Source organism: Crotalus tigris, unplaced genomic scaffold (genome assembly GCF_016545835.1).
Source record: "Crotalus tigris isolate CLP2741 ecotype Arizona unplaced genomic scaffold, ASM1654583v1 scf7180000018837.239925, whole genome shotgun sequence".
NCBI classification, from domain to species: Eukaryota; Metazoa; Chordata; class Lepidosauria; order Squamata; family Viperidae; genus Crotalus; species Crotalus tigris.
Window position 1 is genome coordinate 7,868 of NW_024097226.1, and position 144,179 is coordinate 152,046.

General features: G+C 42.3%; 3 protein-coding genes across 4 annotated transcripts in view; 1 reads left to right on the forward strand and 2 right to left on the reverse strand.

Annotated features, from left to right (window-relative positions):
- LOC120314126 (zinc finger C4H2 domain-containing protein-like) overlaps positions 1-4,511 on the forward strand; it is a 6,407-nt gene extending 1,896 nt beyond the window's left edge. The window contains exons 2-4 of one of the 2 annotated variants that reach the window (XM_039356900.1): positions 322-494; positions 1,388-1,559; positions 3,347-4,511. In XM_039356900.1, coding sequence (XP_039212834.1) covers positions 322-494; positions 1,388-1,559; positions 3,347-3,460 — 459 coding nt within the window. In that variant the 3' untranslated portion in view covers positions 3,461-4,511. The remainder of the gene's footprint in view (positions 1-321; positions 495-1,387; positions 1,560-3,346) is intronic. The other variant, XM_039356901.1, reaches the window with a different exon arrangement.
- A 46,882-nt stretch (positions 4,512-51,393) lies between these two features.
- Positions 51,394-118,071, reverse strand: CUNH8orf48 (chromosome unknown C8orf48 homolog). Its single transcript, XM_039356902.1, has 5 exons — positions 117,944-118,071; positions 100,779-101,020; positions 98,826-98,978; positions 97,841-97,931; positions 51,394-51,613 (listed from the first exon to the last, which is right to left on the reverse strand). Exons 2-5 carry the CDS (start codon positions 100,926-100,928, stop codon positions 51,525-51,527), a joined length of 483 nt encoding a protein of 160 aa, XP_039212836.1. The 5' UTR covers positions 100,929-101,020; positions 117,944-118,071; the 3' UTR covers positions 51,394-51,524.
- Positions 118,072-136,541: 18,470 nt separating this feature from the next.
- LOC120314129 (protein shisa-2 homolog) lies at positions 136,542-141,359 on the reverse strand. The gene is made up of 3 exons (XM_039356905.1): positions 141,027-141,359; positions 139,736-139,972; positions 136,542-137,105 (listed from the first exon to the last, which is right to left on the reverse strand). Exons 1-3 carry the CDS (start codon positions 141,325-141,327, stop codon positions 136,720-136,722), a joined length of 924 nt encoding a protein of 307 aa, XP_039212839.1. The 5' UTR covers positions 141,328-141,359; the 3' UTR covers positions 136,542-136,719.
- Positions 141,360-144,179: the final 2,820 nt, after the last annotated feature.

The window sequence follows — 144,179 nt, forward strand, 5'->3', positions numbered from 1 at the left end:
GCACACATGCACGGCGGTGCCCCATACGCGGCGCGCATGCGTGGGGGCCGCCCCATGCACGGGGTGGATGCGTGTGCTGCCCCATGCACAGTGCGCATGCGTGTGCCGCCCCCCATGCGCCGCCCCATACATGCCGCACATGCGCGCCGCACATGTGCGGTGCCGCCAGCTGAGGGAAAAAAATGGCGGATCGCGTTGTTTGGCGACCCCCGTGAAATGGTCGTTCGACCCCAAATGGGGTCGCGACCCACAGGTTGAGAACCGCTGCATTAAGATGTGAGGAGGAGAGATCTGGATCTGGGTCTCCTGCTTCTCTTCCAGATGGAGAACACAATCAAACAGTCCGAGAATGACCTGAACAAGCTCCTGGAGTCGACACGCCGCCTCCATGAGGAATACAAGCCTCTCAAGGAACATGTGGATGCTCTCAGGATGACCCTGGGCTTGCAGAGGTTGCCCGATTTGTGTGAAGAGGAAGAAAAACTTTCTCTTGAGTAAGTTGAGAAGCTGCAAAGCCCACCACTTCTGGGTCTGGTTGAAGAAAGGAGGGGAAAGGGAAGAGGTCCGTGGATGCATGAAAGCGTATATTGGGAGTACTGATAAAGGAGAATATTTGTAGCTCGGGGTGGAAATAAGGGGTCTTTGGTGCTGTCTGAGCTGGGTGGTTTTCTTGCAGAAGTTTCATTATCAAAGTAGGTAAAATCAATGATGGATTGTCTGGCACACTGATGATATTACCTAGTTTGGTGATGAGACATCTGCAAGAAAACTATCAAGCTCAGACAGCACCAAGAACCCCAGTTTCCTCCTCCTCCTCCTCCTCTTCCTCTTCCTCTTCCTCCTCCTCCTCCTCCTCCTCTTCCTCCTCCTCCTCCTCCTCCCTCCCCAAACCTTATTCCCTTCTTGCACTGAAGGGAATTTTGTAATGAAACGTCTGCAAGAAAACTATCAAGCTCAGACAGCACCAAGAACCCCAGTTTCCTCCTCCTCCTCCTCCTCCTCCTCCTCCTCCTCTTCCTCTTCCTCCTCCTCCTCCTCGTCAACAGTTGGATAATGAAATATCTGCAAGAAAACAACCAGGCTCAGAGAGCACCAAGGACCCCTCATTTCAACCCTGACCTACGAATATTCTCCTTTGTTGAGACCAAAAAACGGATCTAGCTGTTCTGGGTGATCCACTTCTGTAACTATATCCCACCCACTCTCCCAACCCCCCCCCCCCAATCATTGCTCTATATTTCACAAACCAGGATGCTCCAGGGAGAAAACTAGAATATCCTGGAGACAGCATATGTCATTTGCTCTACAGAAATAAAAGGGAAATGAAAGAACTGGTCAGTTTCTGAATCTTTCAGCCCTGATAGTTGTTTTTTTTTTGGCTTTGTGGTTTGCCTAGTTACTTCGAAAAGCAGAAAGCCGAATGGCAGACGGAGCCACAGGAACCTCCAATCCCAGAATCCTTGGCTGCAGCGGCAGCAGCTGCACAACAGCTGCAGGTGGCCCGGAAACAGGACACAAGGCAGACAGCCACTTTCAGACAACAGCCACCTCCTATGAAGGTAAGTAGGCACAATTTCAGTAGTTAAATTTTTTTTGTCTGTAGATCGCTGTTTTTCAACCTTGGCCACTTGAGGATGTATGGACTTCAATTCCCAGAATTCTCTAGCCAGCGTGGCTGGCTGGGGAATTCTGGGGGTTGAAGTCCACACTTCTTCGAGTAGCCCAGGTTGAAGAACACTAGTATAGTTGGTTCCGTTATAAAACTAGACACCGTGGGATGTTTCCTGTTTCCCACGTGGCCCCAAATCTGAGAATGCAACCAGCAATTTCAACCACAGCAACCTTTTATTCACCTTGAACTTCAGGTTCTTAGACTTGGTCCCAAATTGTGGAGCAAAAATGAGTTTCTCCCGCTTGGATCATGAACGTTTTGTGGGGTGTTTTTTTTTCCTGTTCTGTTCTGTGACGTTGGATTTTTCATATTTTTACTAACATATCTCTGAATTCTGGAACCGTGATGTAGGAAAATTCTTCATAGACAGATTGTGGGGAGAAGAAGTCCAAGGGAAGGGAGGGGAGGGAGCCATATATGATCAAAAGACTGTAGGCATTGCCAGTTGCCAGCTTATCTTAGAAACAGCAACTCAGCCCAGGTGGTGAACAACGTGGGAAGAAATAGTCCAGATCGTTCAAAGAAATTCCACTGAAGCGCACTATAAACAGGGCTAGGGAATTTCCATGATTCTGTCTTTACTCAGAGACTATCAATAAAGAATATCTGTCTGAACCCAAACAGTTATGCTCCTATGCCTGGAGGAAACCTCAGCCACGCTAGCACTGATGATGTTACCTAGCTGGGTAATAAAATGTCTGCCACCAATCAATCAGACTCAGAGCACCAAAGACTACACAGCTAAAGTTCCCTAATCAACTAGTTCCCTAACTAGGTAATTCTTTAATTAAGTACTACCCTAATCAAGGAACTATCAAGGAGAAAATCACACCCGCACCAATATGGGCAGGGCAAGCTATTGTATATAAAAGCAAACCCCACCCTCGCCAGTGCTGATGATGTTACCTGCTTGGGTAATGAAATGTCTACAACCAAACAAGCTTAGAGAGCATCAAGGTCTCTACAATAATGGTTTAGTCCAGGGGTAGGCAACCTTGGCTCTTTTAGGACTCGTGGACTCCAACTCCCAGAATTCCTGAGCCAGCATGGCTCAGCTTGGAAACCTCTCCCTTTCCCCTCAGCATGGCTGGCTCAGGAATACTGGGATTTGAAGTCCACGAGTCATCAAAGAGCCAAGATTGCCTACCCCTGTCCTAAGTCCTCCTGTTCTAAGCGGTGAGCCTCCTAGACAGGGGTAGGCAACCTTGACTGTTTTAGGACTCGTGGACTTCAACTCCCAGAATTCCTCAGCCAACATGGCTCAGCTTGGAAACCTCTCCCTTTCCCCTCAGCATGGCTGGCTCAGGAATACTGGGAGTTGAAGTCCACGAGTCATAAAAGAGCCAAGGTTGCCTACCCCTGGTTTAGTCTGTAAGTTCTGGTTAACCAAACCATGACCCGGTGCTTTGTATGAGCCCAATCTGGGTCAGTCTTCCCAAGCTGAGCATCTTTGCCATCCCACTGACTGGGGGTCTCTAAACTCAGCAACTTTTAAGGCTTGTGAACTTCAAGTCCTAGAATTCTGGTCCACAAGTCTTCAAGTTGCCAAGTTTGGAGATACCTGTTCTAGGAATTCTGGTTCCTACAGCCCTGCTGGGGAAGGCCAATCCAAGCAAAGAGGGCCACGGTCTCTCCTTCCCACTCCTAACAGATCAACTTTGTTCTTCTTCCCAGGCGTGCCTCTCCTGCCACCAACAGATCCACCGGAACGCCCCCATCTGTCCTCTCTGCAAAGCCAAAAGCCGGTCTCGTAATCCGAAGAAGCCCAAGAGGAAGCAAGACGAATGAAAACACCGCAGAACCGTCTTGCCCAGCCGCCCCACCTCCCCCATCCCAAAACCAGAAGACCTTTTCCTCCTTTTGTGGTAGACCCATCCAGATGACCCACATTTGTTGGCGTGTGAAACCTGAGTGTGACTTAAACTTTTGTTCTATTTAACGTGTTAGTGCCGTCGGTTGAGTGACGCTGGTTTTCAGCCAATCTGGGAAGAGGCTGCTTTTGGCGGAGACGTGAAGACGGTGCTACCTTTGGGCACTGCACACCCGCAGAGGCTACGCCACGCTGACGGCAAAGGGCATTTTGTGCAGAGAACACAACGGGTGGCTTGTCTCCTCTTTAATAGCTCGTGCTTCCTTAGCAGATGGACCTCAAGCTCCCTTTTTATTCAACTGATCAAAGGCTCATTGTTCTCATGACCTGTTTATTTTTTTAAATCAGGACAGTATTTTTGTACCAAGATTCTACTTTTCCATTCAGTCCCCAGTACTCCAGAGTCTTTTCATACAGATGTCAGGATGTGTAATGTTTATTTGCTTTTGTGCTTAGGCATAACTAGAGGGGCGCGATAGCTCAACGGTTAAAGAAGCTGAGCTTTTCAGCTGCAAAAGTGATAGCCCGGGTTGGAGACCCCAGCTCCTCACGATGGGGTGAGCTCCCGTTCCTTGCTCCAGCTCCTGCCCATCTAGAAGTTTGAAAGCATGAAAATGCAAGTAGATAAATAGGTACCACTTCCCTGGGAAGGTAACAGCATTCTGTGCACCTCAGCATATAATCATGCCGGCCCCATGACCACAAACGTGTCCTCGGACAACATTGGCTTCCTCGGGTAAGAAACGGAGACAAGCACCGCCCCTTAGAGTCGGACAGGGGGAAACAGAAGAACAGAATTACTGCAGAACTATGGACCACCAACTAAGTGTTGGCTTGCCTCCTCTTTAAGTTCCATGCTTTAACGTTTACATCAGTGACTTGCCTGAAGCTGTTTCTCGGAAATTTATTTACGTCGATGATGTCAATCACACAGCCCAAAGAACCAACTTCAGGGATGCAGATCCTTTCACAAGATCTCCAGAAGATGGATCCCTGCTTAAAAAAATGGTACCGCAAAAAGGGTCTAGGATGGGTGGGCAACGTTGGCTCTTTTATGATTCGTGGACTTCAGCTCCCACAATTCCTGAGTCAGCATGGCTGGTTCAGGAATTCTGGGAGTTGAAGTCCATGAGTCATAAAAGAGGCAAGGTTGACTACCCCTGGTCTAAGACAACTCACCACGGCCAACTCACTGCGGGACGAAAGTTACACTAATATCAAAGAAATGTTGAAATAGAATCGTTAAAGAAAGGATGCCAAAGGAATAACAGAATCACAGAATTGGGAGGAACCCTGGAGGCCTTCTAGTCCAACCCCCACTCAGGCAGGAAACCGTACACCATTTCAGACAAATGGTTGTCTAATCTCTTCTTAAAAGGGGAGGTCTTTCACAACCCACTGAGGGACAAAATGAAATGGGAACGACAAGAAATAAAATATTTCATAAATTATTCTAAATAATGACATTGAGTTGTCCCGCAACGGATTTCCCACAGTGGCGAGTTGTGCTAGTGACCTGGTTGGGGCGCCATTTTTTGAAGCAGTCATCCCACTCCAACAAGCCTTACAAAAAACAGAAGCAGCCACATTCCACCTCAGCAACAGCTACACAAACTCCCAGCCTTCAGTGAAGTTATGGAACCGTATTTTACAATGTAATAACTCTCTGAAGTCCCTGGCCAAATCACTAACTTCCGGCAACACCTGGAAAAAAACAGCTGCAAAATTGGGAAAGCCACAAAAATTACCCAGCAGACTGGCTGGAACATCCCAGGATGCTGATGTTAACCCCCTACGAATAACAGCCTTGGCTTTGGTTTACTCCACAGCTGAGTATTGTGCCGGTGTGTAGCTTAACAGCGTCCACACCCAAATGGTTGACATTTCAACTTTGCCAGACAAGGGGTATCGTCCCTGCCACGTCGCATCCTACTCCTACGCGCTAGTTACCAGTACTTAACAATATCACAGTACTCCATATTAGAAAACAGCAAGCTCTTATTCAGCTACAGTCCAAGATGCGGAACAGTGAGGCCCTTCCTACTCAGAAGGACAGTGCGCGGCTCGCCACAAGATTGGAATCCCAGAGGCCAGCATGGAAAACAGTTAAAGGCAGTCCTCGACTTAACGACAGTTCATTTAGCGACCGTCCGAAGTTACAACAGCGGTGAAAAAATTGATTCGTGCCCAGTTTTCACCTTTATGGCCATTGGACCATATCCCCATGGTCACGTGATTTACATTTGGATGCTTGACAATTGACTCACATTTATGACGGTCGCAGTGTCCCGGGGTTACGTCATGCCCTTTTGCAACCCAACAAGCAAAGTCAATGAAACCAGGTTACTAATTTAACTGCATTGATTCGCTTAACAAATGTGGCAAGACAAATTGTAAAAGGGGGCAAAACTCACTTAACAAATTTCTCACTTAACCACATAAATTTGGGACTCAATTGTGGTCGTAATTCGGGGACTACCTGTATTTATCCAGTTTAACCCCAAGAATGCCCGGAGTCCTTCCTGGATCCCTGCCATTAGTGATCACTCTCCCAAATCACCTGGTTTTGACCTACTTCGCTCTGTGTGGAGGAAATTGAACAGAATTAGGTGTGATACTGGAAGAAGTGTCCCTGCCCTCCTATCGATGGGGATGGAAAGATTCCGCTTGTTGCGATTGTGGTGCTCATATGCAAATTATTAAACATATTGCACAAGATTGCCCACAATAATGTGCGTTCTCTGGTTCCCTAGAAGACCTGCAAGAAGCAACACCAGAGGTGGATAGCTGAATTGGACATCCAGTTAGTAGGTCCCTGCCGTACCCCATAGAAGTTTTGTACATAACTATGTGAATTGTGCGTATATGTTTACTTCTGTCATGTTCTCATCATACACTAAATAAATAATAGTCTGAAAAAGTGTATTCTCTTTCATACTGAAGGAACTCCATGTGCATAAAATGTAAGCCATGTTCCTCTAGAGCAGGGGGTCTTCAGACTCGGCTCTTTTATGACTTGTGGACTTCAACTCCCAGAATTCCTTAGCCAGGCACGCTGGCTGAGGAATTCTGGGAGTTGAAGTCCATGAATCATAAAAGGGCCAAGTTTGAAGACCCCCTGCTCTAGAGCGGGGGGGGGGAATGTCTCCAACCTTGGCAACTTTAAGACCTGTGGATTTCCACTTCCAGAATTCCTCAGTCTTCAGGTTGCCAAGATTGGAGGCCCATGGTCTAGACTTGGAAGGTTTGATTCCAACGCATCCTTAAACGTCATCAAAATAATTGAATTAAATCTGTTGCTTTTAATATCGTGTTACTGTAACAGTAAGGGATGGTGGGAAAGGAATGGATGAGAACAATGATGAGAGTGACTCAGTTGTCTGCTTATTTTACAAATGGCAACTGCCCAAGTGAAGTGAAACCAGGCAGAAGAATTTCAGGTGAGTTAAAGAGATCCCATCTTAATTATCTCACTCAAGGCTGGATAAAAGGTTCCAAGACTGAGTATGTATCCCAAGACTAGCATTAAATATCTTACTGTAATCTGTACTTCTTACTTAACAGAATAACAGAGTTGGAAGGGACCTTAGTCCAAACCCCTGCTCAAGCAGGAGATCCTATATCATTTCAGAGAAATAGTTGTCCAATCTCTTTCTAAAAAAAACCTCCTTCTTGAGGCAGGCTGTTCCACTGGTTAATAATTTTCACTGTCAGGAAATTTCTTCATTGTTAAATCTCTCTCTGATTAGTTTCAATCCATTGCTTTTTGTCCTGCCTTCAGGTGCTTTGGAGAATAGTTTGATCCCCCACCCTTTTTGTGGAAGCCCCCCCAGCTATTGAAATGCTATCGTGTCACCCCTAGTCCTTCTCTTCATTAAACTAGACATGTCCAATCCCTACAACCATTCTTCATATGTGTCAGCCTCCAGTCCCGTAATCAAAAATAAAATAGAGCTGGAAGCGACCTTGGAGGTCTTCTAGTCCAGCCCCCTGCCCAAGCACTTATACCATCTCAGATAGGTGATTGTCTAGTTTCTCAGGTGATTGTCTAGTGCAGGGGTAGGCAACCTTGGCTCTTTCCTGCTGGCTCAGGAATTCTGGGAATTGAAGTCCACGAGTCATAAAAGAGCCAAGGTTGCCTACCCCTGGTCTAGTGTCTCTGCACTCTTTCTAGAACAGTGGTTCTCAACCTGTGGGTCGGGACCCCATTTGGGGTCGAACGACCATTTCACGGGGGTCGCCAAACAAGGCTGTCCGCCATTTTTTTCCCCTTTTCTTTGGCCACGCCCCTAGCACCCGGTGATGTATAAGTGGTTGGGGGTCACCACAACATGGGGAACTGTATTATGGGGTCGCGGCATTAGAAAGGTTGAGAACCACTGTTCTAGAATATCAACATCTGCTGTGTGGACCAAAACTGGATGCAGTATTGTGCAGGGTGGTCTCACCAAGGCATCACAAACTTCAAGTGAACTTGATTTTTCCCCTCTGTCAATGCAGCCTAGGACTATGTTGTCTTTGTAGGGCTTGGCATCAATAATGGGCATAACAAACAGGAGAACAGAATTAATACCAGCTGCCAAACCAAGATTTCCTGTTTTAAGCTACAGATCAGCAGAAAATTGATCTTAAATGAATGCCTCCCCTCTTGAACTCGATTGCACTTAACGCAGCGAATGCAGAAAGCCCAACGGCAATTTCAGACGGCTTTAATTCAGTAAAGCACAATTGCCTTCAGTCTACCGCAAATTTATATTTATAAACACAGTAGTTAGGAAAATAAAAGACTGTTGGGCATAATGACCTCTCCACTGCAAGCCTACTACTCGAGGAATAATTCATTTCAGCTTTCTAATCATCCAGATCAAAGGAAGCACTTTAAAACACAAATGGAAATTAGTTATGGTCTAATTCTGGTTGTGTTTTGCAGAGGTTGTAGAATCATAGGGACCTCAGAGGTCTTTTAATCCAACCCTTTGCTCAAGGCAAGAGCCTTATACCAGTGACGGCGAACCTTTTAGAGACCGAGTGCCCAAAAAACAGCCCCGCCCCTGGCCCCCATCTGCCCCACCCCCTGCGTGCCCACAGGGCCACTCACTGCCTCCATGGCCGCCGATCGCCCAGGCGGGCCAGCAGTGCCAGGGCAGCCATGCCATCCACCCATGCACCACAGCATCAATTGCGTGCAATGGGGCACAAGGGTGGAGTCTTGTTCCCACTGCCTGGCTGCCATGTCCTTGGGTGCGCTGCTCCACACGCGCCACGCTCAGGGGCCACTCTCCTCTGGGGGAGCTGCTGGTGAGGGGGCCACAGCAGGAGGTGGGGCTGGGGCGATGGCGTATGTGCCCATAGAGAGGGCTCTGAGTGCTGCCTCTGGCACGCATGCCATAGGTTCGCCACCACTGCCTTATACCATCGGACAAACTGAGCCATCACACCAACGATGTTTTCATAACACCTTCGTTGTGCTTCTATCACCACCTGATCCAGTAAAGCAGGGGTCCCCAACCCCCAGTCTGTGGACCGGTTCTGGGTCGCGGCACACCAGCAACTGGTCCGCACAAACAAGCTCCATCCATGGGATGCAGGCAGCACACAAAACCACGCACTCTCCAGTCCATGGAAAAACCTGCAACTGGTCCCTGGTGCCCAAAAGGCTAGGGACCTCTGCAGTAAAGTATCAAATGTGCTATACCCACAACATGCTCACATTTCCCCTTCCGCCACCACCACCCCAACGTCCCCCAGACACTCAGCTAACAGGAGTTGTCGTCCTTTAAAAAGCTTTTCTGATCAGTTCAGTTCTCTGAGAAATTGGTCCTTTTTTACCTTTCCTCTGGCACAAATAAATTCTCTGTGCAGTCAGAAATTGTACAGTATCCACTTTGTTTATATTCTATAATAAAGCAGCCTTGTCTGCCGTGAATCACACATTTTTTCTAATCAAAGAGGTCTTGGCAGAGGAAAACAAGCAAATGGCCATTTATCTTTCATTTTATTTTATTGCAGAGAGGTGCTGTGTTACCTTATTAAATTATTAAAGCAGAGCAGAGAGGAAACAAGAGAAAAAAGTAACCCAGAAAAAGATTTTGCTACACTACACATCCAGTAAAACTTCACCGTATTTCAGTACCGGAAGTTCTCCGCTTACAGCCATTGGGTTACTGACTGCTTGAAGTTACAACGGCACCGAAAAAGGGGACTTATGGCTGTTTTTCACACTTACGACCATTGCAGCGTCCCCAGGGTCACGTGATCAAAACTCAAACATTTGATAACTGACTCACATTTATGACGGTCGCAGTGTCCCTGGCTCCTGTGATGCCCTTTTGTGAACTTCTGACAAGCAAAGTCAATGGGGAAGCCAGAATTACTTAACAACCGTGTTCCTAACTTAACAGCTGTAGTGATTCCCTTAACAACGGTGGCAAGATAGGTCGTAAAAATGAGGCAAAGCTCACTTAAGAACTGCTTTGCTTAACAATAGAAAGTTTGGGCTCCGCTGTGGTTGTGAGTCGAGGACTATTTGTGTGCTATTTCTTTAGGCACAATCCATGTCTATAGGTAACTAGTTGGTAAGATACAAGTAACACCGGTTCTTAAAAACTCTCCTTTGATGGCACTTTAAGGCCTAGCGTCAACCGTCCGGCTAGAAAATTCGAGACTGAAGAAACTCTATGGCCTTGAGGTGCCATAAGAGATATTCTTTATTGAATACACATCCCGGCACTGAAGAAGCAAAATCAACTCGTTTTCCCACATGAAAATCTGGTTAGTGAACAATGGCTTTTCCTAACCCCTACCCACCGTGTATTCACATTGCCCAATCACATCCTTTCTGTTTGTTATGGGAACGGTCCACTTCTCCATCAGACACCTGCTATAATAATAATAATAATAACAACAGGTATCGTCGCAGGATGGAAGCAGTTCCTAGTAAGGCCGCCTTTTGCAACTGACTAATAGCGAATTTGTCAATGCCAATGGTGTTCAAGTGGTGCTCCAGTTGTTTTGGGATTGCACCCAAGGCGCCTATTACTACTGGTACTACCCTTGCTTGCTTTTGCCACAGTCTTTCTATTTCTATTTGTAGGTCTTTGTATTTTGTTATCTTCTCCAGTTCTTTCTCTTCTATTCTGCTATCTCCAGGCACTGCCACATCCACTATCCAGACTTTTTTGTCTTTCTTATCGACAAGTGTTAAGTCTGGGGTGTTCTGTTGCAGGTGCTTGTCTGTTTGAATTCTGAAGTCCCAGAGCAGTTTAATTTTATCATTTTCTATGACTTTCTCTATTTTATGATTCCACCAGTTTTTTCTTACAGGCAAATGATATTTTTTGCAGATCTTCCAATGCACCATTGTTGCTACTTTGTCATGCCGCTGCTTGTAATCAGTTTGTGCAATCTTCTTGCAACAGCTTACCAAGTGGTCCACTGTTTCTTCAGCTTCTTTGCATAGGCGGCACTTACTGTCTGTTGCTGTCTTCTCAATTTTGAATTTGTATGCATTTGTCCTTAAGGCTTGGTCTTGTGCAGCCAGAATTAGTCCATCGGTCTCTTTCTTCAATTTTCCTGCTCTTAGCCATTGCCAGGTTTTATTGTTATCTGCTTTCCCAGCTATTTTTTTCATGTATTGGCCATGTAGTGCTTTGTCTTCCCATGCCTCTATTCTGTTCTTCATTTGGTCTTTCTTGTAGGCCAGTTTGGTCTCTCCAGTAGTTAGTAAGCCTTCCTGATATACTAATTTCAGTGCATCTTCATCATTGTTCTTCAGATATTCTTCCAAGCCATTTTTTCTTCTTCAACCATCTGATGTACTTGTAGCATTCCACGCCCACCTATTTGCCTTGGTAGATAAAGTCTATCAATGTCACTGCGTGGATGAGGGCATGATTCATTGTCATTATTTTTCTGGTCTGCCTATCCATTGCTTTTAGTTCTGCTTGAGTCCAGTCCACTATTCCAGCTGTGTACCTAATAACTGGGATTGCCCAGGTGTTGATTGCCTTTATGGTATTTCCTCCACTGAGTTTGGATTTTAAGATCTTCTTCACTCTCTTGATGTATTCACCTCTAATCTTTTTCTTGACTTCAGTGTGCTTGATGTTGTCAGCTTGAAGGATACCCAAGTATTTGTAGTACTCTTCCTCATCCAGACTCTTAATGTTATTTTCGTGGGGCATGTCCTGGGTAAGGACTCGATAGGTAGACAAAATGCCAAATCCAGTCTGAACATCTGGCTGACTGTGCGATGATCCATAATAATAATAATAAAATTGGAAGGGATCCTGGATGTCATCTAGTCCAACCCCCTGCTCAGGCAGGAAACCCTACACCACTTCAGACAAATGGCTGTCCAGTCTCTTCTTAAAAACTTCCAGTGTCGGAGAATTCACTGCTTCTGGAGGCAAGTTGTTCCACTGATTTTCTAACTGTCATGAAATTTCTCCTTAGTTCTAGGTTGCTTCTCTCCTTGATTAGTTTCCATCCATTGCTTCTTGTCCTGCCTTGAGGGGCTTTGGAGAATAGCTTGACTCCCTCTACCATCTCTATCTGCCCAGTTTCTTCTTAAAAACTTCCAGTGTTGGCACATTCACCGCTTCTGGAGGCAGATTGTTACACTGGTTAATTGTTCTCATTGTCAGGAAGTTTCTCCTTAGTTCTAGGTTGCTTCTCTCCTTGGTTAGTTTCCATCCTTTGCTTCTTGTCCTGCCTTCAGGTGCTTTGGAGAATAGCTTGACTGCCTCTTTGTTGTGGCAGCCCCTGAGATATTGGATTTTGACGACCTTGAGTCTCACGCCCGTGGACGGCTTCTTGAAACCCCTGTTTCTTTTCCCAGGCTCCCCCTCCCCCGTTTCTATGGCAAGTTTAACCACCAGCAAGCATCTTAGCAATCCAATCTTTGGAGGTAGCAGAATTCAAGCGATACCCCAAAGAAATCTTGGCTCCTTCATGGCAGAGAGCCATTCACGGAGTAGCTTTGCAGTTGGCTTTATGAGACAGTCTGTATGCTTTTCAAAGACGCTTATTTCATGGACCGCGTGCCCACCTCTGGGTAATTTATAGTTGCACAACGGAAATCTGGACTCTCTCTGCTGTTCTTATTGCTAGGAGGTAAATCCTTCAAGATTGTTCTTCTAAGACAGTGGTTCTCAACCTTTCTAATGCTGCGACCCCATAATACAGTTCCCCATGTTGTGGTGACCCCAACCACTTATACATCACCGGGTACCTGGGGCGTGGTCAAAGAAAAGGGGGAAAAAATGGCGGACTGCGTTGTTTGGCGACCCCCGTGAAATGGTCGTTCGACCCCAAATGGGGTCCCGACCCACAGGTTGAGAACCACTGTTCTAAGAAATGGATTATACACATGATTACAAGAAAATATGATCATTCTTTACTGAAACCGTTGTTTAAAATTTAATCGACACACACAAACACACACACACAGAGAGAGATAATGAAACAGAAGAACAAGAAAACGATAGAAAAGGAAATGTGTCTATATGTGTGTGTGTGTATACATACACAAACACACACACACAGACACACATATATGCACACAGAGAATAGAATAGAAAAGAAAATGTGTGTGTGTATATGTGTGTGTGTGTATGTGTCTATGGGGTGTGTGTCCATGTATATATGCACACATACACACATTTTCTTTTCTATTGTTTTCTTGTTGTTCTGTATATTTATATGGTCAGACTTTTATGTATGTGTGTGTCTATTTGTTGTTATATTCTTCTTTTTTCTTTTCCATTTTTGTTGTTGTTGTTCCTCTGTTTTATTAAAGAAAGGATGATGATAAAGGTTACGCAGATCTTATGCCAAGGCACGTCCTGTTTCTGCTTACCGGTTTCCCTTTTGCCTCTTTCATTTCCTCAAGTCAGCGTACATTTTTTTTTTAGTAGGGTGGCAAGGTTGGAAAGAAAAATCCGTAAAAAGAAGAAAAAATATAGCCGTCAAAGGTCACCTGAAAGAGAGGGAACATTCTTTGTCAGTGATTGAGTTTGGAAGGCTCAGATACTTCAAGAGAGAAGAAAGACTTTCTTTGAATTTCCTTTGGCTCAGATTTATATTCCCTCTGATCCTTCACCTTGAAGATAAAGGAAGCAGAGAAATTTGCTTCTGAGCGCCTCGTTCTTTGAACGGATGGCACTTGATCAGAACCACCTTCTTCATTCAAAGTAAGAAAGCCACTCGTTCTGCGTTCAATGGCTCAGTTTTGAAAGTGGTTGAGGCTTCAGCCCGCAGTGGCCATCACTTGGTCTTGGCTGATGATCCAGCAGAAGACCAAAGGAACAAATCGGAATCGCTTTGCTTTTCCTAACGATGACGGTTCAGAGAACCAGGATATTTTTAAGGATATTCTGAATATTCTACAGTTGGGTCTTTTGTTCTTCTCGTCGTCCCTTTGTAGTCATTTCCCTAAGACGTTTAAAAAAAAAAAAAAGCAAGAAGAGTGTAATGGTGCCAATTCGGTCGGCACGATCGGAGGCCCTTTGAAATCCCCTCCTCTCCAAATGGAAAGCCCTTCGTGAGAAAATTAAAATAAGTATTTTATGCGATCCAGCGCTTTAAACCTTGAGTTAAGTCTTGGGGGGGGGGTCCGTGGCCGTAGTCCGTGGCCACAAAAGGTATTTAAAGGGGGCCCATGGTGAAGAAAAGGTTGAGAACCATTGGTATAGATGTTTTGCTAATAGTGTGATGAAGAGATGGAATCAGCCGAGATCAGCCTGGTGTTCACGTTAATCACATCATGCGCCTCGCGCTGGCTGAGCTTGGTTCGCTTTTAACTTCGATGCGTTTTTCCCGTTTGCTTTTGGTGGGTTAACATGTTCTCTGAACCCAGCCCAGTGGGCTAATTTATTTGTCGGTGAACCACCATGAAACCCCCACACACAAACAACCGCCCCCCCAGATAAGCGTGTTGCACAAACCTAACCAGATATCTCCTGGGAGAGAAGAACCATTCATTTCCATCCAGTAGGTGGGGCAACATTTCCACTTCTAACATACATATATGAATAAAGACTTCATTTATCATAGGTTTTGTCAGGGAATTCACAGAAATCATTCTATCCTTTCCCTGCCTCTTGAGTCAGGTCTCACCCAAGCAAACCCAGTTCTCCTTCCTCTTTCCATTTCTTGCCAATCTTCCTCCGTGGCCACATTTGGTTTCAACTGGAAACTCCTTCCTTCCTCCTTTCATTTCCTTTTATTTCCTTTTTTCTCTCTCTCCTTCCTTCCTTCCTTCCTTCCTTCCTTCCTTCCCTCCCTCTTCCTTTCTCTCCTTCCTTCCTTCCTTCCTCCCTCCCTTCCTTTTATTTCCTTCTTTCACTCTCTCCTTCCTTCCTTCCTTCCTTTTATTTCCTTCTTTCTCTCCTTCCTTCCTTCCTCCTTTCCTTTTATTTCCTTTCTCTCTTTCCTTCCTCCCTCCCTCCCTTCTTTTTATTTCCTTCTTTCACTCTCTCCTTCTTTCCTTCCTTCCTTCCTCCCTTCCTTTTATTTCCTTCTTTCTCTTTCTCCTTCCTTCCTTCCTCCCTTCCTTCCTCTTTCCTTATATTTCTTTGTTTCTCTCTCTTTCTTCCTTCTTTCCTCCTTTCCTTTTATTTCCTTTCTCTCTCTTTCTCCTTCCTCCCTCCCTCCCTTCCTCCTTTCCTTTTATTTCCTTTCTCTCTCTCTCTCCTTCCTCCCTCCCTCCCTTCCTCCTTTCCTTTTATTTCCTTCTTTCTCTCCTTCCTTCCTTCCTTCCTTCCTTCCTTCATTCCTTCCTTCCTTCCTTCCTTCTTTCCTTCCTCTGACAGAATAACAGTGCTGGAAGGGACTTTGAAAGTCTTCTACTCCACCCCTCTGCCCAAGGCAGGGGTCCTTAAACCATCCCAGTCAAATGATTATCCAATTTATTTTTGAAAACCTCCAGTGATGGATCACCCACAACTTCTGGAGGCAAAACCGTTCCACTGATTAATTGTTCTCACTGCCAGGAATTTTTACTTAGTTCCGGGTGGGATCTTTCTTTAGTGATCTTCCACCTGTTGCTTTTTGTCCTGCCCTCAGGTGCTCTGGAGAGTAGGTCGACCCCCTCTTCTCTGAGAGAGCCCCTCAAAGTACTGGAAGATCGCTATCTTGTCACCCCTAATCCTCTACATTAGGCTACATACGTGGTGCCCTCAGCCGTTCATTGTGTGAGTTCTCTGAAGCACACCAGCTAGGTCACCTTCTTCCAGGATTTACTTTGTACTGTTTGAGGATTTAATTCCCCCTGTTATCTGGGACAAACAGCTTGCTCTGCAATACAGATTGAAATTCAGAAGAGCAAAACTGTCACTGTCTTTTGAGCCTTGTAAAATGTTCAGTTTAACTCTGGGTTTTTTTTGTTGTTGTTTTTTCCCTACTCCCTACACAATTGTTGACAGTTTCTTGTTAATCTTGCAAAGTGTTTTTCCAGGACTGGAATTGGAGCCATTTGAAACAGATTTCTACTGGAGTGGGCAGCCATATCAAACTCAATGAAATAAATACATGAGTAAAATATTCCCCTAAAATAATTAGCAACATTATCAGTGCTTTCCAGTGTTTTGATTTATTTTCTTCAAACATTTATGATTAGAAGTCAGAAATAGCCATGGGCAAAAAGCTACCCATCTAATTGCATCTTTCTGCAATAAATTAAAATACTCACCTTTCCTGCACATAAAAGTCTGTTCCTAGTTAATATTAAGCAAATGAGAGAATAGAAGAATATTTTTTTCAGGTATGTTCAACAGTGCCTGATTCATTCCTTGCACGATCCCAATGTCCCTTACTCTGTCTTCAAACCCCAATGGTAAATATATAGTAAGATGTATATTACACCTTTTTAAAAGATTAAAAATTGCTGTTAAGCTGTACAATTGCTTTTAAGTTCAACATGAATATCAAGAGCCATAAGCAACATAGTAGAAATCGCCAAGTAAGATTCTGTGGTACAAGAAATGAAATCCAACTGCCCACTTGGCTGAGTTGAGCAGCTAAAGAAATTGAATAGATGGACAGATGGACGGATGGATGGATGGATGGATGGATGGATGGATAGATAGATAGATAGATAGATAGATAGATAGATAGATAGATAGATAGATAGATAGATAGATAGATAGATAGATAGATAGATCTGTAATCTTGCTGATTTGAGAAACTGCTACATAGGGTGTAGTCTATACTTTTTAACACTAGGTAGCGGTCGAGGACTATTTATCTTATATATCTATAGCTGCCTACTTGGTTGAGTTGAGCAGCTACAGAAATTGAATAGATAGATAAATAGATAGATAGATAGATAGATAGATAGATAGATAGATAGATAGATAGATAGATAGATAGATCTGTAACCTTGCTGATTTGAGAAACTGCTACATAGGGTGTAGTCCATGCCCCAAAGAAGAGGGAGTCAAGCTATTCTCCAAAGCCCCTGAAGGCAGGACAAGAAGCAACGGATGGAAACTAATCAAGGAGAGAAGCAACCTAGAATTAAGGAGAAACTTCCTGACAGTTAGAACAATTACCTAGTGGAACAACCTGCCTCCAGAAGCAGTGAATGCCCCAACACTGGAAGTTTTAAAGAAGAGACTGGACAACCATTTATCCGAAATGGTATAGGGTTTCCTGCTTGAGCAGGGAGTTGGACTAGATGGCCTCCAAGGTCCCTTCCAACATCATCCTCATCATCATTATTGTTGTTGTTGTTTACATCTGGATATTTGTGAATGTAAGCTGTGAGATTTCCAGAGCAGACGTTGCTCTAGAGACAGTCCTTTGCCACAGCTTTGGCTCCATCTTAGTATCTTTGTTCTTTGCACATTAAAAAAAAGTCCTCCACCGTGAGCAGAATATTGCTATAATTCTGCTGCAAATGCAAAACACCGTAATTAGGGCAAGGGATTGTGGACTCAATGAACAGTTTATTGTTAGCATTATTTTCACGGGAGAGCACTTGTGCACGAGGAGATGGCTCTTTCCAGCTTTCAAATATTATTTTCAATATTACTGTATTCTCCCCCAGAGAAGACAATATTGTACAACAAAGCCGTAACCTGAATTGGTTGACAACCCCAGATGGAGGTTTCTGGCATGATCTTAAACCCTTAGGTTTACTGGCAAAGAATGACCTTTAAAAAAAAAATAATTGTTCACGCCATCAAGATTGGAATCCATCTTTTTTAAAAAAAGGTTTTGGGTGAACTGGAGGCTAATGAAGAAAAAAAATGACATCAACTGAAATCCCAGCAGGCAGAATAAAATCATAAACATCTTGTGTAGATTTTAGAATAGAATAGAGCTGGAAGGGACCTTGGAGGTCTTCTAGTCCAGCCCCCTGCTCAAGCAGGAGAACCTATACCATTTCAGACGAGTGACTGTCTAGCCTCTTCTTAAAAACCTCCAGTGATGGAGAACCCACGATTTCTGGTGGCAAGCTGTTCCACTGGTTAATTTTCCTCACTGTCAGAAAGTTTCTCCTTATTTCCAGGTTGCTTCTCTCTTTGATCAGAAGATGCAAAGGAATACAAAACATCAACACCACAAGGTCTCCTCCATGGTCCCTGAGTAGGCAGGATCAAAACCTCTGATCCTTTCTCGCAAGGGGTACGAGAAGGAGCCAAAATTAATGCCTTTAAGCTTTGTTTAAACTCTTGAAAAGCTCTGGAAGCGGTACGGCCCTACCCACTTTTCGATTTCCATGTTTAACCTGCAGTGCAAAGTCTGGCATGGTCCTCAAGCTGGTGAAAATTGCCTGACTTTGATTTGGGGAAAGCATCCAGCCTCTGAACAAAAGACAGATGTGGAAAACAAAAACAAAACAGATTGAGAAATGAAACCGGCTGGTGAAAAGGCAAAAGGGAGTGTCCTGCACTTTACCCCATTTCAGCAAGAAAAAGGGAATACACAGCTATGAATGTGAAAACTTAGAAAGATGGGACCTCAGAAGTCACTTTCCCTGGAATCTTGCAGGAAAATGGAGCGAGGAGAGAATAGAAGTAGGAAATGGAGGTGTGGACCGTACCTGAATGTGATCTATATTTTTTGCTATTGTAGAGAATGCAAAAGAACAGGGATTTCTACCTTGTAAAACAATGAGAAATTTGGCTGCTTCTCTAAAAGTCCTGACCAGGCTTGTGAAGAAAACTAAGAATCTGATTTCTTGCCAGATCTTAGTTTAGTGAACCTTGGTTATCTCAAGTTTGGACTACTGCAGTGCACTCTACATGGGGCTACCCTTGAAGAATATTCAGAAGCTACAACTGGCACAGAATGCAGCAGCATGGACAGTACTAATTAGGAGAATATTTATAGCTCAGGGTTGACATAGGAGTGTTCTCTGAGCTGGCTTGTTTTCTTGCAGACGTTTCATGATCCAAGCTAGGTAACATCATCAGTGCTAGAAAGGAGTGAGGTTTGTGGAGATGGAGAAGGAGAAGGAGAAGAACTGTGGAGTCCTTGGTGCTCTCTGAGCTTACTTCTTTTCTTGCAGATGTTTCGTTACCCAAACTAGGTAACATCATCAGTGCTAAAAAGGAATGAGGTTTGTGAAGGAGAAGAAGGAGGAAAAGGAGGAGGAGGAGGAGGAGGAGGACTGTGGGGTCCTTGGTGCTCTCTGAGCTTACTTGTTTTCTTGCAGACGTTTCATTACTCAAACTAGGTAACATCATCAGTGCTAGGCATGAACAGCATGGACAGTTTTAAGGCCCCCTTGGGTGGCCCATGTAACACTATTACTGTACTGTACTGGTTGCAGGTTGCTTCTGGATCTAACTCAAGGTGTTGGTTATCACTTTTAAAGCCCTTTAGACCATATGATATAGACTCATAGGGCTGGAAAGGACCTGGGAGGTCTTCTAGTCCAACCCCCTGCTCAAGATAGGAGCCTTATACCATCCCAGTCAAATGGTTGTCCGTGGTCCATTTACAGCATGGCTCCCAGCTATCTGAGGAACCATCTCTCTCCAGTGGGATTGCAGAGGGGGCATGCTGTGGACCCCACCAAACAAGGAATTTCAACTGATGGGGTCCAGGCGGAGAGCCTTTACTGCCACGGGTCCCACTCTCTGGAAATATGAAGAAATTTCCTCTCAGTGAGAACAATTCATCTGTGGAACAGCTTGCCTCCAGAAGTGGATGCTCCATCGTTGGAGGGCTTCAAGAGGATATTGGACATCCATTTGTCCAGGATGACATAAGGTCTCCTGCTTTGGGTTGCAAGTTGGACTAGAAGACACCCAAGGCTCTTCCAGGATTCTGTGATTCTATATAGTTCTATGTTTCAGATGTTTTTTTCCATCTACCCAGGTCTACTCCAGCATACTGAAAAGCAGAGACATCACCCTGCCAACAAAAGTGCGTATAGTCAAGGCCCTGGTTTTCCCAGTTGCAATGTATGGCTGTGAAAGTTGGACCATAAGAAAGGCTGAGTGCCAAAGAATGGAGGCCTTTGAACTACGGTTGCTGGAGAAGACTCCTGCGAGTCCCCTGGACTGCAAGGCAATCAAACCGGTCAATCCTGGATGAGATCAACCCCGACTGCTCTTTAGAAGGCCAGATCCTGAAGTTGAAACTCAAGTACTTTGGCCACCTAATGAGAAGGAAGGACTCACTGGAGAAGAGCCTGATGCTGGGAAAGATTGAGGGCAAGAGAAGACGGGGATGACAGAGAATGAGGTGGCTGGATGGAGTCCCTGAAGCAGTAGGCGTGAGCTTCAATGGACTCCAGAAGATGGTAGAGGACAGGAAAGCCTGGAGGAACGTTGTTCATGGGGTCGCGATGGGTCAGTCACGACTTCGCAACTAACAACAACAACAAGGTCTACTCCGGCACTCTCTTCCAGGTCTTCCAGCCAGAGAAGATTCTTCTTCATTGCCTTCTTAATTTGAGATGCCAGCCTGAAAATTTGCACACACAGAGTATATGCCACACCATTGAACAGTGGCAGGCTTTTTAAGAACGCAGACTCCTGGCCAACAGTAAGAAGAATTATTATTAGTAACTGCTTCAGACAGCCTTCCTGCAGCTGAGTGCCTTTTTTTTTTCCTTTTCCTAACTCTTCAAAAGTTGTTTTCCTACCTTCAGAATAAAATACTGCCAATTCCATTTCCTGAGCCTTTTGTGCGGCACTTATGCTATAACAAACAAAATTGGCAACTCATTTTTTTATTTTATTTTTTAAAAAAGTTGTGTCGGGAAGCTGTGCAGCGAAGACTCATAAAGGAGTGACATTGATGGAAGTTATGTATTTTTCGCTTCAATGTCAGTGGCAGTAAAATTACAATTTTGCTGACAAATAATGATTTAAGACTTCTTCATACTGCTGGCAGGGTTTTGAAGACTAAAATAAATAAATAAATAAAACCCCAAGAGTTGGAGAAATGTTTCCTTGACATTTTCTGCCACGGAGGGAGTAAGTCTTCACTTCTGGAGTGGGCTCAGTAAATTTTCTATTTGTTTTTTTTTTTTTTTTTCTCCAGAATCCAAATAGGAAATTTATTTCCTCTGGGATACTCTGCTATTTTTAGAGGACAAAGGGATGATCTATCTATATCTGTCTGTCTATCATCTGTCAATCTATCTATCATCAGTCTATCATCTTCCTATCTATCACTTATCTATCTATCTATCTATCTATCTATCTATCTATCTATCTATCTATCTATCTATCTATCTATCTATCTATCTATCATCCACCCACCCACCCACTTATCTATCTATCATCCACCTATCCACCTATCCACCTATTATCTATCTATCTATCTATCTATCTATCTATCTATCTATCTATCTATCATCCACCCACCCACCTATCTATCATCCACCCACCTATCTATCTATCTATCTATCTATCTATCTATCTATCTATCTATCTATCTATCTATCTATCTATCTATCTTCCCCCATGCTATCACTCTGCTAAGCAACTAATTCCCACAACCCTGTCTTATGCCCTGGGATGTCAAACCACCTAGTAGGGCTGTATTACCTTTTATCCTCGTTCTCATCTTTCCTATTACCTATTTCGTTAGCTTCTTATGACTATAGCCTTGTGGTTTGTATCTCATGATTTATGTTGATTGCTTTTATTAGTACCCTATTATGATTTATACTGATTGATTATTTAGTATCCTTTGACTATCACTGAGTGTTGTATCTTATGATTTATGATGATGGTATTTTCTGATTATGATAGTGATTTATCACTTGTTGCTTGTATGTACACTGAGAGCTTATGCACTGGAGACAAATCCCTTGTGTGTCTAATCAAACATGGCCAATAAAGCTATTCTATTCTATTCTATTCTATTCTATTCTATTCTATTCTATTCTATTCTATTCTATTCTATTCTATTCTATTCCATTCCATTCCATTCCATTCCATTCCATTCCAGTATCTATTCTATTGTTCTGTTCTGTTCTATTCTATTCCATTCCAGTATCTATTCTATTCTATTCTATTCTATTCTATTCTATTCTATTCTATTCTATTCTATTCTATTCTATTCTATTCTATTCTATTCTATTCTATTCATTATTCTATTCTATTCTATTCTATTCTATTCTATTCTATTCTATTCTATTCTATTCTATTCTATTCTATTCTATTCTATTCTATTCTATTCCCTATTCCATTGTATATATCAGTGATGGGTTCTCTTTTTGGGACAGACCTGCCAAATAGTAGATGATTACTACTGGTTTTTTTTTACACTTTTTTGACAATGCAAGCCACATCACGATTCTTTCTTTTTATACTCCCCCCCCCCCAGCATGCATCGTAACGCGAAACTCTGTGTTTCCTTGAAGCAGCCAAAGGAAACGGCTCGTAATGCAGAGCTTGCCAGGAGCAGGGGAAGCTTCTTGAAAAGCCCGTGTCAAAGAGCAAAAGAAACCGGAATATTATCTAGACGTGATCAAGAGTGAGCCAGACCTATCCAGAGCCTTTCGTGGAGATGAAAGGAGGGAAGGAAGAAGCAGAAGAAGAAAGAATTGTTAGGGAGCTCAAGACCGCTGGCAAAGAGAGACGTGTCATTCTTCCTTCCTCCCTCTCTCCCTTCCTTCCTTCCTTCCTTCCTTCCTTCCTTCCTTCCTTCCTTCCTTCCTTCCTTCCTTCCTTCCTCAGTTCTCCTTTCATCAAGGGTGTTTTCTGATCTCCCATCTTCACCGTCCGAGCTTTGGAAGAGAAATCATTCATTCACCTTTCTTCAAACACTTTCAAACCACCCATTCTCAGCAATTCTAAAATGTAGTTTAATATTAATGTCCCGTAATGGGCAACTCATCCAATTGTGCATGAAAAATTGTCTGTGGTCTGTAAGATAAAATAATGGCTGATGAACATCAGAGAAGTACAGGACCTCTCATTTAGTGACTACAATTGGAACTGGTAATGCAGTCATTAAGTGAAGCAGTTCCTAAGTGACACCACGACTGTGCTTACAATCTTACCTCAACTTTGCTTTACTTATAGGTTATAAGCGTGAGAATTGGTTGTAAAGTTATTTTTCAGCATTGTCATAACTGCAAATCGTCACTAAACAAAGCAGTTGCCAAACAAGGACTACTTGTATGTTAAAGAATGTAGGGATTCTTTTCACTTTTTTTTTTTTAAGGTTGCTTTGTGAGAAAATTGCTCCTAGCAGAATCTACTTTATGTTAAACAATGGAGGGTCACAGAGAAGCTCATTAGATGCGACACAAAAGCTGCTTTGCCGTAACATCTCACCCCTATGCTGGAAATGTAAAACAGCAATAGGATCATATTACCATATGTGATGGGAATGCCCAAAGACTCATGAGTATTGGAACAGGACACGAAACTGGTTGAGGGATATATTAACACTGGACTTAGAGTTAAAACCTGAACTCTTCTTGTTGGGAATAACGACAGAAAAATACGACAAGGGAACAATCTACCTGCTGCTACACATCCTGACTGCAGCTAGGCTTGCTTTAGCGCCAAAATGGAAGAGCAAGGAAATTCCCATAGAGGAAGAGTTAATACATAAAATATTAGCATGTGCGGAAATGGACAGACTCACAATGATATCAAAAGACAAATGTGGATCAGTTTATTATGAAACCTGGGATAAATTTTACCGCTGGAGGAATTCGAAGAGGACGGTTGGGATTAAAGATGAATGTTAAGATAGAAAAATATGTTATTTTAGAACAAGTGTTGTATATAAAACTTAGATGTATATGTAGAGATGAAGAATTGATTGTTAAAAAGTAGAATAATCTGATAAGAATGTATATACTGGAATGTCACGTTAAATCCAATGTTTGCTTGTTTTTAACTGTATTATAAATAAAATTTGTAAAAAAAAAAGCTGGTTTGTCGTTGGAACTAAAGTTCTGCCAATCAAGCCGCCTCAAAGGTTGAATCTCGGCAGAGACAGAACGATGCCTGGGGAAAAAGACAAAACAACACAGGCAGTCCTTGACTTACAACAGTTCATTCAGTGACCGTCCCGAGTTACAATGACGCTGAAAAAAGGGACCATTTTTCACACTTATGACCATTGCAGCACCCCCCCCCCAAGGTCACGTGATCAAAATTTGGATGGTTGGCAGGAAGGGCTTAAATGTTTGATTTGCTGTCATGGAAAAGACAAATGTGTCCAATCAGAAGCAGCTGGGGAGAGAGAGAGAGACAGAGAGAGAGAGAGGGAGAGAGGGAGAGAGAGAGAGAGAGAGGGAGAGAGAGGGGGGGAGAGAGAGAGGGAGAGAGAGAGAGAGAGAGAGAGAGGAGAGAGAAGAGAGTGAGAAGGAGGCAGAGAGAGGAGAGAGAGAGAGAGAGAGAGAGAGAGAGAGAGAGAGGAGAGAGAGAGAGAGAGAGAGAGAGAGAGAGAGAGAGAGAGAGAGAGAGAGAGATGGCCCGGTGGTTAAAGATGCTGAGCTTGTCAGCTGGAAAGCCAACAGCCCATATTTAAGACCCGAGCACTGCACGATGGGGTGAGCTCCCATTCCTTGCTCCAGCTCCCGCCCACCTAGCAGCTCGAAAGCATGCAAATGCGAGTAGATAAATAGGTACCACTTCAGTTGGAAAGTAAACAGTGTTCCATGAGACTTGGCTTATAGTCATGCTGGCCACATGACCACAGAAGCATCCTTGGACAATGTTGGCTTCCTCGGCTAGGAAACGGAAATGAACGCCACTCCTTAGAGTCAGACACAATTGGATAGGGGAAACTTTTACTTTTATAGAGGTACAAAATAACAGAGTTGGAAGAGAGGTCTTCTAGACCAACCCCTGCTCAAGCAAGAGAGCCTAGGCCATTTCAGACAAATGGCTGTCCAATCTCTTCTTAAAAGGGGGCTTGTTTGAGCCCCTTGAGGTCTCAAACAATTTGAGGGATTGCCACAAAGAAAAGAGAGTCAACCTGTTCTCCAAAGCACCTGAGGACAGAATAAGAAGCAATGGATGGAAACTTGTCAAGGAGAAATCCAACCTAGAAATGAGAAGAGACAATCAGAACAATCAACCAGTGGAACGGCTTGTCTTCGGAAGTTGTGGGTGCTCCATCACTGGAAGATTTTAAGAAGAGATTGGAGAGCCATTTGTATGGAATGGTATAAGGTCTCCTGATTGAGCAGGGGTTGGACTAGAAGACCTCCAAGGTCACTTCCAACTCTGTTATTGTGTTATTCTGAAGGGGAGACATCTCTCAGATCTACTCTTGCCTCTACAGGAGTCAAGATCGCTCCCTCCCTTCCTTGTTCCATTTTCAAAGAGAAACAAAACAGCTTGACTGCTCTATGGTTATTAAAGGCCATAAGGGTAGATAATGCTTTGCCTGGAATCAGTTGGAAGCAATGCAGATCAGAAATGAAAATAATGTTCCTCTTTGCAGCCCTTTCAGAGATTCATCTAGCAACAATGATGCCTCCCCCCCCCCAGCTCAGTACAAAAACTCATTAAGCTAAGATGTTAATGCTACCAGATAAGTATTTTGTTTAGGATTGATTGCCTTGCCCACTTTGGATGATGTTTTCTGCTTTAAGCCTTGATGTGCTTTGTTAAGCATCGATTTCTAGTACATAAAACATGCAGATTTGGAGGTTAGATATGGCCTGCACAGATGAGTATCAGAGGTTCCTGTTGCATTTTCCTCCCCTGTGATACTAAGTGGTTATGCAACATATCAGTTGCTCAACTGTTGGTGTTCTACCAGACTGTCTTGGTGCTTGGTGTTCAGGTTGAGTCAAGGATGTTCAAACTTGGCCCTTTTATGACTTGTGGACTTCAACTCACAGAATTCCTCAGCCAGCATATGATGGCTGAGGAATTCTGGGAGTTGAAGTCCACAAGTCATAAAAGGGCCAAGTTTGAAGACCCCTGGGTTAAGTTGCTTTGGTAGAATTCTCAGATCCTTTCCAGCCCTATCTATGTTCTATGTGCAAATTTTGGAACTGTACCTCAGGATATCAGAACTATATCCAAAGCAACTGAAGTCAGAACAAGAAACAATCAAGGAGAACAATCTACGAAGAATACGAAGAACGGCTGCGGGATGTTGGGGATGGCTAATCTAAAGAACAGAAGAAATAGGGGAGACATGATAGGAACAAGGAAGAATGGTTGGGAACTGACCAAAGAGAGAAGCAACCTGGAATTAAGGAGAAACTTCCTGACAGGGAAGACAATTAACCAGTGGAACAGAAGTTGCCTCCAGAAATCGTGGGCGCTCCATCATTGGAGATTTTTAAGAAGAGACTAGACAGTCACTTGTCTGAGATGGTGTAGGTTCTCCTGCTTGAGCAGGGGGCTGGGCTAGAAGACCTCCAAGGTCCCTTCCAGCTCTATTCTATTCTATCTAGTCAAGGAGAGAACCAATCCAATTTATTGCTGGGGTAATTTATACCCCAGCAACTACAATAATATATTTCCATTCTAAGTAATGGAATACTGCAACCAATGTTGGTCACCATATCACAAAAAAGATGTTGAGACCTTGGGAAAAGTTCAAAGAAGAGCAACTAAGATGATCAAAGGCCTGGAGACTAAAACATATGAAGAACGGCTGTGGGACTTGGGTCTGGCTAGTCTAAAGAAAAGAAGAAATAGGGGTGACATGATAGCAGCTTTCCAGTATCTGAGGGGCTGCCACAAGGCAGAGGGGGCCAGGTTGTTCACCAAAGCACCAGAGGGCAGGACAAGAAACAATGTTTGGAAACTGACCAAAGAGAGAAGCAACCTGGAATTAAGGAGAAACTTCCTGACAGTGAGGACAATTAACTAGTGGAACAGCTTGCCTTCAGAAATCGTGGATGCTCCATCACTGGAGGTGTTTAAGAAGAGACTGGACAGCCTCTTGTCTGAGATGGTATAGGTTCTCCTGTTTGAGCAGGGGGCTGGACTAGAAGACCTCCAAGGTCCCTTCCAGCTCTATTCTATTCGAAGGTCAAAGCTTCAGGAGATCTTGGCTTCTTTTTGTAGTTTACCAAGTGCAGCTCTCAGATTAGCTGTACATTTGTTGCTCATTATTACAGAAGAAAAAAACAATAGTATTCAGTCCATGCTAGGTCTGGCTCAGTGAAGGAGGTAAATCTGATCTTTCTACTTGAAAGCCAAAGTTAATGGAGGAGAAGCAGTACCGCTTGGTGAGATGTAAAGACCAAAAGACAAAACTGAACGTTCTTGGCCTGTCGCAATAACTTTGAAAAGATCCAATTCGTTTCTTCCACCTCTCAGGAGAGGCTCAGAACCCACAGCCCTTTTTAAAATTCCCAGGAAGATATTCCCAAATCCCAATGGGTGGGTGTCAGCTAATGGCATCAACGTTTATGAAAAGCATGACCTATCAAGATCCAACTTGGCCAGAAATTACAACCAAGACCTCTAACTATTTTAGACACAGAATCTGAGGAAGGTCACAGTGCTAAAGAATTTTCTTGACCATTGTCCAAATCCCTTGATTCAAGGTGGGGTCAGGGAGACTGAGTGTAACTGAGGATTTACTGGCCGGATGCCCTTCCTGATGTGTAGGAAGAGTTCACAGCAGGTATTTCCTATTTGTACCCTGATACAAAAACATCCTCCACAGCCTAGGACTGAACGCTCAACCTTCCAAGCGAGAGTCTTCGCCTCTAGGCCACCTTACCGATTATCCGAACCCTCTTTATAATGGTTAAAAAAAGAGATCATGATAACGCTGGAGAAAGTAGTATAGTAACAAATCCAAGTGTAAAGGTATGTCTCAATCTATATGGAAGGGTAGCAGGATTTATTTATTTATTTATGTGTTTGCTCAAATTATTTGGCCGCCCATTTTTTTTTTTTTTAATTGCAAGGCGGCTTACAATAAAACACACTTGGTGGCTTACAATAAATCAGAGCTGCTGTCCTGGGTACTGAAACTAAAGTCCTGACTTCATTGACTCCATAGCAGCTCTCCAGAGTCCTGTACTAAGGACTTCGTGGTTTATTTTCATTTTCTATTATCTCATCTCATAGGGTCGCTTGGATGTTAGAAGGCCCTACTCAAGCTGAACAATTTCAAAAGCCTCCTCCACCTTCAATTTCTTTGAGTCTTTGGTTTAATTGGTTCCATTTTCCTACTATACTCATCCATTCTTGCCTTAAGCACCTATCAATACTTAAAATGTTTATAAGAAAGTATTATAGTTTCATCCTTTGCATTAGAGGATAGAGAAGACACATGAGGCAATCAATAGCACTTTTAAAGAAATAAATACACAAAGAAGAAAACAATAATCTACCCTTCCTGGATATCCTGATCTGGAGAGGAAACAATGGCAGACTACAAACCTGGGTTTATTGAAAAACAACCCATACTAAGTGAGATCTCTAGCAAATCAACAATCCAAATTTCCCACAAAGGGATGTTTGTAAGAACATTGTTCAGATAAACACATTATAGTAATCCAGAATTCCAAAAAGAGGAAACAGACTACGTATACAACTTTGTCCAACGCAACAAGTCTTACACAGCTTCACTTTGCAAACGGCCTAGGTATGTAACTTATCCACAACACAAACATCACAGCCCATGAAAAGAATCACTCTTTCAATCATGAAAAAGATATCTGAGACAACTCACACACTACTACAACCTTTTGGTATCACCATAGAACACAAAGGAACAACATTGCTCCAGAACATCCTAAGCCAACCCAAAGATCAAATAATTAAAGGAGTCAAAATATGAGTCATTTTACAGCATACAAAGTAAGGATTGTAACAGGCACTAGGTATGGCAGGCAGGTCAAAGATTGGCAGAACACATCCACAACTATCAACTGACAGTCAAAAATGTGATGCCAATTCCTTAATCTCTCAGTACATAGACAAATCCAACCACTATTTCTACTGGTAAATTATTGACATTTTAGATCAAGCCAAATCTAAAAATACTAGGAAATTCCTGGAAGCTTGGCATTTTGACTAATCAGACATCAGTAGGCACCTAGAGAGACTGGCCATCCACATATATACAGTAGACATAAAAGTCTACATTATTGTATATTTTTATTGTTATTCTCCCCCCAAGAGATTACAGTTTGTTTTTTCAATTGAATTGCACAGCTTATATGATATATTAAAGGCGAGAAAAAGTTTGAAGTGGTTTATCTTGGTCTGAATTTTTTACATCTAAAAAACCCTGGCTTTTTCATAGGAGTGCACAGACTTTTTATATCCACTGTATACTACTAAAACTCTCTTTTCTGTCTATCTGTTTATAACCTTCAACTAGCCCAAATCATAGTGCAACAATTTCTGAATCAAGGTACCTTTAATCTGCTAACTTAAAGCATTAGCATTAGATCTTCCCCTGCTATGTAGCATACAGGGCAACTAACTTAAAAAATCAGTACAAAATCTAGGACCTATTTTACTCCTTTGGAAGTGAAATTTCAAGGATCTTCAGACCAGCTGCACTTGCAAGGTTAGGATCATTGCAGCATCACCAGGGTCAGCTGCGATCATGTGAGAGTGATTTACAGGGCCTCCTTGCCAGCTTCCCACAAGGAAAGTCATTGGGGAAGCCAGCAAGAAGTTGAAAGTCATCCCCACTCCCAGTGTGGAATGGAATGGAATGGAATGGAATGGAATGGAATGGAATGGAATGGAATAGAATAGAATAGAATAGAATAGAATAGAATAGAATAGAATAGAATAGAATAGAATAGAATAGAATAGAATAGAATCTTTATATGGAACGGAACGGAACAGAATCTTTATATGGAATAGAATAGAATAGAATAGAATAGAATAGAATAGAATAGAATAGAATAGAATAGAATAGAATAGAATAGAATAGAATAGGAACAGGAACAAGAATAGAATAGAATAGAATAGAATAGAATAGAATAGAATAGAATAGAATAGAATAGAATAGAATAGAATAGAATAGAATAGAATAGAATAGGAACAGGAACAAGAATAGAATAGAATAGAATAGAATAGAATAGAATAGAATAGAATAGAACAGAACAGAACAGAACAGAATAGAACAAAATAGAATAGAATAGGAATAAGAACAGGAATAGAATAGAATAGAATAGAATAGAACAGAATAGAATAGAATAGGAGAAATATGGAATGGAGCAGAATGGAGAATAGAATAGAATAGAATCTTATATGGAACGGAATGGAACAGAATCTTTATATAGAATAGAATAGAATAGAATAGAATAGAATAGAATAGAATAGAATCTTTATATGGAACGGAATGGAACAGAATCTTTATATGGAATAGAATAGAATAGAATAGAATAGAATAGAATAGAATAGAATAGAATAGAATAGAATAGAATAGAATAGAATAGAATAGAACAACAGAATTGGAAGAGACCTTGGAGGTCTTCTAGTCCAAATGTCTACTGAAAGCAACCTAGCTCAGAGAACACCAAGAACCCATCCATTCGACCCTGAGCTACAAATATTCCATACTGCTGGAATAGGTGAAGACTCAGGGGTCATACCTGGGACCTTTTGCACACGCTTGTGTATTTTTCATTCTTATTATTCGTTTATCTTTCTTCTGGGGTTGAAGACAGGAGCAAAAAGATACAAGACCAATTGAAGCAGGTGCCACCATCGATTCTAGACACTCTCCACTCACTCTCTGCTGGACCAGGGTGGAACTCCACCATGGAAGGACACCTTAGATGAGATTCCTCCAAGCTTCTAAGATGCTTTCATTTGTAACCCTTGTTTTTTTTATAGCCAAGACTTAACTGTGTGTGATTAAAATTCTCATCCCATCCTACCTCTACGTCTCCCTCCTTTACTTCCTTCTCAGGGTTGATTTAGACTGTATTCTGGTTAGGCACAGGGATTCTGATTATATTAATGGCAAGAGTTCAAAGTTTCACTGGATTGTGATCATTAGCTTGCCAGTGAATATATTAAATGCAAAATAGCCACTTTTTTTTCAAGGGGGAAGAAAGCAATTTCATTTATTTCCTTCTTCATCATAAGTCTAACAGGGCATTCAGTAATGAACAGCCTTCCCCATCTCCCCGCCCTTATTTTCTCTCTATCCTTTTTCTCTCTATCTATTTTGTCAGCCATCTCTTTCTTATTCCTGAACCCATTTTACATTGTAAGCATATACATATTTTCTAGGAAGTAAATCTTGCTGAATTCAGTAACAGTCACGAGGAAATTACATGGGTTGTTGGGCTGAATTGCTTCTAACAAAAAAAAAAATTCTGGGTCAAGGGGTCACAATATTACGAGGTGACATTTTGAGATGACATTTTAACAGACTAGCAGAGTTCGAAGGGACTTTGGAGGTCTTCTAGTCCAACCCCTTGCTCAAACAGGAGACCCTATACCATGTTAGACAAATGGTTGTCCAATCTCTTCTTAAAAACCTCCAATGATGGAGCACCCACAACTTCTGGAGGCAAGCAGCTCCACTGGTTAATTGTTCTCATTTTCAGGAAATTTCTTCTCATTTCTAGGCTGGGGTTCTCTCCTTGATAAGTTTCCATCCGTTGCTTCTTGTTTTTCCTTCAGATGCTTTGGAGAATAGATTGAACCTCTTTTCTTTGTGGCAGGGCTATCTAAGCACTGCAACTTTAAGACTTGGGGACTTCTCAACTCCCAGAATTTCCTAGCCAATCATGCTGGCTGGGGAATCCTGGGAACTGAAGTTCACAGGTCTTAAAGTTGCCAAGCCTGGACACCCCTGATATAAGGGATCTGATCAGATCCTTTTGGACGTCTGAAAGGCTTTGATGGATACTGTGTCTAATCAATAAAGTCTTTGAAAGTCAATGCAGGCCTACTAACTTATTGCTAACTATATTAACTTATGGGCAGCTGGGGGGGACACCACATTTCTTGTGAATGAGTTCAGGAACTTCCAAAGGGACCTATGCCGAGATATGTAAGTTCTCCATCACCTGCCATTTCTCCATTCTGAATACCCCCAAAGGCAATTCTTCACCTGTCCTGATCAATGAGCACAGAACCTTGTTTGAAAAATCCATGAATCCTTTCCCAGGGATTCTTTCATGCTGGATCCATCCTATAGAAAAGTTTCCTAAAAAAAGTAGATCCAGGATCATAGCAGCAATGCTCAGGTGGATCAAATATGATTGATTTAATTGATCAAATTGATATTTTCAGGGAGCTTATTTTTCCCCCCTAAATTGTATTTTCTCTTCCAATTTCCGGGTTGTGGCTGCTTCAGCCATTTCAGAATAACCTTCCTTGTTAGGGTAGAGAATGTTATGGAGGCTATCTTACAGCTGACCAAAATCTTAATGTTACCTATTTGATGGCAAAATTTTGCTGCTTAGCAACACGGGTATATTCTGAGAAAATCACAGTCAAGGGACAGAATGGTTATCTTCAGAGCTGGCCTTGCTTACACACAGAAAATATGATATGATACACCCTAACCCCGGTCCATGGACCAGTACTGGGCCACAGCATGCCAGCAACTGGTCCACACAAACAAGCAAAGCCCCATCCGTGGGATGCAGGCAACACACAAAATCACGCCCCCTCCGGTCCGTGGAAAAACCTCTCTCCACGAAACCAGTCCCTGGTGCCCAAAAGGTTGGGGACCTCTGACCCAGGCAGTCCAAAGGACCAAATACATGGTGGAACAAGAATGGTTTGGGATTGTCTTGAAGGATAAAAATTTGAATTTTTCTATTTTTTTCCTATTTTTTTATTTTTTTCTATTAAAAAGATGTTCTCAAGGACAAGGACAGCCTTCGTTTGGCCCTTCTCATTGCTATCTGACAATACACCCCTTACCAATTCAGAAAAATCCAAGCGTCAATCTATGTCATTGTCAACCCTGCTAACTTCGGATGTTCTTGACCGTCATTCTAATACAGATAGTCCTCAGCCTTACAACCACAGCTGGGACCAGAACTTCCATTGCTAAGCCAGACAGTTGTTAAGTGAACCACACTCACTGTTATGACCTTTTGCTCTGGTGGTAAAGTGAATCAACATGGATGTTAAGTCAAGCATATGGCCGCTAAGCAAATGACTGACTTCTACTTGTTGGAAGTTGGCTGGGAAGGTTGCAAACAATGATCAAGTGACCGTAGGATGCTGCAACTATTGTAAATCCATGCTGGTTGGCAAGGGCCCAAATTCTGATCACGTGATCACAAGAACTCTGTAACAGCCAGGAGTCCTGGTGGCGTAGTGGTTAAAATGTAGTATTGCAGGCTGATTCTGCATTCCCACTGCCAGAAGTTCAATCCTGACTGGCTCAGGATCCTTGACTCAGCCTTCCACCCTTCCGAGGTCAGTAAAATGAGGACCCAGATTGCTGGGGGCAAGATGCTGACTCTGTAAACTGCTTAGAGACAGCTGTAAAGCCCTGTGAAGCAGTATATAAGCTTAAATACTAGTGTTATTGCCCTTCATTCATTCCTTCCTTCCTTCCTTCCTTCCTTCCTTCCTTCCTTCCTTCCTTCCTTCCTTCCTTCCTTCCTTCCAAGGAGGATAAAATGAGGACCCAGATTGTTGGGGGCAAGATGCTTAGAGAGGGCTATAAAGCCCGTGAAGTGGTATATAAGCCTAAGAGCTAGTCAGTGGTGGGATTCAAATACCTTAACATCCGGTTCTCTACGTGGATGCAGGCCTGGGTGTCCAAGGCCTAGAATGGACTTCCAGAAGTGGCATCCACGCACTTCCGTCGGGCCGTTCTAGGGCTGGGAGGCCTCCACCAGGCCTCCCAGGCCTAGAACGGACTTCCAGAAGCAGCATGGGTTCAGCCAGTTCTCCAAACTCAACAAAATTTAGTTACTGGTTCTATCAAACTGGTGCGAACCGGCTAAATCCCACCACTGACGCTAGTGCTATTTCTAGCAGTCATAAGTGAGAGGACCAATTGTAAGTAACTTTTTTCAGCACTGTGGTAACTTTGAACAGTTACTAAATGAATGGCTATAAACTGAGGGCTACCAATAATTACTGACTCCATCTCCTACAGTACTTTCTGCTCCACTCTCCACTCTCGTTCCATTTTCCTTGCCTGACTCACCCCGTGCATTATGGAAGCCACCGCTGAGATGAAAGGTATTCTTACCTAGCACTTGATTCCTTCATTTCATTCTTTTGAAAAGTCGAAGCCTTCAGAAATTGGCCTGAACTAAGCAGTTAGCTAATTAACCTATTTGGAGAGAGACCTGGGGGAGGAGGGGGAGGGGGGCTGATTCCTCCGTATCCCATTTGCTTCTCCAAATTAGCTCCTTGAAAGCATCTGCTCTCTCTTCATCCACACTCCTATCTGGAGCGCACAGGTGGATTTTGCTGGATGGAACGAACGCTGGCAGGTTTTGCTGAACCGAAATCAACTCTGATGGGAATTCATCTCCGTGACTCCACAGTGAGTCATGAGCAAAGAACACAGAACTGTTTCTCCTCGCCCGAGTCCAGTTTAAGAAAAGGGGAATAATTTGTGCTAGACTCCAGCCCCAGCCAGCTGAAGACCATCTGGATATTTTGGGTTTTTTCCCCCTCTGAGGATGACTTTTAGCATTTTGAAGACCACATATCCTACAGTATATATGAGAGTTTGGAGTGGTATGTGAGAATGACCTTGGGGGATGGAGGAATAAGGGAAGTGAGGCTGCCTAGGGAACAATCAGATAAGGGAGGGCATAGCCTGCAATTGCATAACAGGCAGGGAAAGAAATTCAGGAAAACTTCTCAGTTGATGCTTTCAAGCTGTGGTTTTGGAGAAGACTCTTGAGAATCCCTTAGACTGCAAGGAGATCCAATCAATCAACCCTAAAGGAACTCAACTGTTCTTTGAAAGGACAAATACTGAAGCTCAAATATTTTGGCCACCAAATGAGAAGAGAAGATTGGTTAGAAGAGACCCTGATGTTGGGAAAGATGGAAGGCAAAAGGAGAAGGGGACGGCAGAGGACGAGATGATTAGGTAGTGGCACTGACACAACGAAAATGAATTTAGGGCAAACTCTGAGGGACAGTGGAGGACAGGGGGCCTAGCATGCTATGATCATGGGGTTGTGAAGACCTGGACACAACGTAGCGACCAAACAACAGCAGCTTTTCAGGCTGTAAAATAGACAGTGGAAGATTTGTACTATCAGGCTTGCAAGATTGATGTCAGCCTTCCCAGGAAGACCAGCTAGGAAACATGACCAGATGATATTCCAGTTAATTGTAAGGCTCTCGCCAATCTGATGCGGGACATAATGCATCTCAAAAAGAGGTAGGGCTTCAGTCCCACCACTGGGGCTCCTGTCTTGACTGTTTTTGATATCCTCCGTAGATGCCTGTATAGACTGAGCTTTATTTAGCACGCTGGAGTGAAGTGGCATTGGTTATTTTGCAGTTCAGCTAGAAACACTGAATCCGCTACAATTGCCTGCATCTCATGGTATAAACCAGATCTATAAATGAAAATGGCTGGATTAGCCCTGCAAACTAAATGAAGATGAAAGAGAGCTATGTTGTGTCTTAGTGTAATGTGAGAACTCAGCCTTTGACCATCGGAGCTCTGTGGCCACTTGAAAGTCATGTCATCAAAGAAGGGAGTTTTGTTATGTCAAACAAATGCAGGCAATAAAATAGGACCTGGCCTGTTCTGAAACTCACAGGGAATTGTTGATTGGTGTAGCAGAAGTCAATATTTCGGGGAAATGCCACTGCTTCCAACAAATTCACTTAACACAGAGAGGTGGTGGTGATAAGCCAGGATGATGTCATGGCAATGATACACACTTCAGGCTGTCTTTGCCCAATTATCAAATCGGCATCAGTTGTGTCAACTGCTCTTTGTCTTCTGTGTTCCTCTCTCCTTTGGTTGCCACAAGGCTGCAACTGACATGCAGCAATCACACTTGCAACCGAGGGTCTTCTCTCTCTGGCCTCTTGCGTGCACCAAGGCTGTGTAGCTTGCAAGCTTAGGTGTCCTCAAGGGCAAAGGAATACAAATCATAAAACATGCATCATGATGCAATTTCCCCTTTTTATATACTTGTGCATGCAGCATCACAAATAAGCTTTAAAAAATGGCTTGCATTATAACACATGTTTTGTTATGTAGGCATCATTGTGGTTAGGAATGAATAAATGTATGTAGAGAATAAGGAACATTATCTTGATGGAGATTTGCTAGTGCTGTTGATTAAGGAAAGGGGATAGAGCATTTTTAAATCTAAATCATCTGGATTTCAGAAGTAGCTCACACTCCTTCAGTAGATTCACTAGAGTTTCTCAACCTTGGGCATTTGAAGATATGTGGGCCAACTGCCAGAATTCCCCAGCCAGCATAACACCTGAAGGCAGAGGAAGAAGCAAGAGATGGAAACTAATCAAGGAGAGAACCAACCTAGAACTCAGGAGAAACATCTTAACAGTAATAGCAATTAATGTATGGAACCGCTTTGCCTCCAGAAGTTGTGGGTGCTCCATCACTGAAGGTTTTTAAGAAGAGAGTGGACAGCCATTGGTCTGAAATAGTATAGGGTTTCCTGCTTGATTTGGACTAGAAGACCTCCAAGGTCCATTTCAATTCTGTTATTCTGAGGGAAGCATTCTGGATTGCAGGCTTGGTTAAAAAGGGGATGGGAAATCATTTGGAAATCTCATAAACTAGGCTGAAAAAAAATTCTAAAAGAAGGAAATGCAAGCTATTTCCATATAGTTGCCAACAAAACAATGGAATGGAGTGGAATAGGAATGGAATGGAATGGGCTGCACTGGACTAGACTAGACTAGACTAGGAATGGAATGGAATGGAACGGAACAGAACAAAACAGGAATGAAATGAAATGGACTGGACTGGACTAGACTAGACTAGACTAGACTAGACTGGACTAGACTAGACTAGACTAGACTAGACTAGGAATGGAATGGAACGGAATGGAACGGAACAGAACAGAACAAAATAGGAATGAAATGAAATGGACTGGACTGGACTGGACTAGACTAGAAATGGAACGGAATGAAATGGAACAGGAACGGAGTGGAGTGGAGTAGAACGGAACAGAACAGAATAGAATAGAATGTGGAATGGAATGGAATGGAATGGAATGGAATAGAATAGAATAGAATAGAATAGAATAGAATAGAATAGAATAGAATAGAATAGAATAGAATAGAATAGAATAGAATAGAATAGAATAGAATTATTGGCCAAGTATGATTGGACACACGAGGAATTTGTCTGCAGTGCATAAGCTCTCAGTGTACATACAAACAACAAGGTACAGAAATATAAATATTCTTTGAGTCAGTTGTGACTCCTGACAACTGCCAGGACAAGTTCAGTTTTCTTGGCAATATTTTCAGGAGCGGCTGGCCGCTACCTTCGGCCTCGGGGTGTAAGAGATTTACGTATCACTCAGCTGGCTTTGTGTCTAAGACAAAACTAGCATCAGCCTTCCAGTTTCTAAACTGAAGCCTTCAACCCCAGCATCAAAGCTGCTCTCATATAGTTTTATAATAATTATTGCTCTTTAATATATAGGGGTATTGCAAGCTGCCTAAGGGTGTGCAACAGAATTAAGTTGGGGATAGACTGTTATGGAGAAAATATATCTGTGTGGTCACCACGTTGACACCAATTTGATGGCACACAATCAAAACCCACCTAGAATCTATTTAGACTGAAGGGGCCTACTCAGTTCATAAATAAATGAAACTGGCTGAATCCGTGAAGTCACCCCAAAATGAAGAATTGTCTTGAATTTATCTTTATGTAGCCATCAATACAAGGAAACCGTAGGCCCCAAATATTCTCAGAAAGCTTCTAAACCAGTTTGAAAGAAGGGGTTGACTGGGGGGGGCATTTTATGATAAAAAAGCCAATAATGATGACCATCATCTCTTCTCTCGTTCTTATTTTAATGGTGAGCAGCAGAGAGACACCCAGAGAACAGAAGGAGCAGAAACAGACAGCCCCTGCGGATAATGAGGCAGCTTGGAGGAACTAGCATCCTGCGTCAGAGAGAGAGACACACACACAAACAGGTGGCCTGCTCTGAGTGCCAGGGAGGCGACTGAAATGACAAGAGGGGGAAAAGCGATCAGAGAATCTGTGCCGAAATCCGTCATTGCAGTCAGGGAAGGATACACAATAGCTACCCATCTTGACTGAGAAAAAAGAGGGTCTGCTCAAAAGTTGTTGTTTATTTCCTGGCCTTTCTTATAAACCTGTCTACTGTATCCAAGAGGTCCTATCTCCATTTTCTCTTTCTTTCCCAAACTCTCTTGCAAGAGAGAAAAACAGAATTGGAAGCAGCTGGCCCAAAGAAAAGGGATTGGGATTTTTAAATTAAAAAATGTAAAAAAAAAAAAAAAGGGTGGAGATGACTTGTGAGAATAATAGAGGTTTGATAAGGTTCTACTAGCCTTGGCCTCACCTTGATGAACTTGGTTAACCTAGTTAGTTGAACTAGCTGGCCTATTTAATTCTTACTGTAATTGGGAAACCAGGCCTATCATCTGTCTGTCTGTCTGTCTGTCTGTCTGTCTATCTATCTAATCTATGTATTCTTTTAAAATATTTTAGAATAACTATATTTTTCCTTTTATCTTAATTAACTGTGACTTTTGTGTTTTTGCTGGTCTATGACCAAATAAAGATTTGAACAATTGACTGACTGACTGATTGATTGAGGAGGAAATCGTAGGGCTATAGTCTAGATCAGAAAGTGGAAAAAAACATCCCGAAAGGAGGCAGAGAGGAATCACATCTATCCTGTTTTCAAGAAAGCAACATGAACGTTTCCAGGAAGTCCCCAGGAGCTGAACTAAGGAAGACCTTACTTTTTAAAAAAGTGGTGTTAAAGCTCTTCTGGAAGATACCTTCAGGATGATGATTAGCTGGTGCTGTTAGTTGCATTATGGTACATGGGATATTTCTTGAGTATATTTTGATCTCATTAAAGGGGGTTGATTAAATTTTTAATGGATCTCCTATATCTGGAGTTTTGTAAACAAACCAGAATTTTTGTTTTACAGTGTAAAGTGGTATAGAATGTCAATGAAAACATGGTATATATTTTAAATTGCTTTACAGACAGTGAATTTAAGGAGAGGCTTAGCAGTGAGCCAATGCTATTTTGAAGATGTAAGTGGGGAATCTTTGCCTCTCAACTCTGTTGAGTTGCATCCTTCAGTATCCTTCACCCTAGGTTACGTTGGCTGGTATTGCTCCTGTTAAGGAGAAGCTGTATTTTGCCACCCTTGACCAATTTCAGCAAACTAAACAGAGAGGCACCTGGCTCAGAGAGGAACCTGGCTCAGGAATTCTGGGAGTTGAAGTCCACAAGTCATAAAAGAGCCAAAGTTCCCCACCTCTGATCTAGCCTATGGACTACACTGGAAACTGGTTGAAAAAATATTCTGGGGGGGAAAAGCAATGGAAACCTAATTTCCACACGGTTGTCAAGGAAAGGATCTGAACATGTCGAGAATGGAATAACCTGGAATTGCCCTTGGCAGTTGTTGTGTGATCCTGAGAAAAGAAGCAGCTGCTTTAAAGAGTTGCAGACATGCTACATTTGCGCTCCTACATGTTCTTGTAGCTGTGTGCATATGTGTGTGTGCGCACCTGTGCACACTTTTGTTCTTACAAGATTTAAGGAGATGCACAGTTTAAACATCCATATTTAACATCCTTATCCAACATTTGTGCAAATGAAATTTATTAGAAATAATGTTTTTAATAGGTGATCAAATCAGACAGAATTTCTCCTTCATTACCGAGTACTTTGAAGTCCCTCTTGTGTTAATTTTATCTCTAAAGCAATTTTACATCTAAAGGAACCCTACTGATCAAATGAAAGATACATATTTTTACATAGGAAATGAAAAGGCTAATGATCAAAACTGAGTCATTTCATTAGGAAATAAGGCCTTAGAAAAAATGGAAAATGTGAGACACATCATGAAGACGTGTTGGGTGAGTTTTCCCCAACTTCTTCAAAATCATTTGACAGAAAGCATGAGCCAATTATACATTGCCACCAAAGACTGCTGATATGTACCAGTAGGAACCTCTTGTGGTTAACAGGAGTTTTATAAAACATTGATTATATTAACATACTATTAAATAAAATTGAAATAGATTAGGTTTCTCCACAGGGGCTTGGACTGAGAGCTATTAGCAGACACACAAGAATCTAATACACCTCTGAGTATTAATGATTGCACTTGTAGAAGTTTCTAGGTGTGCAGTTAATAAGTAGGCTGGCTTGGTCGCTCAACAGCGAGACACTGGTGAAGCGGGCACAGCAGCGCCTGCATTTTCTGCATCACATGAGAAAAGCACATCTTCCTTCCCCTGTCCTGACCACTTTCTACAGGGGGACAATCGAGAGCATCCTGTCATATAGCATCACAGTCTGGTTTGGAAGCATCCCTGCTTCGGACAGGAAGGCAGTCCAGAGAGTGGTGAGGACAGCAGAAAAGATTATTGGCAGTTCACTCCCTTCTGTCCAGGACATAGCACAGAAGCGTTGCTTGAGCAAGGTCCATAAAATTATCTGGGACACTACACATCCTCTTCACAACCTGTTTTCCTTGTTACCTTCTGGGAGGAGAGAGCTTCATGGTATCCATAGCAGAACATCCAGATTGAGCCATAGTTTCGTTCCATACAGTATCAATCTTGTGAACTCTCAAGTTTCCTCTTTCTGCTATGTACTCAAGATGGACAGTGATTAATGTGTGTGTGTGTGTGTGTGTGTGTGTGTGTGTGTAGATGATAGATAGATAGATAGAGTGAGAGACAGACAGACAGACAGAGAGACAGACAGACGTTACCTAGCCTAGTAATGAAACATTTGGAAACCAACCCACAAACTTGGAAAACAAAGTTTAGAGATGTCAGTGTATATGTATGTGTATGTGTATGTATGTATGTATATAGCATGTCTATGTGTGTGTTATGTATGTGTATGGGTAGATATATACTTTTTTTTTGAGAGCAGGCAACAGAATTTCATTTTTAATGTGGGCCAGTGTGCTCACAGTGAAAAAATAACAACAAAGGTTATCTTATATTATCTCTTCTCATCTCATCTTAAGAACCTCTGAGAAGTAGAAAAACTAATATGAAAGATATTGCTATAATAGCTGTATATCAAGTACAAGTCTCATTGATTGGGAGCACTGTAGCTCAGTGATAATTGGATGGTTTATATTGGCTTTATTACTTTATAAGTAAGTCAAGGAGATGAATGGACATAACACTTCTTCCTCCTCCTATTTCCCCCACAACAGAAATCCTGCGAGGTGGGTTGGTTTATGTTTCATATTTAATTCAAAATTAAATTAAAGTTTATTAATCAGTATGTGTTATTTCTTTTAGGGTTATATACCCTAAAAGGGGTTCCTATCCTAATGTAGGAACCGTGGCCAATAAAAAGCATTTTACATTTAGTTGATCAAGAGGGCCTGACTTTGTTCCGCAATATTAGTAACACATTTCTGATTAAAAATCATGCTAAATTAAATTTGATTAAAAAAACTTTTAATGAGGAAGTCCCATAATTGTATACACCCATTCCCACAAATTCCTTCTAATATTTTCATTTTGAAAAGGGCTCATACATTCTCATGATTTAGACTGAATGTTGAAAAAATGATAACATTCCCAATGTTTATTTTCCTCATCTTTGAAGATATATTTCTTTATTTTTAAGTATTTTTTTTTAAATGTCATACTTATAAATGCCCTCTGAGTAGTTTCCATGGCACCCTATATAAATATCCTGGCTGAGGAATTCTCGGAGTTGAAGTCCACAAGTCATAAAGGGGCCAAGTTTGAAGACCCCTGCATTAGATGATCAGATATGGCCTAGGGTGTTTTACTGATCTATGAATCCAACTAAGTGAGAATGCTTTTTTTTTCTGTGTCAGATTAACTGAGTAACAGGCATAATCTTCAAGTTATGGGATAATTAGCCCCCAAGTATCAATTATCTAAAAAAAAATCTTTAAGCAATTCCATAATTTCTGAATATTTTTGGTCTTCCCTCCACATGTTCGTTAAGAATTCATTAGCAACCCCCTCTCAAGTCTTCAAGTCTTCAGGATTCTTGGTTCATGTTTAAAGTAGCAAATATGAAATGCTTTTCTCACTTTACAATTATAATTTATATCCTAGTATGATACAGCTATCTTTTCAAGTGCTTTGGATACAGTACATCACACTTTGGGACTGCTTGAGATTTCTTTGACATAAAGCTGATGACTTTTTGATATTCCATATTCATTGTCCTAGGGCCTATTGAAAAACTTGTTCATTGCTTGACATCTAAGATTTTAAATCTCAAAGCAAGTTAAAACTTTCTCTGATCTGCATTTATTTTATTGTACCAAAGATCTATATCAACACATAATTCTATGTTATCTCTAGTTTTGCTACAGATCTGCCAGAGACTTCAGTTTTAATTGCTTGAGTTGCTTGGCATTCTCTGTTCACAATACATTGAGATCCATGGGAATTTAGTAGATGCTTAAACGGAAACCCTCTTCAATTAAAAAAAGACTCCTGTCTCATAAGGTTACCATCTACAGTTGGAAGACTTTCTTGATCTGAAGTAACAGAAATCTTGAAAAATTGGTAATCTTAAATGTGTATAAGGGGATTCTAAGGTTTTAAGTTTCAAGTATTGCTTAAATTTGTGTTTTGAAGGGATTATAATTTGTTTATCCTAGTGAGGGGATTCTAATGTTTTAAATTTTAAGTAATGTTTAAATTTGTGTTTTGAAGGGAGTATAACTGGTTTAAGTTTTAAGTAATGTTTAAATTTGTGTTTTTAAATATTATTATTAATATTCTTAAGAGAAAATAATTTGTTTAATTAAATGTCTAGATTTGTTTAGGATTTATATGTTTTCTAAGTTCTTTTTTATTTATTTTTTTATTTTTTTGATAGGGGAAATATGTATTTACTTTAAGTTTTTAAAGAGTATTTAGTTTTAATGGTATAACAAAGGTTTATATGTTTATTTTTTTTGTTTTAGGATAAAGAAAGAGGGAGAGATTAGATTCTATATTATAGGTATAGATATTCAAAGAAAGTAATGTTTAAATTTGTGTTTTTTGGAGGGAGTTTATATAGAATGATGATTGTATTTAGATTTGTTTAGGATTTAAAAGTGTTTTAAGTTTTTTTTTCTAATTAAGCCTGTACTCAGCTCTGGGAAGTCCAGGGGAGGGTCTGGGAGGGTCGGGGAGGGGGGGAGGGTGAGGAAGGGTTGGGGGGGGTATGGGGAGGGGATTTGTTTTTTGTAAAATTTAAAAAATTTTAATAAAAAAAAAAAGAAAAATTGGTAATCAAGATCCATGAGATTTTCAGCTGTTTTTAATAGTATTATGATACTATTTACAAATCAATTTGGATGCTAAGGGATGCATACTTTAAAAAGCAATACATCTGCATAAAAAGCAAATGTATTGCTTTTTGAAACATTAGTTGTTTAGGACTAAAATAGCTGCAACAACTCAAAATCCATTGCTAGCATGTATTTAAATTAATTCTGGACATCAAATTCTCCACATTTTTTGACAAAAGTCAGGTGGATGAGTTCTTTGATAATTGTTCCTAAGCAGACTTCCCTTGACAATAGCACTACGGGAATGGAAGGAAAAGAATGGGAAGGGAAGGGAATGAGTGGGATGGGATGGGAAGGGAGGGGAGGGGACGGGAAGGGATGAGAAGGGAAGGGGAGGAAGGGGAGGAGATGGAAGGGGAGGGGAGGGGGGAGGAGAAGGGAAGGAGGAAGGAAGGAAGGAAGGAAGGAAGGAAGGAAGGAAGGAAGGAAGGAAGGAAGGAAGGAAAAAGAAGAGAAGGGAAAAGAAGGGAAGGGAAGGGAGAGGAGAGGAAAGAAGGAGAGGAGAGGAATATTGACTTTCTTGTTGGAGTTGAGTAGACTTGAGGGACAACAATAAAGCTGCTGACACTGGGAGAAGGGATTGTGCAGAGAAACAAGGCCACCTCGCCCTAAAGCGTGCCTGAGCATCGCTTTCCACTCACCTGCCTGGTTCAGATTCTGCAGTCCTCTGAAAGAAATTTTGAGAGCAACGTCTCACTCACTATCTGGAAATGTCTTGGCTCAGCAACCCATGATTCACAGCCCTCCTTATCCATTGCAGAGTCGCTGAAAGGAAGCTGCAGAATAATAGGTGAAGCTGCAGTGAGATAGTTAAATTCCTCTTGCGAGACTGGTCAGTCTGGCCAACTTAAATCTCCCACCCGCTCATGCTTGTCTTGTAATTTAATGAAGACAAAGACAGAGCTGACAATCCAATTACTTGGGAAATGCAAAGTAGGGCTGCAACAGAAAGCCTTACATCCCTGTGACATTCAGGGATGAGAGCACAGGAGGGCAAATGAGGAGGTATTTGGGGAGGGTCCGCTCTTAGAAAGTCTTTCTCAACTGAAAATGCCGCTACTGGAGGGTCCGCCAGCTGCGAAGCCCCATTAAAGTAGCCCCAAGCAAAGGTTGCAGCTATTTTATACTGGCAATTACAATCCGGAGATTGGTGTGGTGGTGTGTCTCCTCTGCTTCCGTTGGGCAGCACCACTAACTCACAGTGACAGGGTTAATGCAGTGCACTAAATTATGACTTGCTAGTGGTGGATTCCCTCCCTGAGCAGAAGTTTGGATTATGTGAACTCCAAGGTTCCTTCCATTTGATGACTGCATGATTTTAAGTCTGATTTTTGGAATCAAGTCACATACACACCTGGCAGGGCTAAGACATTTGCACCTAGCCATAAACTTGGAGGACAATGTTTCAGGAGTTATGGCCAGCCAGGAGAAGGGCAGAGTTGGTGCAGTGTTAAAGCACATGTGACTGTATCAGAGATGCAATAGGCAGTGTGTTCTGAGCCTTCCTTCCTTCCTTCCTTTTCTTCCTCCCATCCATCCATCCATCTTTCCTTCCATTTCCCCGTCTCCTCCTCCTCCTCCTCCTCTTTCTGCTTCTGCTTCTCCTTTTCCCTCTTCTCTTTTTCTCTTTCTCCTTCTCTCTTTTTTTCCTATTTCTCTTTCTTCTATAATGAATTCTGCTGAAATGTGATTGTGTTCAAAGTCTGCCAAAGCTAGACTAGGAGAACATTTCCACATATTACCTTTTTAGATTGTCCCCATCTTGCAGATAACAAAGTGAGGGCAGGGATAAACCTATGCAGGAAATCCAGTCACAGTATAATGCTGCTTATTTGATAATATGGGGGGAGGGTAAGGAATAGACTACAAGGTCCTTCTGATATTTGCTACAGTACACAGGTCAGCAACCTGTGGCTCCGGAGCCGCATGTGGCTCTTTGAGCCTTCCCCTGCGGCTCCCAGCCTCTTCTGCCATTTTCAGAGAGAGACAGAGACCGAGAGAGGCACTTGTGCTCTCCCCCCTCTCTCTCCCTCTGTGTAAAAAAGAGAGTGAATTCATGGTGTTCTCCGAGAGGCTGAAAAGTTTACTGGGCGGGGCTCCTCCCTTTGCTGGGTCTCTGCAGGAAGCAGGAAGGGGAGGAGAGAGAGCTAGCTAGCCCAGCTATGCTGACTCAAGAATTCTGGGAGTTGAAGTCCATGAGCCGAGGTTGCCTACCCTTGAGCTAGCCCAATAAGAATGTGTGTCAGCTTGTTGGAGAACAGCTTCAAGCCAGCTTGCCAGGTGAGCAGAAGATCGGAGAGAAGGAGAGGGGGGGAGAGAGAGGGAGAAAAAGAGAGGGAGAGGAGAGGGAGAGAGAGACACACAGAGAGAGAGACTCTTTTGATATCTAAAATGAAGATAACACTGCATATATCCTTTTTTACCTTTATGATATATCAGGACGAAGCACGAAGCTGAAAACACCAGCCTGAAGATGACGAATGGGACTTTGTCAAAACGTCGCCAAGACACTTCCAATTTTACGCGGGAGAAAACCCGAATAACCAAAGACCTACATACAAATACCCGCGAAAACCTCAGAAAACATATATATATATATGGATATACGCAATGTTATCTTCATTTTAGATATCAAAAGGGTTTTGCGGTTCCCAGTGTTTTGTTTTTGGTGGGAAACGGGTCCAAGTGGCTCTTTGAGTGTTTTGGGTTGCCTACCCCTGGTATAAACCGACACCCCTACATATACATAACAAATAAATATTAAATACTGTCCATCTTGAATATATGATGGAAGGAGGAAGCTTGAGAGTTCACAAGGTTAATGTTGTATGGAATAAAACTATGGCTGAATCTGGATGTTCTGCTGTGGATATCACGAAGCCCCCTCCTCCCAGAAGGGAACAAGGAAAACAGGTTGTGAAGAGGATGTGTCATGTCCCCTGTAGAAAGTGGTCAGGACAGGGGAAGGAAAATGTGCTTTTCTCATGTGATGCAGAAAATGCAGGCGCTACTGTGCCCACTTCACCAGTGTTTCACTACTGAGCGACCAAGCCAGCCTACTCATTAGCTGCACACCAGGAATTTGATGCTGGTAACCATCTCCACAGGTGAATCATTAATGCACAGAGAGGTGGCTGTGCCAAATTCTCCTTTGGCTTTGCTGCTTTTCAGTTCTCCTTGGGTGAAATGGGGAAGGATTTAATTGAAGAATTTAACTGAATCAAATTCTAGGAAAAAGGACCCACTGATCTGTTGCTAAGTGAGATCTTTGCAAAGTGAGTTTTGCCCCATTTTACGACCTCTCTTGCCACAGTTGTTAAGGGAATCCCTGCAGTTGTTAAGGTAGTCACACGGTTGTTAAGTGAACCAGGCTTCCCCCATTGACTTTGTTTGTCAGAAGGTCACAAAAGGGGATCACGTTGACCCCGGGATTCTGCAGTCATCATAAATACGAGTCAGTTGCCAATTTTGATCATGTGACCATGGGGAGCTGCAACCATCGTAAGTATGAAAAGCAATCGCAAGTCAGTTTTTTCCAGTGCCGTTGTAACTTTGAACGGTCATTAAATGAACTGTTGTAAGTCAAGGACTGCCTGAAGGCCATCCTGGAAAAAGAGTGGCACTATTCTGCATATTTCCAAGAATTTTTTTTTTGCCCTAGCCAAAACTCCCTTAGCCCTATGGCATTTTCACAGTGAAAAATGTAACAAGGTGACAGAGATTTTGCATGGAAATAACGTTCTCTCCTACACCCACTAAATTCAGTTACGGCTGTCCCTACAAGCTAGAGACAGCAAAAGGAGATACATCTCCCATCCTCCCTAATTGCTGATTCAATCGGTTAGTATAAAATAGTTGCATATGAGCAGGGATGGAATCTGTCAGTTGACCTGGATGGCTACAAATATTGCAAATTAGCAAATGTGTAAACCCCCCCCCCCCCAAAAAAAGCAGGAGGAGGATTAGAAACCAATTTTTTTTATGGTGGGCCGCGTTGGTGATCGATTGTAGGTGTCTCCTGAGACAACATTATTAGAGACATTCTTGTCTGTGTTGTTATAGACAACATTATTGTGCTTGAACTACGATCCAGAAGGACCGGTGGCCCTGGGAGAAGCTGTGGAATGGACTTCTGAGAATAACATGGAAGCTGAGATTGATAATTCTTCAGTACTAAGGATCAAAAGAGTTTGCATTTGCTTCTTTTGTTTTGCTTTTTGCCCTTGGACCCCACTCCAGTATGACCATTCAAAGTTACATTCAATGACACTGAAAAAAATAACATAACCGTTTTTCACACTCAAAACCGTTGCAGAACCCCCATGATCATGTGATCAAAATTCAGACGCTTGGCAACCGACTCATACTTATGACGGTTGCAGCGTCCCGGGGTCACGTGATCCCCTTTTGCAACTTTCTGGAAACCAAAGTCAATGGGGAAGCCAGATTAACTTAACAAGTGTGTTGCTAACTGAACTGCAGGGATTCACTTAACAGCTGTGGCAAGACAGGTCGTAAAATGAAACAAAACTCACTTAACAAATGTCTCACTTTGCAACAGAAATGTTGGGCTCAATTGTGGTCGCAAGTCGAGAACTATCTACAGTTGTTGCTTTTCTTGGCTCTGTTAATCTCCCCTCCCGATCTCTATCGTATTTTCAGGCGTATTTTCAGCTGGCAAGTTGGCCTTTTTGGTGCTAGCCTGACAAGAACTTGGACCATAAGCTTCAATCTCAAGCATATATCAAGGCTCCTGCTGAGAGAAAGTAGAAGCACCACTTCAGGAAAATTGGAAACCATCTACCCTTAAGCCAATGGTTCTCAGTCTGTACTCTACAGACCCCCCCGGGGGGGGCATGATGTCCTCACCAGGGGTCCATGAATATTTAGTGCAGTCTAGTCATTTAAATCTTAAGTCTTGGTCCGCGGCCATGGTCCATGGCCACAAAAAGTATTTAAAGGGGGTCCATGGTGCAGAAAAGTTGAGAACCACTGCCTTAAGCTATAGGCTGGAGATGGTAAGAAGTCTGGATCATGCAATGGTGTCTTTCAGGAACAACTAGTCAATCATTATCAAGCTGAATTTAGAGGGGCATTATATAATGCATGGGTTGTTGGGTTGTTGTTTCAAAGACATTTCCTTACTGAAGGAGCACAGGCAGGCAAAATTAGTGGGAGCAGGAGACTTCCGATTTCCTGCCGGCTTTCCCATTGATTTTCCTTGTGGGAATTGGGCAAGGAGCATCAGAAATCTTCCTTCCTTCCTTCCTTCCTTCCTTCCTTCCTTCCTTCCTTCCTTCCTTCCTTCCTTCCTTCCTTCCTTCCTTCCTTTCTTCATTGTTCCCCCTGTCTCTCCCTCCTTTCCTTCCCTTTCTTTCCCAGCAGGCAGATAAGTGGCTGTTGCTGGGTGGGGGAGAGAATGAGGGATTGTGAGACTGGCTGGGAAACTGCCATGGAACATAGACATTGAACACATGACCTTAGCAGCAACAGCCTGAAGTAGTCACAACTTCCCCAAATTTCATTCCCTCAGAAATCGTATGTCCTAGATTCTGGATGCATTCTGTAAATCAGCCCATTTGAGGTATACTGATTCAAAAATTGTTGCCCTATGATGCTCTTTCACCCAATTAAAGGCGACGATAATTAGTGTTTTAATAGTATATAGATGTAGATAGACCCACAGAATAGTAGGCTAGATGGGCAATTCTTAACCTGAATATATATTTAGACTACATTCTTAAACTGATTTAGAACGAGTTGGAGAAAATACATGATATTTTTTTCTGTGTAACATTGGCAAATAGAATGAATTGTTACTGTTCTCCACCTTAACTAGCTAGTGTTAGGAATTTATCTTCCCCCACTCCTGTCTTCTCTTTATTTTACTGCATATTTCCTAATTTTGCCATGTGAAACCCCCCCCCCAGATATATTTCTTTACCACTTTACACTGGTCTCCATGGTAATTCAGTCTGAATATTATGGGCTGAAAGAAGAGGTTGTAAGGTCTGCAGAAGCCACTGGATGCAGGTGATACGGAGTGGAGCGCTCACTGCTCAAAGCCACACAGGACGCACCATTTCACAAATTAACAATAAGGTGATGGGTCCAAATGCCAGAGAGCAGGAGACACAACATGAGTGAACTCTGAGCTGTGCCAGTTCTGGAATAAATCTCCATACAGATCATCTGTGAAATCACCGTGGAGCTGAAGCTTGATGAAATTGTCTGCTCACAGGCTCCTCACGAATGATGCTGCTAAATCACAGCTTTATAATAGCCCCCCTTGGGGACTCATTTCCTATCTTTAAATATGAACAAATTTGCATAACGGTGATGTGCTCCATGGGTGTGTGGCAGGTACCCCTCACACACACACACACACACACACAAACACACACACACACACACACAGAGAGAGAGAGAGAGAGAGAGAGAGAGAGAGAGAGAGAGAATGAGAGAAGGGGCTATTCACACAGAGAATTGGGAATATTGGGGTTCTGATTTAAGGAAGATTGTAAGAAGTCTTCCACCCACTAAGTTTTGCTTTGCAAAACCCTGTTAGAGTGATGGGTATGAGATTTGTACTAGATCCCTACTTTTCTTTGAAGATTTCCGATCTTTCCATCGCTGCATCTAATGCTGATGGTTGCTGGTTGAGAACACATATAGTGGCAAGGTAACCTTACTGTCAGAATCCAATTATATTTCACTTCTAGTTATCTACTCTGGGAAAAACCCATTTCTGCTCTCTCTGGATTCTGTCATACTATGAAGGGGAAGGGGGATGAGCAGGGAGGTTTAATGGCTCTCACTTCCTTCATTAAAACTTCAAAAGGACTGGATGTGGATTCTCACCAAGAGGACTGACCATAACAATATGGCCATCGCCTTTCATCTACTCTCTCTGAAGTCTCCCTTTTGCCGGCAGTAAGGAAAAAAGGGGGGGGGGAACAAGGATTGTCGCCCAGAAGAACTGTGGGGTGGGAGGCTACTTGGGAACGCTTAAAACATTGAAGGATGGGAGAGAATTTCTCAGATCCTGTCTAGCACGCCTGCCATCATTTTCTCTTAATAAAGATTCCTGTTGGAAGAGATATTCCGAGAGTTCTGTCTTCTTAAGATGTAAAGTGAGGTGGGTCCTTACACTTATTTTTGAAGAACTGAAGCCCAGGCTCTCTCGTGGTTTCAGGACCCTGGAGAGTTCTCTGGAGCCGTCCATGGAGATGCTCAGTCATCCAAGTCATAGTTATCTCAAAGGTGCTTTTTCAAAAGGCAGCGGGATTGCTATTTTTCTTTTTTCTTCCTCAAGGCAAAAAACAAAAACAAAAAACAACAGTCTAGTTGCCTTTTGAAAAAGCACCTTTGACTTCTCTGGAGCTGTTCTCACAAGCCAAGTTGGCTTTGAACGAGTCCTGGGGTTCCAGCATTCTCAGTGCTCAGCTGAGTCTCTCAAAAGCTGGCAGGGTCAGCTGATCCTTTAGCTCCACCTAGGGACTGCTGCAAAGTATAACCTTGAAGAGGTGTCCACAGGTGTGTTTGTGCAAGTGTGTGTGTGTTCAAGCCTTGGATGTCTGCAGGTTTCTGAGAAATCCCAGAAGCGATGGAAGAGTTACCATTTAAATCGGAAGTACTAGCTGACACCCTAGGATTAAACCACAGCCACAAAAAATGGAGGTGAGAGGATGAACGTTGAGTTGGAGAGACCCTGAGCTCAGTAAACTTTGAGGTATCTTCAGGTCCTTGTTTTAATTTGAAGATGTAGTGGAAGATTTCTGTCGGAGTAAGACATAAAACAGACCTACTATCTCCTATTGACCATTATCTTCCTCAAGGACTCTATCAATGGCCATAGAGAGAAGGTCTCTTTTTGTCCAAGGTAAGAATCCATCCTTTATTTTCAGAGAAGGTGTTAAACCCTGGAGAGCAATGAATTTTGAACTTATCTGAACACTTCCCCTTTTTTCCGCAATGTCCCACACCCATCCTCAAAAAAATCTGGGTTTCCAGAATACAGAGCAGAGGTGACAAACCTGGATTCTGAGGATGCCCAGCTAATTTTTGGCCTAAAACAGTGCTTACCATGTCACATTTTCAAAATCCCCAAGAACCTTTAGAGGGCAGCGAAGAGGCTCTTCACAGTCCTGAACCAAGAGCCATATCTGGACCACGGAAGAATCCAGAAGGCACCCTTGCAAAGTCCTAGAATAAAGGAAGTAGAGAAGAGCGAAAACAAATGAGTCTTTTGTTCAACGTAAATATTCATTTCCACTCAATTAATTTTACAATTAACCAGGCCATTTTATATGTATAAACATTCACTTGCAGTAAAATTGACACTACTGGAACCACTTTTGGGGTCCTTCTGGGGATTGCGTCCGAGGTTTTGCAGGCCACTCTCTGCAATAGAATTTACAGTTGACCTCAAGGCTCAAAGCATTGCAAATGATAGCACTAGAGTACAATTCAGGAGAAATATTCATGCATCTGTGAGGCATCAACACAATCTGTGCACTCAGTACAAACTGGAGAATTGTCCAGTAAGTAAGGTTGGCATGCTGTTATACCAGATTGATTTCAGTGTGGCACATAGGTTTATGAGCAATTTATAAGCTGAGCTTGAATGAGCATTGTCTGCCTCCTTCTTGGCCAATGAAGTGGCAGTTCTTATTTATATAATATTGGTAGGCTCAGCTTTTTCTCAAGGTTTAATATCCAGTTCTTATGAAAATAAATGTTGAAGAAAGCAAGTAACAATGGAAGGAAGGAAAGGGAGGGAGGGAGAGAGGGAGAGAGGAAAGAAGGGAGGAAGGGAGGGAAGAAGGGAGGAAGAAAGGAAGGAAGGGAGGGAGGAAGGAAGGAAGGGAGAGAGAAACTGTAACAAAAATGTAATTTTACGTAATGGGACCCAAATTAACTTATTTTTCAGAAAGTCTGCACCTGTGTTGCATCAGTGTATAGCAGAGGCATGTAATTCAGAAATAAAATGTTAACAATAATTTACACATGCAAAACTATGAAGAGAAAATTAATGCAGCAGAGGTTATAAATGTATAGCTTGATCTTCCCTTTGTCTAATAGAATATCTTACTCTTTATGATTACTCACCTTGTTTGCATTTGAATGTAGATTTATTCAATTTTGGATTGTTGATGCAACACACAGTTAAAAATCAATTATTGTTCAGCACATTCCTTCCTCCATAATTTTGAAATACAATTCAGTGATGTAAAAATTAAAACATGAAATATATGAGGAAAATGTCTACGTAAATATATACGTATAAACTCCCATTTTACAATCCTATAATCCCTTAATTCGGGGTAGAGTCAGAGTGACTGGATGGAGCTGAGCATTTACTGACCGGATGCCCTTCCTGACAACTATGTGGAGTTTGCAGCAGATATTTTTTTCTTTGCTCGTAGGAAAGAAACCTCTGCCGCTACCTGGAATCGAACTCTCAACCTTTCGAGGGGGAGGCAAGCACTTCACCTCTGGGCCACCATACCACTCATGTAAATATACACACATACATACATGCATGCATACATACATACATACATGCATACATACATATATATATTCATGAAATTAATGTACACTATAATTAATATATAAAAGTATAATATAAAATATATAATTAATATATAATTAGTATAAAAGTATATGTGTAACATATTATTGTTAACATTTTATTTCTGAATTATATGCCTCCGCTGTACACTGATGCAATACTGGTGCAGATTTTCTGAAAAAGAAGTTAATTTGGATCCCATTAAGTAAAATTACATTTTTTGTGGAAGAGAAGCATAGAAAAAGGTACAGAGGTTTTACTTCAAACTTTTTTTTTAAAAAAAGGAATTAACTGTTTTCAATTGCAACGTCAGATTTTCATCCCTTTTTCCAAACAATTTGGTCTTCCTCCTATTTTTAGGAAGCTCAATTATTCAGTTTTGTTCAATTTAATTCCTAATGGAGCAAAGTGGGTGTATTTCTTGCTCATTATTAATGCAGATTGATAAAATAGTGCTAAAAAAAGCCCCTCTCCAACTTGCAAAACACTTTTGATGTTACCAAATGCCTGACTACAATCAGAAATGACTGAAAGCCTCTTTTTCCCATGAGAAGAGACACAGATCACAGGAAATGTTCCAATATTTGAGGGGCTGCCCCAAAGAAGAGGGGGGTCAAGCTGTCCTCCAAAGCCCCCAAAGGCAGGACAAGAAGCAACGGATGGAAACTAATCAAAGAGAGAAGCAACCTGGAACTAAGGAGGAATTTCCTGACAGTGAGAACAATTAATCAGTGGAACGGCTTGTCTCCAGAAATTGTGGGTGCTCCAGCACTGGAGATTTTTAAGAAGAGACTGGACAGCCACCTGTCTGAAACAGTAGAGTCTCCTGCTGGAGCAGGGTGGGTTGGACTAGAAGACCTCCAACGTCCTTTCCAAGTCTACTATTCTATTATTTGGATGCCCCAGCAGAAAACTCTTGGTTCAGTTCTACCTCAAGGGTGTTTTGACAGTGTGTAATTGGCATGCATGTATAGGTTGTCCTTGACTTATGACCACGGTTGAGAGCAGAATTTCCAGGACTAAGCAAGGTGGTCGTTAAATGAGTCACACCTGATTTTATGACCTTTTTGGCCACAGTGATTAAGTCAACCGCTAGGCTGTTCAACCAAGTCACAAGGTTGCTAAGCGAATCCAGCTTCCTCCTGGCTTGTCAGAAGCTGGTAGGAAGGTTGCGATCACATGACCCCAGGATGCTGCAAGAGTTGTAAATACACACCGGTTACCGAGCGCCTAATTTTGATTGTGTGACCTCAGGAATGCTGTGACGGTCATAAGGGTGAGGACCGGTCACTTTTTTCAGTGCCATTGTAACTTTGAACGGTCACTAAACAAATGATTGTAAGTCAAGGTCTACCGGTATATTCAAATCAAATCAACCATTGCAGCATCCCCACGGTCACGTGATCAAAATTCAGACGCTTGGCAACTGACTCATACTGGTGACGGTTGCAGTGTCCCGGGGTCACATGATCCCTTTGTGCGATCCTCTGACAAACAAAGCCCAGGCGGAAGACAGATTCAGTTAACAATATTGCTTACCAACTGCAGTGATTCACTTAACAACTGTGTCAAGAAAGGTTGCAAGATGGGGCAAAGCTCACGTAACAATTGTCTCGCTTAGCAAAAGACATTTTTGGGTTCAATTGTGGTCGTATGTTGAGGACTACCTATATGATCCTTGAACCGAAAGTAGTGTAATCGCTAGAACAAGGATGACAAGATAATAATAATAATAAAGTTGGAAGGGACCTTGGAGGTCATCTAGTCCAACCCCCTCTTCAGGCAAGAAACCCTACACCATTTCGGACAAATGGCTGTCCAGTCTCTTCTTAAAAACTTCCAGCGTTGGAGCATTCACCGCTTCTGGAGGCAGGTTGTTCCACTGGTTAATTGTTCTGACTTTCAGGACGTTTCTCCTTAGTTCTAGGTTGCTTCTCTCCTTGATCAGTTTCCATCCGTTGCTTCTTGTCCTGCCTTCAGGCGCTTTGGGAAATAGCTTGACTCCCTCTTCTTTGGGGCAGAATCTTCCTCTCCCTTTACAGGCTGTGTGGCCTCAACAATCATCTGCAGATGGTTTTTAATCAGAAGTAGATGGCTATGAATGATGTTTATGTAATCACAGTTTCAATTATATCGAGATGGGACGAAGGAAAGAGAACGTGGGCCTTCATCTTTGCTTTGCTATTTGCCTACGATTAGATTTTACATCAGTTTCCCAACTACAGGTTGCCGAGGAATGAAGAAAAATGAATCAATTTCTGATTCAGCATTTATTAGCATTTAGATAATGCGGCCCATTCATCATAAGCACATAGGGTGCGTTACAAAAGTCCCTTTGTCTGGTTGTTCTCAGTTCTGGAACGTTGGTTTTCCTCTCTCTCTCTCTCTCTCTCTCTCTTTCCCTGATCTCAGGGGAAATAATTTTTAAACAAAAAACAGAAACCATTTACACAGAAGGAGCTGGTACAGAAAAGAGCTATTTTATTTCCTGATGGAAACAGAGATGAGAGGTAGGAAGGACCCATAAAAGAGAAACGTGGGGTGGTTAAGCAATGTTAACATGCAGAAATGTGTTCCAAATACATTAAATAGATGTATCAGTGGGAGACAGGAAAGTAGATGGAGGAATCTATGAAGCTCGGGGATAGAGTTTATGTTGCTTTAAAGCTGGGCTTTTCAACCAGTGGTACGGGTACCACCTGTGGTACGTTGGCACCTGGCAGGTGGTACGCGACCATCCTAGAAAAGTGGTAGCAGGGGAGGGGAATGAGCTGAACCGGTGGCAGCACCGCACAGGCCTGAGCGAGAGATGGCTGGAGCTGCAGTTAGTAACTTCGAACAGTCACTAAATGAACTGCTGTAAGTCGAGGACTACCTGTGTTAAATTTGTTTGCTGCCCATCTCACCACAGGGCACAAAAACCCATTGTGTTATCAGCTGTGCTGGCCTCCTCGGTCTCTCCTTCTGCAGTTGAATCTAGGAAGTTGATTGTGCTCCATCCTTGTCCATCCTTGGTCCTGAAAACCTGGAATTGGGTCACAGGGACTTTTTATTCTTCTCATTCCAGGTCAGCCTTCGGAAGGAGAATGGCTACTTGTGAGGCTGAGGCATCATTTCCAGCTAATGAGATTAGCATTGAGCATTAATAGCTGCAAGGAGCTGAAGATGACAAGTACTGTAGGTTAAGTAACATGATTGGTTTCAGCTCTTTCCAGTCACTCGTATTTGCCTCAACGAAGAAGTAACATATTGTCAAGAAAAGGCAGTTGATTTTTCTCTGTCAGGTAATCACTGTCTGAGGGCCAGTTTGGTGTAGTGGTTAAGGCATCAGGCTAGTGACCTTGGGCCAGTCACTCTCTCTCAGCTCTGAAAAGCAAGCAATAGCAAACTACCTATGAAAAAGCTTGTCAAGGAAACTGAGAGAGAGAGAGAGAGAGAGAGAGAGAGAGAGAGAGAGAGAGAGAGAGAGAGAGAGAGAGAGAGAGTGTTCTGCATTTTTAAAGCACTTCCAATTATTTTTGAGAATTATGGATTCTCTGCCTAGCCATAACTAAGTCAGTCTTCTTGCAATCAGACAGTCCCCCTTTCTAGCAGCCATTTTGTGAAACCATCTATATCAGTGATGGCGAACCTTTTAGAGACCAAGTGCCCAAACTGCAACCCAAAACCCACTTATGCATCCTCAAGTGCCGGGTGGGTGTGGCCCATTGGGTGGGTGTGGCCCATTGGGTGGGCGTGGCTGCGGTGGTAACGGCAGACTGGGTGGGACTAAAAAGTTCAATCAATCAATTCCAACTTTGCAAGATCTTTTTTTTTCCCCGCAAGAAGCTGAAATTGATTGATTGAACCTTTTTTTTTTTTATTTTGCACACGGCGGCGGAGGCCTAAAGCGAAAAGGTTTTATAAAACCCAGCTGAAGGCCTAGGACTGGGGCGATGGCGCACATGCCCACAGAAAGGGCTCTGAGTGCCGCCTCTGGCACCCATGCCATAGGTTCGCCACCACTGACCTATATGGCATTTCTTCAAAATGACTGTTCCAGAAAGCTTGGTGGAGAGTAGGATGGAGTGAGTCTTCTCTCTGCTGGAAGCATTTCTTTCCACTAGGATCAGAGTCTTACTCAGGGGAATTGAAAAATAAATTAAAAACGGCAGCCACAACCGTATGATCAATGCCCTGCTCCTTTTTACATAATTCATATATGGGACATGGGGGGAGAAAAAGCTGGGCTAGGATCGATCACTTGGTCTCGCAATTTTGAATTTCCTGACCAGCCTCCTCCCCCATGGGGGTCCCCGATCCTCATGATGGAAGGGACACCTCAGTCAGGACCTGAACAAAGAAGAGGTGGGGTGAAGATGGAGAAATGGCAATCCAGGTGTAAGCCAAACTTAAGCATTGCTGCACATTTCTGGAAATAGGTTTGAAATGAGAGGTCCTTGGTGTTCTCTGAACTTGGTGTTTTCTCACAGACGTTTCTTTACCCAACTAGGTAACATCTTCAGTGCTAGCAGGGAGTAGGGCTTGCACGGAGGAGGAGGAGGAGGAGGAGGAGGAGGAGGAGGAGGAGGAGGAGGAGGAGGAGGTGGTGGTGGTGGTGGTGGAGGAGGAGGAGGTGGAGGAGGAGGTGGTGGTGGAGGAGGAGGAGGTGGAGCAGGAAGAGGAGGAGGTGGTGGTGGTGGTGGAGGAGGAGGTGGTGGTGGTGGTGGAGGAGGAGGAGGAGGAGGAGGAGGAGGAGGAGGAGGAAAAAAAAAGAACTGTGTGGTTCTCAATGTTTTCTGAGCTTAGTTGTTTCTTTGCAGATGCTTCATTACTCAAATTAGGCAACATCATCACCACTAGAAGGGAGTGGGGTTTGCTCTCATTTCCTATTATAGTGGCTTACTCTGTCTATTTTGGTGGGGGTGGTCTTAGTGATTCTTTGGCCTGGCTGTTTACTGTTAGCTTGTTTGGCAGTTCTTTGATTGGGGGAATTGTTTACTTCTTGATTGTTGGTCTGATGTTAATCTTGCAGTTGATCTCTGCTCATCTGGATGTTGATTGCTGGTGGGGAGATATTTTGGTTTCTAGGTTCCCTTTTTGGCTTGTTGATTGTCTCTTTTGAAGGGTATGTAGATGTTGTTTTGTCTATGGGCCTGTGGATGGTCAAATGCTCAGAGTGCCAGGCTTTTCAACAGTATTCCAGCCCCAAAGTGCTAATCCAAAGATATAAGTAGAGCTTCCAAAACCGGGTCCAGCTCACCCGTTTTAGCATTTTCTATCATTCAGGGGCCAGCAGATGCTTTCAGAAGCTCACGAGAGAGTGATCAGCTGCTTATGAAGCAGTTGTATAATCAGGTCTTAAGATTTAATTGCTTTCTGAGTCACCCCGATTGCAAACATGCACAGTGATGTTTATGGTAGCAAAGTCCCATGTGTGGAACTCATTGTTGTAAGACTTTATATTTTAAATTAAATTTCCTTCCTACCTTTGACCCACCAACATGTTTTACTCATATACATGTAATATATAGAGAGGTGTGTGAGAGAGAAAGAAAGGGAGGGAGGGAGGGAGGGAGGGGGAGAGAGAGAGAGAGAGAGAGAGAGAGAGAGAGAGAGAGAGAGAGAGAGAGAGAGAGAGAGAGAGAGAGAGATTTTTTCAGCAAGCATTTCGTTCTGTTTTGTGACTCAATCTATTAAGGCTTAATTTTAGTCTTTTAAGATTTCCCCATGCAATCAGCTTGTCGCTCTTTTTTAAACTTGCCAGCCAGCTGTTGGAAAGAGAATGAAGCCTTTAAAAAAAAAAAAAAAAAATCCCCGATGCAATTTGATATTTCTTGCAAGATTTCATTCTGTCCTTGTTAACTTTAGAACAACTGGTTGTACTGTTATTTAACACAGAGGCAAATTACGAAGACAGGCAAAGCGTGACTGTTCAGTAAAGGAATCAGCTTCTCGTAGCCTTGCAAAAATCGGAAGAAACTTGCTTAGCGAGAAAGCAATATGTGTTTTTCCGATGCCAGCAGAATCATGTGGAATGTTTTATTAGCTTCTACTGTGACAGGTATAATTTCTCTTAAAAAGAAGTGAGGACTTGGTCTCTTGCATTGGCTCTCATGCTGCATTTTTCCCACCCTCTACGCTGGTGGCAAACATAGAAAACAGATGATAGACAAAGACCCTAGTGGTCCATCAAATCTATCCTTTGAGGGTTTTTCTTTTTCTTTTTAATTTTTTTGTTGGATGATGGACATATATTTAACCCAAGCATTTAGAAAGCCCTAGTGAGACCACACCCGGAACACTGCAGCCAGTTTTGGTCACCATACTACAAAAAAGATGTTGAGACCTTGGAAAAAGTTCAGAGAAGAGCAACTAAGATGATCCAAGACCTGAAGACTAAAACATACAAAGAATGGCTGCAGGATTTGGGTTTGGCTACTCTAAAGAAAAGAAGAAACAGGGGAGGATAACAGTATTCCAGTATTTGAAGGGCTGCCAAAAGAAGAGGGGGTCACGTTATTCACCAAAGCATCAGAGGGCAGGACAAGAAACAATGGTTGTAAACTGACCAAAGAGAGAAGCAACCTGGAATTAAGGAGAAGCTTCCTGACAGTGAGGACAATTAACCAATGAACAGCTTGCCTCCAGAAATCATGGATGCTCCATCACTGGAGATTTTTAGGAAGAAGCTAGACAGTCACTTGTCTGAGATGATATAGGTTCTCTTGCTCAAGCATGGGGCTGGACTAGAAGACCTCCAAGGTCCCTTCCAGATTCTATTCTATTCTATTCTATTCTATTCTATTCTATTCTATTCTATTCTATTCCATATTCTATTCCATATTCTATTCTATTCTCAGTTAAGGCTGATTGATCCACTTCTCCACTGGAAGCTGGTCCCAAGCTCCCATTATTCTTTCTTGTGAAGTAATCCTTTCTAACGTTACTTTTGAACTTCACTCCGGTCAGTTCCTTCCATCCTTCCGAGGTCAGTAAAATGAGGACCCAGATTGTTGGGGGCAAGATGCTGACTCTGTAAACAGCTCAGAGAGTGTGGTAAAGCACTGTGGACTGGTATATAACTCTAAGTGCTACTGCTATTCTCCCATATATATCCCAAGGGTTGACAGGGACTAAAAAGTCTAGAGTCATCGAGAGAGCTTCCAGGACTGTCAGCTTTCAGAAGCATTCCCAACAGGAAGCACCAACCATATAAGTATTAATACTACCTTCATTCAGAATCTTGCAAGTCTCAAACTATATCTCTCCCCCCTCCCCTTTACAGTTGAAGGCACTAGGGAGAGTCTATTCAGAGACATTTCCCACACTCCCATTCCTCCTATGGGCTCAGATGCCCATAGGGTTATTTCAGCAACCCAGATAGCTGATAATTGGAGCAACAGATAAACCCAACCCAACTGTTCAAGTTGACTTTCCGAATCAAGACATTCCTCCTGATGGACTTATGGGAGACAATTTGGATTAGAAATGTTAGATTTACACAAGCTCAAAATTTGAGGGAAAATTTTTATAAAATGTTTTACAGATGGCATTTAGATCCTAAAAAATTATCTTGTATGTATCCAAATTTACAACCCAAATGTTGGAGATGTGGTAATATGGATGCAACATATTTTCATGTTTGGTGGAATTGTAAAAAGGTAAAGGCTTTTTGGATTATGATTTGGTGGAACATTCAAAAGATTTTTAAAAGGAAGATAAAGTTCACCCCTCAATTATTCTTATTGGGTATCTTTGTGGATTTAAATGACAAAGAAACTACTTTAATGTTGAATTTATTAACTGCAGCAAGGTTATTAGTAGGCTCGTATTGGAAGAAGGACTCGTTGCCTACTTTAGAAGAATGGATATTTAAAGTTTCTAACTTTGCAGAAATGACAAAAAAATCTGCTTATTTGAAGGATCATATACAAGAAAGATATATTATTGTATGGAGAAGATGGATAGATTATATTCAGAAAAAATACGGGACTATAAAGTTTCATTTATTTTATAAGTAAATTTTATAGTAACTGTTGTAGAGATTTGTTTATATGACTTAATTTAAGGGGAGTTAAAGGTTAAGTATGATGTTTTTTCTCTCTTTTATTTTTTTTCTTTTTTCTTATTGTTAACTTTCTTAATAATAACCCTGTATTCTGCTCTGGGAAGCGAGGGGGGGAGGGTTGAGGATGGGTGGGTGGGTGAGTGGGTGGGTAATGATAATATAGACATGGTAAACGCTTGGGCATTTCCCCTATGCTGCTTTCATGTGTGTGAGAGGGATGAGAGGGGAGGAAGGAGCAGGGAGGAAGTAGGATGGTTAGAGGAGAAGGGGAGGGGAAGAGAGTAGGAGGGGAGGAGAGAAAGAGGAGGGAAGTGGGGAAGGATTAGAGAGGGTGGATGCAGCCTGGGGGGAATGGGCAGGCGGTACCAATGGTTAGGAATTTAATTGTATTTTGTATGAATAAATGGAAAATAAAAACTTTTTTAATAAAAAAAAAAGACATTCCTCCTGATCAGAAGTTTGACTGAATCAGCTTTGAGATGATTGGACCAATGTCAGGCTCCAATCAAGAGGGGATGGTTGGGCCCGTATGCCTGCACAGATACCTCTCGGGACTGTTTCCACATGACTGAGCGGAGAGCATTCTCACATTTCAGTTTCATTCTATCTGCCCTGCTGTGCTCAATTACTTTGGGCGGGAGACCAGGCAGCCTGATCAAAAGTGACACTTTGTCTAATGCAAGGTGACAAAAGCCCAGATTTCATGCCGAAAGATGTTCAGGCAAGCTGTGGCTAAGAGGAAGAGAAGACGTGTCCTGTCATTCTGCAGGCAGAAAAAAAAAATCTTCTGTAAAAGAACCAACCCCACTGAATTCACTTTTTGAATGCACTCAGGCAGTCCTTGACTTACCACCGTTCATTTAGTGACCATTCAAAGCGGCCCTGAAAACAGGGACTTAGGACCGTTTTTCACACTGACGGCCGTTGCAGCGTCCCCACGGTCACATGATCAACATTCAGACCCTTGGGCAGCTGACTCATATTTACGACGCTTGCGGCATCCCGGGGTCATGTGATCCCATTTGACGACCTTCTGACAAGCAAAGTCAATGGGGAAGCCAGAGTCACTTCACAACTGTGTCACCAACTTAATAACTGCAGTGATTCACTTAACAACTGTGGCAAGAAAGGTTGTAAAATGGGGCAAAACTCACGAAACAAATGTCTCACTTAGTAATAATTGGGCTCAATTGTGGTCGTAAGTCGAGGACTACCTGCACTTTGAAGCTGTTCTACTGGTTATATATTCTCATTGTCAGGAAATTTCTCCTTAATTCTAGGGTTGCCTCTCTCCTTGATTAGTTTCCATCCATTGTTTCTTGTCTGACCTTCTGGTGCTTTGGAGAATAGCTTGACCCCCCTCTTCTTTGTGGCAGCCCCTCAAATGTTGGAACACTGCAATCACAACACCCTTAGTCCTTCTTTTCACTAGACATATTCAGTTCAGATGGCACAGACTTTATTGTTCTCAAAATGTCCATGCTTTGTTTTAGAAGTTGCACTTTCCTTCATCAATCATAAGATTGAAAAACAACATAGAGGTGGAGGTGGAGATGAATAGATAGAGAGAAAGAAGTATTGATAAATCCAGGAGATAAATTCTCATGTCATCTCAAGCACTTTGATCCATGGGAGCTCTTTCAGTTATGCTGTGGAATTGATATGGCCACCTGAGTCCTGACTCAAACATTGTGACACTGAGTAGTTTACAATGGGCTGCATGTTGTCCTTATTCAGCATTTCAGTTTGTCTAGGTAGGAACATGAGTGTCACTGGAAGATAGTGAAATTCGCCACTCCTGTCCAGGGGTGTTCACAGGATTTCATCTGACTCTGCCAACCATCAGGAGTTTTTCTGACCAGCTCAAGGTTGACTCAGCCTTCTATCCTCCCGAGATCAGTAAAACAAGGACCCAGATTGTTGGGGGGACAATACGACCGGTTGGGTAGTCCTCAACTTACGACCGGTTGGGGGTCGCGGCATTAAAAAGGTTGAGAACCACTGGTCTAAATGCTATTGCCATTGGGCATATCCTGCAACACACCTGGACACTACCTTCCACTGCTTTCCCAAGCTAGATACTTATTTCTCTGCCTGTGCTGCACATCCACAGGAGCCCATCTCCTCCAGCAAAGCAATGTGATTGCTCAGCTCCATGGGGTAGAAGTGCTAGATAGGTGTGGAATTTATTTCACAAGGAGAAAAAAAACACACATGTTGAATATAAAGTGTTACAAGATGCAAAGGAAATAGGAGGATTGGTTTTACCAGATTTGAAATTGCATTTCACTGCTTGATGTTTGGTCTGGATGAGAATGGGTGTTGCTGAGAAACAAAAGACTTTTACAGTTAGAAGATCACAATCTGAGGTTTGGATGACATGGATATTTATAGTACGATGAAGATAAAGTTAATGTGAACTTTAAAAATCATTTTATTAGACATGCTTTATTGATAACATGGAACAGATACAAATCCAGGATGTGCTCAAAAATAGCATATCATAGAACAGGGGTTCTCAACCTTGGCAACTTTAAGACTTGTGGACTTCAATTCCCAGAATTCCTCAGCCAGCAAAGCTGGCTGAGGAATTCTGGGAGTTGAAGTCCACAAGTCTTAAAGTTGCCAAGGTTGAGAACCCCTGTCATAGAAGAAGTCTAGCAGACAAATATAAATGATTGAGGTAACAGGACTTATTGGAAAACTATCAAGGGGAATTTAACCAAGAGAGCAATTAATAGCAGAAAAGTATATATAGTTGTCTACGGTTTCCTCATTTACAGTTATCTGAAAGATTTAAAGTGGATAAAAAGACTATGGAGCAAAGTAACAATTGTGTACTGCTGATGAACATGTAATTTCCACAGTGTATAATTTTTGTTGAAATTTGAAACGGAAAAGAGTTAAAGAAGGTATGATACAGTGGGCTAAGAATTTTGGTTCTAATATACAGATGGATCAGTGGGGAAATGTGTCGTTAAAAGAGTTGAAATGTACATGGTAGGATGATCTGAAAGATAATTTTTTTAATAACATGATGCATCAGTATTACATGAAACCAGAGAAATCATCTAGATTATATAAAGATGCTTCAAATCTATGTTGGAAATGGGAACAACATGAAGGGACATTGTATTTGGTGGGCATGCAAAAAAGCTAAAAGAAATTGGATTCAAACACATACAGTTTGATACAGAGGATTTTAAAGATAAATATTCATCTGAAGCCAGAACTTTTCCGTTTAGGTCGAATGGATAAATAGACAAAAGTCATCAAAAAGTATTTCGGTGTATGATTACTGGGGTGAGATTATGGCATTCAGAGGTAGAAAGACTCAACGCTACCCACTACGGAGGAATTGTTTGTGAAGTTGACAGGTTTTGTTGAAATAGATAAAGTGATTGATTATACATTATCTACATTTATTGATAACAGGAAGCCTCCTACAAGCCTTATGTGTAAAAATAAAAAATATGAACTTGTGATTTATGGCTTCTATGAGTAGACAAGATCGATTAAAGAAAGAAGACTACTACGATGTAACTTTGGAGAGAGAGGTGAAAACATATTTGTACTTATAACTGCTGTGAAGAATACCAGAAACCACTTCTTTTATATCAGAAATTATTCTTGGAAAATGTCCACAACCTTAGTCTTCAAAACTGAACAAAAGGCTCAGGTTGAGTTCCATGAATCACAGGGTTTTTTTCAAACCAGGCCTTTAAATCACTTGGCTTCAAGTCACTTATGATGCTAAATATCAGAAGAAAGAAGGAGGGGAAAACCGGAAGAACCAGTTCGATGTAGTGGTTAAGCTGCTAGTCTAGAAACCACGGACTGTTTGAGTTCTAGTCCCATCTTGTAAGCTGTCTGGCTGACTTTGGGCCAATCACCAGGAGGCAGTGAGTTCTAATCCTGCCTTAGGCATGAAATCCAGCTGGTTGATTCTGGGTCAATCACCAGGAGATGGTGAGTTCTAGTTCCACTTTAGGCATGGCAGCCGGCAGGGTGACCCTGGGCCAGTCAGTCTTTCAGCCCAACCCACCTCACAGGTTGTTATTGTGAAGAAAATAGGAGGAGGAAGAAGTACTGTACTAAGTATGTTTGCCACCTTGTGTGTGTGTGTGTGTGTGTGTGTGTACATATACAGATAGATAGATAGATAGATAGATAGATAGATAGATAGATAGATAGATAGATAGATAGATAGATAGATAGATTAGATAGATAGATAGATAGATAGATAGATAGATAGATAGATAGATAGATAGATATAGATAGATAGATAGATAGATAGATAGATAGATAGATAGATAGATAGATAGATATATAGATAGATAGATAGATAGATAGATAGATAGATAGATAGATAGATAGATAGATAGATAGATAGATAGACAGATAGATAGATAGATAGATAGATAGATAGATAGATAGATAGATAGATAGATAGATAGATAGATAGATAGACAGACAGACAACAGATAGATATAGACAGATACAGAGATAGATAGATAGATAGATAGATAGATAGATAGATAGATAGACAGACAACAGATAGATAGATAGATAGATAGATAGATAGATAGATAGATAGATAGACAGACAGACAACAGATAGATATAGACAGATACAGAGATAGATAGATAGATAGATAGATAGATAGATAGATAGATAGATAGATAGATAGATAGACAACAGATAGATATAGACAGATACAGAGATAGATAGATAGATAGATAGATAGATAGATAGATAGATAGATAGATAGATAGATAGATAGATAGATAGACAGACAGACAGACAACAGATAGATATAGACAGATACAGAGACAGATAGATAGATAGATAGATAGATAGATAGATAGATAGATAGATAGATAGATAGATAGATAGATAGATAGATAGATAGATAGATAGATAGACAACAGATAGATATAGACAGATACAGAGATAGATAGATAGATAGATAGATAGATAGATAGATAGATAGATAGATAGATAGATAGATAGATAGATAGACAGACAGACAACAGATAGATATAGACAGATACAGAGAGATAGATAGATAGATAGATAGATAGATAGATAGATAGATAGACAGACAGACAGACAGACAACAGATAGATATAGACAGATACAGAGATAGATAGATAGATAGATAGATAGATAGATAGATAGATAGATAGATAGATAGATAGATAGATAGACAACAGATAGATGTAGACAGATACAGAGATAGATAGATAGATAGATAGATAGATAGATAGATAGATAGATAGATAGATAGACAGAAAGACAGACAGACAACAGATAGATATAGACAGATACAGAGATAGATAGATAGATAGATAGATAGATAGATAGATAGATAGATAGATAGACAGACAGACAGACAACAGATAGATATAGACAGATACAGAAATAGATAGATAGACAGACAACAGATAGATATAGACAGATACAGAGATAGATAGATAGATAGATAGACAGACAGACAGACAACAGATAGATATAGACAGATACAGAGATACAGAGATGGATAGATAGATAGATAGATAGATAGATAGATAGATAGATAGATAGATAGATAGATAGATAGATATAGATAGAGAAATATAGATAGATAGACATAGATAGATAGAGATAGATAGATAGATAGATAGATAGATAGATAGATAGATAGATAGATAGATAGATAGATTGATAGATAGATAGATTTGCTGCTCGAAGCACGAAGCTGAAAACACCAGCCTGAAGATGACGAATGGGACTTCGTCGAAACGTCGCCAAGACACTTCCAATTTTACGCGGGAGAAAACCCGAACAACCAAAGACCAAAAATTATTTGTGGGAGAAAACCCGAATAACTAAAGACTTACATACAAACACCCGCGAAAACCTCAAAACACACACACATATATATGTCCTTAATGGTTATAAAAATACGAATCCCGGGCATATTTGTTCAATGATGCAATATTCGATCTCCGGGAAGAGTATACTCTTAAATGTTAAATGTTAAATGTTAAAACAACATTTAAAACTTTTTTTCTTTTTTTTTTTTCCTGATCTTCTGTTAATTTAAGAAAGTTAACTTTGCCTAAATAATTATTTATATCTGTAGTTTGAATATTAGTACCCTTATATAATTTTTGGTAGTATTCTAGAAAAGATTTCTTAATCAATTCTTTCTGATAAACCAATTTACCATTATAATTTATTTTATCTATATTCCTCTGTTTCTGTTTTTTTCTTAACTGATAAGCCAACCATCTCCCTGGTTTATTAGCATTACAAAATGTATTTTGTTTCATAAATAGCAAATTAGTTGCAGCTTGATCAGCCATCAACATGTTAAATTGTGTTTTTAACAGTTTTAAAGCTCCTTTGACCTTTTCATCTAAGGGATTTGAAATTAAAAGTTTCTCTTTTAATTTAATCTCCTCTTCCAAGTCTTTCCGTTTCTGAGTCTGTTTCTGTCTATGCAAATTATTCATTTTTATCAAAATACCACGCATGAAAGCTTTGCTTGCATCCCACACCATTGACATTGATGTTCCCTTGTTCATATTTAAAGTAAAATATTCCTTTAAACATTCCTTTAATTTATGAACATTTTTTTCTTGTTTAAATAAATTCTCATTCACCCTCCAGGATCTCCTGTCTTCCTTCTCTGCAAACAGTTCCATCCAAACTGGACTATGATCGGACAATGTCCTAGGAAAAATTTTTACATTCTTCACCCTGTTGTATAAGTCTGTTGTGATCAAAAAGAAATCAATTCTTGAGAGAGATTGGTGTCTATCTGAGAAAAAAGTAAAATCCCTTTCTTCTTGATTACGTTCACGCCAATAGTCTCTCAATTCCCAATCTTCTTTCATATCAAAGAAGGCTTTAGGTAGTTTAGCCTGTTTAAAAAAGGTAGAAGAGCCTTTTTTGTCCATTTGTATATCTAAGACACCATTCCAGTCTCCCATTAAAATCACAGATCTATAGTCCAACAAAGTTATTTTCTGATGTAGCAACCTATAAAATTGCTCCTGTTGCTGGTTTGGTGCATACAACCCCACAATAAGAATTTTCTTGCCATATAAACCAAGTTCAAGCATAACATATCTTCCATAAGGATCTGATTCTAACAGGGTAGCAGATAAATTCTGTTTAACATAGATTACCACACCCCCTTTTTTCCCAGGGGCAGGAGATACAAAATGAGATCCCAAGCGAGGATTATTTAAATATTTTTGGTCTTTAGCTGTAATATGAGTTTCTTGCAAGCAAATAATATCATTGTTATGTTGTTTCAAATAGTGGTAAATTTTTTTTCTCTTTTGAGGAATATTTAATCCATTAACATTCCAGGACAGGAGCTTTGCCATCTCCTTTGGCCTTCAGCCTGGAGAAGATCCGCTCAAATTCTGCTGCTGATGAATATGTTGCAGAGCTTTTGGGTCTTGCTCCTCCCACCGGCACTGAAGCAATTTGCTGAGTAGATTCTTCAATTTCTTTTTCTTTTTCTTTTTTCTGTTGTTCTTTTTCTTTACGTTTATGTGCTGCACGGGTCATTCTCTGTTCTTTAACCTCTGGTTGAGACATCCATACCACCTGTCCAGCAGTCATCATCCCTGTACCTTCAGATTTCTGTTCCATCTCTTTATCACTCAAGACTTTATGCATCATGGGCAAAGGAGAGCCTGCTCCCAGGACCGTTTTATAAAATTCCTTAGCTTTAGCAACTGTATTAAGTCTATAACGTGTCCCCGCATGGCTCAAAACAATGCCCATCGGAATCTCCCATCTAAATGGCATTTGTCTTGCTTTAAGTTCATTTACTAAAAAAGCAAAATCTTTTCTGCTTCTTAAAATTTTAGGTGGAATTTCCTTTAAAATAATAATATCTTGGGCAGCAATCTGAAATCTTTTATTATAAAAAGTTTGCAGAATCTGATTTCGCAAAGACTTCTTAGCAAAATATATCACCACATCTCTAGGCAAATTCCTCTGTTTTGCAATCCAAGAATTAACTCTATAAATTCTTTCCACATCCCCACGTAACTCTTCTTTATCAATATTCAAAATAACAGCCAAGTCATTAATCACCATTTCCATCAAATCTTGAGTTTTATCTTCTTTCAGACCCCTTATTCTCAAAGCATATTCCATCTGTCTATACTGGAACATAAGAATATCATCTTGTGAAGTCTCCACTTTTTTCTCCATATCTTGAAATTTATAATCCAAAAGTTCAACTGTTTCTTCAATTTCCTCTACTCTGGAGTCCAGCTTCACAACCACTGAGGCCATTCCAGATAGAGCTAAAAGTATATCATCCCTCAAAATAGCATTATTCTGTTCTAAAAGCTCCTTCATCTCTTTCTTCATTTCCTCCTTAGTTTCAGATTTATTCTGATCCAAAAGTTGTTTCATTTCCTCCCTAAACTGTGAGACAGCACTTACCATTATTTCTTTAATGTCTTGTGCTGATGTGCCAGATGGGGGAGGTGAAGGTGGAGTAGATTTAGGTTGCTGCACTGAGGGTATTATTTTAAGTTGTTGTTGCACAGTAGAAGTAGCAGGAGAAGAAGTTACTTTAGAAGCTGCAGTAACTGGTTGTCGTTTTGAAGCCATTTTAATTTATCTTCCTTTCTTCTTAAAAATACCAATAAAAATAAGTAATCCAAAAAAAAATTAAAAATAAGATAAAATAGAATAAAATAAGATCAATCTAAAGCTCCCCAAGAGTAAAAAAGTAAAAAAGTAAAAAAAAACAGTATTAAACAACAATTCAGCCGATCCGTCTTTTAAAGGAAAAAACTTTCAAAACGCCATTTTACTTTCACTCTCACTTTTCCGCCCGGAAAAAAAGAGAAAGCTCAAAAAAATAAAGAAAAATCAGCACATACTAAATAAACTAAATAAACTAGAAAAAGATAAAATAAAACTAAACTATAAATAAAATCCTTTAAACAGTTCTGTCCGGTTTAAGATTACTCACGGTTACTTTAAATACGGAGATGGTAGCGGCGTCTCGCTTTGTTTCCGAAGAAACAAAGACAGCTGAGAGGCGGAGAAGGCAATGAACTCCGAGGGAACCCTCTTTCTACCCCCCTAAAAATAAAAATCCAGGGAGAGTTAAGAGGTTCTACCTCTATTCATGCGATCTCTACCCCTTCCCTTCGCCCGGGAAGGGGATTGCGAGCCGCGGACCAGCTGGTAAACGCTGTGCTCCGCGGATCTGACACCTTCTCAGGAGGACGGCTACAAAGTAGCCGCCATCTCCACCGCTTTAACCACCGGAAGGAAAAAAAGATTAACGGTTTAATTACTAAGGAAGAAATTGTTACAGCTATTAAACAATTGAAATTGGGCAAAGCGCCGGGTACGGATGGGTTGACTTCTATTTATTATAAAACTTTAGTAGAAGAGATGATTCAACCGTTGTGTGAACTGTTTAATAATTTATTACAGGGGTTAGAGATCCCTCCATCTTGGCGTAATGCATTTATATCACTGATTCCAAAAGACAATCAAGATATTACTTTGCCTAAAAATTATAGGCCTATATCTCTTTTAAATGTGGATTATAAAATTTTTGCAAAAATTTTAGCTAACAGGCTTATGGGGATCTTGCAGCAGTTTATACATAGGGATCAATCGGGTTTTATAACTGGAAGGTATATGAAGAATAACGTTAGACAAATTATTAATTTATTAGAGTATTTAGAAAAGAATAACCAAGTCTCTGCAGGCCTGATATTTTTGGATGCTGAAAAAGCCTTTGACCAAGTGAATTGGCAGTTTATGCTGTGTTTAATCAAGGAGATGAATTTTGGACAAAATATATTACAAGTATTATCCAATATATATCAAAAACAGACTGCTCAAATTATTGTAAATGGGGGTTTGTCAGAGGCTTTTGTAATAGAAAAAGGAACAAGACAGGGATGCCCGTTATCTCCGTTATTGTTTGTTTTAACACTGGAAATTTTGTTGATTAAAATTCGGGAGTCTCAAGAAATAAAAGGAATAGAAATTAATAAAAAAGAATATAAATTAAGAGCCTTTGCAGATGACTTGGTTGTTACTTTGTCTCAACCTGTTTCTTCGGTGGTGAAATTATTACAATTGATTCAACAATATGGACGTGTTTCTGGCTTTAAAATTAATAATAATAAGACCAAAATATTAGCTAAAAACATGACTAATGGTGATAAACAGGCTCTAGTTAACTTAACAGACTTTGAAATTGTTGATAAGGTAAAATATTTGGGGGTTACATTATCTGCTTCTAATGTAAAATTGTATAAAAATAATTATGAAAAGCTGTGGATGGAGGTACAGAAGGATTTAAAAAACTGGAATAATTTACAGTTATCCCTTATGGGCAGAATTGCAGTTATTAAAATGAATGTCCTGCCAAAGTTTATTTTTTTGTTTCAAATGTTACCTATTTTAAAGAATGAACGTAATTTAGATGAATGGCAAAAAGGTATTAATAAATTTGTTTGGGCAGGGAAAAAACCAAGGGTGAAACTTAAAATAATGCAAGATTTTCGTGAGAGAGGTGGACTCAAGGTACCAAATATGAAATTGTATTATGATGCTGTAGTATTGACATTGATTAGCGACTGGGTGAATTTAACAAATACAGAAATACTTCATTTGGAAGGCTGGGACCTACTTTTTTGGATGGCATGCCTATTTAATATTTAATAAAAAAGTGGATTGGGTTTTTAAGTCTCATATTATAAGAAACTCTTTGCTAAGAGTGTGGAGAAAGTATTATAAAAGTGACTTCAAAATACCATTATGGGCTATACCTCGGCATGCCATAGAAGGTATAAGGAAAGGGGTAAATATGGACAAGGTCTCTTATGTACAGTTACTAAGATGGGATGGCCAAGACTGGCAGTTAAAATCTTTGGAAGAATTAACACATGAAAATTTAACTTATTCATGGTTCCAATATAGACAAATAGTGGATAGATGGAAGATGGATTGTAAAATGGGCTGGCTTAGAGAAGATGAAATTTTTTTAAAACAAGTAAGAGATCAAAGGCCAACCCATATTAAGAGAGTTTATGGGGTTTTAGTGGAATTAGATTCAGAACTTGAACTAGTTAAAGATTGTATGATTAAATGGGCACAGAATATTGGTGAAACGATTTCAATGGATACTTGGGAACTTATTTGGATAAGAAATGTTAAATTCACACAAGCGCAAAATTTAAGAGAGAATTTTTATAAGATGTTTTATAGATGGCACCTTGACCCAAAGAAAATGTCCATTATGTACCCTAATCTACAGCCGAAATGCTGGAGATGTGGATATTTGGATGCTACTTATTACCATATTTGGTGGACGTGTAAGCATATAAAAGCTTTTTGGATTAAGATATGGTGGAATATTCAAAGAATTTTTAAAAGGAGGGTAAAATTTACTCCGCAATTATTTTTACTAGGTATTGTTATTGACTGTGATGCTAAGGAGGTTATATTGATGTTAAATTTGATTACAGCCGCTAGGTTGTTAATAGGACAATATTGGAAGAAGGAATCTTTGCCTACTTTACAAGAATGGTTTCATAAAGTTTCGTATTTGGCAGAAATGGCAAAGATTTCGGCTTTCTTAAAGGAGCAATCTCAAGAAAAAATTTTTGCGGTATGGGTAAAATGGATAAATTTCATACAACATAATTTGGATATGGAAAAATATTATTTAGCCTTTTTATAATCTGTAATGATTGTTTTTTCTCTCTTTCTTTCTTCTTTTTCTTTTTTATATATATACATTTTTTACGTATTATTATTCATATATTTTTTTTTATATATATGCTTTATTCTTCGTCTACTCTTTTCTTTCTTCTTTCTCTCTCTCTCTTCTTTTTCCATTTTTTTTTCCTTTTTAGTATATATTACTCATTTTAAAGTTTATGCTATGCATATTATTATTATATATATTATTACTGTGATTTTTATTATTATTATTAATTATCTTATAAATTGTAAATGTTATTTTTAAAAAAATTTGTTAAATAATCCTATATTCAGTTCTGGGAAGTCGGGGGGGGGGTGGGGTGGTTGGGGAGGGGGGGGGGTGGATTCTTATTTGTAAAACTTTTGAAAAATCTCAATTAAAAAAAAAAAAAACAACATTTAAAACAATAAAAACAGTTATATACAAGATTAAAACAACTTAGCTTTCGCTGGTCCTCTGCCAGCGTCCTCAGAGTGGGGCTTAGGGGGTGGGAAAGTTCTTTTTATCCCCTTGCTGATCCAATTGCCTACTCATTGCCCTCGTGACAGGGCCACTCTTCCTGATTGCCTGTAACTGCCTGAACTGTTCCGCCCTCTCTTTGTGTTCGTGGTCGTGCCTCATCTTCATGGTGGGTGTCAGTTTGCTTCATGTATGGATTGGAGGGCTTTAAAGTGGCTAATGATGCAGCTGTCGTCTGGCTTCTGGTTTGTGGTCGTGCCTCATCATCGCTGTGGCTTTGGGTTTGCTTTTTGCGTGGATGTGTGGTGGTGACATCCTGTGTGGTTTTTGTGAGTGTGGGTCTGGTGTCATTTTTTGTGTTAGGGAGTCGTTTGTCAATAAGGGCGGGTTTCCAAATGGCTGGTAGGCGGGACGTATCATCTTTAACGTATATTAAAAAGTTGGGATAAATTTTTTTTTTTAAAAAAAATCTGCTTGGCTCAGGACGTAAGGGTTGGGATAATGAGGCTAATATATTTCATCCATCATTTCCGCAGCTGCTGCAGCCTCAGCCTAAAGAAAGGATCACAGCAAAACCCAGTCAGATTTCCCCAAACAATTGGCCACATTATGTCTTATTTCCACCTTGCCTTTCTTTTTTCTCCCAGTGCTGGAATTCATTCAGTGCAGCAAGCAGTTTGTTATTTTTTTATTTTATTTTTTGCTCCTGGCCATCATTGCCTCTTTCATCTGTTCTGTCAGAGTAGGGTTTGTTCCTTTTCTTGAGAGATAAACAAGAGGGCATGTTGGCATAATGCACTCAAGAACAGAATGGCCCCAATCATTTCGGCAAGTTATAGAATTCCAAATGGGTTGGCATCATAAGAACCATAAGTTATTAAGACAAGGAAAACCCCCAAGCGTGATTCGTCTGAAGAGGAAATGAAACGGATCTGACTTTAATCATGCAAACCTCGGTCATTCAATGCCCAAAGGATTCCATTCCATTTCTTAATGAACTCTGGTGATCCAGTTCCTTGCAGCGAAAATCATTCTTCAAATTATAAATAAGCAAGATTTCCCCCGCAAGCCAACATTCTGCAAATCTATTAGACGATAGTTCTTTCCTGCTACAACGGCGATTGGGCATCCTGGCTAGGGATAATAGGAACTGTAGTCCCTCCAGTGCAGGCTGAAATCAAGAGCAGGGTTTATAAATACAGGTAGCCTTCAACGTACGACAATGATTGAGCTCAAAATTTCTGTTGCTAAATGAGACAGTTGTTAAACGAGTTTTGCCCCATTTTATGACTTTTCTCACCACAGTTGTTAAGTGGATCACTGCAGTTGATAAGTTAGTAACCTGGTTGTTAAGTGAATCTGGCTTCTCCATTGACTTTGTTTGTCAGAAGGTCGCAAAAGGTAATCCCGTGATCCTAAGATGCTATGATCGTCGTAAACATGTTAATTGCCAAGTGTCTGAATATTTATCATATGGCCATGAGGATATTGCAACAGTCGTAAGCATGAAAAATGGTCATAAGTAACTTTTTTAGAGCCGTTGTAACTTTGAATGGTCACTAAATGAGTTATTGTAAGTCAAGGATTATGTCATATCTTTCAAGCAGATGAAAAGGTTTTTAGGTGGCTGTTGTTGTTTTTTTAGTAATGTCACTTGGAACAAACTTATTTTTGCCATTCCTTTTCATCTCCTCAGCCAGAATGACTCACAATGTTTCTTACCCAGGTTAAGATGTCCTTGAGTCAAACTTGCTTTTCGACAGGTTTTGTGGACACAGCTGTTGGCTTTATCTTCGGCTGTTCAGTTGTGTTTTGTCCTTGCCTTTTCCAAGAAAGCTCCCCTCGTTCAATTTCCCTTCCTAAAATTTCTTGGAAACCTCTAATAATCAAAGTGCTAACTAGTCCAACCCTCCTTGGCTATTGCAAGAACAGTCAAAGTTAGCTAAATAAATCTGCAGCAGTCATCATGGTTAGATCCAGACAGGGTTTGTTTTTTTTTAACATCACAATAAAGGTTGATCATTCTGCAGAATCCAATCTGAGTTGGTTACGGGACCAAAGATTTATTCTTCCAAGTTTGGGGGCTCATGCTGGATATAAGAATAAGCCTCTGGTCCGGCTGATCGAATCAGGTTACGGGACATATTTGCCTTCCTTCGTGACCATTTTCTTCTTCCAGCACCCCCCCCCCCCAAATCTTCTCAATCTATTCTGCAGGCTACATTTCCTTGGTGGTCTTTCACTCAAGCATTAACCAGCCCTGGTCCTGCTTTCTTCTGAAGTACAGTCTGGAATAGTGTTTCTGTTGGCTGGGGAATTCTGGGAATTGAAGTCCACCCATCTTGCCAAGTTGCCACGGTTGAGAAACACAGCTCGGGAATGTGGACCACCCCCCCACCCAGCATTTCACAAAAGATCGATTTCCTTCTCCTTGGCCTTGAAAAATACAGCCCTAACCGTGCTTCTGTGCCAGCCTCCACCCACCCACCCACCCCCCAGCCCCAAAACTGAGCATCTCTGCAGCCCTACATTCCCTTGGGGCGCGCCCTTCATTTCAAACGGAAAGCTTAAATGGGTTCTGGATGAAAAGGGCAGCCGTTCCAGAGAAAGAGGAATCTAGACCCAGCTTCAATCTCTTTCCCCTTCTTCCTCCTCCTCCTCCTCCTCCTCCTCCCCCCCCCCTCTGTTCTTGCAAGAGGCGAGCCTCTCCCGCAAAGCGAGATCTGGGCTAAAGCGATGTGCGTAGAGGTGTGTGCGTGTGCTTTCCCACTGCCCCCCTCCCTCCATTCCCAGGCTCCTCCCACTTTGATGAAGCTATACCCCCCGCCCCCCCCCACCCATCTCTCCGTAAATAAAGTTGAAGCCTTTGGCTGGGCTCTCACAGCGCTGCTGCTACTGCTGGGGCGGAGACGCACTGGCGCGCCTCGGCGGCGTGTGATGCTTCTCCGCCCTCGCGGGGAGCTCGCCAGCCTCCGAAGCGAGCTCACCCCTTTCTCCGCTCCGCGCAGTGCCCGGGAGAGCCGGCGAGGCTCTCACGTTCCCCGCACACCCTCCGGTCTCCGAGCGGAAAACCTGCCCCGGGGCCGAGATTCAGGAGGCAAAAAGCAAAGCCCGGTGTGTGTTAGTATTTTTTTTTTTGGGGGGGGGGAGAGACCGCAAGGGGGACGCGCCTCGGAAGCACGCCCAGAAGGAGCCGAGACCTCCGCCCAGCCCACCGCAAAGCACCCAGCCCAAATCAGGTAAGCGCCGCGCCGGGACGTTAAAACGGAGCCTTCTGCGGTCTGTGGGCGGAGGGGTGGGGTGGGGGGGTGGGTCGGGGGAGGCACGGGAGGGGGGCAGGGGGGCATGAATGAAAGGAAGGGGTTGGGCAGCTTCGGTTATGCCGCGGGTCTGAAAGGGAAAAGGGGGGGTGGCGCGCGCAGGGAGGCGCGTCCCCTTCGCCCCGGCGGAGAAATGGTACGCTGAGCACGTGCGGTCCTCTCCCACCCCCACCCCGAAAATTCGTGACCGCGAGCGAATTCCCCGCAGAAAGGAAACCTTAGGGGGAACAGAGATGGGGCAGGAGTGGGCTGGGGGGGGGGGAGAGAGGGAAAAGGTGAGCGCAAACTGCCCCCACCCGCCAAACGCGCCCCTTTGTCCGAAGGCAGCTTTCGGACTGGCTTGACCACTCAGCCAAGGAGGCTGAAGCGATTCAGCACCTGGACAGCGACGCGGCTCGCGTTCCTCCCTCCCCCCCCCTTTTTTTTTTTTTTTAAAAAAAGAAAACCTGGATTTTTGCACCGCGCGAGAGATCGGCCACTTTTCGTCTGAATCCCCACAACCTTCCTTTACTGGGGCAGAAGAGGTGACAGCAGCGCTGACATCCAAGAAAGGCTATTAAGGATGGCACAGACAGACAGACAGACAGACACACAAAGCCCTGGCCACGGTGTGCAAACATAGCACATCCCCGCCCTTTTCGGTCTTCCGGTTTTGATGGGGATGGTAATGCCGTGAGCTAATACCATCATCATCATCATCATCACCATCACCACCATCACCATGCCCAAGCTAGGCTAAGCTAAAATGCAATTGGGTAGTTTCTGGTTCAGCGCAAAACCAGCCACCCCATGAACTGAGCCACTGTGGGAATACCTGTGCATCCCATCTGAAGCAAAGCCAACCGTTGCATCTGTGGGAGGAAAAAAATGGTTTAAAGAATGAGCAGCTGTGTCAACCCGGTAGAATTGAGTCGGCTTAACCGCCAAATCCTTGTGCCACCATCCCTCCTCCAAATAGCCCACCGTCTAGGCTGGCTGAAAAGCAAGACCGATCCTACACCCAGGTTGCGGAGGGGAGGCAATTGGGAAGGGGCGAAGAGAAGGATTCTTAGCTGAGTGGTGCAGAGGCAGTAGTAGCAGCAGCAGCAGCAGCGATAGCGGTGATGTATCAATTGATTTAGTCTCACAACCATACCAAGGAAAAGTAAAATACGGGATCTAATTCCAGGGTAAAACAGGTAAAAGGAAACACAATCGTAAGATGCAGATGTGGTCAGCATCAATACTGAAATAAGCACACCACCTTTGCAGGATATCCTGATCTTCTGCTCAATAGAAGGGCCCCTTAGCTGAACTGCCTGATCTAGAAACTTAGCACACAATGAGCACACAATGTACGCATTCAGTCAGCGATTCAGTCAGTCGGAATGGCGCAAGGAGTTTTCCAAAGTAAGAGTCCAGAAACAAAGACTATTTGCAAGGCACTTTGGTAGCCAGGTTTCCACAGGCAGGCAGGCACGGGTGGCGACTGTGAATTCGGTTCAGAATACTTTCAAGCCACAAATAAAGTGGGCACCTGTGTATGGGTGTGCACACACAGGTGAAGAGAACCTCGGCTGCCTTTCTGTGATCTCCACACTTCTCTTGCACCATTTCCTAGCCCGCTTTCTATGTAAGCATCACATCAGGAAGGAAAAAAAGTATTTCCCTATTCCCCCAAAGCTTTATCTCCCTTTCTGATCCATTCCCCCCCCTTCAAAAAGATCAATTAAGACAGGGCTCCAGCAGATCTCTTCCAAAGCAAGAGAAAGGAAGCATGTGTCTGGCCTCTTAAGGGAGGACTGATCGAAGGATTGTGTGGTTTATTCTATTTCATTCGCCTTTCCATTCCAAGATTTTGGAACATGGAAATATTTAAGAATATCTTACACATTCTCTCTCTCTCTCTCTCTCTCTCTCTCTCTCTCTCTCTCTCTCTCTCTCTCCCTCCCTCCCTCCCTCCCTCTCTCTCTCTCTCTCTCTCACACACACACACACACAAATAGACATTTGTTTCTACAAACGTATCATTTTAATCTGTTGCAATATCATATTGATTCTGCTTGTGTCCTACGGTAAATAATATCTGGAAAACATGGACATATTCACTGTTCTTTTTAAAAAAAATAAACAATAACAAAATTAATTTCAGCATATCTCTCATTAAAAAAGACTTCCAAGAGATATTCTTCTCAAAGGGGGTGGGGCACTGTCATATGCTACCAAAATTAAGAAGCAATGCAAATACACACACACAATGAAAATAAATCTGCTTAGGGAAATGAGATCTACAGTAATTTATTGATAGGAGCACGTTGGGTTGGCCTAACCCTGCAGCTTAGTAGCAAAGCATGAAAAATCCACTACATGCCACGAGCAGAGTGAGCCAACAACTTTTGTGCTGTTGATCTATGGATTAAAATAGGCACAAACAAAGGCTGAACTGCAATAAAAATGTAAGATGTGTGTGCAGCAGCTGCCTTATCCTTTGACCTTCAGAACAGGAAATTGTGCTTCTCTACACGGGTTTATTCTATATTCGCACCAAGGATCCTGTGGCCTGGAATATATGCAAGTCAGCCGCTGTTTGGGAGGTGGGGTGGACGTGCCACACAATCCTCTTTATTTCAAATTTACATTTAATCAGGGTAATTGCTCTGAAGGTATTTACACTTTTACAAACAAAACGTGCACTTTTGCTATTGCCCAATAGTCTTGGGTTTCCTTACTTCCACTGGTGCCCGGGGGACAACAGGCTAGGAGGCCGAGTAGTCTGGGATTTGGGGGGTCCTTGGTGCTCTCTGAGCCTGGTTATTTTCTTGCAGAGGTTCCATTATCCAAACTAGGTAACATCATCAGTGCTAATATCATCACATTAGCGCTGATGATGGTACCTAGTTGGGTAATGAAACATTTGCAAGAACACAACCAACTTCAGAGAGTACCAAGGAGCCCTCATTTCAACTCCCAAGCTACAAATATTCCCCTTTATCAGTTTGAGATTTGCTTTTCTTCCCTCTTAAAAATATCTCCTGGCCGCCTGGCTATTGCAATGTTTCAATCTTTTCCTACAATGGAGAGCTGGGCAGCTTGAGGTCTTCTCTGGGAAGAGTGCGGAGAAGAGCAACAAAGATGATTATGGGGATGGAGGCTAAAATAGAGGAAGAACGGTTGCAGGAATTGGGTAGGTCTGGTCTAGTGAAAAGAAAGACGAGAGGTGACTTGACAGGTTGACCCCCTTTTCTTTGCGGCAGCTCCTCAGATATTGGAAGACTGCTATCATGTCACCCCTAGTGGCATTGAAAGCAGTCTTCCCATATTTGGGGGGTGGTCACAAAGAAGAGGAGGGTCAAACGATTTTCCAAAGCACCGGAAGGCAGGATGAGAAGTAACAAGATGGAAACTAATCAAGGAGAGAAGCAACCTGGAATTAAGGAGAAGTTTCCTGACAGTGAGGGCAATTAACCAGTGGAACAGGCTTTGCCTTCAGAAGTTGTAGGTTCTAGAAATCGTGGGCGCTCCATCACTGGAGATTTTAAAGAAGAGGCTAGACATCCATTTGTCTGGAATGGTAGAGGGTCTCCAGCTTGAGCTAGGAGCAGGGGGTTGGACTAGAAGACCTCCAAAGTCCCTTCCAACTCTGATATTCTGTTATTCCACTAGTGACTCTTCAATCCAGCCCGGGTGCCTCTCTGCTCCAGAGCATTTGTGTTCACTCCATGAGGCAATGTCAGAAAAGGAAAGAGTGGAAGAAGATAAGATAAGATAAGATAACCTTTATTTTTTATACTGTGGGCACAATGGAAAAGGAAAAAAAAGGAACACAAAGCTGTGTTCCTGCAGAATGGTACATTTGCAGGTCTGCACCCATGGCCCGTGTTGGCAGTAAGAGGTCCATGTACCTGGGCCAGTAAAGCAATTATATAATATCTGTGCAGGAAAACCAAAAGCCAAGAAAGAAAGGCTATGTACGGGGAGAGGTCATACTCTGGGCTGTCAATCAATATAATAGGGTGGCTATGCCTTGACTTACCCTGAAGAGAAGTCCTTAATTTTATCATCAATTTTGTAGCTTGATCTCTTACATAAATAAGAGTATTCATCACTGAGACTGCAGGAGTAGCTGATGCTCTCATTTAAAAGCATCCTTACGCAAGACTCAGAAGGAAACAAAAAACCCTACAAAATAGCTGGTAAGACACTGGGCCCATCATATGTATGATTACCTCTGCTGTGGACGTTCTTCCCGAGACTTCAGCCTGCTTCTCTTAACTGAGATCGCCAAGCTAGAAACTGGGAGAGTGGGAGTTCTAGTCCCAAATTGGGTACAATGCCAGGTGGGTGACCTTGGGCCAGTCATTTTCGCTCAGCCCTAGGAAGGAGGCAATGACAATCCACTTCTGAAAAATTTTACCAAAACTGCAGGGACTTTTCCAGGCAGTCTGAGCATCACGTAACTGAAAGGAAGGAGGGAGAAGGAGGGAGGGAGGGAGGGAGGGAGGGAGGGAGGGAGAAAAGAAGGAAGGAAGGAAGGAAGGAAGGAAGGAAGGAAGGAAGGAAGGAAGGAAGAAGGGATGTTAAGAAGGGACCCATTGATGTACTGTTAAAACATTTCTTTCTCTCATTCTTGAGTCTAGTTACATCTTTTTAAATTAGCCTTGAGCTTTATACAATTCTATCCCCAACTGCGCAAAAGTTTATTTGCCACGGTTCCTTCTGTCTTCTCTACACACAGAAAGACTGGATTCATACCTCATGCTAAAATACACATTTGGGGTTAGTTTTGTGGCAGCCTATGCCTGTTATAAAACATGGCTGGCATGAAACCAGCCAATGGTAGCTTATTCAACATTATTTAAGATAACCCTGGCTTCCTATCTGCCAGTCTGATCAACATGCCCAATTCCATGGCAGAAATGTGTCTAAAGTGGTAGCATTCTCCAAGAAGGAGCTATCTATCCATGGGCTCAAACAAGGATAAAGTTTCCAGAAGGAAGGAGAATATGATGCACAGGTAGTCCTCAACTTATGACCACAACTCACCCCAAAATTTCTGTTGCTAAGCAAGACAATTATTGAGGTTAGCCCCATTTTACAACCTGTCTTGCCACAGTTGAATCACTGCAGCTGTTAAGTTAGTAACCCAGGGCATCACGTGACCCTGGGACTCTGCAACCGCCGTAAATATGAACCCGTTGCCAAGGGTCTGCATTTGGATCACATGACCACGCAAATCGTAATTGTGCAAAACGGTCACTTCCTTTTTTTCAACGCTATTGTAACTTCAAATAGTCACTAACTGAATATCTATAAAAGATGCATGCAAAAAGAAGAAGAATCGATTGTGCTTAGTGTATGATGGCATTACTTTATAAACTTTTATTCCTTACGGCGATGCGTAGTATGGCTATGCAATTCCTCTTAGATGCAATGATCAGTAGCTTTCAAAAATGCACAGGAGGTGATATTTGGAAGCTGAACCAAGAGGTTCCTGGGCTGCAAAATTTTATTGCAGTTCCCCTTCTCAAACGGAAAACCGGATGACCCAAACCCATCCATTTTCACTTCTATTCATGTTCTTGGAGGTGAATCACACTGCTACCCATTGCGAGAAAATGTGTTTCTTCCAGAGCTGAGATTAATGTCTCCAAGTTTTCAGAAGGTTCTCAAAGGTGTGCTAAATATTCACAATTCGATATCCCAATTTTATTCTACGGCTGAAGCTAATGCAGTTAAGAGCTGAGATGGGAACAGGGCTTTTGGTATGCTTGCAATTTAGGAACCTGAATACAGTGTTCATTTTCACTAATCGTGATTGTCTCTGGTTATCATGCCAACATCAGTGCATTAAAGCCCAGGACAGAAGCAGCTTCTGCTATCGACAGTGGCCAAACAACCTTTTTTCTTTGTCAATATGCCTGGGAAGGTTGGGGAACATGTAACTAACTATTCAGGTATCACTAAAATAGAACGTGCAGAAAAACCAGCCAGCACCATGGACGCTAAGTGATGTAGATCAGCGTTCTGGCTGGCTGGGGAATTCTGGGAGCTGATCTACATCACTTAAAAGTTGCTGAGTTTGAGAAACACGGCTCTACAGATTCCTAAATCCTGGTGCGTGGGATTGCTGAGTGGTGTGAGAAAGGATGAGTGCCGACGTGTGGTGTGTTGGGCTACGAGCAGAAGACCTCGTTCTGCAGAAGTCCACGTTCAGGCCCTGAAGTGAATTGGTAGGGCAGTCACTTTCTTTACGCTCACCTTCTCTCAGTGGAGAAATTAGGAATGTTGCCTTGAGATCCTGTTTGAGCAGACCATACATCTAACACATAACCACAGGATGGTTATGCCAATGCAACTTTGCCAGTACCTTATCAACTGGCAATTGTAATGCATTAAGAACTCGTTGTGCTCATTAAGAACTTCTGAAATGGCCTGAAAGTGTGCATTCTCTTACTCAACTTGCAGTTGCAGTTATTTTATTTATTTATTTATTTTGTCAAACCAGCTACCTTGAGATCTTTCTGGGAGGTCAAAATGCTCTAATATTGTTTTGTCTTGTTTTGAATCCCGAGGACAAACTTTAAATGTCCATTAATTCTTTTGGACAAAGTCTGGTCTATTTGTACAAATAACATCTGGAAGGGCAATTGTTGGCCGATGATAGCGTGTAGCCCTCTTAGAGGAAGCAACTTGTGAAGACATCTCTAATCATTTGTGTAAAATTGTTGGGAGTCTGTGATGCTTGTGTGGGCACCGATGTGGGGCAAAAGACACATCTAGATCTACTGACTGCAGGATCCGGCTCTCTTATGAACGCCATTGTTCTGTTGTGGCTTGTAAGAATCCATTTCAGGTTGGGTGGGTTGAGTTCAGCTGGGGGGGGGGTCGTCTGCATGTCGGTATGGATTGGCCATTGACTTCAGAGAGAGCAGCGTCATTGTCCAGGTTGCATTGGAGCTTATGAATATTTGCTTGAGTAATTTGAGCGGTGAACTGTAGATAGTGTTGCTGTTTTTGTAGTCTATCTTTATAACAGATCCTCTCCCAGATTCAATTTGCCTCTATTGATCTGTCTATTGATCTTTTTGGGTGGACAGTTTAGTCTCTTGAATGCCTAGCTTAATTCCATCAGTCTGAAAAGGGATTTTTTAAAAGGTGATTGACAAGGGATTGAAAAACAGCTTTGAATTTCAGAATGCAGGTACTGAAACTCTAGAAAGCGCAATTTGGAAAGAATTAGAGATAGCCAGTAACCTTTTACGTTCAATGGATTTTGGCGGAGAACAGAGATATTTAACAGCATCATGTTAAAAATTAGGAAAGCTACTCATTGGGTAGTTTTACTAGCAGAATAAAATATATTTTGTTAATGAATATACACTGATATATACACTGATCTTGAACATTGGCAGGCTTCTCCCCTAGTATTTAAAGTGTATTATGAGGGATGAATGTGCAGCTATCGTGTGTTTTAAAATCTTCTCTGACAAGTTGTTGAATCTGCGTGGTAAAATCCTTCTATTGTCAACATAAAGTGCAGTCCGGTGTTTTTCAAATGGCCTGGAAATTTTTTGAGAATACCGTACTCATATTTCCATCAAGATTTGGAATTATTCATAGCTATTTTAAATATGGAATATTTGGACTTAGTGAAAAGGGTTAGTTTAAACTAGAATTGTTAGCTTAACAGTGAATAATAAATACATTGCATCTTTGAACAGTGCAAAAAGATACAGGAGGAAAGAAGTTTTAATCGTGTCACTATTATCTTATCATCTTATCATTCTTGGCTTTTTAGACTTCTATAGAGTTGCTGAAAAAAAATCTGTTGTTTGCTTCAGACTGAATCAGACAGACAAGAAGGACCAATATCCTAGAATAGCATTTCTTTAAGAGTTGTCGACTTTAAGAGTTGTCGACTTCAACTCCCAGAATTCCCCAACCAATTGTGCTGGCTGGGGAATTCTGGGAGTTGACGTCTACAGGTTTTAAAGTTGAGAAGGTTGAGAAACGCTGCCCTAGAAAATTAAAAATGAAAATGAAATGAGAACTGGAAAGAGTTAGAGATAAGGAATCAAATAACATAACTAATGTTGTTTGTGGCTAATAACCATCCACCCCACGGATTAGTTGGCACTACAAATTCATTAGCCAAGTTGGCTGAAAAACTGTGGACAGCTGTAATCACAATGTCTCTGAAGGACCCATCTTGGGGAATAGTGCTCTATAGATTGAGCTTAAGAAAAATGCCGGTATCCCCTTTGTTCCTTTTTTTAGAAAATCCATGAATGTTTTGCAGCACATTTCACCAAAGTGGATCAAAAGAAAAAAGGCTTCATTATTAGGGCATTGCAGAAAACCAACTATTCTTCAGATTCTTCCTAAAAGTCAAACCAATGGGAAATTATGAATTAAAGAATAATCATGTAGGTAACGAATGATAATTAAGCCTAAATCAAATCAAATATGGTCATCCTTGGTATAAGCCATTTGGACTCCCCTTTGTCCATAATCTCTACTAATCAAATGTGATCTCTTCCTAAGCTTTGTGCATTCAGTCCAGCCTCTCACACCATAAGGAAACCTACTTCATCACACAAAACCAAACATTGCAGAGAGAGACCAGCCTTTCTTCCCCATTCTGTTGTTTCTTACTGACTACGCACTGCTCATCTGCAGCTTTTCCCACCAATAAAATAATTTTAATTGGAACACCCGCTTCTTTAGATGCTCAGATTCTCTTCGTGGTTGTTATTATCAACCTTTTACGAAAAGATGCACCAACTGAACAAGCAGCAAGCAGCAGGCAGAACCCAAAGCACCTAAAAATACAGATGGGTGTAGAAATACTTGTTCTCCTGCAATTAAAAGGAAGTTAGGTAATCAGAAAAATGTTTCCTAAATGCCATTTTACATCAGCCAGCACAGAAAGAGACGGAAACAAAGGTCTTATGGATTTATCTGCTATTTAAAGATGGCATTAAATATCTTCCTATTTAATATTCACTTTCCAACAGTCAGTATGAGAGGGACCAAATTGTTCCCTAAATCTTTCACTACAATACACATCTCACCGAACATTCATGTTGTCTTGCTACATTTTTTTCTTATCTCTGCCTCCATTTTTTTTTTGTTTGTTCTTGCTGTGTTATTTTTCCTCCTTCTTTTCCTGGTTTTGTTTATCTATATCGACTGACTGAAGTTTATTGTTATAACCACTAGGAGCAACTAATTAAACTAATGCACTAAACATAAAGCTAAGGAAACCCAAAGCACATGAATGAATGTATGTACAATGAATGTGACCTCCAACAGCTAAGCAAAATTACAAACGTGATTAAAAAGTGCATAATGATAACCTAGCCAAAGATTTCTTTCAGATCTGTGAAAAGAACATAAAATAAACCTTGCTACTTGATCACCAGCATCAAGGAAAATATCTTAAATCAGAATACAGCTGGAAGGGACCTTGGAGGTCTTCTAGTCCAGCCCCCTGCCCAAACAGGAGACCCTATACCATTTCAGACAAGTGGCTGTCCAGTCTTTTCTTAAAATCCTCCAGTGATGAAGCACCCACAACTTCTGATGGCAAGCTGTGTCACTGGTTAGTTGTCCCCACTGTTAGGAAGTTTCTTCTTAATTCCAGGTTGCTTCTCTCCTTGATTATTTTCCACCTGTTGTTTCTTGTCTTGCCTCCTGGTGCTTTGGAAAATAAGTTGGCCTCCTCCTCTTTGTGGCAGCCCCTCAAATACTGGAATACAGCTATAATCTTTTCTCTAGACTTGCCATACCCAGTTCCTGTGAACATTCTTCATGTTTTTGTCTCCAGGCTCTTAATCATTTCAGGTGCTCTTCACTGCACTTTTTCCAAAGTCTCAACATCATTTTTGTAAAGTGGTGACCAAAACTGGATGCAGTATTCCAGGTGTGGCCTTACTAAGGCTTTATTTCACCTAATCTGTACTTGTACCTTTGATTTTTCCTGCCTAGTTGTAGAACTTTGCTTTTCTCCATTAAATATCATGTTGTTGAATAGGGCCCTTTGTTCAAGTCTGTCAAGATCTTTTTGGATCCTGAACTTGTTTTCTGGGGTGTTAGCCATTCCTGCTAGCTTAGTGTCATTTGCAAATTTGATGAGTTCCCCTTGTAGTCCCTCATCTAAGTCATTTATGAAGATATAGAAAAGAACTGGGTTTAAGACCGAAGCTTGTGGTACCCACTGCTTCCTTCCTCCCATGTAAATGTAGTACAAGTAAGGACTACTCGCTGAGTATGGTTTGTTAGTCAGTTATAAATCCAACTGGCGGTGTTGCTGTCTATCCCACATTTTTCTATTTTACCAAGAAGTAGGTTGTGGTCTACTTTGTCAAATGCCTTGCTGAAGTCTAAGTATACTATGTCCATAGCATTTCACTGGTCTAATTTAGTCACTCTGTCAAAGAATGAAATAAGATTGGTTTGGCATGATCTCTTTTTAATAAACCCATGCTGGCTACTCGTTATAACTTTATTTCTTTCCAGTTCTGGTTTTTGATTATTTTTTTACCTGCCAGTCAAATGTGGATCAAAAACCAGATACCTAGTTCCTTCAACCATTCATTCTTTGATTTAGCCTCCACCATCTTTGTGGCTCTTTTCTGCAGACTTTGACCCTGATGCTTCTCCCGTTCTATGCTATTCTTCTTCTTCTTCCGAGCATTTTCCAAATCTGATACTATGTTTTATATTTTCCTCTTCTATTTATTTTAAAAAAACAATGAAAAGGGGAGGGAAGGAGATTGTATTAAATCACATTGTTGCTTTTTTTTTCTTGTTTTGATGTTCTTCCCCTCTCCCTCAATTTATTCTTAAAAATTAGCAGCTTTGTAACCCATCTGGGGGTTACTGTGTGCATTATAAAAACAGGCATGTAGGCAAATGGGAAATTAATTAGCAGAATAAGCAGGGAGATTTGGGCAAATGGGAGTCAGAAAAGAAGGTAAGTCAGGGCATTATCATGTCGCTCCATTGGAAAAATGCAATGAAGGGGCATTTTAATGGAAAGAAATAGCACACATAGCACAGACATCAACGTCACAGCTACCAGATAAACCTTGAGAATGAAGCAACGGCTTTGATACAGTATCTGGTGCCATGAGCACAAAGAATTAAGTATTGCAAATCCTTCTAATTAGTTGTTTCAACAGCTTCGTAAAGCTGCAAAGCAATTACGGAGCTTTAGAAGTAAAATCTAGTAATGGGCGATTTTGTGTTCACACAAAGGCCTTTGCGCGTCAAAGCAATTCTGCCAACAGGTCCATGATATGCAACCTTTTTCATGCCAAGCGTCACAACTGGGTTAAAATTAAATCTAAAGCTACTTTCAACCTAATTCTAGTTAACAGTACGTTGATTAAAGCTAATATGATTACTGGTGTATCTAATAGTTTTCCCCGCTCTCCCGCATTAAAAATTAAAATTAACTAAGACGGTGTGCAGAGGCTTGGGGTTCTACAAAGAGAGACAACATGTAGCAATTGGAGCTTCTGGTTTCCTGATTCGTCGTCTACACTGAAGGGATAAACAAACGCAAGTTTGGGTTCAGACAAAAGAAAAGTTCCCAACCTTTTTTTGGGCTATTGTATCTATTTGGAAGAGAGTCCTAAGCAGCACCTGCTTTCTGCTATAAAAGAGGCCTCACAATTTGTCAAACCAAGCCATAATGGTATACTAAGCTGAATTAGCTCAAACATCATGTTCAGTTAAAATCAAGCATAGCACCATTGTGTGAATCAAACTCCAGGATCGGTATCCTAGAAGGAGGAGGACTAAGCAGTAGGAGATGATGTTATGATGTCTTCTATGATGCCTACAAGTTTGAACTATAAGAGGATCTCCTTAGAAATAATAATCCCTGGGACAATATCAATAGAAGAGAATATTTGTAGCTCAGAGTTGAAACGATGTCTTTGCTTGCAGATGTTTCATTAACCAAACTGGTCAAGCCTAGCACTGATGACGTTATCTAGTTTGGTAATGAAGCATCTACAAGAAAGCAACCACGCTCAGAGAGCAGCAAGGACCCCACAGTTCTTCTCCTTCTCTCCTCCTCCACTCTGCAAATTCCCCTCCCTTTCAGCACTGATGGTGTTACCTAGACTGGTAATGAAATATATGCAAGAATGCAACCAAACTCAGAGAGCACCAAGCACCCCTCAAATACAACATTCATTCATTCATTCATTCATTCATTCATTCATTCATTCATTCATCATTCATTCACTCACTCACTCACTCACTCACACATTCACTCACTCACACACACACTCATTCATTCATATCTCACATTTCTGAACCACCCATTTTCCTCAAAGAGGATTTTTAATTGAGAATAGGATAGGATAGGATAGGATAGGATAGGATAGGATAGGATAGGATAGAATGCAGAATAGAATAGAGAATTGAATGTAGAATAGAATAGAATAGAATAGAATAGAATAGAATAGAATATAGAACAGAAATAGAATATAATAGAATATAGAACAGAAATAGAACAGAATAGAATTAGAATAGAATATAGGAATAGGAATAGGAATAGGAGTAGAGTAGAGTAGAATAGAATAGAATGATAACTTGTTACTTTTAATGTACGCTAATCAGCGTACATTGAGATTTCATTCCATACAGCTCTCAAAGGGTAACCATCTCCAATATATACTGCATAAACGTAACAAAAAATATGAATAAAATAAATGATGCATATACCCACAAACGCATACATACATGGCCCAGAGAAACAACACAGTCTGGTGAAACAACACACAAGAGAGCTGCAGAGCTGCTGCAGGCTGTCCCTTGTTTTGGACATCTAAAACTTTGTCCTTTCAAAGCCAATATTGGATTGATAACCATAAACCTCACCCCAGTCAACTGAAACGTTCCCCTCGCAAAAAATAATTTTTAAGGAATGGCACATTCGTTTCAGGGGCTGACGTTTGTGTTCAGAGGAAGCCTTCCAATCTCTTTCGAATTGAAACGGTACAGCAAGAACAAGTACATGCCGAGTTAGCCAGATAAGCAGCTGCTTTGTTCTTTATCATAGACTGACCTGTTTGCTATTCTTGTTTTATCCAGATCACTTTTCCAGATTCACGAACTACCTGGATAATTGCTACCCTCCACACGGTGACACCTGGGATGAAAAGGCGGTTACCATCTAGAAGAGAAAAGGCAAGCCAGTGAATACAGCATACACTGGCCCAAGATAGGAATGAAAACAACATTACTGGATTTCTTTGCATCGGCAAGGGGTCTTTGCAAAGCTTCTGCAACGAGTGTTGATTGCCCAACTGTGAGGGAAAGGAACCCATAAGGAGTCTATTGTTGTTGTGATGGCTTTCTTTGCTCCGTGGGTGATCTCTTCCTATCATGACATTCGTCAATTGCCCTGATTAACCACACACGGAAAGATAAAAGAATTGGAAAATAAAGGAGTCATCGGTCTTCCATTGATGTTCAGAGCACGGAGCTTGGAAAGATATGTCTTTCACTGCCGGTTGTTAAATGGGTCATGAAGTTACGTGTGTTAATTTTAACTTCATGGAGACCAACTAGAAAGCAAGCGGTGTCTTCTTCAGATTTCCTTTGAAAGCATCTCATGTCTAAAAAGTTAGTCATCTAAACATTCCAATGAGGCCCAAGTTTAGAGACACTTCGGTTCCCACTTTTCTAACTGGCAAGGTGCGTGAAAGCTTGCTGAATGCCACGCAAGAAGCTGAGGCTCAAAGGACCGAGGAATCTCTTTCGTCAGCCGTGGCATTGCTCGTGGTGCTGATCCTCCTCTTCTGCCTGGTCTCAGTGTCCCTGGCAACCTACTGCTTTCATAAATGGAAGCTGAGGAGCAAAAGACTACAGAAAGCTCACGAGGAGTATCAGAAGGACTATGAGAACAGCGGGCACCGAATCACGTCAAGACTTGTTTAACAAGAGGGAACGAAACTCAAAGCAAAGACTACATTTCTGCATTGATGAGAAAGCTTGAAGACAAGAACTTAGAAGATAGCGTGGACATTATTGATTGAATGATATAGCATATTGCTTTCCTAAGAGAGATTGAATCATTAATTGAGATTTTTCCTACTTTTTCAATCTTTAAGGAAACATACCGTGATTGGACTGTAAAGCTACCTTTACTAGCACAATCTGCAGGAAGCAATATTCAAACAAACTCACAAAAGCATCGCCCTATTGTTTGTGATAGGGTTACTCTGGAAAAGCTGCTTTTCAAGTAACCTCTTTTCTTTTATCCAGATTTTCCACTGGTGTCAAAGAGCTTAAATCTGAGCTGCTGAAAAAAAGGGCAGCACAACTCTGAAATCCATATAAATCCTCTGATGTAACAACTTCAAAGAAAATCCTAATTTTTCAAAACAGGAGAAGGCAGCCTGATCAAAGGCGGTGGGGTTTCGATCCCATAAAATACCCACCACGAATGCTTTCTCATGCAAGTTTCAGTTCAGCTGATTGGGAATTCACTTCTAAAACAATAGGAACAACTTCATTCATAGGTGCCAGTTACAGATTTCACTCCAGGTGGTAAAATAAAGGTGAGGCAAGACATCTCTCTTAGGGAAAAATGTACTACAGGGTGAAAAACAGTTATTCTTCCATCATACTGGGGTGGGGATGTGCCTCTACATAGTAAGAGAATGACATTTGTACTCTTCTTTGTACCTTTCTATTTTTTGTTTTGCTTTGTTTCCCTACATTTGTAATAATTATGGAAAAAGAGTCAGAGAACTCAACCTGTAGTAGAAATCTAGTGTAAAGTCCATGTCTATGAAGACAGAACTCTTGGAATAATTCTTCCAACAGGAATCCTTTATTAAGAGAAAATGGTTGCAGGCATGCTAGACAGGACTTGGGGTTCAAGCTCTCCCATTCAAGGTTTTAAGGGGTTCCCCAGTAGTCCCACCCAATCAACCCCCCTTCCAGTGATAGTGTCAAGTATCACAATTCCACCCCCTTTCTTCTTTCTTCCGTCTGGATGGAGACTTCAGATAACTACATGAAAGGCAAATACCCTTCTTTGGTATGCTAACGCTTTGAGGTTACAATAAACACACATTCAGCATTCAGCTCTTTGAAGTCTACTGAAGGAAGTGAGGGCCATAAAGCCCCTTTGTTCTCCCCCTTCTCTCCCTCTTATGGCAGAATCCAGAGAAGGCAGAATTGGGAGTTTCTATATTTGATAATTAAAGATGAAATATAATTGGATTCTGACACCATGATTGTAATAATGGCACCTGAGCTGAGCAGAAGAAGAGCCTCAAGAGGAGCATTAATAAGCTTCTTTTTGACATCCGATGGCTGAATACAAAGAAAAAGGTAACAATACTGATAAATACAAAGGGACTTGGGGCCCTTATTTCAAACGGTCAATATATTTATAAATACGGCATGAAACGAAAATCATTTCTGAAACAGAAGTACAAAGCCAAGTATTAAGGGGCCATCAGAATCTGCCATCCAAAGGTAAAAAAAAAAATCAAAAGGATATGGAGATAGATTGAAGATAAGATAGACAGACAGACATATAGCTAAGAAGATAGATAGATAGATAGATAGATAGATAGATAGATAGATAGATAGACAGACAGACAGACAGACATAGATAGCTAGATAGACATAGATATAAATAGCTAGATAGCCAGACAGATATAGCTAGACAGACAGATATAGATATAAATAGTTAGATAGCTAGATACTATAGACAGACAGACAGAAAGACAGACAGACAGACATAGATATAGCTAGATAGCTATAGACAGACAGACAGAAAAATAGACAGACAGACATAGATATAGCTAGATAGCTAGGCAGGCAGGCAGACAGACAGACATAGATAGCTAGATAGATAGCTAGATAGATAGATAGATAGATAGATAGATAGATAGATAGATAGATAGATAGATAGATAGATAGATAGATAGATAGATAGATAATAGAGACAGACATCCAGACCTTTGGCTATTTTGGTATAGCAAGGGAATCAGTATGGCAGATCTTAAGACCTCATCTGGTGGATGGATACCCCCATTGAGCCTATAATTAGTTAGATGATGACATGTAAAACCTTTCAGCCCTCAGTTAAGTGGGACTGATTTTTTAAAAAAACGCTATTTTTTAATACAAGAACTTAAAAATAATATGCAAGGGAGACATAACCTTGACAGAGAAATGGCCTTGCATTCATGGCAGTGGAGAGAATGCCCAAGAGAGGTCAGGGCTCATATTCACATGCAAATGTAATCAACTGAAGCCCTTATGATTAATCCATTATTTTTTTTTATATTCGTCTTTTCTTGCCTACCCACGTTTACAGTTCCTTTTAACTGAGCTTATTTATAATAGCATGTTTCTATTTTCATGGCTTACTGACTCCCATACTAAGGACAATAATCTGATAGGTAGCCTATTAAAGTAATCCTTTTTAACCAGAATGTGGAACATACCATGAAAATAACTATCTGTTTTTCGTTATGTTTTCAAGTAGGTAGCATGCATATATAAGCCTGCAACCATCCTGCTAAAGTATATAGCTTGCTCGCAATCGCCATTCGCCAATGTAATGCACATTTTTCAATAAGTTGTGAAACTGTGAGAATATTTTACACCTTTTCTTCCAGAGAGGGGAGGGAAGCTTCCAGTTTGGGGAGGGGGGGGAGGAAAAAAAGAAAGTGAAAAAAAAACTGCTGAAGGAACTGAAAGAGCTCGATGAGAGCAGAGCATGGTTCTTAAGAATGGCACCAAGAGGAAATCATGGACTAGCCTTAAAAGCCCCTGCTTGATTGCTACGGGGAGGTTTTGAAAAATGTACTTATGGGGTCATCCAGGAACTATGCAGGAACAAAACAATATAACTTTATTATGGAATAAATCAAAGGAGCGGTGAACTTTCTTTCCGAGTTGTTTAATGAACCTCTTTGGTGGACCATCTCTTGGGAAAGGGGTGGGGCAAAAGGATCCCAGGCAATTCCCCTCCGGAATATGCCCGCCATCTTTGTTTAACCTTCTCCCGCAGAGACCAAGGACTGTAAATGGGAGAGTAGGCTGCTACTCCTTGGAAGGAACGTATCATTGAGAGCTTTTGATAAAGCATAGACTTCCACAGGAACTTTACACAAAGTACAGGCCAGTGATGGCGAACCTTTTAGAGCAGTGGTTCTCAATCTTTTTTAATGCCGCGACCCCCCAACCGGTCGTAAGTCGAGGACTACTCAACCGGTCGTAAGTCAAGGACTACTCAACTGGTGCAGCACCGTTTGCAGAATGGGACTTTTGGCAGGCTCAGCAGGGCAGAGACAGCCTGGACAATTCCTATTGGCTTTTGAAAGCCAATAGAATTAGACTCTATTCAAGAGAGTCTATTCTATTTGCTTTCAAAAGCCAATAGAATAAAAGGGAGTAGCACAGCTAAGGAAAAGGGGAAAAAAAATGGCGGACTGCGTTGTTTGGCGACCCCCGTGAAATGGTCGTTCGACCCCAAATGGGGTCCCGACCCACAGGGTGAGAACCGCTGATTTAGAGACCGAGTGGCCAAACTGCAACCCAAAACCCACTTACGTATCGCTGGGTGGCTGTGGCCCACTGGGTGTGGCTATGGTGGGACCTCGGCGAGTTAGCGGGCGGCTGGTTGAAGAGGATGGTTGCCATCTCCAGGGCATGGCGCGCGTGCCCACAGAGAGGGCTCTGAGTGCTGCCTCTGGCACGCGTGCCATAGGTTCCCCACCACTGGTATAGTCAGTCCTCGGCTTACGACAGTTCATTTAGTGACTGTTCAAACGGCCCTGAAAAAAGGGACTTATGACCGTTTTCCACGCTTACGACCGTTGCAGCATCCCCATGATCCTTGTGATCAAAATTCAGACGCTCGGCAACTGGCTTGTATTTATGACGGCTACCATGTCCCGGGATCAGGTGATCCCCTTTTGCGATCTGACAAGCGGTCAATGGGGAAGCCAGATTCACTTAACAGCATTACTAACTTAACAACTGCAGTGATTTGCTTAACAGCCAAGGCCAGAAAATGTCATAAAATGGGGCAAAAATGCACTTAACAACTGTCTTCCTTAGCAAGATAAATTTGGGACTCAAATTGTGGTCGTTCAGTCGAGGACCACCTATATCAGTGTTCCCCAACTTTTCCAGGTTGGTGGCCTAGTGCGGGGGGGGGGGGAGGAAGGAAGAGGGGATGGTTTTGTGCAAGGGGCAGGCCCACGTGCGATCCACCCACACACTTCATTTGCATGAGTGGCAGATGCGAGTGGGGTTGCAAGCACAGGCGCCCGCCGCTGGTGAGTCAGGCTGCATGTGCGCGGGCCCACTGCCCCCAAGGCTCAGTTGCAAATAGCCCACAGCCCAGTATTGGGGACCTCTGACCTATGTCCTGTGAAAGAAAGCAGGTTTCAGTTGGGTATTACAGGACAAGCAACCCCACAATAAGCAGTGGCTGCTTATATGAGACCCTCTTTCAAACTTCCTCATCCTGATTCAAGCAATTTCTCCATCTAGCCAAGGAAGGCCCAACTGGACCACCCAAGGCCACCTTGGTTTCCCAAAAAGTCTCACTGCAAAAATCCTATCAAATACTACTTTTTTCATGGAGATGATTGTGAAGTTCTCAAGTCACACGTCACTGTTTAATGCCAAAGCAATCTTATTTCATTCTTCGATAAAGCGGCTAAACTAGTAGACCAGCGAAATGCTGTGGATGTAGTATACTTAGATTTCAGTAAGGCACTTGATAAAACAGACCACCACCTACTCCTTGGTAAGGTAGAAAAAGGTGGAATAGAGAACATGGATCTGTAGCTGGCTGACAAACCATACTCAACGAATAGTCCTCAATGGCACTACATCCACATGGAGAGAAGTAAACAGTGGAGTACCATAAGGTTCGGTCTTAGGCCCAGGAGTCTTCAATATATTTGAAGGGAATTGAAAGGGAACTCATCAGATTTGCAGATGACACCAAGCTGACAGGAGTAGCCAACACCCCAGAAGACAAACTCAGGATCCAAAAAGATCTTGACAAACTTGAACAAAGGGCCCTATCCAACAAAATGAGTTTCAGTGTGGAGAAAAGCCAAGTTTTACATTTAGGCAGGAAAAATCAAAGGTACAAGTACAGATTGGGCGAGACCTGGCTTAAAAACAGCAACTGTGAGAGGGACCTTGGAGTCCTAGTGGACGATCACTTGACTATGAGCCAGCAATGTGCAGCAGCAACCAAAAAAGCTAATACAATCCTGGGTTGTGTAAACAGAAGCATAGAATCAAGATCACGCGAAGTTATTAGTACCGCTTTATAAAACCCTAGTAAGACCATACCTGGAATACTGCACCCAATTTTGGTCATCATATAACAAAAAAGATGTTGAGACTTTGGAAAAAGTTCAGAGAAGAGCAATTAAGATGATCAAAGGCCTGGAGACCAAAACATACGAAGAACGGCAGCAGGATTTGGGTTTGGCTACTCTAAAGAAAGGAAGAAATAGGGGAGACATGATAGAAGTGTTCCAGTATCTGAGGGGCTGCCACAAAGAAGAGGGGGTCATGTTATTCACCAAAGCACCAGAGGGCAGGACCAGAAACAATGGTTGGAAACTGATCAAAGAGAAAAGCAACCTGGAGTTAAGGAGAAACTTCCTGACAATGAGGACAATTAACCAGTGGACAGCTTGCCTCCAGAAATTGTGGGTGCTTCATCATTGGAGATTTTTAAGAAGAGACTAAACAATCACTTGTCTCAGATGGTATAGGTTCTCCTGCTTGAGCAGGGGGCTGGACTAGAAGACCTCCAAGGTTCCTTCCAGCTCTACTGTACTCTACTCTACTCTACTCTACCCTACTCTACTCTATTCTACTCTATACCCTACCCTACCCTACACTACCCTACCCTATTCTAATACATATAATAAATTTGCATTGAATTGCATTGCAGCAAAAAAAAATGAAAAGAAAGTGCCCTGGCATAAATTCCATGAACCAGGCTAACATTTAAATAACAAGGTCTTCTCTGGTCATCCTCAACTTCCTGGGTCTCATCACTTCATCACCTGTCCCCCAGTCCTTTATCGACGGAGATGGCATGGGTTGAGACTTGATCCTTTCAGAAAGCCCAATGGCCCTTCTCTCCTATCCCATAATAGGGGTGGAGCCCTGATTAGAGCTTTGAGCCTTCCGAGATTCATAATTTAAACTGGGACTCTGAAGACCAGAATTTGCTAGACCAGTGTTTCCCAAACTTGACAATTTTAAGGCATGTGGACTTCAACTCCCAGAATTCCACAGCCAGCAACGCTGACTGTGGAATTCTGGGAGTTGAAGTCCACATGCCTTAAAATTGTCAAGTTTGGGAAACACTGTGCTAGACTGAAGACCAAATCCCAAAAGTTCCAAGCAGGGCAAGAAACGAGCCCAGCGGTGACTGCAGTCACCCAAAGGACGAGCACTTTCGTGGGGCCAAAGGACACCCTTAAGCCTCATGTGGATGAAAGGATGAGGGCTGCAGAAAGAATGGGGCCATGTGTCACATAGGTGGGTGAGTTTCCTCAGAGAACTTTTAGAAGTCTGCCTGGTTTTGTTTACTGAAGATATGCCTATTTTAAGGCTTAAAGTTCAGCTTTCATCTCTTTCTTCGTAATGGAACAAATCTGGTACTTCAAATTTTCAAACAATCATCACGGTAAAGCTGCACCGTATAATCTATTTCACCAAAGTCCTTCAGAAGAGCTCTGGCATCTCAGCTGGGGTGCATCAGGCATTTTATTCTCTTTTCTGCTTCAGGATCCACAAGTATATTTTTAAATATCCATTTCTAAAGCAACATTGCAGCTTCTTCCTTGAAATCCTCAGTGTGATGGCCCAACTTCGCTTCAGATTTGACATGGTTTTCAGTACCATAAAATATATATTATCCATTTTACTACTAATGCAGTTTCTTTGCAAGCTCATGTTCAAATCCCAAAAAGATTCTTACTAAAAAAAAAAAAAAACCCTTGATATTTATGACTTGTCCCCACAGTAAGGAAAAAAACAACATTTTCTGCTATTTGAAAATTACATTATTTAGTTCAACAATCACATACAGCTCTTCTCACCCCGGGACAGAAGGCAAAAATTGACTCTGGAATCCAAATTGTCATTATTCTCAATACTGTCGTTGCTCAACCTATAGAGATTCCGTCTCTTGCTTTGTTTGTTTGCTCCGATATCCCCACCAGCAAAATCTATTCTTACCAACCTCTTTTATTCAGTTCCTGCCATATAATGCTAGGATCTTCGGAAAGCTTAGGAAGACTTTCATGTATTTCTCCGATGAGTGTGAGAGAATCCTGAAAGAAGGAAAAAAGAAGGGTGAGAGACCTCCAATTCAGACTATCTGTCATTACCACTGTTAACAAATTAGTTTATTTCTTTGATTTTTGTACCACCTTTGTTACCTGTATAAATAATTCCTGGGGGAGAACATACATAATATTCTTCCCTCTTCCTATGTTCCCTACAAAAACAGTCCTGAGTGGGTTGGGCTGAGAGTGATTAGCCCAAGTCACCCAGCTGGCTTTCGTGCCTAAGGCAGGACTAGAACTCGTCTCCTGACGATTGGCCCAAGGCAGTGGTGGCGAACGAATGGCATGCGTGCCAGAGGCGGCACTCAGAGCCCTCTCTGTTGGGATGCACGCCATGCCCTGGAGATGACAACCATCCTCTTCAACCAGTCGCCCACTAATTCGCTGAGGTCCCACGTGGCCGGATGCATCCCAGCACCCATGCGCTCGCTGGCCTCTGTGTGCGGGGGCCGATGGTGTCAGGCAGCAGCTGCCCCGGCCCCTGTCTCACCTTGTCCTGTGACAATAGCACCCCCGCCCTGCCTCGCCTTGCCTCACCCCACAGGACAAGCTTCCTGCCCACTGCTCCACCTGCCAGAGACGCCCTGGATCTCCCCCAATCCTGCCCGGCCCCCACAGGCGTCCCTCCCCAGAAGCAACATTGAGCTGGCCATGTCCATCCATCTGCCATGACCACCGTAGCCACACCCAGCTGGCCACGGCCACCCGGCGGGCCACGGCCACCCGGCACCTGGCGATACGTAAGTGGGTTTGGGGTTGCAGTTTGGGCACTCAGTCTCTAAAAGGTTCGCCATCACTGTCATAGCACAACACAGCACAGTGTAATACAATACAATACCATACATCTGCTTTTGTAGATATATTCTGGTTTTTGCTTACTTTGGTGTACATATAGTCTTCCAGTTTCTCTTGAAGCAAAACATTGTCTAATATAGTTTTCTTTCGACGGAGAAATTCAACTTCTGCAAACTCTGCTCTTTTCTTCATGCAAAAGGGGCATTGTGAAGGTTGGTGCATTTTAGTTTCTGCTATCTTAAAGGGAGACAGAATTTAAAAGATATTTGTCAGGCCTCCAAAACCCCAAAATGGCATGTCAGGTTACTTCTGAGGGTTTTTTTCTTTACCGTCGTTTGCCTACAGACAGAATCTTGCCGGACTAAAGCAGCTATCTGCATAACTATAGATATATTCTGTGAATTGCTGGGGAAGGATTGACTTAGCCCTCTTTCTGCCTACCAAACATTCCAAGCTCCGCTGCCCCTTTGCCCTCTGGGGGGGGCAGCCCCTCCCTCCTGGGACTCCAGACTACATTCCACCACACCGTCTTCCTTAAAAACAAGAGCATGGCTAACATCTCAGAAGAAAGCATGCAGGGGACCAAGGCAGCCTTTTATAACCTGATAAGCTTTTTTCCAAAATGAGCTAAATAAAAAAAAAACCTAATTATTATTTTTCCCCCAGGAGATTGCCTTTATTTCTCCCTTGCAATAGCTTCTCTAGCAGCAATGTCATCAATTTACTTAGCCGTATCTTTTGGAATCATCATACTGCAACTCCTTCCTTCTGTCAATAGGTATTTTAAAACTCAGCTTCTTAAAAAGAGAAAATCAGGTAAAGAACTCCAGCAGCCAGCTTGATTAAGGTTGCACTGACCAGGAGCAAGCGTCATTAAATGTAATAAGATTTACTTCTGAACAAACATGTATCGCATTACATCGGAAGAGCATCACATTATAGCTATAGTGCTTAAATCATTTTAGATTGAGAGAAGGGGAGAGTGCATATTACTCATCTCATTGATTCTATCCCATAGCTGTGAACAAGCAGCCACTGGGAAGAAAGATAAGCCACCTTCTAAGGACTTTCCATCACCTATAACTAGGCATAAGCATTTCTTCTCAGGGTTAATTAGCAGGACTTAGAAAATTATGATGAGACTATTTTTTTTTTACTTTCTTTTCAAGACCAACTGCCCTTTCTCAACCTCAGCTTCCTCATTAGTAAAATGTCTTCCTTCTGCAAGCAAAAATGTAGAACAAATCCTCATTATAATGATGGTTTCAGTTAAAACTAACAACAGAAACACTTGGAGATTCTTAACTGTATGTGAGAACCTAACTATACTTTGCAAAATCATGTCACCGCTAACAAAAATAATTTGACTGACAAAAGAGCCTACTTCTTATTAGATGAAACATGCACGCACAACAAACGTTCCTTTTTGAAAAATCAGCATCTGAAGAAATCTCCTGCCATACCGAGGCTAATCTTCTGTTGCAAAATAGCACAGAATCTTGCAGGGAGAAAATATTATTTTTTTTCTTTATATTATAAGATTAATATGACTCCCATGCTAAATTTCAGAAGAGGACATTCTCCTGTCAGAATTATTATACAGAGACTGGAGTCCACTAGGGCCAGCCAAATTTTTATACAGGTAGTCCTTGACGTACGGCCACAATCGAGCCCAAAATGTCTGTTGCTAACCGAGACCGTTGTTCCGTGGGTTTTGTCCCCTTTTATGACAGTTGTTCAATGAACTTGGCTTCCTTGTTGACTTTGGTCGTCAGAAGATCGCAAAAGGGGATCGCGTGACCTTGGGACACCGCAACTGTCATAAATACATGCCAGTTGCCAAGTGTCTGAATTTTGATCATGTGACCGTGGGGATGCTGCAACGGTCGTAAGTGTGAAAAACAATCACGAGTCACTTTTAAGTTCGGTCATTAAACAAATGGTTATAAGTCAAGGACTACCCGTGAATAACAACAAGGAGCACTTGGCTTTCCCTCCCCCCTTTAATCGTTTGGAAAAAGGTCCTGGTTTCAGCACCTGTTTCATCATCTCCTTGAGACTTTTCAGATGAAGCCTCTTGACCAGCTCAGAAGGGACCGCACAGTCGTCACCTCCCGTCAGCTGCCTCTCTGAAACTATGCTAGGCCTCTGTTTCTTAGGGCTGTTTCTTCTCAGTGGCTCTGACATCCTCTGACGATGAAGATGGCTAATCCTGCTGGCACAGAAGGACTGCAGAGCCCCCAGTTCTTCTTCAGATCCTTCAAAAATCCCTGGAAATGCTTCATCAGAAAAAAAAAAAACAAAACCAAAACAGAACAAAACATGAGATTACTATCCAGGGATGAAAAAGTTGCAGCTGCCAAAAAGGCCAACACAGTCCTAAGGCTGCATTAACAGAGGGATAGAATCAAGATCACGTGAAGTGTTAATACCACTTTACAAGGCCTTGGTAAGGCCACACTTGGAATACTGCATCCAGTTTTGGTCACCACGATGTAAAAAAGATGCTGAGACTCTAGAAAGAGTGAAGAGAAGAGCAACAAAGATGATTAGGGGACTGGAGGCTAAAGCATATAAGGAACGGTTGCTGGAATTGGGTATGTCTAGTTTAACGAAGAGAAGGACGAGGGGGGACATGATAGCAGTGTTCCAATATCTCAGGGGCTGCCACAAAGAAGAGGGAGTCAAGCTATTCTCCAAAGCGCCTGAAGGCAGGACAAGAAGCAACGGATGGAAACTAATCAAGGAGAGAAGCAACCTAGAACTAAGGAGAAACTTCCTGACAGTGAGAACAATTAACCAGTGGAACAACCTGCCTCCAGAAGCGGTGAATGCTCCAACACTGGAAGTTTTTAAGAAGAGACTGGACAGCCATTTGTCCGAAATGGTATAGGGTTTCCTGCCTGAGCAGGGAGTTGGACTAGATGACCTCCAAGGTCCCTTCTAACTTTATATATTCAAATTCAAAGTTTATAGTCATATTTCCAGTTACCAGGAATATGATGGGGGTGGTTGTCACTGTACAGGTAGTCCTCGAATTATGACCACAATTGAGCCCCAAAGTGATGTTGCTAAGTGACACATTTGTTAAGTGAGTTTTGCCCCGTTTTACGACCTTCCTTGCCACAGGTTGATAAGTGAATCACTGCAATTGTTAGATGAGCAACACGGTTCTTAAGTGAATCCAGTTTCCCCCTTGACTTTGCTTGTCAGAAGGTCGCAAAAGGGGATCACGTGACCCTGGGACATACTGCAACCATCATAAATGTGAGTCAGTTGCCAAACATGTTAATTTTGGAGATGCTGCAACATTCGTAGGTGTGAAAAACAGTCATAAGTCAGTTTTTTCAGTGCCGCTATAACTTTGAACGGTCACTAAATGAACTGTTGTAAGTCGAGGATTACCTGTATTGAAAAACTTACAGCAGCACTTGCATTTGGGGTCAGCAATATTTACAAGAATCCAGAACAAAATAAGAAACTCCTTCAACAGTAGCAAAGCAATAACCTCTTTACCAAAAAGGAAAGTTAGGCTTTTGGAAGAATAAAAAGGATTTGATTGCAAATTTGTCGTTGTTAGTTGCGAAGTCATGTCCAACCCATCACGACCCCATGGACAACATTCCTCCAGGCCTTCCTGTCCTCTACCATCTTCTGGAGTCCTGTGAAGCTCATGCCTACTGCTTTCAGAGACTCCATCCAGCCACCTCATTCTCTGTTGTCCCCTTCTTCTCTTGCCCTCCATCTTTCCCAGCATTAGGCCCTTCTCCAGTGAGTCCTTCCTTCTCATTAGGCGGCCAAAGTACTTGAGTTTCAACTTCAGGATCTGGCCTTCTAAAGAGCAGTCAGGGTTGATAATAAAGAGCAAATAGAAACAGGGTAAACTGTGTCACAGAAATTATGCATGATGCAGATGCTGGAGCAGTTCCAATCAAAGAGTTTCCTTTCCTTTTTACTCAAATGCTTCTAGCTTTAACAGCATAGATGAGAAGGGTTTAGAAACTCAGCTTTATAAATGCCAAGTGTTGTGGGCAAGATCATTCGTTCTTAGGAAACAGATTCTACCTAGTCGAGAAATTAGCCTGAATACCGCAAGGTGGGACCTATCTCCCCTTACCACTTCAGATGGCTGATCATCCTACCTTTAAAAACCAGGAGGATTTCCTTCAAATCTTTTCATCTGACTCCTTGGGTGGAAGAATGCCAGAACACAGAGAAGCAATGTGGATGGCAATCTTCCCCCCAGTTTGGACCATGTCTCCAGTCTTGGGGCTACCCAAGCAAGACGTTCTAAAACAGTGTTTCCCATTTCGTGCTTGCTGGGGAATTCTGGGAGTTGAAGTCCACACGTCTTCAAGTTGCCAAGGTTGAGAAGCACTGAGCTGGTGAGACCAAGCATCAAGTGCTCCTGAACCTCACAGCTTTTCACTTTGAAAGCGCTCAAGGGTTTGTATGTTAGCAAAATGGTCAGATTAAAATAAGGGAAATGCCAAAAAAAGCAGTATTATGAAACGGGGGGTCTGTGTTTCAGCCACGTATCGGGAGGAAAGAGGGGGGGCGATTAAGGCCCCCTGATGCCCTAAGCCAGGGATAGGCAACCATGGCCGCTTCATGACTCGTGGACTTCAGCTCCCAGAATTCTTCAGCCAGCATGGAGGAACTACGGCCCCCTCACGACTCATGGACTTCAACTCCCAGAATTCCTCAGCCAGCATGGAGGAACTACGGCCCCCTCATGACTTGTGGACTTCAACTCCCAGAATTCCTCAGCCAGCATGGAGGAACTACGGCCCCCTCATGACTCGTGGACTTCAACTCCCAGAATTCCTCAGCCAGCATGGAGGAACTACGGCCCCCTCATGACTCGTGGACTTCAACTCCCAGAATTCCTCAGCCAGCATGGAGGAACTATGGCCCCCTCATGACTCATGGACTTCAACTCCCAGAATTCCTGAGCCAGCATGGCTCAGCTTGGAAACCTCTCCCTTTCTCCTCAGCGTGGCTGGCTCAGGCATTCTGGGAGTTGAAGTCCACAAGTCATCAAAGAGCCAAGGTTGTCTACCCTTGCCCTAAGCACAGCCCAGCCAGGGTACCTTTCAGCTCTTCCATTGCTTCACTGACCCCAAGTGCTGAAGAGGAAATAAGTGATTAAAAATTCAGTGTTATTCCAAGCCATCGAGCCCCTGCAACTATATTAAATGTAAACTTTTAAAAAAATTATGTTTTTAACATCAAATCTCAGCAAGCAATTTAAGCAAATTATTTACTTATAACCAGGGCAACGGGGGGGGGGGGGGGAATGCAGATTTTCATCACTTTTTAATGCCTTTTTTTAAATAAAATTGTTATAAGGGAAAAATGCAAACGCAAAAAGAAATATTGAAAACTAAAGTCAGGAGTGGCAGTGGAAGAATTCAGGGCGTGCTAGCTTGGGAAGGGGGGGAACTCTGGTGTGCCCCCACTTTCTTCAGTGCCCTGAGGATGAGCTTATTTTATTTAATAGCCCCTTGGTGTTGTGGTTAACGTGCTGGTCCAGAAACTGGGAGAGTGTGAGTTCTAGTCCCGTCTTAGGCACAAAAGCCAGTGTCAGAATCCAATTATATTTCATCTCTAGTTATCGACTATGGAAAACCCCATTTCTGCCCTCTCTGGATTCTGTCATACATGAAGGGGAAGGGGGGTGAACAAAGGGGCTTTATGGCCCTCACTTCCTTCAGTACACTTCAAAGAGACTGGATGTGGATAGCACCAAAAGGACTAAACATAACAATGGGGCCATCAGCTTTCATCTACTCCTCTCTGAAGTCTCCCTTCCACCGGCAGTGAGGGAAAAGGGGGTGGAAATGTAACGCCTGGGATTGTCGCTGGAAAGATGGTGGGGTGGGGTGGGGCTGCTGGAGATCCCTTGAAACCTTGAACCGTAGGGCTTGGGCCCCAGGTCCTGTCTAGAATGCCTGCAACCATTTTCTCTTAATAAAGGATGCCTGTTGGAAGAAATATTCCAAGAGTTCTGTCTTCTTAAGATGCAAAGTGGGGTGGGTCCTTACAGCCAGCTAGGTAACTTTGGGCCACTCACCAGGGGACAGCGAGTTCTAGTCCTGCCTTGGCCATGAAAACTGAATAAGTGACTTGGGGCCAATCACCAGGAGATGCTGAGTTCTAATCCCACCTTAGCCGTGAAAGTCATTTGGGTGACTTTGGGCCAATCACCAGGAGACGGAGAGAGTTCTAGTCCCACCTTAGACATGCAAGCCAGCTGGGTGACCTTGGGCCAGTAATTCTCTCTCTCAGCCCAACCCGCTTTGCAGGATTGTGTTGTGGGGAAGGAGGAGGAATTATTAGACATGTACACATTATTAGATATCTTATCTGTTGGGTGAGGCACCCGGTTGACCAAATATAAATCAGTCTGTTCTGTGTTTCGCTCCAATCTAGGAGCATGTTTTGCAGGCAGACCTCACATACTGTGAACACTATAAATTCAAAATTTGTTGCTGGCAAAGAGTTAGTGGGCGACTAGTGTAGATATATTCACTGCCTTGAGTTACTTACAAAGTACTAACATCAAGATAATAATAAACAAACAACAGATAAATAAATGAATAAAATGAATGAATGAATGAATGAATGAATGAATGAACGAATGAATATTTAATGGAGGGTTGGGCAGGAGGGCTAACAGAACAGAGTTACTTATTTGAGGGACTTGAACAGTGAGGACAATGAACCAGTGGAACAGCCTACCCTCAGAAATCGTGGGTGCCCCATCACTGGAGATCTTTAAGAGACTGGACAATCACCTGTCCCCACTTAATTGGGGGTCTGGTCTAGAAGACCCCTAAGGTCCCTTCCAGCTCTATTCTATTCTATTCTATTCTATTCTATTCTATTCTATTCTATTCTAGTCTAGTCTAGTCTAGTCTAGTCTAGTCTATTCTAGTCTAGTCTAGTCTAGTCTAGTCTAGTCTAGTCTAGTCTAGTCTTGTTCTGTTTTCTATTCTATTCTATTCTATTCTAGTCTAGTCTAGTCTAGTCTAGTCTAGTCTTGTTCTGTTTTCCATTCCATTCCATTCCATTCCATTCCATTCCATTCCATTCCATTCCATTCCATTCCATTCCATTCCATTCTATTCTATTCTATTCTATTCTATTCTATTCTTCTTCGCTTGAAAGTCAGCCGGACGCCCATACTTTACAACAACGCAATACAATGTGAACTTCTGTCTAAGGACCTCAAATTCCTAACAGAAGAATCGTTTTTAGGCAGCCATCTCTCTCCAGGGATCCATGGCCAGAGAAAAAAATTAACAAACCAGCCAATGACAACTGAGTAAGAGGGAAGAGAAATGCAAAATGTTTACTGGGTTTCTTTTTTCACTGGTAGTAATTTTAATGTAACCTGCAACTTCCCTACTGAACATTTCAGCCATCGAACGGTTCAATCCAAGAAAGACAAGCCAACATCTCACATCATCACATGCCCTGGGTATCACTTCGTTCGCGGTTCTGAAACAGAGTACCAGCTCTTTGCTTTTAAATCAGAACTCTCCTAAGTCCAGCCCTATCTGTACGTGAGCATTTAAGACTAGTCTGATGGCAAGAAGGGCTTTATCTGGTTTTGTTTAATATGTAATGGCTTGAAGTCATCTAGATCAGGGGTCCCCAACCCCCGGTCTGTGGACCAGTAGCGGGCCTCGGCATGCCAGCAACCGGGCTGCGCAAACAAGCAAAGCCCCATTCACGGGATGCAGGCAGCACACGACCCCCCCCCTTTGGCCTGCGGAAAAATCTCTCTCCATAGAACCAGTCCCTGGTGCCCAAAAGTTTGGGGCTTCTGATCTAGATGGAGCTGAGCATTTCCTGGCCGGATGCTCTTCCTGACGCCTATGTGGAGTTCACGGCAGACATTGTTTCTTTGGGCTCTAGGAGAGAAACACCTGCCTCTGCCGAGGATTGAACCCTCCACCTTCCAAGTGGGAGGGGAGTATCTTGGCCAAAAACTATGATTTGTGGAGCAAGCCATAATGACCTGGTTTTACTTAGCTTCTTATAACAAGAGTTTTTTTTTAATGGGGGTTACACAACTTATCAGGATAAAAATTCAATAAGGAAAAAGCTGAGCAAAAACAAAAAACCCTTTTGTCAATGTAAGTTTGTATTTTAGTTCATTCTTTATAGCATTTACCTGAGGAGCAATACTTCAAAGCAGATAAATTTAGACTTTTTCTTAATCTTACTGAGTAGGTCGTAATTGTCCTGCAGCTAATCTGCAATTATACACTTAAACAATTAAGCTGTTCTCCCTACTTCTTTCAAGGAGAGAAAGCAAACTGTAAAAGGCTCCCACAGCTGAGGTCTCCAGCGAGCAACAGATACATTTTTAGTCTTTGGCACATCAAAGCAATTGCTGCATTGTTCTGCCTAGAGAAGTACATCTTAAACTGCGACCGGTGAGATTAAGAACAGCTGGCTGACTTAAATGTAATAATCTCACAGAGAATATATGCTATGGATTTAGGAAGCTAGACTAAAACTTTTTTTTTTAAGAGTTCCTTTTATCTACCTCTTGGAAAACATTTTAGAAATAGAAACCATTTGTGGGAGAATGGATGATAAGAAGGGAATTAATCCTAACCTTAGGAAGGTGGTTGTAAGCTCGTCCTAACTACAGGCAACTGATCCCAAGAATTAGGAACGATGCAGGATTCAACAAAGAGTCAGACTTTATTATGTTGCTCAGTTGAAGAGAAAGTCAGCCCTGGGAAACCTCCCACCCCGACGTATTAAATAAGCCCCGCCACCACACCCACAGTGTACGCCCCAATTACCAGTCACCACTCCACCCTCGCCACACCCTCATGTCTGTCAGACCCAGTATCCCGGTTAATTCAATTCAAGCGGTTAAGCAGTCAATTCGGCTCAATCTTCTTTAGACGCGCGTTGCATGTAGAATATCAGTAACTGGGCGTCGGCAGCCTATCACAGGTGTTCCTCTAATGCACGGCAGCCCAAATCCGTCTTTAGACGCGCGCCGCAGGCGAGACGTCATCAGCTGAGCGTCGGCATTTCTAGCGCCGCCCATCCGCCTCGCCGCATCACCGAGCCTTCTCCGCAGCGTCGTCGCCAGCTCAGCCAAGGTACTTTTACACTGGGTCTGACATTCGGGCCCCCCTCACCACGGGGTCCCCTAGAACAGAATATTACAGGTTAAAGCATCATTTAGTGAATGGTATTTACATATAATCTAACCCCCCCCTCTCCCAGTCGGTTTCGGTTTATGTGGCCATAGTTTATGGTACTTTCGGAGCAGCTCCGGAGCGAAAACCTTTTTACTCTGCACCCATGAAGCATCGGATAGGGGATATCCTTTCCATACTATCAGGTAGTATGTTTTGCCCCCCCGCCATCGTGAGTCCAGGACATCCTGTATCTCATACTGTCCCGGAGCGATAGGTCCAGGAGGATCTGTATGAGTACTCCTCTCTATCGGTTTCAACAGACTCACGTGGAAAACCGGATGTATTCTACCAAGGAAGGCCGGCAGCTGGAGTTGTACTGTGACAGGATTAATGATTCGTATTATGCGAAATGGACCCACGTATTTCGGCGCCAACTTCTTGCAGGGTACCTGTAACTTAAGATATTTGGTCGAGAGATATACCTGATCACCTATTCGGAACCGGGTTGACATTCTACGACCTTTATCTGCTTGTTCCTTGGCTGTTTGTCCCGCCTGTATCAGCGCTTTCTTTACTGTATGCCATACTTGATTAGCACGGGACATCCAGTCCCCTGGCTTCTTGGCCAGGGATGCCAGTGATTCACAATCTGGTACGGGATTTAGGTCGTAGCCATATACCACCTGAAAGGGGGTTAAGCCGGTACTTTTATGCACCGCATTGTTGTAAGCTAGTTCGGCAAAGGGTATATATTCCATCCAATCCGTCTGTTGATGAGAGACATAGCAACGTAGGTATCGTGACACTGCCGCATTGGCCCGTTCCGCTGCCCCGTTGGTACATGGATGGTATGCCGAGCTCAATCCTTGAGTAGTTCCAATACAGGCCAGAAATTGACGCCAGAATCGAGCTGTGAATTGAACCCCGCGGTCTGATATAACCCGTCGAGGAGCTCCATGTATACGATAAACGTGCTGTACAAATAGCTTTGCTAGTTGCTCTGCAGACGGCAGTCCCTTGCAGGGTATAAAATGGGCCTGTTTCGAAAACAAGTCTATCACCGTCCATATGACAGTGTAACCTTTTACATTAGGTAACTCCACCAGGAAGTCCATGCCAATGTCTTGCCATGGTCGTATCGGATCAGACACTGACTGTAACAGTCCCATTGGCTTTTTAGGTATTACTTTCGCCTGGGCACAAATTTTACATTCCTTTACATATGCTTCAATGTCTTTTCTTAAACTTGGCCACCAAAATTGCCTTCTTGCTAGATGTAGCGTTTTCACAAAACCAAAGTGACCTGCTACTTTGGAATCATGACATTGATGGTATACCCGGTTGCGTACTTCCTGAGGTATATACAATTTATCGCCATACCAGGCTAAGCCATTACGATGGGTCAATATCCCTGGATTCGCTGATAGCCAAGGATCGGTTACCAAAGCTGCCTTTATTTCTTCTTCAAAGGTTGCTAACTTTGTACAAACTTCTGCCTTTTCGGACTCCCCATTACACTGAGGTATGACAGCCTGGATCACCTGTTCCCGTTTGCTGTCATATTGGGGCATTCGGGAGAGAGCGTCCGCTAGGAAGTTCTTTCCACCCGGAACAACTTTTAAATTGAATTTGAAGCGTTGAAAGTACTGCGCCCATCGGACGTGTTTAGGTGCTAGTTTCCTTGGCGTTTGAAGCACTGTTAAGTTTTGATGGTCCGTCCAGACCTCGAAGGGATGTTGAGCCCCTTCCAACAGATGGCGCCAAGTGGATAATGCCCATTTCACTGCAAACGCTTCTTTTTCCCATACCGCCCAGCGTCGTTCCGTTTCAGTGAATTTTTTGGACGTGTAGGCACACGGTTGTAGTATATTCTTCTCATTACGTTGCAATAGAATGGCACCAACGGCTACGTCGCTAGCATCCGCTTGTACGATGAAGGGCTTGTCCGGGTCAGGATGTGCCAATAACGGTCCCTGTGCAAACAGGCTTTTTAATTTCTCAAAGGCCTGTTGGCAGGCCATAGTCCATTCCAGCGGTTGTTTTGGTCGGGGTTTACCAGTATTGTGTTTGGTACGTAACAACTGAGTCAATGGTAGGGCCACATCAGCAAAGGATGGTATAAACTGACGATAAAAATTAGCGAACCCCAGAAACTGCTGTAATTGGCAACGAGTCCTTGGGGCTTGCCATTCCAGTACACTGCGTATCTTATTGGGATCCATCTCTATTCCCATCGCCGAAACCCGGAATCCCAGGTAATCAATACGGTCTTTGTGGAATTCACATTTTGACACTTTACAGTATAGTTTGGAATCTAGTAATTTTTTCAATACTGTTCGAACTAATTGTATGTGGTCCTCCATTGTACTTGAGTATATAAGTATATCGTCTAAGTATACAAGTACACCCCTATAAAGATGGTCATGCAAGACTTCGTTTATTAACTGCATGAACACAGCCGGGGCTCCCTGTAGACCAAAAGGCATCACCTTGAACTGATAACTCCCTAAGGGACAGTTAAAAGTGGTCTTCCATTCATCTCCTTCCCGTATTCTTATTCTATAATATGCCTCCCGAAGGTCTAATTTTGTGAAAATCTTGCCAGTAGCCAAATGGGCAAGGAGATCTTTCATGAGAGGCAACGGGTAAATGGGTTCTATACATACTGCGTTCAGTCCTCTGAAATCTACACATAGCCGCAGTCCTCCATCCTTTTGTTCGTGGAATATTACGGGTGCTGCTATTTTAGAGCGAGCCGGCTCTATAAAACCCCTAGCTAGGTTTTTATCGATATACTCCCTCATTTCCTTTAGCTCAGTGAATGTCATGGGGTACATTCTGGGCTTAGGCAACTTTGCCCCGGGAATGAGTTCAATGGCGCAATCCGTTATCCTATGGGGTGGTAGAGTATCGCATTCATGTTCGCTAAAGACTGCTGCCAGGTCGTTGTAGATTGACGGGTATCCGGGTCCATCCCCTTCCGGTATTGGGTCCACAGCACCCAGCCCTTTATCCCCATCGTGATCAGGTGTGGGTGGCGGCTGAGGACCCACGGGCAACCGCAATCGTCGAGACCCATCCTCCCACCAGATGATCGGTGTCCATTTATCCAACCAGGCCAAACCGAGAATGAGAGGTTCGGTCATGGAAGGGACCACGACGAATCGGATAACCTCCCAATGACCACCTACATCCATCCTAATTGGTTCGGTCACCAACGTAGTGGGAGCCCCCCCTAGCAGTGAACCATCCACTTGCTCAAACCGGATTGGGGATTTTAGCCGAGCGACCCTGATCCCCATCTGTTGTACTACCTCCCTATTAATTAAACATCGGGTACATCCAGTATCAAGCAATGCCTGAAAGGACCTCGCTTCCCCAGTGATTGGGCTCGTAAGAGTTACTGGAATGGTGAATGGGGCGATTGGTTCACTCACCATTGAATCTTCTATAGGGTCGTCGTCTTCGTATTTCTGTAACATGGGGGAATGATCATCGGAAGCCGGCTGTATCGGTGTCTGTCCCGCTTGGTGGGCTATCCGGGACTTCTCCATCATTTTCTGCGGTGTAGAACCTGGCTTGCCGATCGCTGTTGGTGTCCCTAGCACTGCCGGTAGTCCACACTCCGCTGCTCGGTGTCCTGGTCGGTTACAGCGGAAACACCTAAAAGTTGTCTTTGAGCGCGTTGCGTCCGGTGTGGCCTGGACCATATGGCCTATGAGCGGGTCCTGGCCCCGGCGGGATGGTGGTTTGTTCTCACGTCCACCGGTATGCTCCCTCAACCCGATGTCCAGTTCCATTGCAGCTTTAAACCAATCGGACAGACGTCCCCCTATCCCTCTCACTATACATGCCCGGCGTATCTCGTTATCCAAGCCATTCCGAAGGTGGTGGACCATTAAACGATCCGGCCACGATCGCAGTCTCCCCGCTAATTTCTGGAACTCACGGATGTATTCTTTTGCCGGTCTCCCTCTTTGTCGCAGGCCCACTAGTTGGGCCTCCGCCCACTGTAAGCGGGTTGGATCTTCAAACCTAGTTCTTAACGCATCCAGGAAGAGCCCCACATCAGCTAGTTCTCTGGCCTGGTCGCTATAAAGATCAGCTGCCCATGCAGCCGCCTCTCCCTGCAGGCTCGATGTAACTGCGACCACCATCGACCAATTTGACGAATACAAGGTGGAATAGCGGTCTAGATGGTTCAGTACATGACTGAGAAAGACTGCCAGGCGATCTGGGTCCCCATCAAATGTAAGCGTTATAGGGGGAGGGTTCCACACCATATTCTGAGGCCATGGAGGTGGCACCTGTCCCCCATATCGACCAGCCGCCGGGGATGGTCTAGGGCGAGTCCCTGCTCCCCCCCCCGTGGGTCCTGCACTCATGTCATCTGGGTCTGCCGGCCTGCTCCCTAGTCCCCTCACCCCCATTCCATAACGGGTACGCTCCGGTCCCACCTGCCTTGTGGTAGGTTCCCGCAGCGTGAACTGGTCGTCCGGGTGCAGGTTAAGTTCTGTGCCGGACAATCGGAATTGGGAGGCGTAAGGTCGGCTCTCTTTGCCAGGGCTATGTATAGTAGTGGGGTATATCCGTTCCCCAAACTGGTCTCTAAGGACATCTAGCGTGTACTGCCCCGGGGCTGTGGAGCAGCTCCATTCCTCCTCATGATTTCCAGTGACCCGGCGTTCCCTCCAACCGGTAAAGCTTGGCGCCAACCGCCGTCCACGCCCATCCTCGGGGAGCCCCAGCGTTGGGCTAAACCACCATTCGCCCCCCGTATCCACTGGACGTTGCTGCCGGGTGTTTGGAGCCTCAACTACGGGGGCACATATTTTCTCCTTCCGTCGAACCACCGTTGGCTCCTCCCCCGTGTCGCTCACCACCAGGCCCTCCAGCTGTTCACCGGACTCCTCCGAGTCTTCAGCCATGACAGGGTCCTCTCCCTGCGTTCCCTCTGCCATAGCCCTTGTTCCTGGCGAGTACCGGGTGTTAGAATAAGTAATGTAACTAGGAGGAGGGCTGACTTAATGTAAGCTCGTCCTAACTACAGGCAACTGATCCCAAGAATTAGGAACGATGCAGGATTCAACAAAGAGTCAGACTTTATTATGTTGCTCAGTTGAAGAGAAAGTCAGCCCTGGGAAACCTCCCACCCCGACGTATTAAATAAGCCCCGCCACCACACCCACAGTGTACGCCCCAATTACCAGTCACCACTCCACCCTCGCCACACCCTCATGTCTGTCAGACCCAGTATCCCGGTTAATTCAATTCAAGCGGTTAAGCAGTCAATTCGGCTCAATCTTCTTTAGACGCGCGTTGCATGTAGAATATCAGTAACTGGGCGTCGGCAGCCTATCACAGGTGTTCCTCTAATGCACGGCAGCCCAAATCCGTCTTTAGACGCGCGCCGCAGGCGAGACGTCATCAGCTGAGCGTCGGCATTTCTAGCGCCGCCCATCCGCCTCGCCGCATCACCGAGCCTTCTCCGCAGCGTCGTCGCCAGCTCAGCCAAGGTACTTTTACACTGGGTCTGACAGTGGTGTTACACTTCCAATTAATAACCTAGTCATTATATTTTGCATTAATTGCTGAGCTCCCATTCTTGTCATGTCAGGGCTGAATTACCTTTTAGGGCAGGGGTCTTCCAACTTGGCCTTTTTACGACTTGTGGACTTCAACTCCCAGAATTCCTCAGCCAGGCCCCCAAATGTCCAAACTAAGGAACTGTTTTCTGCCTCCTCCATAAGCTATCAGGTCTTCCCAAGCTTATCTTTGGAGGTTGTTCCGGGCAACTGGACCTATTCCAAATGCAGCTAGCAATTTTTGTTTTCTAGTAACACCAACAGTGCTAATGCTAAGCCATGGCATTTTGTTCAAATACTAGAAAATCTGCGCCTGGTTGGATCATCATTTCAGAGACACTCCCTTACCAAAACAGAAAAACAGAATGACCACAGGTAGGCAAAAAAAAAAAAAGCACACTCTGAAGGAAATGACTTCTGGCTTCCATAATTGCATTTAGCTTTGACAGGTTTCTCGTATCTTTATTTTTTTTTTTGTTTCTGATATGCCTTAAAGATGTGTCCATTATTTTCTCACCAACATGTATATAAAGACTGTAATGTACAGAATGCTAAGTGAGACTCAAGAAGACCTTCCTTTCAGATCCCTTTCCTGCTACATGACCAACAGCAAATAGTCAGCCTATAGAAATATAGGAATTGTAAGACTAGCTGCTGTGAATGGCTAACTCAGTAGATTCTTACTGCATTTGGGCATAAAGGAATTTATATGTTGCTCCAGGCATTATAATGAATGAAGAAAAGAATATCAAATAATATATAAGCAATCTAGTTCATTCATTTGCTGATATTGTGATTCCGTTGACAAACTCTGGTGACATGTTTTTATGAGTTAAGAGATTCCATATGTGGAATTCTAGTTTTGTTAGATTATGTAGCTCAGTATTCAAGAAGACATAATCACCTTTTTTACATGCCAGACTGGCAGAATAGTTAACAGAGATTGCTAACTGCAAAGATAGTATTTCATGATTCAAAAAACAACTGGTACTTTGTCCAACTGTGCAGTTTCTCCCACATGATACAAATTCCAGCCAATAGGTTAGGGTTCAGGCAAATATTGAAAAATTAAACACAGATTAATATATTTCAGAAAGTCCTGGGCTTGTCTCATGTTGGTAACAAAAGTTAAAAGTGATCAGACATCTTTTGTATACAATTTAAGAAAATGAAAAATGAAAAGAAGCAGATTTTAAGGTATAAGCAGAAAAATGGAAATTACCAGGAAAATGTGAACAATTGCAGGGAATTGTCATTCTAGGATATGGACACTTTGAAAATAATGTTTCATCAACTAATTCAATTAGTTATGTGCTGTAGAATCTCTTAACTCATAAATTTTAATATTAAACTACTAATTTTTCCTCTGCAAGGAAACAATGCTATCCTCAACATTTGTTGCAATATCCATCTCTGCAGCCATGAAAACATCTACTGATCCATCCTACACTCCCAAACACAGTACAGGACATTCTTCACTTAAGACTGTAGTTGAGCCCACAGTTTCAGTCATAATTAGGGATGGTCATTAAGTAGGTCACCACGTGATCATACTTGATTCTAGGACCTTTCTTGTAGCAATCATTAGTGAACAAAGCTGCCATTAAACAAGCACCACAGTCATTAAGCTAATGCCATAGTTGTTAAATGAACCCACGGAAGGTTTGGCTCTCTCGGTGATAGTTCTGTTGCCTTTCAGAAGACTGATCCATTTTCTAGTTAAAGACTCTCCTATGAATCCAGCATCTAAAAATTCTAACAGGGAGGGAGGGAAGGGAGGGAGGGAGGAAGGAGGGAAGGAGGGAGGGAGGAGGGAAGGAAGGAAGGAAGGAAGGAAGGAAGGAAGGAAGGAAGGAAGGAAGGAAGGAAGGAAGGAAGGAAGGAAGGAAGAAAAAGAGATTGAAGGAGAAAAGGAGATGGAGAAGGAAGGAGATTGAAGAGGAAAAGGAAGGAAGGAAGGAAGGAAGGAAGGAAGGAAGGAAGGAAGGAAGGAAGGAAGGAAGGGAGAGAGATTGAAGGAGAAAAGAAAGAGATGGAGAAGGAAGGAGATTGAAGAGGAAAAGGAAGGAAGGAAGGAAGGAAGGAAGAAGGAAGGAAGGAAGGAAGGGAGAGAGATTGAAGGAGAAAAGAAGGAGATGGAGAAGGAAGGAGATTGAAGAGGAGAAGGAAGGAAGGAAGGAAGGAAGGAAGGAAGGAAGGAAGGAAGGAAGGAAGGAAGGGAGAAAGAGAGATTGAAGGAGAAAAGAAGGAGATGGAGAAGGAAGGAGATTGAAGAGGAAAAGGAAGGAAGGAAGGAAGGAAGGAAGGGAGAGAGATTGAAGGAGAAAAGAAGGAGATGGAGAAGGAAGGAGATTGAAGAGAAGGAAGGAAGGAAGGAAGGAAGGAAGGAAGGAAGGAAGGAAGGAAGGAAGGAAGGAACATGGAGATCAACCAAATGACAAATGGATTCATACACGCGAAACTCCATACATGATGTATAATCTAAATGTCTCACACATCCATAAAAGATGTGAAGCTGTTTAATTCACAAGCAGTCTAGTAGGAAGAGTTGAGCTGTACAAGATAAACTAAAAGCAGGAATATGTAGAAACAAAATTGTGTAAAACCTTCCAGCTTGTCTTAGTCAAGTAGTTATTAAAGTGCTGGGATGGAACCGGCAGCTGAAGGAGAAGAGGGGGAACGTCAACAGTAGCCCGGCAGTCTCCCAGGGAGGAGGCAGCACTTTCCAGAGTGAGGCCCAGGACAAGAGACTGCATTAGTCCTGAACTAGATGGGAAGAGAGAAAAAAGTTCAGGATAGCCACACCCTAGAATCTCTCCTGGTGTATCTCTTAAATTAGAAGCTTATGGCTTTAGTCCGGCAAGATTCTGTCTGATGGGTGTAAGCAAATAAAGAACTGCACTCGAGTGGATCTCACTGTGTGGTTTTGAGAGCTCAGGCCTGACAAGTCCTGGTTAAAGAATGGCCTAAGCAAGTGGTGGCGAACCTATGGTACGGGTGCCAGAGGCGGCACTCAGAGCCCTCTCTGTGGGCACGCGTGCCGTCACCCCAGTCCTAGGCCTTCAGCTGGGTTTTATAAAACCTTTTCGCTTTAGGTCTCCTCCGCCATGTACAAAAAAAAAAGATTCAGTCAATCAGTCAATTTCAACTTCTCGCAGGAAAAAAAAGATCTTGCAAAGTTGGAATTGATTGATTGAACTTTTTAGTCCCACCCAGTCTGCCGGTACCACTGCAGCCACGCCCACCCAATGGGCCACATCCAGCCAATGGGCCACACCCACCTGGCACTCAACGATGTATAAGTGGGTTTTGGGTTACATTTTGGGCACTCGGTCTCTAAATGTTTTGCCATCACTGCTCTTGAAAGAGTACAGAGAAGAGCAACAAAGATGATTAGGGGACTGGAGGCAAAAGCATATAAAAATGACCAGCACCCATGAATTTACATGTACTGCTTTACAAAGCCCTAGTAAGACCACACCTGGAATACTGCAGCCAATTTTGGTCACATATCACAAAAAAGATGTTGAGAATTTAGAAAAAAATCAAAGAAGAGCAACTGAGATGATCCAAGGCCTGGAGACTAAAACATACGAAGAACGGCTGCAGGACTTGGGTTTGGCTAGTCTAAAGAAAAGAAGAAATAGGGGGGACACGATAGCAGTATTCCAGTATTTGAGGGACTGCCACAGGGCAGAGGGGGCCAGGTTGTTCACCAAAGCACCAGAGGGAAGAACGAGAAACAATGGTTGGAAACTGATCAAAGAGAGAAGCAACCTGGAATTAAGGAGAAACTTCCTGACAGTGAGGACAATCAACCAGTGGAACAGCTTGCCTCCAGAAATCGTGGATGGAGATTAAAACTGGAGAGTTTTAAGAAGAGACTAGACATTCACCTGTCTGAGATGGTATAGGTTCTCCTGCTTAAGCGGGGGGCTGGACTAGAAGACCTCCAAGGTCCCTTCCAGCTCTATTCTATTCTAATTTGGGGCATCCAGGATCTTGCTGCTCTTATAGACCTACCAGTTCTCTCTGATGCTCTACCAATTGACTGCCCCCATCATGCCAAATGCTACACACAACAGACATTTCTTTCTGCTGCCCGACACATATTTCTTTATTTCTTTAATACTGTTTAATCTTTAATTAACAATTTTTATTTAAGTTGTGTAATTAATTCAATCTATTTAATAATTCGTAATCTATTTTATTATTAGCAGTGACTTACATATAATTAATGTTTCTTTAATACTGCTGTGACATTCTGTGTTAGCAAAATAAAAATAAAAAGTTTTAATCTGCTGTGCCACATGACGTTGGCAGTTTTTTCCCCTTGTACTTTTTTTTCTATTTTTGCTGACCCAAGTCTCCCTCCCCCCCTTCCCAGTTGTAAGCCTGCAGAAGGAGCTGAACCAAATCCTTGTGGATCCTAACTGACCTTCATCCTTTTGACATGAGGATTGCCAAGCGCCCTCGGTCAGATCAGAGGCCGCCGGCTCTTCCAACTCATCCACTGAGTCGTCCTCATACTGCTTCTCATCCTCTTCTTCTTCTTCTTCTTCTTCTTCTTCTTCTTCTTCTTCTTCTTCTTCTTCTTCTTCTTCTTCTTCTTCTTCTTCTTCTTCTTCTTCTCTTCTTCTTCTTCTTCTTCTTCTTCTTCTTCTTCTTCTTCTTCTTCTTCGCTCAGGGAGGTAAATGTATCCTCTGAATAGTTGGGAAGAGACGTGACGGAGTTGCAGTTTGGCCTCATCTGCTCCGCAACAGATGTCCCCGACTCATCTCCCCAGCTGGTCATCACACCCTTTAACTAAAAATAACCAGGGCAAAATTAACTATAAACGCAGAAGCATGGGATTAAAAATAACAACCAACCTGTCCACTATCTGCACCCAAGACGAGAGTGACTTTGGAGTAAGTTATCTAACAAACAGCAGCAGGAACAGCACAATCCCCAAATTTAAAACCAATATCCAAAGCAATATAATCTTCACTGTCAATCATTAAGTTGCCCTTTGATATGGTCAAATGATTAAATCAACACAGTTTCTATTCTATTCATTAGGTTAGCCAGTTAAATACCAGACGCCTAGCCATTTCGGCCTGCAGAGCGAGAAAAAGTGTGGGATTTTGTGACAATTTTTTGTGGAACAAAACTGCATTACCATAATTGTCCTGCTTTAGGCAGGAAGCCAGTTGGGTGACCTTGGGCCAATCTCTTTCTCTCAGCCCTGGTGACGAAGGCAACGGCAGTCTCAAAAACCTTGCCAAGAAAATGGCAGCAACTTCTCCAGGCAGTATTAGTTTGAACAGAAGAAGAAATAATAATAATAATAATAATAATAACAACAACAACAACAACAACAACAACTGGAGCACCACTTGAACACCATTGGCATTGACAAATTCGCTATTAGTCAATTGCAAAAGGCGGCCTTACTAGGAACTGCTTCCATCCTGCGACAATATCTGTAATACCATCAAATATCCACATCTGCCTACCCCAGGTCCTGGGTAAGGACTCGATAGGTAGACAAAATGCCAAATCCAGTCTGAACATCTGGCTGACTGTGCGATGAGCCATAATAATAATAATAATAATAATAATAATAATAATAATAATAACAACAACAACAACAACAACAACAACAACAACTGAAACATAACACCCCAGACTTAACAATTGTCGATAAGAAAGACAAAAAAGTCTGGATAGTGGCCGTGGCAGTGCCTGGAGATAGCAGAAGAGAAGAGAAAAAACTGGAGAAGAGAACAAAATACAAAGACCTACAAATAGAAATAGAAAGACTGTGGCAAAAGCAAGCAAGGGTAGTACCAATAGTCATAGGCTCCTTGGGTGCAATCCCAAAACAACTGGAGCACCACTTGAACACCATTGGCATTGACAAATTCGCTATTAGTCAAATGCAAAAGGCGGCCTTACTAGGAACTGCTTCCATCCTGCGACGATATCTGTAATACCATCAAACATCCACATCTGCCTATCCCAGGTCCTGGGTAAGGACTCGATAGGTAGACAAAATGCCAAATCCAGTCTGAACATCTGGCTGACTGTGCGATGATCGATAATAATAATAATAAAAAAAAACCCGTGTGCATGCGTGCACACACAGCCAGTCTGGTGAAATAGACAAGGCACCAAGCTAGAAACCAAGAGTAGTTCTGCCTTAGGGATGAAGCTGGGTCACCCTGGGCCAGTCACTTTCTTCTTCTTTTTTTATAAATGTTTTATTGAGTTTTATAAGGGTAGGGAAGGGATAAGATCGGTATGGATATTGGATGGGGTTAGGGGATGGGGTTGGGATAAGGGTAAGGGGTAGATACAATAGTGGGGTTACCCCCAACAAAAAATTCAACGCTTTAGCAAGCAGACTATTGTCCGGGTACAAATATTAAATGACAATAATTAATATAATACTAAACAGTTATAATCACTAATAATAACAATAATCATAAAAGTAAAGCTTAGTTAATAAATATCATTCATCCTGTTAAATTTCACCATCCTTTCTCGTTCTATTGTACTGCTAACCATTGATAAAATTTTTCCCATGTTTTGAAATAAACTGAATCTTCTTTCTCTTTAATCTCTAAAGTTAGTCTATCCATTTCTGCACATTCTAAGATTTTCGTGATTATAATCTGGTCAGGTGGTAGATTTTCATTGTTCCAAAATTGGGCAAATACTATTCTCGCAGCTGTCAATACATGTAATATTAAATATTCATTCTCTTTTCCATAATTAAGTCCTAATATTCCTAACAATGAGCTGAGGTGGTGCAGCAGTTCGAGTGCAGTACTGCAGGCCACTTTAGCTGACTGTGTTCAGCAGGTCAGCGGTTCAAATCTCACCGGCTCAAGGTTGACTCAGCCTTCCATCCTTCCGGGGTAGGTAAAATTATATATATATATATATATATATATATATATATATATATATATATATATATATATACACATATACATACATATACATACATATACATATACATACACACATACACATACACATACACATACACCACACATATATATATTATATATATATATATATATATCTATATATATAATACACATACATACATACATACATACATACATACATTGCTTACTGGTGTACACCGCTTAGAGAGTGCTTGCACTTAAAGTCCCATAAATAAATAAACAAACAAAAACAGTTCTGGCTTAAATTCTATCTGTATTTTAGTCATTTTTTCCAGCCATAAGTGGATCTTAAACCAAAATTTCTTTGCATTAGGACATATCCACCAGGCATGATAATAAATACCTGGTTTTTGTTTACATTTCCAGCAAGTATTCGATACATTTTTAAACATGTTCGCTAGTCTAACTGGTGTGGCCAGTCACTTTCTTTCAACCCTGAAAAGCAGGGAACGGCAAACCACGTCTGAAAAATCTTGCCAAGAAAATGGCAGAGACTCGCCTAAGCAGCCCTGAGTATTGGACATGAGCGAACAGAAGTCTATTAGTGCTGAACTGCAATCCAAGGCACACACTTAGGGCAGGGGTGGGGAACCATGGCCCTTTTTTTACTTGTGGACTTCAACTCCCAGAATTCCTGAGCCAGCCGGCTCAGGAATTCTGGGAATTGAAGTTCACAAGTCATAAAAGAGCCATGGTTCCCCACCCCTGACTTAGGGCAGTGTTTCCCAAACTTGACAATTTTAAGGCATGAGGACTTCAACTCCCAGAATTCCACAGCCAGCAACGCTGGCTGTGGAATTCTGGGAGTTGAAGTCCACATGCCTTAAAATTGTCAAGTTTGGGAAACACTGACTTAGGGGAAGGACATGCTGGGCAACTGTGGACCACTGCATCATCTCTGGACGTTTCGCAGCCTAGCAGACAAGCAAACAGTTTTAAATGTTTAACAGTTTATGGAGGCTGGGATTCATAGTTACATTTCAGAGAGTATTAAAAATGCAGCTACTGTTAAAAATGTATTATGTTTGTTCCCTTAAGTGTCACCACTGCATGGTGGTGAATAATAACGGAGCTGTGATGAAATCGCATGTGAGACATGCAGCATTTATTTGTGCATTATTCATCCTGCAATCTGCCTGCAGACCACTGGAGACCCATGTATGTACGTTAGGAACCCTTTAACCGAAATTCTGATAATATGATTGCATCATAGTAGATACAAGACGGTGTGTGAGTAAGCCCTTGCAGATGCTAAGATTAAGAATATTTTTTTTAAAAAAAGTTTTCTGTCATCCAAACAACCAATTGAAAGAATGAAGGAGATTAAACACTATGAAATCACTCCAGATGAGATAACTGCAATATACAGATACGCTAAAATTCAAATTCACTCAACTCCCTGGCCCGAACAGCAGAGTTACAACGATCAAAAAAGCAAGAGCCTGCTCTGCCATTTTTTTTTTATTTTTTTTTACGCAAACCAGAAATCATTGTGATGCAAAGTGGCAGATGCGCTTTAAGGAAACAAATCAGTTATAATGATCTGTATTATAAAGCAGAATTTCCTCAGCTAGAATGTTGTTGTTGTTGTTAATTGCGAAGTCGTGTCCGACCCATCGCGACCCCATGGACAACGTTCCTCCAGGTCTTTCTGTCCTCTACCATCTTCCGGAGTCCATTTAAGTTCTCACCTACTGCTTCAGTGACTCCATCCAGCCATCTCATTCTCTGTCGTCCCCTTCTTCTATTGCCCTCAATCTTTCCCAGCATTAGGCCCTTTTCCAGTGAGTCCTTCCTTCTCATTAGGTGGCCAAAGTATTTGAGTTTCAACTTCAGGATCTGGCCTTCTAAAGAGCAGTCAGGGTTGATCTCTTCTAGGACTGTCCAGTTTGAACACCTTGCAGTCCAAGGGACTCGCAGGAGTCTTCTCCAGCACCATAGTTCAAAGGCCTCAATTCTTTTGCGCTCAGCCTTTCTTATGGTTCAGCTAGAATAGCCCACATTATTTATTCATTCCACCAGGCTTCTGTCCAAAGAGCCTGTGTACATCTTAAGGTGCTAAACCAAAAGCAGCGAACTAAATTTCCAGCTCTGACTTAGGGACAAATGCCAGCTGACTGATTTTAGACCAGTCCCTCTCTCCTCCGCTCTAGGAGGAAAGTGGCAACGGCAAACCACTTTTTAAAAGGTTGCCGAGAAAACTGTAGGGACCTGTCTGGGCAGTGGCCAAGATTGGACCAAGATCTGCATGGGTTTGATGATGCAGATTTTGGGCAGGGGGGGTATTTGTAGGGGGGATCCAAAGCACTGTACTCTGTGCAAAGTACAGAGAAGAGCAACAAAGATGATTAGGGGATTGGAAGCTAAAACATATAAGGAACGGTGGCTGGAATTGGGAATATCTAGTGACTAGTCTAATGAAGAGAAGGACGAGGGGGGACATGACAGCAGTCTTCCAGTATCTCAGGGGCTGCCCCAAAGAAGAGGGAGTCAAGCTATTCTCCAAAGCGCCTGAAGGCAGGACAAGAAGCAACGGATGGAAACTCATCAAGGAGAGAAGCAACTTAGAACTAAGGAGAAACTTCCTGACAGTTAGAACAATTAACCAGTGGAACAACCTGCCTCCAGAAGCGGTGAATGTTCCAATACTGGAAGTTTTTAAGAAGAGACTGGACAGCCATTCGTCTGAAATGGTATAGGGTTTCCTGCCTGAGCAGGGGGTTGGACTAGATGACCTCCAAGGTCCCTTCCAACTTTATTATTATTATTATTTGTATTATTATTATTATTATTATTATTATTATTATTATTATTATTATTATTATTATTATTCATTACACAGTCAGCCAGATGTTCAGACTGGATTTGGCATTTTTGTCTACCTGTCGAGTCCTTCCCAAGGACCTGGGATAGGCAGATGTGGATGTTTGATGGTATTACAGACATCGTTGCAGGATGGAAGCCATTCCTAGTAAGGCCGCCTTTTGCAATTGACTAATGGCGAATTTGTCAATGCCGATGATGGTGTTCAAGTGGTGCTCTAGTTGTTTTGGGACTGCACCCAAAGCACATAATTATTATTATTATTATTGTTGTTGTTGTTGTTGTTATTATTGTTGTTGTTGTTGTTATTGTTGCTATTATTATTATTTTCAACCATGGCAACTTTCATACGTGTGGACTTGAACTCCCAGGATTCCCCAGCCTTATTATCATCTTGTACAGATAGTTCTCTGCTTAACAACCATTTCAAAGTTACAACAGCACTGAAAAAAGTGACTTATGACTGGTTTTCAGATTTATGACTGTGGCAGCATCCCCAGGGTCATGGGACCATAATTTGGACATTAGACACCTGGAATGTATTCAGGACGGTTGCACTGTCCTGAGGCAGCCAGATTTGTGTAACCATATGTTTCACATCACAATTGCAGTGATTCGCTTAACCACGGTAGCGAAAAACAGGCATATCATGGGGCAAAACTGACTTAACAGCTCCCCTGCTTAGCAATGGAAGTTTTGGGCTCAGCTGTGTCACGAGTTAAAGATCACCTGTACTTTGTATTCTGAGAGGGCCTCACTGCTGAATCCATAAACTATTATTGGGAAGATGACTTACCCGTTACAATCAACCATCAGCAAGTGGAAAGAAGCCAACTCAGAATGATAATTTATGGTACACATATTTTTCAAGTGCACACAATTAAGATTAATCACACTTTAGGGCTTGCAAGCAACGCTAAGCTGGAACTGATCCAAAATTTCAGATCTTGTAAAGTGGTTATGTAATAAAGGAGAAAAGAACAAGGTTCACTTTGTCATCCTTATTAAACCGTTGTTCAGGATCACCGGCACACTGATCCAACGTTAAGTACTACAAGATAATGTATGATGCAAGACATACGTATAACTTAAGGCAGTGATGGTGAACCTTTTAGAGACCGAGTGCCCCAAAACCGCCCCCTCCACCCATCCATGCTCCGCCGTGCCCACTGGGCCACCCAACACCTTCACGGCCCACCACAGATCACCCAGGCAGCCCAGCAGTGCCGTGGCGGCCACGCCCTCTGCCCGTGCCCTGCAGCATCATCTGCGCGGGACGTGGCGCAAGGGCGGAGTCTTGTCCCCACTGCCCAGCTACTATGTCCTTGGCTGCGCTGCTTTGTGTGGGCCATGCCCGGGGGCGACTCTCCTCCGGGGGGTTGCTGGTGAGGAGGGGGCTGTGGGAGGACGTGGGGCTGGGGCGACAGTGCGTGTGCCCACAGACAGGGCTCCGAGTGCCGCCTCTGGCACGCGTGCCATAGGTTCACCACCACTGACTTAAGGCATGGGCAAGGGGGAGCTTAGATCATCTCAGATTTGCATCCTGTCCTCCACAGCTGTGATTCTGCACATCTCCCCATCAATCTCTTTCAATGCTCCTTCCTCTCTCACCTGCAAAAAATTAAAATAACAACTGCAGCACCTCGAGGCTTTGCTTCCAAACAAAATTTTCCAGGCCCGATGCTGAAGGAAATCCCAGCGGGTTTCAGTAGACAAGTACATACGATTGCAGAAGGAAGCTTTGATTCTAACTGCGCTTACTTCAAAATAAGAGCTAAATTCGTGCTTTCGGCTAAGGCAGGATTTGGAGAAGGATTTGCAGTGCAGACCACCCTAGCCTGGCTCAGCAGTAATGCTACATCACCGATCCAGCTCTGAGTAGGTAATCCTCCACTTAGGACCACTTGTTTAGCAACCATTCCAAGTTACAACACCACCGGGAAAAAGTGACTTACAACCGCTCCTTGCACCTATAACGGCTGCAGCATCCCCACGGTTACATGATGAAGATTTGGGCACCTGGCATGTGTTTACAATAGGTGCAGTGTCCTGGTTGTGTAATTGCCCTTTGAGATCTTCCCAGCCAGCTTCTCAATGAGGAAAGTCAGACTTGCTTAACAAACAAGATCATAAAATGGGGTTCAACTCACTTATCAATCGCCTTGTTTAGTAATGCAAATTCTGGTTACAGTTGCAGTTATAAGTCAAGGATTCTTTGTGCAGGTACAGATGCTCAGAAAACAAGCATCAGAAAAACACCCATTTATCAGAAACAACACTAATCTCTTTACACCTGTTAAAATATTCTTTCTCTTTGAGCTTTTTTCTTGAACGAGCGGGCACACTTAACTGAGAGACATCCTCCCAAATTTCTATTTTGGGGGAATGCCTCCAGGCTCCATTTGGTGATCCAGCTTAGTGTAACAGTGAAGGTGCTATGGTTAAAAACCAGGAAGCTGTGAAATCCAGTCCTCCTTTCGGCACCAAAGCTGGCTGGGTGGGAAAATCAAGCTCTCTTGAGCCCAACACAGTCCACGGGATTTGGGTGGGAAAAACAGAAGGTGGGAGCATTATGGATGTCACTTTGCATTGTACGAAAACAAAGGCAAGATACACACCTAACAATGGTAAAACAGTTACAGTGCTTAAAGTGGGAGGACGTGTCTTCTCAATTGCAACTTAAAATAGTTTAAAAATAAAAGACAGTCTTTGCTCTTTAGCATGCTAGCTTCCCAAGTTGGGTGTGTGCGTGCGCGTGCACATGGCTTTGAGTCAGTCTTTGACTCCTAGCAACTGCCTGAAAATGTCCCTGCAATTTTCTTGGCAAGATTTTAGAAGTGGTTTGCCATTTTCTCCTTCTTAGGACTAAGAGAGGAGAACTGGCCCAAGGTCACCCAGCTGGTTTCATACCTAACGCGGCACTAGAACTCACAGCCCCTCCGATTTATAGTCTGGTGCTTTAATCACGACACCAAGCTGGCTCTAACAGCTCCTCAAGTAGTATGGTTTAATTAAAAGAATCTTTAAAAATACAATAAAGAAGAAACAGAAATTGAGAAATACAGGTAGTCCTCAACTTATGACAATTGAGCCCCAAAATTTCTATTGTTGAGACAGTTAAGTGAATTTTGCTCCATTTTATAACCTGTCTTACCACAGTTGTTAAGTGAATCACTGTGGTTGTTAAACTAGTAACCCAGTTGTTAAGTGAATCTGGCTTCCCCATTGATTTTCCTTGTCACTGCAGTTGTCATAAATATGTGTTAGTTGCCAAACATCTGAATTTTGAGCAAGTAACCATGAGGATGCTGCAATGGTCATAAGTATGCAAAACACTTCTTTCACTGCTGTTATAACTTCAAAAGGTCACTAAATGAACTGTTGTAAGAAGAGAACTACTTGTAATCCCCAAAGTGCTGGCATGCTGACAAGGGCTTTCCATCACCATTCCTGAAACCTAGATTCTGTAACATAACCAATGAGTTTACAGGCCATGCCTAGTTCAAATATATATATATATATATATGATTCAGCCCAATCTCTAAACCAGGCCCAAATTCTCAGTCACTAACCTTGGCAACTTTCAGATGTGTGAACTTCAGCTCCCAGAATCCCAAGCTGGCTGGGGAATTGTGGGAGTTGAAGTCTATGCATCTTAAAGTTGCTAAGGTTGAGAAACACTCACTCCTATTCTGACAGAATGGTTTATGGACAAGTGGTGGAAAGACAGCGTATAAACCTACAAAATACATTTTACAAGTGATTGTTCCTTATGAAAACCCATCGTGGAGATTTATAAGACCAGCGGATAGCATTATAAATTAGGATAAATTACAGGAGTTTCTAGATTAAAGCTGTTGGCCTCTGTTTAGCCAGTGCTATTCTGCAATCAGCTGGAAGTAAAATTAAAAGTGGATTCTACACAACCCTTAATATAATGCTGCATTATTCAGAATGTTTTCAATGGTCAAGCTCCTGCTATACTTCGAAATTGGTCCGAAGCAGCAGCAATCTCTAATCTTAATTAAAACTTTCCTGTTTCCCAGCTTTCTCCCTTTTATTAATCCACATTGAGGGTAGCAGCAATTATGCTGTGGCTGCCCTACCAAGTGAGGCAATTGAAGGGGAAATTAATAGAAAATGATCAGCCATTCTCCTGCTTCACCCAACAGGATACATAAAAGGAGAGACTTGCAGGAGTTCTGAATGTTTGAACAGCTATTTGGCTATCCACATCAGAAGCTGCTCCTTACACCATGAAGAGGGATAATTATGATAATGAAGATGCAGAGAAATATACAAATGTCTCCCAGGCAGCACGGCTGGCAAATTTAGCAGTTAGATTCTCCATTAAAAGAGAACGGGTAAAGACAGTTGAGGTTCTGCCAACCTTAAATACACAGCAGGAAAAGAAAAAGCACTGGAGGAAAAGCTTTGCGTAATTCATCCATACCTTAGCATGACAAGAGGGCCAGATTGCATTTTTATAGAGTTTATAATACCTACGGTTAGTTATTCTCCTCCCAAAATAACTGCCGGGATTTCAAGATCAAGTTTGTTTCTTTGTTTTTTAAAAAAAACAAAAGCTTGCAGAGAGGATGGAGTTGGAAAAAGTCACATAAACACCAATTTTTAAAGGGGGAAGAAGAATCACAAAATACAGACAGTCCTCGATTTACAACAGTTCATTTAGTGCAGTGTTTCTCAACCTTGACAATTTTAAGGCATGTTGCTGGCTGTGGAATTCTGGGAGTTGAAGTCCACATGCCTTAAAATTGTCAAGGTTGAGAAACACTGGTTTAGTGAGTGTTCAAAGTTACAACGGCACTGAAAAAAGGAACTTATGACCGTTTTTCACACTTACGACCACCGTAGCATCTCCATGGCCACGTGATCAAAATTCAGATGCTTGGCAGCTGGTTTGTAATTATGATGGTTTCCTGGAGTGATGTGATCCCCTTTTGCAACCTTCTGACAAGCAAAGTCAATGAGGGAGCCAGATTCACTTAACAACCAGGTTACTAACTTAACAACTGCAGTGATTCACTTCACTTCTGTGGCAAGACAGGCTGTAAAACGGGGCAAGGCTCCCTTAACAATCGTCTCGCTTAGCAACAGAAAATTTGGGCTCAAAGCTCAAGAATTTTGGCATCTGATCAAAAAATTGGTTGGAACAGATATTATCATTAAAAACTGAATTAAAACCAGAAGCCTTTTTATTAGGGATTACCAAGGATAAATTCAGCAAAGGATCTTTATATTTAGTATTGCACACTCTAACTGCAGCGAGACTAGCCTATGCTCAGAAATGGAAGGGAAAAGAAACCCCTTCCGAAGAAGAAGTATTAAATAAAATCCTATCCTGCGCTGAAATGGATAGGTTAACATTAGAGCTCAAAAATAAAACTGAAAAAGACTATTTCGAAGTTTGGAATGAAGTGTATAAATGGTTAGATTTAAAGAGGCATGCTGGGATGAATGTTGATGAATAAGTGGATAACTCAGAAATCTTTATACTAGTATTTTTTTTATATCAGATGGAATTAAAAGTGATTTAACCATAATGTATATTATTGAAAGAATGCTCACTCTGTTACAATGTAAAAAGAAAATTCTTTTTTATTTTTCACAAGGTAATAACAATAGTATTGTTCAAACCAGGGAAGTTGTATCATATCCAATGTGTCTTTTTTGTTTTTAACTGTATCTTCAATAAAACTTTGAAAAAAAAACTAAAAAGAAAAAGAAATTTGGGGCTCAACTGTGGTCTTAATTTGAGGGCTACCTGCAGTAGGTGTTTTTTTTTTCAAAGCAAAACTGAAGTCTTCAACTTATGACCAGAACGGGGATCAAAATTTCCACTGCTAAGCAAAGCGATTGTTAAATGAGTCACTTTTATGACCGTTTTGCCATCAAGTGCAGTTGTTAAGGGAGTCACGTGGTTGTTAAGACAATACAGCTTCCCCCTCCCTATTGACTTTGCTTGTAAGAAAGTCGCAAAAGGTAATCACATGACCTGGGGACACGGCAACTGTCATACAAACATGCCATTTGCCAGGCACCTGAATTTTGATCACATGACCATGAAGATCCTGTCACAGTTGTAATTGTGAGGACGGGTAGTAAGTCACTTTTTTTCAGGGCATTTATAACTTCAAACAATCACTAAACAAATAGTTGTAAATCGAGGATTCTATATACCAGTGATGGCGAACCTTTTAAAGACTGAGTGCCCAAACTGCAACCCAAAACCCACTTATTTATCGCCGGGTGCCAGGTGGGCGTGGCCCACTGGTTGGGCGTGGCTCTGGTGGTCATGGCAGACTGGGTGGGTGTGGCCAAGGTGGGCGTGATCACCTCAATGTTGCTTATGGGGAGGGACGCCTGTGGGAGCCGGGCAGGGTTGGGGGAGATCCAGGGGGTCTCTGGCAGGTGGGACAGTGGGCAGGAGGCTCGTCCTGCAGGGTAAGGTGAGGCAAGGCAGGGTGGGGGTGCCATTGTCGCAGGGCAAGGCGAGGCAGGGGCTGGGGCAGCTGCTGCCTGACACCATCGGCCCCCGCACACAGAGGCCAGTGAGCGCATGGGGGCCAACAGTGTCCATCAGCAGCCACAGCTTGTCGGCCGCTCGACCGGTGCATTCTGGGGCTCTGCAGCCTGCAGTCAGCAGTTCAGGGAAGCCGCCTCTGAGCTGGACGGATGGCCGACAGCTGAGGAGGCGATGCAGTGGGTCATGCCCGGGAAAAGGAGAGCATGCGAGGCCAGGAGGGATGGGACGGGGGGAGAGAAACCAGCCGTGCTGGGGTGCATCTGGCCACATGGGACCTCGGCGAATTAGCGGGTGGCTGGTTGAAGAGGGACAGTTGCCATCTCTGGGGCATGGCTCAGGTGCCCACAGATAGGGCTCCAAGTGCTGCCTCTGGCACGTGTGCCATAGATTCGCCACCACTGCTATATACAGCATTGGATGTTGTTATCTGCTTATAGCTTCATTTTAGCAGCAAAAGAGTCCTCTGTAAAGGAGTAACATTGTGAATTTTATTAACTTTTCACTTACTGGCTATAGGCAACTTAGAAATGATTCTCATGCAGTCAAAATTAATAGAGCACAACTTCAAAACTTTAAAAGGCTTAGGTAGCAAAAAAAACATTAAGCTTCCACCAACTGTAGCCAGCCTCAAAACCAACAGCAAATATACCTTGGACACACCACACTTTTCCCCTGGAATCAAAGAAGTGAATCACACTCCCAGGAAAATACGGGTAGTCCTCAACGCATGACCACAATTGAGCCCAAAATTTATATTGCTAAATGAGAAATTTGTTAAGTGAGTTTTGCCCCATGTTGTGTGACTTATCGTGCCACCTTTGTTAAGTGAATCACTGCAGTTGTTAAATTAGTAACACGGTTGTAAAGTGAATCTGGTCTCTCCATTGATTTGCTTGTCAAAAGGTTGCAAAAGGGGATCACATGATCCCAGGGCACTGCAACCGTCATAAATGTGAGTCAGTTGTCAAGCATCCAAATGCAAATCACATGACCATGGGGATGCTGCAACCATTGTGTGAAAAATGGTTGTAAGTCACTTTTTTCAGTGCCATTGTAAGTTCAAATGGTCACTAAGTGAACTGTTGTAAGTCGAGGACTACCTGCACAAATGTGATTTAAAGAAATGCCAAGAACTCCAACAAAAATACTCCTAAATGCCTTTTCCCCTTAGAATCCAAAGTAGTGCACTGATTTAGTGTAAAACAATATATTTCTCAAACTTGGCAACTTTCAAATGGGTGGATTTAAACTCCCAGAATTCCCCTGGCAGCATGGCAGTCTCAGGAATATAAATTTCAGGTAGTCCTCAACTTATAACCGTTTGTTTACTGACAGTTCGAAGCTATAATAGCACCAAAAAAAGTAACTTATGACTGTTTTTCACACTTAATGACCGTTACAGCATCCCCACGGTCACATGATCAAAATTCAGAGGCTTGGCAACTGGTTCACATTTATAACGGTTGCAGCGTCCCAGGGTCACGTGATCTCCTTTTGTGACCTTCTGACGAGCAAAGTCAATGGGGAAACCAGATTCACTTAACAACTGGGTTATTAGCTTTTAACAACCCCAGTGATTCACTTAACAACTGTGGTAAGACAGGTTATAAAATGGGGCAAAACTCACTTAACTGTCTCAACAATAGAAATTTGGGGCTCAATTGTCATAAGTTGAGGACTACCTGTATTTTTCAATGTCTGTGTTCTTCCTGATTGTATTTTTAAAGACTCTTTTAATTAAACCATACTATTTGGGGATCTGTCAGAGCCAGCAAAATGGGACAAAACTCACCTAGCAACTGTCTTGCTTAGCAATTAGGCTCAATTGTGGCTGTAAGTCAAGGACTACCTGTACTCATTTTTCATGCCACATTAAATAAACCAATACGGTAGCAGGCCTACCTGACAGGGAGATGGTGCAGAAAAGGAAACACATTAAACCATGAGCAAATACCATGGGAATGACCCACTTGGCTAAGATTACAATCTGATGCCCACTTCCCTTAGACTAGAGTAAGCTTCCCTAAAATCAGTTTATTTTCATAGAAAAAGTCCACCAAGTATCCTGATTCCTGGTTCAACTCCACTCTCAGCCAAAGGACCTCACGGGGAGCCTTTTGGAGAGTTATTATCACTCAGCCTGGTCTACTTCACAAGGCTGTTGTACAGAGAAAGACCCACTTGGGTCCCTGGGGAAATGGTAGCCTGCAAATCTAGCAAATGCAAAGCAAATAATTTGCCAGAGACATTTCTCCTGCTGACCTCTCTGCAATAGCGGAGAGAAAGGCCAGCAGCCTACCTTGCAGGGCTGTTGTGTTTTTAAGCAGCCAGGGAACCTGTGGACACTTCCCCTGTTCAGTCTCTAACTTGTTTTATTGCCTGCTGTTCTGCACAAGCCCTCAGAGGAGCAAAAGGTTCATATTTACACAACAACCCTGCAAAGTGGGTCAAGGACCGCAAGGAAAGGGAGCCCACCCACCTTCAACGGGGTCCAAACTAATTCTTTTTCCAAAATGAGGGAAACGAAGAGGTCGTTCCGTCGTCCGTTCACAGAGGCGGCGGTGCTATCTCCATGTTTCCCCCCTCCAGGAGCATTTCACCCGAAATAAAACGTTTGGATTTCGACCCCAACTCCAGCCCACGCAGGCCGCTCACGTTGCCGTGACGACCGCCAAGCGCCGACGGGAGTTTCAGCTTTCCCGTCCCTCCCGCTCGCGCTCCTGACGCACTTGAGTTCTGCTGAGATCAGCTCTTCTCAATCGGGGTCCGTCCAGAACGTTGCAGCACTTCAATTCCCTCGGCTAACCATTACGGGAACTGGGAGTTTATCTCATCTGGTTTGCGGGGAGGGAGAAGACAGACCGAACTTCATTCCTCGGAAAAGAGTGTTGAGCCAGGGAGACAGAAATTCGGGGGTCAGAAGGGAAATTATAACTTACGTTCCTGAAAGGACTTTTGCAAATCCGAAGAAGCATTTTTCTGACGCGCTTTTGCTGAAAAAGTGACTTTTGACACACACATCATTTTGAACTTTTGTGCAAGCAAAAAAAGAAAAAAAGAAAAAGAACCCGTGTTAGTTGTGCTACGTTAACAAGCAAGCAAGTTCCCACTATTCTGCATTTAATATTCCCTCTGCGATCCAAAGCATTTATCTTTCCAATTTCTGCAGTTGATTGGACAGGAAAGTGAAACAACCACAGAAGCTCTATGGTTACAAAAGAAAGTTCACCCTTTTCTATTATCCAGATTTTTTTTCCCTAATCATCATACCACAAATCATAAGTGCATTTTATCCTTTGTATGCAAACATCTGTAAAGTCTATTGTTTCTCTAATAAAGAAGTTACTTAAAGAAGATAATTTATTCATCCCCAACAAAAAAGTTTTGGAGCAAAGTAGGCCTCCGTAACCACCAGCGGGCAACAAAACGATGGAGGAAAAATGTCTCTGCTGTCCTCTAATGATCATCTGGATTTTTGCAGGTCAGATATGCTGTCATGTGCATCTCTTGACCTTCTGCAGATGCCTGTGCAAAGAAAAAAAATTCATGCTTCCCCAAAGCTAAACCTAGCAACACAAGCCTTAAATATTCATATCTCTTCCTACTTCTAAGCTACCCTTTCTATACCAACATCCTTTAAGCGTGTTTGGCTCGGAAGCTCATGATCCCCTGCCTGAACATTATGACGGATGAAGTCCAACATATGTGGAGGATATAGGCTTGGAAAGATACCCCAAAAATGCAACCTTCTTTGCTGCCACCAGATCTGTAAAAATATCTCTGGAGAAAAGATAGCTAATTATGCATTTTCCAGGATCTCAACTCCATTATGCAAGGGACGAAAGATATTGAAGTCATAGTTCACTAGCAGAATTTGATATTAAGAGACAAACTAAGGAAACAGCAGTAGAAATGTAGTTGAATTAATTCTCTGGACCAAGAGAATTGCTTGTCTTTGAACCATAAGGTCTAATTAACATTTTTGCTCATTGTTAAACTTTGCACTTGCAGCCACACTGAGAAACATCAAAAGTAGACCTGGATTTGATAACAACAGAAGTCAAGTTTATTCTATGTAGAAAAAGCTCCTCTAAAAGATACTTGCGCATTTGAAATGATCCATTCAATCAATGAATTTCAATAAAATAGATGTAATAAAGGGAAAAAAAGTCTTTAACCATAGCCTGTAGCCTGGCTCTTAATCAATCGCATTTTGCATTTCATTTTAAAGCATGCTATGATTCCTCCAGTCCTTCTTTGATTAGAATAGAATAGAGCTGGAAGGGACCTTGGAGGTCTTCTAGCCCAGCCACTGCTCAAGCAAGAGAACCCACACCATTTCATACAAGTGATTGTCCAGTCTCTTCTTAAAACCTCCAGTGATGGGGCGCCCACGATTTCTGAAGGCAAAGCTGTTCCACTGGTTGATTGTCCTCACTGTTAGGAAGTTTCTCCTTAATTCCAGGTTGCTTCTCTCTTTGGTCAGTTTCCAACCATTGTTTCTTGTCCTGCCCTCTGGTGCTTTGGAGAATAATTTGACCCCCTCTTCTTTGTGGCAGCCTCTGGAATACTGCTATCATGTCACCCTATTTCTTCTTTTCTTTAGACTAGCCAGACCCAAGTCCTGCAGCCGTTCTTCCTATATTTTAGTCTCCAGGCCTTTGATCATTTTAGTTGGTCTTTTCGGAACTTTTTCCAAAGTCTCTTTGTACAGATAATCCTTGACTTACAGCAGTTTGGTTACTGCATTATAAAAAAAAGACGTTGAGACTCTGGAAAGAGTGCAGAGAAGAGCAACAAAATTTATCATGGGGTGGAGGCTAAAATATAAAGAATGGGATATTTCTAGAGTCTAAAGAAGAGAAGGATTAGGGGTGATATAGCAATGTTCCAATATTTCACAGGCTACCACGAAGAAGAAGGGGACAATGTTAACGGAGGAATTCTGGGAATTAAATCCTACCTATCTTAAAGTTGCTACAGTTGAGAAACATTGGGCCAGATAACTGGAAAAAAAATCTCAGTGGAAGAACAGCTGAGCAGGATGTGAAAGTGGCTTTCAAATATATTTTTTTCTGGAGCTTAAAAAAGGAATACTGTAAATACTTTTCTGCTGTTTGGAGGCTGGCAGTGCATTAGAAGTGTCAGGACAGTCTGACTTTACATCATGATCACTCTGCAGCTCACTTATCAAGACTGGTTTTAGTTGACTTTCTTAAAGAAAAAAAAACTAGGTAACTTTATACCATAATTTTATCCACCTTTTACAGTTTTCTCTTGCATTCCTGCTTAAGAACACGGCCTCTCATTTTCCTGCAATCTGGAAAGGAATCAGCACGTGTTTGTCTTGGGTTTAGTTTTTTTTCCCCTTTCTAAGATGATTGTTTTGTCTTTAGGTAGCACTTTAGAGATAGGCAGGGTAGCCAAAGTTGTACAGTTGCTCACAGGATGAATGTTCAAATCTACCTTCAGCTATGGAAATTCACTAGCTGACTTTGAGCAAGTCAGTCCAGCCTACATCACAAGACTGTTGTTGTGGGAATATAACAAAAAGATGCTTACTTCATCCCAAATCCTTTGATATTTTTAGAAGAATTCATGGCAGGACCTAAAAATGCCAAATAATGAGTGGACCCTCTTCAGAAATTCAAGAATGCACCAGAAACCAGGATTAAAACATCACACAACCACATATTCTTTATTGATGATTGTTATATTCAGAGAGATACAATAAAAACTTTGACAGTACAATAAAAGTTTGCAGTTGACAATTGCATTAAAAACACATTTCATATTCCTCATCTATTCTTCTTCAGGGCTAAAACATGGCAAAAATCACATAGCCCTTCCTGTTTAAAAAGGCACGCTCTTTGTCTTCTTAATAGTGGCTAAATCAAACGAGAAAAGTGAAACAAAAGGCACTTAGTGTGTTCTAAAAGGCATATCCCTTCACCAAATATAATAAAGCAAAATCACCCACCTAATATTTTAAATGGCCACTTACTCTGACTTTGTTGTGTCTCCACTTGCATTTGAACTCTCTCAACTCATTTAAAGCTGTGTGTTTGTGGTGGATAGGGAAGAGATTGGGGTTTTCTCTACCTGATCCCTAAGCTAGGAGTATCTCATCCCACCTGTTGCTCTGATAGGCATGGGGACTGCAACTCCCAGTATTCTAAGCCAACAAAACTAGGAATTCTGGGAGCCCTAGTCTTAGCTGGGGCGCAGAAGGTACCTTTAATACACGATGATGTTTCTGCAAAGAGATTTTTCCTTTTCCCCCATTTGCATGCAAGCAATGTTTTGAGGAAACTTACTGCCAAGTGGAAAAGTATCCTTGACTATCACCTGTTCTTTTCACAGAGCATTTGCAATAATGTTGGCTAAAAGAAGGCCTCAGGGAATCGTGGCTGAGAGATCTCGGTATCTTTTAACCCCCAATCTCCAATGGATAGATGGAAGAGAGCAATTCAAATATCTCGACTGCGGGTTCAGTGGTGTGAAGGGAGGGAGAAGAAACAAGATAATCCATGTAAACCAGGGGTTCTCAACCTTGGCAACTTTAAGACTTGTAGACTTCAACTCCCAGAATTCCTCAGCCAGCTTTGCTGGCTGAGGAATTCTGGGAGTTGAAGTCCACAAGTCTTAAAGTTGCCAAGGTTGAGAACCCCTGAGTAAACCAAAGGCTGTGTGGGGCAAGGAATGGGTGGCACACAAGTGAAAGACATTCTCTAGGCTAACAGAGCAACACCAGCTAAAACAGAGACATTAAAAAACTAAAATAGATCAGTTCCTAATGCTAAAAGAAAAAAAAAGTGAACGACGCCAACGCTCAGGGCTGAGCTTGGGGCTTGCTTAATTCCTCCTCCTCAAGTCTCTCGTTACAAAACGGTCTCGTTCTCTTCTTCTCCTCCTCCTCCTGCTCCTCCTCTTACGGCAAATGCTGGAGACATCATCATCTCTCGGATGAGATTTCCAGAGCCACAAGGTGCATTGGCCACAGCCGTGGGCTGCTCGGAGGGGTTCTGGGACTCTGCAGCCCCCAGGGATAGAAGATCAGGGGTTACGGAGGCACCCTGTGCAGCCTGAGTGTCAACGACAGATACGGTCCGGATCCCACGGATCAAATCCAGCTGTGCGTTGGCCATTCTTCTCTCCCTTCCGTCCTCCTTCCACTCTATCCAACATTTCAGGCTGCAGAGGAGCATGGAAAATATGGTGCTGAGCGCAATTGCTATAAAGAGGAAATCAAGGAGGCTTACGGAATCTGAAAAATAAGGGAGCCGGTTGTTACAGGTCGTCCTCAACTTTAGTGACCGTTCGAAGTTGCAACAGCACTGGAAAACTGAGGTAGGACCGTTTTTTCAACTTACATCCGCTGCAGCCTGATCAAAATCGATCAGAATTCAGACGCTTGGCAACTGACTCATATTTACGACCCATGTGATCCCCTCTTGCAACCTTCTAACAAGCAAAGTCAAAGGGGAAGCAGGATTCCCTTCACAACCGGGTTCCTAATTGAACTAGAGTGATTCATTTAACAACTGTGGCCAGAAAGGTTGTAAAATGAGTCAAAACCAATTGTCTTGCTTAGCAACAGAAATTTTGGGGTCAGTTTTGACCGGAAGTTGAAAACTACATTTGTTCTCCTAAAGATTTAGGTGCCGTGCACACTCCCCCCATAAACCCCCTTCCTCTTGGATTCTTCCAGCAGGCCCCAAAATGTCTCCTTTCTAGGAAATTGTTCTGCATTAGTAACAGACTTCCTTTCCTTGGTCTTCCCAGTAATCCACACCACAGTGAATGAATTTGCCCATTGGGTTTGCAGAGTTTCACCTCTAGCCACCATGGCTTGCTGAATTCACTAGGGAATAATGGGCTAAGCCATGGTTTACAGGCTACAACCATGCTCATTATATGATCCTAGACCAGTGGTGGCGAACCTATGAACGGGTGCCAGAGGCGGCACTCAGAGCCCTCTCTGTGGGCATGCGCGCTGTTGTCCCAGTCCTTGGCCTTCAGCTGGGTTTTATAAAACCTTTTGCTTTAGGCCTCCTCCGCCGTGTGCAAAAAAAAAAAAGGTTCGATCAATCAGTCAATTTTAACTTCTTGCGGGGGAAAAAAAAGATCTTGCAAAGTTGGAATTGATTGATTGAACTTTTTAGTCCCACCCAGTCTGCCGGTACCACTGCAGCCATGCCCAGCCAATGGGCCACACCCCCCAGTTGGCCATATCCAGCCAATGGACCACACCCAGCCAATGGGCCACACCCTGCCAGCACTCGATGATGCATAAGTGGGTTTTGGGTTGCAGTTTGGGCACTCGGTCTCTAAAAGGTCCGCCATCACTGTCCTACACACTAAGTTATTTACTAGCCAGTGTCAACATCTGCAGAAGAGCAGAGCCTTAGCATGCATGGATTAAGTTGCAACACAAAGGTCTGGCTGGATTGTGAGCGGCGCTAAGCAATAAAAATATGTTTTAAAACCATTCCTAACGAAAATCGTCTGCATTTGCTTAACAATTATCTGCGGTTACTAGTCATGCTTTGTTGATTAGAAATTTAAGGCTTTTGTTGTTGAATTTGTTATTTATCAAATTATTTCAGCCTTGGCTCCCTGCTTTATATTTTCAACTGTTTGTATGTTTGTTTTTCCTAGTTTTAGACACCAGCCAAAGTTGAGCAGCCAATACATTTTAAATTAATAAAACAATTGCCTGGGTCTGCAATAACAAGAGGCATAAACAGTGCAGATTGGATCCACACACCAAAGATTCAAATGTTGGTTTGAGAGTCAACAGCTACGCTCATACAACAGGCTTAATTTGGTTAGTCCACACTCTGAATAAAGATACTAATTGACCATCTCTGGGCTTGGGCAGCAGAATTAGCTACCATAATACCTAATTAAGTTTCTCACTGCTGTGCAAATGAAACTGTTTAGTATTTAACAGGGTGAGCACAACCATGATGTGCTCTGCAAACAGGAATGACATTTAGAGTAAAGATGATTTTGCCAGCCAACTGCTAGAGGGGTATTTGCATATTAATATATTATTAGGAAGAGGTAAAAATAAGTTTGACTGGCTCACGTATCTGTACACCTATGAACACGCCTTTACGGTTTTCTTGGGAACAGTTTGGGTTTGACCACTTCCTTCAGTTTTCCCCTTGTGTTATCCTCACAATGCCTAGCAGTCTCTCATCCAAGTATGAACCTGGTCCAGCCCTGCTTAGCTTTTAGACAATTACTAGGCAATTACATAGTGTTATCCAGGTATAGGTAGTCCTCAACTTACAATTGTTCATTTAGTGAGCCTTCAAAGTTACAACAGCACTGGAAAAAAAGTGATTCGTGATCATTTTTCACACAACCGTTGCAGCATCCCCAGGGTCATGTGGTCAAAATATGAATGCTTGGCAACTGGCTCGTATTTATGACGGCTGCAGTGTCCCCTGAGGGGGGGTTCATGTGATCCCCTCTTGTGACCTCCTGACAAGCAAAGTCAAGGGGGAAGCCAGATTCACTTAACAACCGCGTAACCCACTTACCAACTGCAGTGATCCCCTTAACAACTGTGGCAAGGAAAATTGTAACATGGAACAAAACTCACTTTACAGATGTCTGGCTTAGCAACAGAAATTTTGGGCTCAGCTATGGCCAAGGACTAGCCTGTGCTGTTCTCCTGTTCTCATTTGACCCCCGTGTCTCTCAGCTTTGAGATAGGAGGGCTTCAACACAAGCTCTCCAAAAGTTGCCTGGCAGATGGAGGAATTCTAAGAGCTGACGGCCACACAGATCAAAGGTGCCAAGTTTGAGGATAGTAATTTACACACACACACCCTTCCTTTTACAAACAGCCCCCAAAGTGAGAGATGGACATCATCATCTTACAAAGCTCAGTGGGGTCTTCAGTCTCTTGGTCCTTTGGCCCTTTAACACCCTCCGGACAGCTTTCCTGGTCTAGGCGCTCCTTTGGGGATGAACAGCAGTAGGAGGCCGTGCAGGTGCCACAGCAAAATATCTTCCAATATTCATCTTGGGTGGGGCAGTGGAAGGTCTCCACGGGCTTCGCGTGGCCCTCTATCCATTCGTTGCATTGCTCATTTTCCAGAAGAAGAACTCCAGCTTCTAAGGTTTAGAAAAAAAAAGAAAAAACCACTTGTGAACAAATCCTGTTGCACTCAGTGAGTCACAGAGCCGATTCCCGTTAGGAGAAGTGGACAAGAAGATCTGCAAGGTCTCTTCCAGTTCTGTTATTCTATCATTCTAAACGGCCACGTTGCGGGGACAAGCGGGGGAAAAAAAACCCATCTCGTAACTTTGATTAACTACCCTATAACTTGGCATTACAAACCGAAAACTAAGTACTTAAATACATCTAATGGGTTTTTTTTTAAAATGAAGGGCTTTGCAAAATGCGTAGATGATGGTATATACCAGTGGTTCTCAACCTGTGGGTCTGGACCCCATTTGGGGTTGAACGACCATTTCACGGAGGTCGCCAAACAACGCAGTCCGCCATTTTCCCCCCCTTTTCCTTAGCTGTGCTACTCCCTTTTATTCTATTGGCTTTTGAAAGCCAATAGAGTAGACTCTCTTGAATGGAGTCTAATTCTATTGGCTTTCCAAAGCCAACAGGAATTGCCCAGGCTGTCTCTGCCCTGCTGAGCCCGCCAAAAGTCCCATTCTGCAAACGGTGCTGCACCAGTTGAGTAGTCCTCGACTTAACGACCGGTTGAGTAGTCCTCGACTTACGACCGGTTGGGGGGTCGCGGCATTAAAAAGGTTGAGAACCACTGGTATATACAGAGAGTCACCCAACACTCCATTCTTAGCTCAGCGCAGCAATGGAAGAGAGAAAGATGGTCGAGTCGGAGGGCCGCCCTTAAGAAGAAAAAAAAAGAGTAAGTCATTCGGGCCACGCCAGTTCCGAAGACTTTCTTCCTCGCGGGGTAGCCCCCAAATCTCCAGCAGATTCTCCCCGACTCCCCTCACCTGGGGGGGGGAGAACTCGGGGGCCCCCCTTCCCGCCCAACAGCTTTGCGCACTTTGCGCTTTGAACTTTACGCAGCCGAAAGACTCCGAAAGCGGCGCAGCGAAGGGAACCAAGGCAGCTTCCTGCAGCAACCTACCCCTTTCCTCACTACCCCCTCCCCAACCGCCGTAGACCACCACTCCTGACCTGATGGGTCGGTGGGAGAACGGGTAACCTCTTGCGCCGAGGCCCCAGCGAGTATCCAGGGCCGGCTGGTCTCCTTCGCCGGCGGGTCTGCAGCGCGTGCCTTCCCTGGACTCGTGGGGGCTCTTTGGGCTCGAGGTAAAGAACACTCCCCGGAGGCGTCCAGGCGCGACGGGCATTGCGTGGGGTTGTCCGGCAGCGGCACTCCGTAGGTGCCAAGGCGGCACGTGTCGCTCCTGCCCGCCCCGGCGGTGCGTCCTAGGAGGACGAGCAAAAGGAGAGCGCGGGAAAGAGGCCTCCCCATGGTGCAGAAGCGCCCAAGCTGTAATCTGCCTCTTCTTTCCAGCCCCCCCCCCCCCTGTCTGAAAGACCGCTTTATTAAGGTTAGGGAAAGCAATTGACCTCAGCTGGCCAGGTTAATAGAAACCTACCCCACCCATTCACACCTGACTTGGTGCAATATGGACAATTAATCCCTTGAAATATGTTTGAATATTAGTAACTCGGGATGGTAATTGGGCGCTTTGGCGCACTTAAGAGGTTCCCCCCCCCCCAATGGAGACGAAACGTTTGCAGCCAAATTGCCAAGTTCAAAGATCAAACCAAAAGCCCAATTAATGCCTTGAGTGGGTGTGGGCCTTGGCTTACTCCAAAGTAGGACTTGGAGCCAGAAACCTGGCTTAAAGTTCCTGATTCCTGTTGTTTTTTTTTTTTATTGAAAGTTTTATAAATTTTACAAAAAGACAAAAACAATACAAAACAAAAAACAACATATACAAAAAAAAACTAAACATTACATATAAAAAAACCCCCATCCCCCACCCCTCACAAACACCCTCCCTTCCCCCCCCTGAGCTTCCCAGAGCAGAATATAGGCTTAATTAAAAATTAACAAATAAAAAATTAAGTTAAAAAATTTATATTTATATATAAAAAAAAGAATATCTATATATAACATTAATATATATATATAAGTATATATATCTCTCTATATATAAAAGTAAAAATTATGAAAAAGCTATATGATATTTTTTGTACCCAATCTAAATTGTATAAATTTTATCCATTTATCCCAAACGACAAGAAACTTCTCTTGCGTTTGTTGCTTTAGGAAAGCCGAAATCTTTGCCATTTCCGCCAAATAAGCTACTTTGAGAAACCATTCCTGCAATGTAGGCAAAGACTCCTTCTTCCAGTATTGTCCTACTAACAGCCTCGCGGCTGTAATCAAATTTAACATCAATACAACCTCCTTTGTATCACAATCTGTAACTATACCCAGCAAAAATAATTGCGGAGTAAATTTTACCCTCCTTCTAAAAATTCTCTGGATATTCCACCATATCTTAATCCAAAATGCTTTTATCTCTCTGCATGACCACCAAATATGATAATAAGAAGCATCCATATAGCCACATCTCCAACATTTGGGTTGTACGTCAGGGTACATAAGAGACATTTTTTGTGGATCAAGGTGCCATCTATAAAACATTTATAAAAATTCTCCCTTAAGTTCTGTGCTTGTGTAAATTTGACATTTCTTACCCAGATGGTTTCCCAGATATCCAATGAGACTGGGACACCAAAATTCTGCGCCCATCTAATCATACAGTCTTTAATTAATTCCGTTTCTGAGTCCATTTCAACTAATACCCCATAGATTCTCTTAATGTGGGTTTGTCTTTGATCCTTGACTTGCTTAATAAGATTTTCATCTTCTCTAAGAAAACCCAATTTACAATCCACCTTCCATTTATCTACTAGTTGCCTATATTGGAACCAAGAATAAATAATATTTTCTTGCGCTAAATCTTCCCGTAATCTTAACTGCCAGTTTTGCCCATCCCATCTAAGTAGCTGACTATAAGACACCATATCCATTCTTACACCTCTTTTTATTCCTTCTATCGCATGCCAAGGTATAGCCCATAATGGAACTTTAAAATCACTTTTATAATATTTTCTCCAAGTCCTAAGTAAAGAGATTCTTAAAATATGAGATTTAAAAACCCAATCCATTTTTTTATTAAATATTAAATAGGCATGCCACCCAAAAAGTAAATCCCATCCCTCTAAATGAAGTATCTCCGGATTTGTCAAATTTACCCAATCACTAATTAGTGTTAAAACCACCGCATCATAATATAATTTCAAATTTGGTACCTTGAGTCCACCCCTCTCACGGAAGTCTTGCATAATTTTAAACTTAACCCTTGGCTTTTTCCCTGCCCAAATAAATTTATTAAGACCCTTCTGCCACTCACTTAAGTTAATCTCATTTTTCAAAATCGGTAACATTTGAAACAGAAAAAGAAACTTGGGTAGAATATTCATTTTTATCACTGCAATTCTTCCCATGAGGGATAATTGCAACTTCTCCCAATTCTTCAAGTCCTTCTGTACCCTGACCCACAACCTTTCATAGTTATTTTTAAATAATTTTACATTAGAAACAGACAACATCACCCCCAAATATTTTACCTTATTAACAATCTCAAAACCCGTCAAGTTAGCCAAAATCTGCTTCTGCTGACTAGACATATTTTTAGGTAAAATTTTAGTCTTATTTACATTAATCTTGAAACCCGAAACCAAACCATAATGATGAATCAACTGTAATAAGTTTACTACAGAATAATCAGGTTGCGACAAAGTAACAACCAAGTCATCCGCAAAAGCTCTCAACTTGTATTCTTTTTTGTTAACTTCTATTCCTTTAATTTCCTGAGACTCTCGAATTTTAATCAATAATATTTCCAATGTTAAAACAAACAACAATGGCGATAAAGGGCACCCCTGTCTAGTACCTTTCTCTATTATAAAAACCTCCGACAAACCTCCATTAACAATAAGTTGTGCCGTTTGTTTTTGATATATTACCGTAAGGGCTTGTAATATCTTTTCGCCAAAATTCATTTCTTCCATTACTCTTAACATGAAATGCCAATTCAATTGATCAAATGCTTTTTCAGCATCTAAAAATATGAGCCCTGCAGGAACTTGGTTGTTCTTGTCTAAATATTCTAATAAATTAATAATTTGTCTAACATTATTTTTCATGTACCTTCCAGTTATAAACCCTGATTGATCTTTATGCACAAGATGATGCACGACCCTCATAAGCCTATTTACCAGAATTTTTACAAATATCTTATA

Excerpts from the sequence above, each read along its gene's own strand:
- CUNH8orf48 (XM_039356902.1), bottom strand. The coding sequence starts at position 100,928 with ATGTCAGAGCCACTGAGAAGAAACAGCCCTAAGAAACAGAGGCCTAGC. Across the intron at positions 97,932-98,825 it reads AAGACTATATGTACACCAAA|GATTCTCTCACACTCATCGG; the intron begins GTAAGCAAAAAC and ends TCCTTCTTTCAG. Across the intron at positions 51,614-97,840 it reads GCAGGAACTGAATAAAAGAG|GACTTTGCAAGGGTGCCTTC; the intron begins GTTGGTAAGAAT and ends CCTTTATTCTAG.
- LOC120314129 (XM_039356905.1), bottom strand. The coding sequence starts at position 141,327 with ATGGGGAGGCCTCTTTCCCGCGCTCTCCTTTTGCTCGTCCTCCTAGGA. Across the intron at positions 139,973-141,026 it reads TTCTCCCACCGACCCATCAG|AAGCTGGAGTTCTTCTTCTG; the intron begins GTCAGGAGTGGT and ends TCTAAACCTTAG. Across the intron at positions 137,106-139,735 it reads TGAAGACCCCACTGAGCTTT|ATTCCGTAAGCCTCCTTGAT; the intron begins GTAAGATGATGA and ends CTTATTTTTCAG.